At 39.9% G+C, this 144,179-nt stretch overlaps 1 protein-coding gene across 2 annotated transcripts; it reads right to left on the bottom strand.

Annotated features, from left to right (window-relative positions):
- Positions 1 to 62,986: 62,986 nt before the first annotated feature.
- Positions 62,987 to 143,591, bottom strand: PDCD6IP (programmed cell death 6 interacting protein). 2 transcript variants are annotated; one of them, XM_053599006.1, is made up of 18 exons: positions 141,894 to 143,591; positions 122,623 to 122,677; positions 120,608 to 120,677; positions 113,176 to 113,303; positions 110,680 to 110,833; positions 109,508 to 109,608; positions 107,153 to 107,284; positions 101,679 to 101,901; positions 100,168 to 100,291; positions 97,757 to 97,934; positions 92,372 to 92,483; positions 91,068 to 91,237; positions 77,434 to 77,682; positions 76,453 to 76,587; positions 75,282 to 75,376; positions 66,083 to 66,206; positions 64,569 to 64,756; positions 62,987 to 63,647 (listed from the first exon to the last, which is right to left on the bottom strand). In XM_053599006.1, exons 1-18 carry the CDS (start codon positions 142,100 to 142,102, stop codon positions 63,473 to 63,475), a joined length of 2,622 nt encoding a protein of 873 aa, XP_053454981.1. In that variant the 5' UTR covers positions 142,103 to 143,591; the 3' UTR covers positions 62,987 to 63,472. The 2 variants fall into 2 exon arrangements, with proteins under 2 accessions (XP_053454981.1, XP_053454982.1); XM_053599007.1 differs by having other exon boundaries at positions 107,153 to 107,269; positions 141,894 to 143,587.
- Positions 143,592 to 144,179: the final 588 nt, after the last annotated feature.

Below are 144,179 nucleotides of genomic sequence, written 5' to 3'. Positions count from 1 at the left end.
GAAGGCTACCCAAGGGCATGAAGACCAATCTCCATAGTTCACTGGAGAGCACCAGTCTAACAAACCAGTGCAAGCGCACAAGCCTTGCTAGAATCAAAGCCCTGTTCAGCGGCTACACCTCTTTTTCCCCTTAGGAAGGCACCTAACATACAGTGCTGCAGAAAGTATCATGGATACAAGACTCCGCCGAGCCCGTATACTCATACACACACACACAGACACACACAGTCCCCCAGCATCCCTCTGCTCTGTGAATGGTATCATGATCCACTCCATTAGATGTCCCCAAATCTCCCTCTTGACTCTTATCACTTCTTACCACCTCCAGGCACCTCACCAGACAACTGCAATAACCTCCTCATTTGTCACCCTGTGGTAATCACCACCACGTAGCCAGAGTGAACTTTGCAAAACCCAAATTTGATCACGACATGGCCTCCTGCTCACTTTTTACCCCTTCAAAGTTTTCCCATTGCTCTTAAGATTAGGATCAGAGTCTTTCCCAGCCCACAGGGTCCTGTATGCTCTGGCTTCCCCCGCCCTGCAGTTACTCCACTGGCTCCCAACCCTCCAGCCACACCAGCCTTCGTCCTTTCTCAAACATGCCCACACTCCCTCACCACGGGGCCTTCGCACACTCTCTTCTTGGTCAAATCTGATGCCACAATCAAATCTCAAGCATCGCTGCTCAGAAAAAATCTATACCTGGCCGCCCAAACCACGTGAACTCTTTCCCTCCACCTAGTAGTTTTAGACATCTCTGTGTGTCAGTTACTCAAACTAAGCCCACAGGCGCAAGAACTGACTTTGGTTTTGGTTGCTTAGCATAGGGTAATACTAACAATAAATATTTCTTGAGCACTTACCATTTGACAAGTACTGCTGCATGTTGGGGAGACAGCAATAAATAAGACAAAATTCCCACCCACGTGGAGCTTAGGTCTGCTTGGGTAAGCAGGGGAAAAAAACAAATACATCACACACACACACACACACAGAGTAGTGTCTGCTGGTGGCCAGTTCTAGGAAGAAAATGAAGGGAGAGTGAGGAGGTAGAGAGTGACAGGGGAGACGCTATTTCAGATAAGATGTCCAGAGCAGATCTCTCTGAAGAGGTGACGTTTGATCAGAGACCCAAGTAAAGTATGAGAACAAATCATGGCAGAGGGCAGCAAGTACAAGGGCCCTGAGGACCAAGTGCGTGCAACACGCGTGACGGGCAGTCAGAAACCAGGCTGAGCAGAGAGGAGCTGGGTAAGCAATGAGGCTGGAGAAGCAGCCAGAGCCTTGTAAGCCGTGATGAGTGTATTAGATCCCTGTGGCTTCCATGACAAAGTACCACAAGTTTGGTGGCTTGAAGCAAATGATGTTCATTCTTTCACAGTTCAGGGGGCCCAAAAGCCCAAAATCAATGTGTCAACAGAGTTAGTCCCTTCTTGGAGAATCTGTTCCAAGCCCCGCTCCCAGCTTCTGGGGGTTGCAAGCACTCCTCAGTGCTCCTGGCTCAGAGATGTGTCCCTCCTGATCTCTGCCTCTACTGTCACTTGCTTTTCTTTCTCTGTTTTGTGCCTCTGTGTCTCCTCCTCTCCCTATGGGGACACCAGGAAGATGGGGCCTAATATGGGCCTATCCTACTTGGGTATAACCACCCCTGAACTTCACTAATTACATCTGCAATGACGCTATTTCCAAATAAGGTCACAGTCTGAGATTCAGGGAAGGATATGGATTTTGGAGGGACATTGAGAATCCAGGGCTTTATTCTAAGTGTGTGATAGCAGGAACCGAAAAAATGAGCAAACAAACCACTACAGGAGCAGATGATCAACCAGGTGAAACGTGCAGCCAAGACCACCAGATGGGCCTCTGTAAGTCACCAGTGGACATTGCTCTGTGGAGCAGAAAGGTTTTTGCCTCTGGCCGTTCTTGCGAACGGCTATTCAAAACACAGTGCTTTCCAAAACTTTCCAGGTAACATAAAGACAGCTCTCAAAGTGAAAAAGTAACAACAATCTTGGCAGTGAGCTTCCAAATTCCATGGAGGGGATTGTAGGAGCACGCAATATTTCTGACATGTGACCACCCACTTGTCTCTCGTACCCCCAAACTCAGCTCTCCCAAGCTATCATTTTTTATAATTAGGCCTGCATTTGGGTCCATCCAATATAACAACAAGTGTCCAAAGCAGGCCAATCTTATTTCCCTGCTCAGCACTCATTATAAGTCTCAGTTGATGGGCTGCTGAGTACTGACAGTGCACATTTATTTAGAATTGCAAACACCTGTGTACTAGAAAACTAGGCCAGCAGAAAAGTCTTGCCTCCTCATTCCCATCTCCACCCCCAGCAGCCTCTGTTCTCTGGGGCAGCCTGTCCTCCTGCCACCCCTGAAGCCAAAAGCCAGAAGTTACAGTGATTCATGCACCTAATGAAGGCAACCTCCCCCACCTGAGCACCTGAGACAGCCTCATTAAGCTTCCCCGGCAGTGCAGTCCCATCCCATGCTAAGGTGCTACCCCACCAGGGGTTAAAGAAATAATTATTGTGGGGCTGGGAGACTTGGTAAATAGCATTCGCCTAAGGAAGAAGCAGGTTTCCCGAGCCCAGCTGAGAAATACAATTAAGTTGTAATATTTTGTCAGGGCCTTTTCCCCCTCCTTCCTGTTTATCAGTGTTAAGAGACAATTTATACTTTGCAATTCTCTGGAATGGCGAGTGTACCTCACAGCAGACAGGTAAGATTAAACTGTCTGTCACGAGGCTCTGGCCTTCTGTGTTGCTACATCCACGTAGCCTGGGAGATGAGAGCCTTGGGCACGAGAGGTGTGTTGACTTGGAACTCTGACAGCTGAGCACAGGCACGCCATTGCCGCCTCTGCCTTAACTACTATTCGGAAGCTGGGATCAGACCAGGAAAATTCCAGTTCCTCTTATACATGGGGAAACCTGCAGTCCCCCTCTTCAATGGGATCTCTTAGCTTTCTTCCCAAGAGTCTCTTGTTCCTTGGTGAGTCAAAAGCAGGGTCTATTAAGGGCCTCCTTTCTGCAAGAAAATCTATGACTAAGCGGAAGGCACCATGATTAATTCATTTTCTCACACAACCTCCTGTGACGAACACATTCAAATGAGATAATATATCACAGAGGGGACACATTTAGCCTGTCTCAAAATCCAATCAGCCTTGGATTTCTCTCTCTGTTATATAGAGTTTTGTCCCATTGAATCACTGAAGATCTGTTGACTCTCCTTATCTTCCTAAATTTTATTCACTTTAAAATGAATGTGTGCATCCACAAAAGAAATTGTGCATGAATGTTCACTGCAGCTTTATTCAAAATAGCTAGAGACAACCCAAATGCTCATAAACAGGGAAAGAGATAAACAAACTGGCCTATCGGCCTATTCATACAGTGGAATACTGCTCATCAGAAAAACAGGACCAGCCAGAGGAATACACAGCAACAGGGGAGGTTCTCACAGACATGACGCTGAGGGAAAGAAGCCAAAAGTACGTAACGCACGATGCTGCGAAGCACAGGATCAGGCAGAACTGACTCATGGTGACAAGTCAGAATAGTGGTTCACTCCAGAAGTAACTGGAGGTATTTTCTGGGATGATGGGAATGTTCTGTATCTTGGTCTGCCTGGCGGTCACATGGTGTATACACTTATGAAACATCTCTAAGAAGTATGCTTAAGATTTTCCATTTTATGGTATGTAAATTAAAGCTCAGTAAAGAACTTCTAAAATTTACTCATGATGTCATTTAGCTTAAATCGTCTCCTCCTCTCTAACCTAACCATACTGCCCAAGCCTCCAGCAGTCTGCTCAAAATAAACTTTCAACACTCTGGGACTGATGGCTTCTACACCAGATCGTGAACTCTCAGCTCATTTGAGGACCCGAGATATTTGCTGGATGGATGATGAGTAGATGGGTGGGTGGATAAAGGGATGGATGGATGGATGTGAAGACGTCTGAGTAGGTGGATGGGTGCCCCATGCCCTCCAACTTAGAGAAAGAGCGTGGCCAGGTATGGTGGCTCACACCTCTAATCCTAGCACTCTGGGAGGCCAAGGCAGGAAAATCACTATAGATCAGGAGTTTGAGACCAACCTCAGCAAAGTGAGACCTCTTCTCTCCTAAAAATAGAAAACTAGCCAGGTGTTGTGGTGGACACCGGTGGTCCCAGCTACTCAGGAGGCTGAGGCAGGAGGATTATTTCAGCCCAGGAGTTTGAAGTTGTTGTGAACTAAGCTGACACCACAGCACTCTAGCCCAGACAACAGAATAAGAGACAGAAAAGAAAGGAAAGAAGGGAGGGAGGGAAGGAAGAAAAGGAGGGAGAGAGGGAAGGAGGGAGGGGTGGGGAGGGAGGGAGGAAGGAAGGACCTATCCCATAGTACAGAATTGCTATCCCAGAAGAGGCCCTAACCCTCACCTGGTCCCCTTGTTGCCAACAACACACAGCTGGAAGATGACCAGCTAACCAGCCAGGGTCAGGTCCCATGATCAGTCACAGACTTAAGTTAATGACCCCACAAAGGGATGAAACAATAACTTAGGGGCAGGGCCTGTGGCTCAAACGGGTAGGGCGCCCATCTCATATGCTGGAGGTGGTGGGTTCAAACCCAGCCCCGGCCAAAAACCACAAAAAAAAAAAAAAGAAACAATAACTTCAACCCATAACAGTGTTCCATTCCTCTTAGCTACTAGAAATCCATGTTTGTAAACTGGAATGAAAGAAAGCACCAAATTTTGGATAATCCAAAAATGACTTATGTGTCCTGAAAATTGTGTCACTAATGTGCGTCACTACCGTCTAATTGTTTAGTTCAACATTTTCCTACTTACTGAATGGCTACAAAGGGCAAAAAGGACACCAAACTACCCTAAGACAATGACAGGTGGAGAACAAAAAAACTTGTACAGGCAGCTAAGGTTTGAGATTCTGTTTCCAGGACAAATGCAGTTAATGTTCGGCTCTGTCATTGGACATATCTTGTTGAGACTGAAAACTGTCCACGTTAGCATCCATTTTTCTGCTTTGTACCAGATTTTTGGAGTCTTTATTCTTTTAGTTCAATATATATATATACAGGATTTTCCTTACAGGGACAAAAAAATCTTGGCTATACAAAAGAGAGAGAAAGAGAGAAATCTGACATCCCCAAAGAAGGCACACCAGGGAGAACAACAGAACTGCTTTGCTTGAAAGAAGGGCTTTTTTAAACTTTTCAAGTGGGCTTTGATGCAAATCTTGAAGAAGAAGCTAAGATTACAGCCATGAAAATGTTAAAAGATTTATAGTTAAATGTTGAAAGCACAGGTCTGATACAGGGCATTGGCTTTTTTAAGATAAACACTGAACTAGATTTGCTACTCACGTCTCTCTGCATACTGAGTCTGTGATATTTGGAATACAACTAGCTAGGCTTTCAAAACTGAAGATAATTTTGTTCTTCTAAACCGATAGAGAGTACAGCTGTAGTGGACCCCGCAATCTTTTTGGCACCACGGACAAGTTTCATGGAAGACAATTTTTCCACAGATGGGGGCAGTCTACCAGAGCTCAAGAGGCAGAGCTCAGGCAGTGATGCAACCCATGGGGAGCGGCTGTAAACACAGATGATACAGCAGCTGTATACACAGGCGCACTTGCCTCCTGCTGTATGGCCCAGTTCCTAATAGACACAGACGGGTCCAGGTGGGAGACCCAAGGATAGGGGATAGCAGGACTATACGGCATCCAGAGACTTGAGCCTGGTGAACCACTCACCCTACAGGCACCAAAGTCAATCAGGTGACTAGTCACAGCAATTCTCCTAAGACAAAGGTGAAGTGTGTGCACGCACACACACATTCAGTCATTCACAAGCATATTCCCTCTCTCTCTCTCACACACACACACACACCAGCCCAGCCCTGCCAACACCCCATCATCAGGACCCAATAGCAGTTCCCCCTGGATACACCACAGAGAATTTAGGTGAAGACTTCTTTGGCTTGCATCCCACAGCTCCAATCAGCAAGCCCAGTTTCCAAAAGCCTTCCTCCCCGAACCTAGAGAAGCCTCACATCATGTTTGTAAGACTACACACTGGGGCTGGCAGTGGGAGGGGGTCCCCATGACATGGGCCTCCTTGCAGGCTTCTGGCAGGACAGTGGCAGAAGGCCTGCACAGCGTACTTTCACACTTGACTCCCTTAAAACCCCACTCGCTCTCACTCATCATGTTCTCAGACGGGACACGCACATGTGATCTGCAACCTACAGGTGATACAACCACAACTTTGCCTGCATGAGTCGGTGATGGGGAGGGACAAATTGAAACTCAAGGATGGCAAATCTTCTCAGAGAAGGCTTAGAGAAGGTGCTCACCTCCAGAATGCACTGAGGAATCAGGAGACCACCGGAGGACTGACCTGCTACAGAGCAGGGACCATAGGAAAGAGGAAAAGGCCAGGAGCCACCATGGCATAGGCAATCTTGACCCTCAGCTTTACTCCCAGTTTCCAGTCTGTGCAGGCCCTAGCTTCAAAGCAGGGAAGGCGGCAAGAGCTGCTTCCGACCATGCACCCTGAAGCTTGTGGAATGCACCAACTAGGTAACACTTAGAAGGCAAAGCCAATCTGAGCCTCAGTTTACCCACCTGTAAAGTACACATTATAATGGTCCCTGTCATAGGCTTGTCTTAAGGATTAGATGGGTAATACATGAAAGGCACAAAGCATCAGGCCTGGCATGTGACAAGTACTCAAAAGAACATTACAGATTAACACAAAGGAGGACTTCAACAGGAGTTGGATGACTGCTTCTAGCCCAGAACCACCACTACTAATGTTCTAGGATGAGAGGCATCATTCTCATTCATGGCTCTTGTGTTATCACCTTCCCAAGGCAAACTCTGAGTCAGCTCCCTCAGCGGGTTCCCCACCACCACACTCACGAGCCCATCCTCATGGTCCTGTGTTCACTCACAGCCTGGAAATGGATGCCTCTGTCGTCAGGACGCCTGGTGATTCCCAGGCCCCCAACCACCACCTTTTGAAGAGAGTAATTCTTTTTTAAGATAGAGATGAAGAGCAGAGAAATCTCCCAGTTCACCTCTTTTTCCTGCATAAGACTCCTTTCTAGACAGAAACCTCTTCTTACCAGCCTGAAAAGACACAGTGGTGGAATCTGAAAGTTTAATGAGCCCAAAGTGATTTGAATAAGATGGGAAAGAAAGAGAGAGAGAAATAGCTGATGTGGCAGATTGGTGGTAGGAAGTTGAGGCCAGCAGCGGAGGTAGAAGCCTGGCTAATGATGGTAAAAAGCAGGAAGCAGTCAGGCGGGCACTTTGGAAGGCTAAAGCAGGAGGATCACTTGAGCTCAGGAGTTCAAGACTAGCCTGAGCAACATAGTGAGACCCCATTTCTACAAAAAATAGAAAAATTAGCCAAGCATCATGGCAGGCACCTGTAGTTCCAACTACTTGGGAGGCTGAGACAGGAGGACTGCTTGAGCCCAGGAGTTCAAGGTTGTAGTGAGCTGTGATCGCACCACTGCACCACAGCCTGGATGACAGGGCAAGACCTGTCTCTAAAAAAAAGGAGGGCAAGAAACCGGGGGTCCCAGAGAAGGAAGAAATCAAGATAAATATTGAAAGTGAAAGACCAGCCCAAGTTCCTGAATCTCTACATCAGATTCCTCATCTCAACAGTAGGGTGTCGACCTGCCATCCTCACCCCAAACTGACAGAAAGCACTCTGTAAATATGCCATTCTGTGCAGGTATGTATTGTGACGTCAGCTCCATATTTTGCCAGGCCTCCTCCTCAACCTCCTCTTCCCGTGGTAAACTGCAGCTAATTGAATAAGATAAAGGCAGTTTAGTTCCCCAGAGCGACCCATTGACCATCCTCAGTCTAGCAGTGATGGCACATCTTCAGATTTTTATCCTGAATGAAGTATTTTTGCCAAGCACTTGTAAAAGCAAATGACATAAAAAGGAAAATGCCGAAGGCAGAGACTACAAGAGAATAAAGCAAGGATACATGAGAAAAAAACACCTCTTCCTTCGAGTTTCTTTTATTTGACTTTACAAGGTCGAAACATCCCCCAGATCCTTCAGAATCCACGCTTTCCATGGAGCAACATCCCATGCAGAGGATGCCAGAAAGTGCTGAGAGTGTGTAAGGTGGGGGGCACCCTTGTTGTCTGCAAGGCACCAAGCTTTTCTCTTCCCACCTTGGCCATCCCATGTATTGAACTTCCCCACTGCAGCCCCAGCTACACAAACCTTGCCTGCATCCTCATCCTCAGAGCCTGTCCCTGGGAATACACATCAAGCTCAGGGAGTTCTCATGCACATTCCTGGAAAAAGAGGGCCTAGGAACTCAATGTCACACACACTGACAGGTTACTAATGTCAGAAAGGCGGGTGACCCACCAACTCACAATTCCTCTCTGTGTTAAGTGGGCAGAGGCGCTTCTCACAGCAGAGAGTGTGAACAACCAAGTAATCTAGAAAGGACAGCAAAGAAGGAGGGCAGGGGAGGAGGAAAACGCCTCAATCTGGAGGCCCTTGGTGGGAAACAGAGCACTTCCTCCAAATGACACCCGAGTGAAGCCAGCACAGAGTTGGCGCTGAAGCTCAGAACAAGACCAGAGCCACCAGACTCATTCAGCAAGTGACACACTCCAATACTGAGAATTCCTCATTTATGTCTCAAAATATTTCTCGAAAATGAATATTTTTCCATTTCTTTGCATCTATAAATAATGACTTAATTTTCAAAGGGAAAAAAAGTGCTACCATAGCACGATACAAGAACACTCCCATTTTTAAGGGCTGAAATGTCCCAGTCTTCAATCCTCCAGAAAACAGCCCATGAATGGCCAAGATAAACCCCATATTAATATCCATGTAGGACAGTTTCTCCCAAACTCTATGTATTCTTACTTGACGTAGAATTTTTAACCACCTTAGCACTATCCCTTTCCAGACTCGATTACAGAAGACAACACAGGGCAAGTCCTCTTACTCGCAGGATGCAGATACGAGACACACTGAAGGGGAACGTCTCCCACACCTTCTACACAGGTCTGTTCACAACCATGACCTTCACCCAGTATGAAAAAGATGATTTTACATAACCTGGAGTAGAGGGAAAATATAGATGAAATAAGATTGGCCAACGTTGGCCATGAATTGTTGAGACTGGCTTGTGTTGGGTACATGGGGTTTATCATCTGATGCTCTCACTTTTATATGTTCTTGAAATTTTCCAAAAGATATTTTAATGCTGGATTGATTTTAGGGTACTCTGCTTTAAAAGGGTAGAAATCACATTATAGATTTTAAAGCTATTTCTTTCAAAAGCAATCCACCTAAAATATGAGGGTACTTTAATTGATATACTCTAGAAAATACACATTTATCTAAAAATAACTCGTTTCTTGGCAGTTATTTCTTTAGGTAGGGGGAGGAGAGTATGTATATGACTCTCTCCCTCTTTCCTCTCTCTCTGCCAGGGTCCAAGTCCATTCTTGCTGCACGCTCTTCACATAGACCAGCCAGCTCTGAAATATGCAACCGAAAGCACTGGTCGCCATGACCACAGGCAAAGATGTTGGGCCTTCTGCCAAATCTTGCCTAAGGTGAGCTGCCCTTGCCGCTGCCCATGGGCACCTAGAACCAGGATTTCTGTCTTCTGCCAGATGTCTAGGGAGGCTGGTTAGCACTAGGATGGATTCAGGTTTTGAAACCTGGGCTTAGCACACACACATCATCACTGCCCTACTCATAAAGCCTGAAAGGCTTCAACTCACCCCCCTTGTGCTGGGCATTAGAGAAGACTGGTGCCACACAGAAATGCACTCTCCGACCAAAAATAAATCAAGTTTGCAGGAAAACATGCAACAGAGTCTGAGTGGAGTCTAATCATTCATGCCAGAGCAGGTTAATTTGTTCCTCCTTTGTTCACATCAACAATGTCACAAATGGTTTGGACTCAGCAGCAGCCGACCTTGGCCCTGCAGGGGATGTCCTCTGGAAGCTCCAGATGATTTTTTGTTTGTAACACTTAGAGCTGTCAGCGCTCTCTACATGCTCTCCTCCAGAACCATCTGAGGTGGTCTCGGTGACAATTCTTGAGAAAACAATGCACCAAGATGGGTGACATTTCTAAAGAGGCGGGCAAGATATGAGTGGCCATATCATTCCTTTACAGGAGCCCCATCTCACAAAGTGGCACCATCACCATCTCAGCACTCAAAGTAAACCCAGGCAGTCACCCAGAAACCACCCTCTCTGCCTCCCTCACATCCGATGCAGTCTATTTTAATTCCTAACTATCTCTGAAATTTATCTCAACTTTCCATTTCCACTGCTTGCTTCCTCATCCACTCTGATTGCTTTGAGCTTACTGATATCTGTGAGAGAGTTCAAAATGAGGCCAAGGCAGGGAGGAAGCATCTCCCAGAGGAGGGTGGGCCATTCCTGCAGTGGGGGGACGGCATCATGGATGGCAAGTCCTCCCTGTTTCTCAGCCTCTGGCTCAACCCGCTGCCCGAATGTGGAGCCAGTTGGAACCAGCGTCCGCGAGGAGGATGTGCTCAAGGAGTCAAACCTGTGACCCACTCAAGGTGGGGAACAGAAAATCAAAAGCTCTATCCCAAGGAAAACGAGAAGAGATTTGGGGAACCCAGTTAAGAATGTGCATGAAGTTGTTGGAATAAAAGCTCGCATGTGTATCTGCCAGCAAGGCGGGAGGACTCCAGGTGAAACTCATCCTAACTCTTGAAGGACTCAAAGAGGTACTCCATTGACCTAACCAAAAGCAGATTTTGTTCTTCGTGTTTTTCAAAATTGGAGCTAAAGACCTTTTACTGGAACATGCCATCTCCATTTTTCCCCAAGCTCTACCACTTCTAATAGCAGGAAACATATTTCTGCAACTTTGTGAGCCCCTGAGACATTTAATTTTTCACCCTTATAATTTGGTTGTCAGTGGCAACAGAAAGCCCTCAAGGGAGCACACCCTACACTATGTGGCATTTTTGTTCCTGACCCAGTGGTTTCTGAAGAAAGAGGAAGGCAGGGACTGGTCCAGGACCTCATGCCAAATCTAGAAAGTGAGGTAAGTCAAAAGTCCTTCAGACTGATAGACCAAAAGGTTAAAGTGAAGGGTACTTAAAGTCAAGCCAATGGGCCCACAGGAAGTAGAGTGTGTGGCAAACTCTCTAGTGGGAGCAAGGGACATCAGAGCCATCGCCTGGCTGAGCAGCTATCCTCTGTGGCTGCTCATGTGCTGCCTACCTCGGTGCAGGACACAAACAGATGATTTAAAGCTCCCTCCAGAGGTCATTATGTGGTCAGCTACAGTCTCGTCCACAGACCCTGATCCTGCCTTTACCATCTTGCCAACAACAGAACATCCCTGAGTAAAACAGCAGCTAAAATGTCCTGGCCGCAGCTGACCCTTACCCTTGTGCTTGTTCCAGAGGAGACTCTGCTACTCTGACCTCAAGGAGACAGGAGGCCACAGTCAAGTCCTTCCCCTCCCATATGGCGTCCCTCATGCCCAGTAAGGCCCTGGTACCTCCATCTCCTGCCCCTATAAAGAACATGACTCATTTTGACTATCATTTTGCTTTTAAAATCCTTTTTAAAAATCTAAATTATCTAGAATCCCAGATGGAGCAAGCCAATCCCTGGGTAGTTCCGGAGGAGGACATGCCTCTCCCAGGTGGAAGTGATCCTCTCCCGGAAGCCCAGAGGAGCCATCTTAGACTTGAACATGAAGGAAATCCTCATGTATAAGTGCAGAAATTGAAGCCCAGAGAAGTTGAATGACTCCCAAGGTCATGCGTCTGTTTCATAACAGACTAGAACTAGAAAGTATGTTTTCTTATAGGAATATGCCTGGAGCTCTCCCCGCCTGCATCATTTTCTCTTCCTAACTTTGAATAACACCCTCACCTGAAGGAAGAACCTAGTTCTTTTTTCTTGCACCATAAAAATTGTCTGAGACTGAAATATAAAATAAAAATGAATCCAACTAATGATAGCATTCCTATTCTTAGGTGAATAATGTTCTGTTGAGAATGTTAAAAGGATAGTAAAATTACTTGGCAACACATAGACTATCACCATAGTCATCATTCTTTCCAAAGAAAGTTGTTTCCAAAATATCTGCCTATAATTTCAATTAAATACAATGCACAGTTAAAATCATAAAGCTTTATGTCAGCCATTTGAATTAGCATAAGCCTGCTGGCCTGGAAGAAATTAACCAAGTTTTTTTTTTTAATTAGTCTCTTGAAAGTATTTGAGTAAAGGGGGGAAAAGTACTCTCTCATGCTCATAACAGACTATATGAAAAAAAACAGTCACACATTCTTTGCTATGTGATTTCACAGCTTCTCCCACTATGAGGTGGAGTCTAATTCCTTTGTATCTAGGCTCATCCTGAGACTTCTTTTGGCCAATGGGACATTAGCAATAAGCATAAGATAAGCCGAGGCTAGACAAACACTTTCCCATTGGGACTTGCCCTCTCTTACTACAGGAGGAAGCATATGAGCACAGCCCCCAAGTGAATGAGCCCCAGATACACGCAGGGAGGATGAGACCCCAGGCTGAGGAGAACTGGAGTACCCCACCTGACAGCCTGCTAACCACTAGCCCATGTAAGCGAGGACGTCCTCATCAGCCACAAGCCAACCCACTAAATGCCCACAGACCGTGTGAAAACCTAGCTGAGATCATTCAAGTCCCAGATCAGGAAAACCCTGCTGAACCCCAGCATCACGAGGCACTAAGTGTTAGAGTGGTTTGTTAGGCAGGAAAAGCTACCCGATTCATTCCCAAGCATTGTGAGTACCCACATATTATCAAAGTCTAATGACATCAGAAATCTCATTTCCTTGGGGAAAGGGAAAAAGTATTGCTGAATGAGCCAGCAGAGGTTTGAATTTTTTTTTTTTTTTGAGTTTTCTTTCCCACCAGCCTAAGAAGCCATGTGGTACAAAGCCTCCCATTTATTTTTATTTCTTTGCTGATAATTACTACTTCCCCATGATTGAACCAACAGTGAGGGTATCAGATATCAATAATCAATATCAGAGCTAATCTTATGTCTAAGAAAGCAACAGGGATCAAGTTGCGTAGTATCCAAGGCTTGGCCTCCGTCTTCCCCAGCTCTGTGCATTGTGATCCTACTACTATGGAGTAGTATGGCATTTGCTCTTCTTTTAGTTTCAAATCTCAGATGAGTTGTACTTGTCAAGCGATGGCTGCTCATTTCATCTGTTAGGCACCATGCACACTGTCCCCTTCCAGGTTGATCATTCACTCCTACATTGGTCTGCTCATTTGAATATTTGTTTGTGTCTTGCTGTCACATGCTCAGAATAAAACTCAAAGTCCTCATCATGATTTACAGGCTCCTGGCTACTTCTCCAGGCTCGCTTCTTACCACTCTCCCCCGCTCACCCTGACCTGACTGCTCATCATACACGGCAAACATCCCTGGTCCTCAGGGCCCTTTCCCTTGTGAGGGGGACTCATCAGCTCCAGGTGGTCTCTCTTCCCCTAGTGGGCTAGCCTGGGCTTTCCAACATGGTAGACAGCTCAACAAGTTTGTCAGAAAAAGAAAGAAAGCACCTAACACCCAGGCTGGGAATTAGCACTTAGTCCCACTGCCACCTTCCACTAGCCAAAGCCAGTCACAGGACCATCCAAGGCTCAGAGATTGGTAAAACACACTCCACTCTGGATGAGAGACGCTTCAAAGTCACAGAGCAGAGAACGGGTATGACATATGGAGGGAGAGAAACCGGGACCATTTTTTGCAATTAATTCATGTTGATGAAGACCTATAAAAACACCTATGAGAAATCTCCCATGGGTGGAAGATAGCCTTTTTGCTTTTATAAAATATGTTTTATAAGGGGTATTTGTAATAGTTTGATACATCCACTGGCCGTATCAAATCAGGATATTTGGGATATTCATCACTCCATACATTTGCGTTTTCTCTTGATATGCCTTCTTATCTCTTTTGTATTTTAAACAATAAATAAATAAATCATTTTTCACTAACTAAATCCTTTCTTCTTAATGTCTAGTGAGGAAGGAGATGGAGACTCAGATGAAGAAAACCTGAGCCTTCCTGATCACTGCACAAGGTAACATGAGCAACCACATGTCGGCTGGACCTGCACATCGGCAAGACTAATTGGTTAACTTCTTTGTATCTTGGTTCTTTTTAAAATTCTTTCCGTCTTTAAAGTATGAGGTGGCTAAGTGTCATTCCAGAGGAGCAGTGTAATACGATATTATATGCACGAGCTCTGGGGTCACAGCTGTGTGGATTTGAGTCTTAATTGTGCCCTTTCCCATCTGTGGAATCTCAGGCAATCCATTCGTGCTATGTAAGCCATAGTCTCTGCCTCTGTAAAATAGAGATAACATTTATTCTGTAAGATTTGGGTAAGGATTAAGAAACATACACACACTACCTAGAGAAGTATCTGGCACATAATATATGCGACAAATGGTAAGTATTATTTAGAAAGCAGAAATTTGCATTTTCTTTCCACAGCTATCTCCTTTATTACATTAAAAATAAACCCTTTCAGATCAGATAACTGGCTAGTGCCCCCACAGGAAGCCCTGCTAGTCAACCCTTGAAAAGGGAGGAAAATCGTCTTATTGCTTATGATTTTTATGTTTATGATAAACAATGCCAGTGTTAATCACTGTCACTCAGAAAGCAAACTTATCCCTCAATCCACTAAACACATCATCAAAAGACACTGGGCATTTTTTACATATAAATGAGTCGGGTCTCCCAGAAGCCAAAGGCTGGAACCCAGAGACAACTAACTTCTTTCCAAATAAAATGTAGGGTTGGGGGAAAATTAGACTCTAATTCAGAATTTAGGTGGCTAATAAAAGAACAGGATCATGCTATCTGCTCTGGGAGGTACTTCCGTAAACTCCAAAGGAATGAGGCTCAGGTCTACAAGATACCTCCTGGGATTTGGACAGATAACTGGATGGATCAAGTGGATTATCAAGGCTTTCACTAGGCTGATTGCATCCTTGCCAGCTTAATCACAAATACACTTCTGGGGGGGGGGTGGGGGGGTAGGGCTCTACCCGCTAGGAGCTTAGAAACATAAAGTTTATGGCATCCAGCAGTGGGGGGTCAACACAGCCCCAGAAGCTAAGAGGAGAGGCAACTGTTCTGGGTGCCTGCTGGGTGGCTGAAAACTAAAGACATTGCTTTTGCAAGACAAGCTCCAGCTCACACTCACACATACAGATTTATTACCCAAACACTGTCTGAGAAGCAAAATTTTATGTCTTTGACAAAAAAAGAGCATTTTGAACTAAGGATTTACAATGACCAAGAAACAACAAAAAGATATAGTCCTTTGCAACTGAACAGTGCAACAGTCTGAGAAATGATTATTACTGTGTTCCTTGAGGGCATTCATCAGAATTACAATGAGAAACTGGAAACTTCCACCACGGAAGGGCCAGGGCTGGCACAGGTGTGGAGAGGGCTGAAGTGCTCCTCCAGACTTCAGCTGATCTTGACCTGCTAGCTAGCCTGTCCCCACCCCTTTCTCCCTCCTACAGCCCACCCCCCAACATTAAACCTAATCCTGGGGAACCGTCTAATTAATCCAGGGACTATCAAATTGCTTTCTGTAAGGGGCCAGATAGTAAACATTGTAGGCTTTACAGGCCATGTGTTGCAACTACCCAACTCTGCCACAGTAGTGCAAAAAGTAGCCACAGATAGCGCATCAATGAACAGGCATAGCTGTGTTCCAATAATACTTTATTTATGGATATAGAAAATTTGAATTTTACGTAAATTTCATGTGTCATAAACTAGTCTTCTTTTGTTATTTTTTCCAACCATTTAAAAATGCAAATATCATTCTTAGCTTATAGGCCACACAAAAATAGGTTTGCAGGCAGAATTTGGCCCTGGGGCTAGAGTCTACCAACTCCTGATCTAATCATACTCTGAGGAATAAATGACTACTAAGGTTGAAAGTGTTACCTTTCCCAAGGTGACCTGCATGTAAGGATACAATAAAATCCATTCTTTCAATAACCAGCTCCTGAACACCTTCTAAGTGCCAAGCACCAAGCTAGACACTAGAGATACACCAGGTAGCCTCCTGACCTCCTGGAGCTGATGGGTTAGCAGGGAACTTCTCTGATTGTTTTATATGAAGACGTATCTCAGAATGGGGGAGAGGATACCTTAGAATGATCAGGAGCCCACCCCCGACCCCAGGATGAAGGCCAAAGTGGACTTTTAATAAGCCAAAAGCTAAACCAGCCCAGGACAACTCTGCCATTCCAGACAGGCGTCCTCCTGGCTCCAGAATCCTCTGAGGAAGCCACATCTGCTTTCTCCCCACAACACTGTTATATTACAGGCTTTAACTATGTGTACTTGAAAAGTTGATGCTTCTTGTTTTGTGGTTAGGGTGCAGTGCAGAGGTACAAGGACCAAGCAAGCGAAAGAATTGAATGATATTAAAGCGCAAATCACAAAGCTGTGATAGGATTAACATCTGTTCCCAGGCAAATTTACCGGTGATAATTCAGAACTTTCCATTTTCTGGGCAACGAGACTCATTTACATGGAGCATTTGAAAATTCTGTTGTTCTGTCTCCCTAGCCTGAGAAGAGTGCAAAACACAATCTGCACTTGCTTATTTTGTATCTAAGCAACTGTCAGATTCCATATCTACTAATAAGAAAGGGTATAATTATACCCTGATACTTTAATTAGTAGCAGAAGCCTGTGTTTGTGAAAAAAATGTAAGACTTTTTAGAGGCCCGGAAATGCAATTATACACAAACTTCAGGTGCCTGATGTTTAGGCCACTAATTCTTCCTGTTGGTCAGCACAGACACAGAAGCTCCGGCCGCAGCCTTTACCAGATTTGGCCTCCATCAGGAGGGATGGGACCTATTTGTTTGAGATTATTATCATCATTGCATGTGATTGTGTAATAGGTATAGGCCTTCTCTAGAAATTTTCCCATAAAGATAGCAACCTCTTTGTTTTTAACTCAGGATTTCTTTCTACCCATAAAACTCACTTAAGTAATATACCCTAAAAGAGAAGTGAGAATTTAGAGAATTAGGGCAGTCTACCATAAATTGTGGTTGGGTTGCAGTTTGGACAGCATCTTCCTGAGGGTATTTTCGAGCTTATCTATAGCAGAAGGTGTATTTCCTCCAGCAAGAAAAGGGGGAGGGGGGAACCCTTAGTTTATTAGCTTGGTTTATTTTCCTTTCTCAGAATTCAAGGCAAGTTCCTATAAATAAGAAAATAAACTTGCTTCCTCAGGTCTGAAAGTACTATGTCTTATATTAAGGCCTTTGGGGGAAGACAAAAGTGATCAAACATGTCCTTGGAATAGCTAATATCGCGACTTACTCATTTCCACCTGGTAAATGTAAGGCCCCGAGGGCTTAAAATACCAGAATTTAAAAAAAAAAAAAAAAGGAAGCAGAAAGGAAGGAAGAAAGGAAAGGAAAGGGAGAGGGAGGGAAAGAGGGAAGGAGGGAGGAGAAAAGGAAAAAGGAGTCCTTTTGTATTCTTTCATGCCTGAACTCACCACTTACCAGCAGGCTGGCCAGGTGACCTGGGCTGTAAACAATCTACAAACTAAATAGATAAACTGCTCACTTATCCATAGAGACTGTGTCTCATACTCCCTATATAGCCTCAATCCCTACCCAGTCCCTTGGCCCCGAGTGGCCGCTTGCCTAAGTTTTGCTGAAATAAACCAAATGGAACTCTCTGTTCCTCAGTTTTCCCATCTGAACAAGAGTGGGACTGGACAACCTCAAACATCTGTTTTAAGACTCTGCAACCTTATTATCAATAAGGTTTGCAGACTTGGCTGTCCAGCCAAGCCTCAAAATTTGGTTAGAGAAAGTCCAGACCCTGACTATGTCTCCACCCACTTGTCATGACTCCAAGATATTTTCAATAGCACTTCCAGCCAATAGACAGAAAAACATTGCTGCTTCTTCAATGGATTTCCAACAAAACACTCCAACTTCTGTCTCCACTAGCCACAAAAAGAGGGTACAAATGGATCCAACCTCTGCAGGATGAAGAGGGCAGCTTTACCAGGGGGAATTTCATGAAACCTTCCTTTGCTTTGTTTGCTTAGAAGCCAAGTCCCTCCTTCAATTCTACAAATGGACTTCAGCCTTTCCAATGTGGGTGTCATAGGGCTCCACCCCACAAGTTAGTCCCGGGGTGAAAAAGGGAAAGGGAGAACCCTAGCAGCCGAGACAATTCTGCATATTGTTTTTTTCCCAGCCCAAACTCAGCCAAACAGCAGGACACAGAAGGCCTGAAATCAGAACTCTTCTCCAGGGCCTGAGGGGGAGAGGGTGTTACCAGCGAGCATCTGAGTGGTGTGTGAGCACATCCTACCAGCCCAGGACACAGTGGGAGGGGACACTGTCACTCCCGCAGGCCAGCTTTGAGAGACAAGGCTGCAGCCCGGCTGCCTCCGCCTCCCCTGACCTCCAGGAGCAGAATGAAGTGGACTGGGAACTTTTACCCACACTTAATTCCCTTCAGCTTCACCACACCAGCTGCTGATATCCCTCCCCCGTGGGGAGACTGTGTGTGTTTAACATAGCTCAAGGCAAAAAAGAAGCAATTACTCTTGCCCAAATCTCTCATTCCACAAAACCGCCTCCCCAGACTTGCTGGTGAAGTCTCAGTTTCTTTCATATCATCCCAACAATCTCCTTTCACGACCCAGCTGTGCTCAGGTGCCCCCTCCCCCACCCCTGCCGTTATCATTTCCTCTGGCCCCGTGACAGTGACAGAACCGCCTGTACCTCCCGCGGTGCCTGTGAATCCATTGCCATCTAGCGTTTGCACACTGTGGGATCGGCCTCGCTCTCAGGGAGTTGCTGAGAGCAGTTCTTTGACCTATTTTGTTCATTCCCCAGGAAGTAAACGCCAAGAGTGGGTTTGGCTTTCTCCACCACTTGCAGGGAAATCTCTGTTTCCCGACCCGGGGATACACCAGCATGGGCCTCTGGGTGTCATGTCTTCCCAGCCCCCACCTTGAAAAAAGCCCCTGAACTAGTTTTCCAGATTTTTTGTGTAGGAAAGACATGTCCACACACTGCTTCTCAATGTTAATGTGCGTTAGGAATCTGCAGAGGAGCTTGTTGAAACACAGATTCTGATCCCGCAGGTCTGGTAGGGCCCAGAGCCTGCATTTCTGACAAGTTCCCAGGCACTGCTTGATGCTGCTGGTCCAGAGACCAGGACTGAGAGTGAAGCGCTGAAGGAGCAGCAGAGACTCATCAAGCATTAATTTGCAGCAAGTACTCAGATCTCTCTGAATAGCACGATGGCCCCTGCACAGGGCACAGGACAAGCCTGGGGCACGTGCTGGGGGTGTGCAGGGAGCTGCCTTAGTGGGAAGTACAGGGCATGGCCACGCTAGAGCTTGGGATTTAAGATCTGACTCTAGCATTTAGCATGTGGCCTTGGAAAAAACACCGAACCTCTCTCATCCTCGGTTTTCTCTTCTATAAAACGGGAACAGTAATATGATCCACTGAGATGGTACACATAAAACAGTCCTGTGGCTGGCACTGAGCGGCTTACTATCATCACTCACCGTAGGAAAGCACCGACTCCGCTGTCTGTTACTTTGCTCTATGAGAGATGATGAGTAGGAGAATAGACAGGGGCTTCCCAAGGCCAAAAGAGCAGACCCTGATCTTAAGAAAATCTGGAGGGTGGGGAGCCGATGAGGTGGAATAGTAAGGGCTGCTGCCTTGTGATTTCTGCTGAAGCCTCTGAGACCTGCTTTGTCAGTCCTCCACAGCTCTCTGAGGAAATGCATCAGCTGGTGCTAACTCAGCTGGGGGAGGGGGTGGAGAGCTGTCAGCTGCCCGGGCATATGCACCTGGATCCCTGCCACCTACTTGGTGGCAGTGGCTTTTATTTCTGCAGGACCTTCTTGCTCCCACCCACTGGGAAGAAGCAGGTAGTCAGTCAGGGCCTGGGGGCTTTGTACCTTCAGGTGGCACCATGGGCAATGGGTGAGGCCCAGGACAGAGGCAGGTGATAGGCAAGACAGTGGCAGAGGGAGTTCAGGGGTTCTTTTATTTATTCAAATCGAGATAGTCATTTCACCCAGACTAACCTGTATTAAAATTCCCACATAAAGGAATAAAAATTCCAAACGTTTTTTAACAAAGTTTGTTCCTAGTCCCAGCTTCCTCAATCTGATAGTTAGAAAAATGTTTTCTGCCTGCTAAATCCCTCTGTTAGTTGAAGCCATAATCAGCCATGAGAAGCAGCCATAAAGCTGAAGCTTTAGAAGCACTGAGAGGTGAATACATTTGCAATGTTCTCACTAATTCTTCCCAAGGCCTTTTCTATTCTATTTTTATATATTTGAATGGCAATTCTAGACAAAATGATTTTATTATTATCTTTTTAAAAAGACAGCAAACCTTTGGAGGGCTGGCAGCACTTTACAACAAATTTCCAGAAACTCCTCAGGAAAAAATGACTTCAGGGTTCCAGATGGGAACACAGAGACAAGGCTTTGAAAGACCTGGTGGCACAACTTCTAGCTGAGGTGAGCTCAGAGGAGGCCAGTCTTATCTTACTTCAAGAAGATGCCAAAGGAAAGGTCTCCTTCCAATGATCTTCCAAGACACCTAGGCTTTCCTGCTCCCTTTCCTCCCTGCCTGCCTTCCTGTTATTGAACTTGAACTATGTTCCTACTGACTCTATGACATTGCCCTCCATCCTGACCACCACTGACAATCTTCTATGGACATTTCACTGGAAGACATCACCAGGTGTCCCTCTAAACAGTGACCCATCCTGAGGCCTGGGAGGCAAAACAAAGCCCAAGCTCCATGCAATGAAGTACTGGGTCAGAAGAGCCCACCCTCCACCTTGCAGGCCTTCTGGTGAGAGGAGAAGGAAAGAGGTTACTAACGTATATTCCTTCCAGTATACAGGAGGTCAGTGGGCTGCATGGAGAGAACAAGGTGGGTAACTGGAAGGAAATGAGGCCTTACATGCCAAAGGCCAGGTCGCCGGGGCCTGGTGGGCTAGAATAGGGATAATTGAATATGCCAGGTTCACTGGCACCACAGGGTCTTTGCACTTGCTATGCTTGCTGCTCTGAAAGCTCTTTCCTTAGAAATCCATATGGCTTATTCCTTTGCTTTCAGAAGTCTCCTTCCCAATGAAGCCTTCCCTGCCTATCCACCAACATTTTGCATGCATTTTTCCTCCTTTATTTTTCTTCCTAGCATTTATCATTACCTACTAAACTACATATTGACTGGTTTGCCTTATTTATTGTTTGTCTCCTTAACTTAAAGAAAAGCTCCAAGAGGGCAGGGACTATTGAATCCTGAGTGCCTGGAACAGTGCCTACCACATAGTAAGATCGATAAGCTCGTGTGGCATGAATGAATGCAAGTGTGAGCCTGGGCTGGTAACCAACCCTAAACCCTCAGATCATAGCAAGTAGTCATGGAGCTCTCTCTGTCAGCAAAGTCCTATGCTCAATGCCACACGTTCCAAAATGCACCCAGACTTATTTGGAAGACAAGTCATAAATGTCAGAAAAGTTAAGTTATAACAAACCATTTAACCCTTTGTGATTGATAAGGATTTTTTGTTCTAAGACAAAATCCTTATGTCTAGAATGCTGGACTTCTGGATTTAATAATGATTCCCTACTCACTGAAGAATCCTCTATCTTATCCTAACAAAATGACAAAAAAATCTTAATATCTCCAATAGGCAGCCTTATAGTCACCAAAACAGAGAAAGGAAGATACACAAAGCCAGTATATTAAGAATTCAATAAAAATTTTTAATCATCATAAAAAGAAATACCATGAGCAGGTATGTTGAATATGTTACCATGTGGACCTTGAAGGGAATTTATTACCAAGGGAGTCAAGATCAGCTGGGGTCACTTAAAGTCAGTTAAAGTAGGATGGATCAGAGAAGAAGCCAGTTTGAGCCAGAGTCTCAGTTTACCAAGCCAACTTGAATACTGCTTATGGAGGGACCTGGGCTCCCCTGGAAGAAAGGGAAGCATTTCCCAGAGGAAAAAGGAATCCCTTTGAAGGGACCTTCATTAAACCTCAGAATATGCCCTAGAAGTTCCCCTTCCAACAGCCCCCTAACCCCCAAATGTCTCTATGCAGCATCTTAAGAATTTCAACCCGCTTGGAATACCTATGCCATGGTTGGTTTCAAAGATAATGGCCTTCGTTTCCTGGGAGATTTCTCTCTTGTCTAAGAAATGCTGAGCCTCAGGGGGACTTTTGGGACTCACAGCTGTGCCTGGTGGAGCAGACCTGTCTTGTTACCCACAGCTTCATTTGCCATCTTTCATTCATAAGTAACTCTCACCTTCGCTACCAGGCTCCATGAGTTGCTACTTGGTGAGGCTTTGTTGTGTTGGAGTCACCAAATGTGAGTAGATGTCATGCTCTGGGGAAAGGGAAAGACAATTATCTATTGAAATGTATCACCACCAAAATAGCATAGTGGTGAGTCACCAAGAAATGCCAACCACAAGGATTATGACAGTGATATCATCATATTTAGAGAAGAAAGAATGAGGGAGAAAAGAGAAATACTCTCAAATTTATCTTCTCACGTAGAAAAAAAAGAGTAGGAATATGAAATGGAGGTGAAAGAGCAAAAAATTGCTCTTGGCAATAGAGATGATTCAACAAAACATGACAGCCTGATCTTCCACCAGTCTTTCAACATGCCAAGGAGAAAGCGATCCTTTCTGCCCAAAAGGGAAGTTCTTGAGATTCATTCAGCGGACATTTTCTGAGCACCTACTATGTGCCAGGCTGTGTGTTAGAAGGAATCAAGTGAGTATCTAACACAAAATTCAATCTTTGCAAAGTACTCTGAAGTCTGGTTTCAAAATTCCTAATCACAATATCATCTCTTGACCATTTTTATTTTAAGCTTGTCTGACTGAGAAAGAGCTGTCATGTAAAATCAATCCCATTCAACTTAGTTTCCAAAGAGAGTGGCCTCATTCACTCTTTGCAGGAGTCTATTACATGTGGTGTCTTGTACATAACAATACAGAGTTACAAGGGGAAGAGAACGCTCCTTTAAAAGCTAACAACAGAAAAGCTATATACACTGTCACAGACTTGGGGATCAAAAAAAAGAAGAAGAAAGAAAAGCTAGGTGCAGTGGCAGATCTTTGCACCTGAGGATGTATGCATTCCACCTCCATCCAGCTGCCTCCTCCCCAGGGATTGATACAACAAAGGACAAGAGCCATGGCTACACTGCGTAGCCTTGTAGGATCAGGGAGGGTCCTCTCCCAAAGAGAGTTAGGCCTCAAGGTTATCAACCTATTTGGGGAACAGCTTTAACATTCTGCTGATTCCCTTGTTAATTCATGAGTTAAATAAATCTTTAACACATTTTCATTCTGTATTTGTAGGATAACAATGTCTTTAAGTTTTCAAAAATTGTATTTTGACCAGTCCAATAGTATTAACAGCATGTAAGTTCCAGTTTGGGTTTGAACCCTTCCACTTGAAGATTTGGGGAATATTTTTTAGTGACAGAATGGGCAGTGGTGATGCAGCTGAAATGTTTGGTTGGTGACAGGGGTTGTTAATTTGGTTACAGCAGCTCTCCATTATAGTTTGGGGTTCACTTTTTTAGGCCCTCCCAAGCTCCTTTTATTTATGATACCTGTTTTTTTAATTCCTTCCTACCTAGCCAACATTTCAGTTTATCCTCTTTGACAAAGAAAAATTATTATGAGGTCCTGCTCTCTTTTCACAGAGGAGAAAAGAAAACACCAGTATTGTTTCCTGCTTGGACATTTATCAGGAAAACCTAGAACATAAAATCAAATCGGATCTCAAACAAAACGCCAGGCAAAGATAAGAGCTAGATTGCAGAGGTAAGCCTCCTTTCCGGGGAAAAGGGTCATGGGACGGAGGAGACACAAGGCCCTAGAGACACCTACCCCAGGGAGCACCACTATCTGTCTTTGAAGGATGCCCTGAGCTACTCTCTCTTTTCTGAGGCCTTTTCATCATAATGATGTGAATGTTCTTAAACTTGTTCTGATTCCGGTTTCTGATGTGTTTTCCTCATCTCTTCTCACCACCTTTTCCTCAACAGTGATGTCAGTGTCGGAAAAGTAGGAGTTGAGAACATGCTTATTTTAAATAAGCTGAGGATAGTCTTCGTGGGCTGTCAAAGAATGGCAATTAGCAGCTAAGTGTTGCGCCCTTCCTCTTGTCATTTTCCTTAACTCGGCGAGAAAGAAGTTAGGTTGGTTTGGGATTTTCTTTTTTTCATTTTAAATTGCAAGTAGCTGAAGCTTAAAATGTCACAAATACAAAAATAACATCTCTTTACACTTTGCAGCTTAAAAGCATTTCACAGGGAGAACTATATGTTCTGTTTCTCTACATTTGTTTGGCTTACATCATTCTCTCCCTTCTACATCCTGTTGATAAAATCACTGACTTCTTTCCTACCCTCTGCTTGTGCTTGCTTTCTGATCTTCTGCAGCACTTTTCCTCTCTCAAATTCCCTCTTTCCTTCTGGGTTCTAAGCCTGCCTGTCAGAGGAACCCAGCAGCCCTGTCTCCAGCCCAACCTTTGGCCCACATGCCTGCCCGCTCACACACAGCATCGAGTTTCCTTAGATTATGGGATCTTCCATCCTGCTGTCAGGCTTGTCTCATCACTCTCCACGCTGATGTGCTGTGGTTCAGTAGCTGGAGCAGGGGCTCGGGTGACGGAAGACCTGGGCCCAGCTCCAGTGTCATCATTTGTCAGTTAAGTGATAGGAGCGAATCACTCAGCACCTCATCGACGCAGGGTGAGTGATGCAAGCCGCAGTATCTCAGGGCTGTTGTGGGGACCAACGAGATGATTTATGAGAAAGCACCTCAAAGAGTCTGAAAAGCACGACAGCAGATGCTAAGTCTGGTTTTCTCCCACCAAATGCCTGGCCACAATTTCTTTCACTCAAGAAATTTCCCGCAAGTTTTCCTGAGGCAATCCAAAAGGACACTGCCCCCAAAGTAAGGAAGACAGCTCTGGCTGAGAGCCGGAACACTTAAATCCAGGCCTCTCAGCAGCTGGGTGGCCTTGACCTCAGCCCGGGGACATTCCATGCTGAGTGAAGTAAGGATAGCAAATACCTCCCCACAAGTTATCGAGGGGGGCAGATGAATATTTTTGTAAGCATAAATTTTATAGAATTGAACGGCATTATGTTTTCTTAATTTGGAGCAGAGGAGCAGACTTGGCTTCTGCTCAAAACTTTTCCCATGACCTCCTGTCTCTACTCATAGGAAAGCTGGACTCTTAGAGAAAGTATTTCTCCTAAAAAAGCTATTAAGGCATTCAATCCATCAACTAAAATTTCCTGAGCACCTGCAATGTGCCAGGACCCTCTGCCAGCTATTGGGAAGAGACAGTCCCTGCTCTCGAGAAGGTCACACAGATGAGCAGGAAAGACAGACAAATGCCAGGTGAGATGGGCTGCACTGCAGAGAGCTTCAGAAACACAGAGAAAGGGCAGCCGTCTCTGTCGAGGAGTTCGGGGAAGCCTGTGCCCACGGCCCTGACTGACAGAGTCATGTTCTCAGGCTGGTTACCTTCCCTCTCTGGACTTCAGAGGGTCTCTCACATGAAAAACTTAGTGAACATTCTCTAAGGCTCATAAGTGAGTCTACCATGTCCTGTTACCCAAAATCATATTACAAAAAATAAATAAATAAATAAAGACTTTTTTTAAAAATTCTAAGCCTCAGGAGATCTATACATTCTAGTCAAATTAAGATAGCTCAAATAAACTTCCTCCTACCTCACCTCCCTGTCTCTCACTCTCTCTCTCTCTCTCTCTCTCTCTCTCACACACACACACACACACACACACACACACACACACACACACACACACACACCTTTCACTCTGAGGGGCTTTTGCACCTCATCCTAACCAGTCAGCCTTTCATCTCTCTCCCCTGCTCTTTCGGTCATGACTGAAAGATACTGCAGGGGTCTTCTGGCTGCAGCTGGAATCAGTTCAAGTTGTGTCCCAGCCTGGCATAAAGCTGCTAAAGTTAATATGGAGGATATCACAGCTTCAGAAGGCAGTTCAGGACACGGCACTATTTATAGACTTTTCAATATGCAGAGCTGTTGCTTTACAATTTCCATTAACCCCTCAGAGGTTCCAGCCGTCAGATTAATTTTCCAGTTCCCTGAGGAATGCTGACCTTTATTAACCCCATTAGACCATTTTCTTTTGGGATTCAATTCTCTGTACATGAAAAATACATAGGCCTGCTTACTGTACCTTGTACTTCTTAAGCCAGAAAAGTAAAAAAGAGTTTTATAATTGTAGGAATCCAAAGTACCCTTCTCCAAACACATTGCAAAGCAAATAAACTCACCCTAGAGGGGAGGCAAGAGAGTGGGGGAAATTATTGTAGGAGAAATTATTTATGATTCATGTATTACCATGGTATTTTATATACATACATCAATGGTAATAGGCATGACTTTATAAGTATTTACTTAATCAAATTGTAAAAAAGACTATATATGTGACTGAGTTCTAGTCCCGGCTCTGCCACCAACCATGATCTTGAGCACAGCTTCCTACCTCTTTGGGCCTAGCTACATTTCACGTAAAATAAGTTAACTAAATTAGTGATTTTCAAAACTTTGGTAGAACTCTTTCTTCAAATGAATAGAAGGAAATCTCAGTGTACAGAAGAGATGCTCCAGCAGGCCCTGTGGCTCCCAAATCCTGCCTGCTGCGCATCCTCTTGTGTTCTCATCTTGGAGCCCCCAGGACAATCCATGGAATTCTTGGGTATCCCTGGAGCATAGATTGAAATTCTTTGAGCTGAGTATATTTTAAATCCTCACTAAATCTTGAACTTTGTTATCCTCATTGCCAAGTTCAGCCTCCATCAGTCCAACCACCGTTTCGGGATGTCCTGCTATTTTAAACAGTTCAAATCTATAATAGAGAAACCTCCATAACAAAAATTCCTTACAGTCACTTCATTTGGGGTTACCACATATGACTCAATTCTCCCACCCAATAGCAGAAGAGCATGGGGAAGGTGTAAGCAACAGAACTGACCCCACTTCACAGGGGATCCAGTAGATTGGACAAATGGCCCAAGATTACCCAGGAGGGCCTTGGGGAAATGAGGATCCAGATCTCCCAGCACACGGCAGAATGCTTCTCAAACACAGGGGTCCACCCACTGTGCACCTGCAGCCAGTCACTGGAGAGGAGGCAAAGATGAAGGCGAACCCTCAAGGGGAGTCACCAGCCACTGAGAGATGCTCAGCTCTGAGTACGAGTAACCCCAGCAGCCATGGGCAGAGTCTCCAAGAATCTGGGAACTCCTAACACCTACAGAGCTTCCAGGGCCTCTGTAGCCTTCAGTCAGAAAGCCAATTTAAGGAAAGGTTTGCAGGCTCCATTGCCTGTTCCAGGCAGACAATCTCCACTGGACCTGATGAGGAAAGATAGTGACGCATCCCTCCCTTCAATAGATATTGAATGTCTACCAGGTACCCTAAAATGCACCAGGAATTAAGCAATAAACAAGACAAATATATTCCCTGTAATGTCACTAAATCCAACAGACTATTCTCAGTCTTTACATCATGAAACTCGTCAGCATTTGACACAAATGGTCATCCCCTTCTTGGATCACTTGCTTCCCATGACTTCTCCAGATAAAACTCCCCTGAAACTTGGTAAATGTAAAATGTAAATGTTTTGGCACAGTAACTGAGATAACGCCGGAAAGGCTATGTTAACCACTGTGATAAAAATGTGTCAAATGGTTTATGAAGTGAGTGTATGATGCCCCATAATCATATCATTGTATACAGTTATGATTTAATAAAAAAAAAAAAAAAAACTCCCCTGATTTTTCTCCTGCCTCTCAGGCCTCTTTTTTCACTCTTTACAATCTTATCCTCCTCTGCTTGGTCTAAGACTGCATCATGGCACCCTAAGTGCTTTCTTTCCCTCACTGTAAACCAGGGTCTGAACCTGGGGCCCCCAGGACTCTCAGGGAGAGAGATCAGTGAGCTCTAACATGGAAAGAACTGCATCTTTATTTTCCCTCACCTTTTCCTGAAACTTAGCAGTTCCTTCAATTACAAATGCAGGAAACGAATCGCAACAGTATTAGCAGGACCTCTGTCTTTGTTCCAAGTAAAGATCCCAAGTATCTTCATCCCACACAATAGGTGTGGGATATTTTGCAGAGACCACAAATATATACATTCATCACTACATTGAAATTATAGTAATTGTGAATACCGCCCTTGGGTATTGGTTTTTAATGAGTTAATAAAGAAGCACATATACTTAAAATAAATCCCAAATTTATTTTTAAAATTTGATAACTATGTTTCAGTATCATTGGTTTCCACTGTTATCTTAAGCATTGTTATTTTACACATTTAAAAACATCAGCATCCCTAGACTGCCAAAGAAATTTGAGGTACAAAAAAAATAATAATGGAGAGCCACTTCCTAGAGGATCTTATCTCTGACTGTGGCTTTAATTGTCACCAACTCACATAAAAACGTCTTCAGCTTAGAACTCTTCTCTAAACTCCAGACCTCGACATCCAAGTGCTTACTCAAGATCAACTTTTGAATATCTCAAAGTGACCTCAAACTCAACATGTTCAAAGTCAAATTCATGATAGACCTCTCCCAACTCCTCACCTAGCGGAGAGGGCCTGGATGGCCTACCTCCCCAGCCTCCTGCTGTACAGGGCTCTTCCTACTCCCTGCCCTCCAGCTGCCCCCTTCAGCTCTTTCTATCCCCTACTTTCCCTCCTGGGTTGGTCAGAGCTGCACCTTCCCTCCTGGGTTAGTCACAGCTGCACCTTCCCTCCTGGGTTAGTCACAGCTGCACCTTCCCCTGGCCCTCAGCCTTTGCCTAGTTAACTTTTACTCCCCATATTTCAGCTCTCAGCAAGGCCTTTCCAGGCCCCTTGACTGTGTCAAATTACCCCATTGGAGAGACCCACAAGTACCATTGTACTCCTCTTTCATAGAGCTTACCTCTGTTGCAGTTTTACTTTTGTTTTGCTAAGTATTTCTTAATGTTGGTCTCCCCACCTGGTTATACATTCCCTGAGGGCAGGAACTAGGTCTATTTTTATCACTACTATATCCCTAGCACCTTAGCACAAAGCCTTGCACATAATTGGTGTCTTAGTTCATTTTTTTTTTTTAATAATGCTATAAAAGAATTCCTGAGACTGAGTAATTTATAATGAAAAGAGGTTTGTTTAGTTCACAGTTCTGCAGGCCATACAGGAAGAGTTCACTGGCATCTGCTCACCTTCTGGTGAGGTTTCAGGCTGCTTCCACTCATGGCACAGCCAGCTGTGCAGAGATCACGGGGCAAGAGAGGAAGAGATGCTGGGTTCCTCTAATAGTGAGAACTCACTCAACCCTGAGAGAGGGCATTAATCTATTCATGACGGATCCACCCCCATAACCCAAATACTTCCTACTGAGCCCTCCCTTCCAACCCCACCACACTGGAGACCAAATTTCAACATGAGTTTTGGTGGGAACAAACCAACAATATCTAAACTATACCAACTGGCATAGTTGTGTCATATTTGTGTTTATTTGTCAATAAACATCTGTCAAATAGATAACTTAATCAGTTAACTAACTAGTTTAAGTCCATGGAGCCTCCAGTGTAGAGGAAGATAGATATTAAAACAACATTCCAAGTAATAATTACTCAAATTACTCAATTCTAACTGTTGTAAATCCTACCAAAAAATAAATAAATAACAAATAAATAAATAAAGTGCCCTGAAAATTTAAAACTAGAGAACTTTATCTAGGTAGTCAAGATTAATCAACAAAGGTTTCCTCAAAGAGGTAACATTTGACCTGAAACCTGAGAGATGAGAAGCAATTGTCCAGATGAATGAGGAAGCAGCATTTTAGGCAAAGGGACTGGTGTGTGCATAGTCTCTGGTGCAGAGAGAGCTTGGTAGGCTCAAGTGCTAAAAGGCCTTCAAAGCAGGTGGCACAGGTGAGGCTGGAGGCTGAGAAGCCAGGGATCAAATCATGTAGAACTTTATAGGGTAGGATAAGAGTTTGGGACTAGAGGGCCTGGTGCAGTGGCTCACACCTGCAATCCTAGCACTCTGGGAGACTAAGGCAGGTGAATTGCTTAAGCTCAAGTGTTGGAGACCAGCCTGAGCAAGAGTGAGACCCCTGGCTCCCAAAACTAGCCAGGACGTGTGGCGGGTTCTTGTAGTCCCAGCTACTCAGGAGGCTGAAGCAAGAGGATTGCTTGAGCCCAAGAGTTTGAGGTTACTATGAGCTATGACACCTTGGCATTCCATCAAGGACAACTAAGTGAGACTCTGCCTCAAAGAAAAAAAAAAAGAGTTTGGAGTTCACTGCACAAATGGCTGACATTCTTCCCCCTCCATGGATCTAGCCCTTTAGCTATGTAACTTTGAAACTCCTCCTATTGAGAGGTGGAGTCCATTTCCCATCCTTTGGATATAAGTGGCTCTTGTCTCTGTCTTGGATCAAAAGAATACAACGGAAATGATCTGCCAGTTCTGAGCCTGGGCCTCAAGTTGCCTTGCAATCCTACTTTCTCTTTCTCTTAAAACTCTGTCCCAGTCCTGGAGCATGAGAGACCATATGGAGCAACATCCAAACACCTATGCAGAGTTCCTCCTCACCCAACTAATTTCCAGGTGATCCACCAGCTGTCCCCACATTCATGAGCCCAGACAGATTCAGAACTACTCAGGTGTGTCCAAACCAAACTGTCAATTGTAAGCCATAAATTATTGGTTTAGGCCACTAAATTAGGCATGTTTTTTTTTTAATAGCAAAAGCTGATACTCTGACTTTATTCTGAGATCCATGGAAAGTCACTGGAATGATTTGAATAGAAGAGCAAAAGGAGATATTTGCCTTTAAAAAAAATTACTTCTGGTTGCTGCAGACAATGTGTGAAAAAAGGGTAAGACTAGTTCAGAGATCAGTTAACAAGTACTGCTGTCCTACAAGGAGAGATAATAGCCACCTGGCTTGGCGGTGGCAGTGGAAGTAGTGGATGGGCATGGTAACACTTCAAGAAGTGTCTCTGAGGCTCAGGCTCAGAAGACATCCTCGACTCACAGTAGGGCCACAGCTGCAGAATACCAAGCTCAACAGGATTTGATGATTAATTCAGTGCTGGGAGCAAGAAAAAGGGAACATCAATAATGACTCCTCAACTTCCCCTTGAGCAAATGAGAGGACAGTTGTATTAGCCAGGGCCCTTCAGAGAAACAGAACCAATAGGGTATCTATATATTGTGTAAACAGTTTTTCTCTTTATATGGAGAGATTTATGATAAGGAACTGGTTCAGTTGATTATGTGGCTGGCAAGTCCAAATCTGCAGTGTGGGCTGGCAGAATTAAGACCCAAGAGAGCCAATGGCACAGATATAGTTCAAAGACAGTCCACTAGAGAATTTTTTACTTGGCAGTGAGGATTGGTCTTTTTCTTATATTCATGCCTTTAACTGATTGCCTTCAACTAATGTGGATGAGGCCCATCCATATTATGGTGGGCAATCTACTTTCTATTACCTATTAAAATATTAATCTTATCCAAAAACATCTTGCAGAAACATCCAAAATAAAGTTTGACCAGATATCTGGGCTCACCATGGCCCAGTCAAGTTGACACATAAAACTAACCATCACAACAGTGCTGCCAGGTACTGAGAAAGGGAAACTGGGGGAAGAACAGGCTTATGGGCAAATGTCATGAGCTCAGAGAAGCACAGGGCTCAGTGGACAGAGGGTGTTCTGACCAGGCTCAAAGCATCCTACAGAATTCTGAGCAGTGAGGATTGGTTCCCTCCATCCTTGCCATCATTCCATCATCAGCCTATGGTGTGAGCCTAACACCATGGCAGCCACTGAAGAGACCAAGGAAAATTAGGTGTCACAGCCCCACCCCACCCCATCAGATCTTGACAGTCTAATTGGAGAAAAGGATAGAATTCAGAGACTGGACCCCAACTGGACTAATACAAGAGACACTTGAGTTGCACTTTCAGAAGATCCTCCCACCAGATCCATGGGGGTCTTTCCAGTGGGCAACCCTGACTCCATGACTGCCCTGCTTAATACCCCACAGTCCTATATGTGGCATATAAAGCCCTTCAAGGGCTGGGCCTATTTTCCTGCATCTCCAAATTCATCTTCCTCCATTCTAGCCTTCCACCTGCCACCACACCAGGAAAGGCCAGTGGGTATGAACATAGGACCCACCTTAAGGCTGGGAGCCTTATCTTGGGAGGGAGCAAATCTTAGCCCAACCAGTTATTAGTTTATCTCCCTAGGCAAATGACTTAACCATTCCCTGGTTTTCTTATCTGTAAAGTGAAGATAAAACTGTACAGACTTGAATATTGTGAGAATTTACTGAAATAACATTTATCATAGTGTTTGGTGCTTAGTAAGTATACAGTAAGTACTAACTCCTAACATTGCATTTTTGCTATTATTATCATTATCATTACTGATAATAATCAATAAAGTTTGTGGACTTTAAAGTCCAACAAACCTGATCTACTCCTTATTAATAACTTATTAACTATGAATTTTGGATAAGTCACTCAATCTCCCTGGGCCCCTAATTTCTGAACTGTGAAATGGGATAATAATAGTTCTTACTTCTTAGGTATATTGTGAAAACTCAAAAGATAAGACACAGAAAACACTTAGAACCTTCCCTAGCACTTAGTAAATGAGCAATATGTTTTAGTAGAGAGTAGCATAGCAGTGTGGTAGTTGCCAAAATATCCCATGCTATTTGTCACCTTTGTGTCTTTGCTATTTGGGTGTTCTTATTCTTTGCCAAGCATCTCTTCATCTTAGAAATCCTGTTCATGCCCCTCTTTCCTAGAAGACTCCCTGACACACACATCAGAACACCCACCCACCGGCTATCAGGGTGTGCCTCCAATGCTTTACCATTGCCTATGTCTCCTTATATTGCATATAAGTCCTTATACATTTGATATTCGTGTAATGTCCTAGACCCCTAGAGCCCAGCACTGGGTCTGGAACACAGCAGAACTCAGTAAATGTTTGTAACATTGAACTGACCTAGCAAGAATACATTCTTGACTCACTGTAGGACCACAGCTGCAGAGTACCAAGCTCCTCAGACACATAGGTCCCTGAGAAAGCCGGGGAGCTCCCGAGACTTCAGGGAGGGGCTTCACTGTCTTTTTCCCACAACCCCACCCACCATCTTTCCTCCAGCCTTCCTTGTACCCCCACTCAGGGAGCAAGATGGGAGCTGTGAAGAAGCCAGAGGATCTGCAAGTGAGGAAATGCCTCCAGACCTTTGCTGCTAAGTGGCCTGAGTTCACAGTTTCCTGAGGCTCTGCCTGGCCCACTACTTAAGGAGTTGGCAAGAAAAGAAAAGATTTCTCAGATTGCTGCCCCTGCCTGAAACAAAAATGCTAACTAGCATGTCTCTGCTCCAGCAGGAATGAAGGTCACACTGGCTCTCCCACATGAGGCAACACACCAGCAGGCTGTGACTTGTGTGAAGCCGGGCACATTTTCCTGGCTCCTGCTCTCATGGTAAGGGTCCGGGTCTCCCCAGGAGGCCCTGTCTCCTGTGCTGATGGCCTCACCGCCTGGCACTACCAATGGCTTTGTGCAGTTTGCCCAGTGCTGCCTGAAGATGCTCTCAGGGCTCTCTTCAACCGTTAGTTTAAGTTCCCCCTGTCCACACAGACCCCAGCAGGTAAGCCTGGACACCAGGAGCCACCTAACTGTCCTATCAACTGTCTCAGTCAGAGGTGCTGTGTATAAAAGGGAAGGATGGGCTTGGTGGGAGAAAGCAGAGAGAGGTTCTCTACTGTTCTTTACACAAAATGGAAACTTCTTATTCATTCACTTTTTTTAATTTGTTGAGCACTCACTTCATGCCAAGTTCTAGACTAGGCTCACAGTGGTGAACAAAACAGACCTGCTTCCTATTTTCTCTTGTGAAGTTTACAAGCAGCTGGCGGAGCCAGTTTTAAATCAAGGAAGGGCAAAAGTGAAAGCTTAATTATACTCTGCGATAGCTGTCACTAAGTTCAGAGTAAAAGTGTTTTATCTAACATTATAGGACAAGAGGCCCAGACTGAGTCTGGGGTGGGGAGTTTCCAGAGGATTTTCCCCTGTAGATTCAACAGTGGCACGCATCTGATGAGGAAGCAGGAAGTAACCCCTGGCAAAGAGGGAAAGGGACAGGGAGAGATGGGATTAGATGCATTTTACAAGGAACAGTGTGTGCAAAGCCCCTGTGTTGTGAGAAAGCAGATCCCAATGGGGATAGCAACAGGCTCAAGCTGAGGCTGCAGAAGTAGGCAAGGGCAGATGGTCCCTACGTGAAAACAATGACAACAAATATAAAAATGAATATAGGAGGCAGCTTACTCTAATATCATCATGATACCTCTGCATTCTAGCGTGGTCATTTGGTACTGTCATGCAAAGGTGGTATCAAGTGGGAATTCAGGGTCAGCAGAGGCCATGCACTGGGGTCCCAGAGCACTTTTCTGGCGCCCCCAGGAGCCAGGCACACACATGCACATGCACACATACACGATTAGCAGCCTTCCTCTTTCACAGACCTAACTTGGCTAATCTGGAAGCTCAGAACTCTGAGGCTGGTGGTGGACCAAGCCCCTGGGAAAAGGGCTAGAAGTAAGGGGAGCAAAGCTAGCCAGGTTTTGAAGAGTCAGCCATTCTGTGACCTGGCAACGTGCCCTCCAAGTATAAGGAACAGGGCAAGCAAGTGCAGAAGTGGCTCACCAGAACATACCTGGGGACAACCGCAGAGAAAGCGGGCCCAGGATGCAAGACTCCAACCAGCTGGATGCAGCAGAGGATGCCAGGTGACCTGAGAAACTCAAGACTCCCGGACGAGCCAGGTGCATCCCTCGTGAGTGTCATTTCTATACATTTAGCCCCTATAAGTGTAGTGATATGAATGATAATCACAAAAATTAGAAGGTAAAAACAACCATGATGATGGATAGCCTCATTGGTAAGGGCTCCCTTTAGAAGGGATGGGCAGGGAGGCAGAGCAAGATGGCGGCCGAGTAACAGCTTCCTTACATTTGGGTACCGTGAGTCTGGGGAGATAGGACTCCAGGCATCTCTGGCTGGTGGGATCTGCCTATCATCACTCCTATGAGGATACAGGGAGTCAGCGAGAGACTTCTGGACCCAAAGAGGAGGACTAAAACAGTGGAAAACCGGCAAGTGGTGGCGTGTGTTCAATCTGTGTAAACCCGCCCACAACTGTAAGTTCAGTAGCAGCGAGACTGCAAACCAGAAAGGCCTTACCTGTGAACTGTTTTGGTGTCTTTGGACTTGGCACTGAGTTGAACTGCCTTGGGGAGGGCCTGAGCGGGAGTGCAGAGAACTTTGGCCATTGTCTAGGGCCCCAGACTGAGCGGCTGAGCCAGAAGGAACTAATAGTGTTTGGCGGTGGGTCACATGGAACCATTGTCAGTGATCTGCCCCGGCAAGCTCCGCCCTCAGGGTCGCAGAGCTAGAAACGGGTGGGAGCTGGTAACCCAGCAACCAAGTAGCCTAAGGGTGGGGTCTGAGCCACCTTGCAGCCCTAACCCTCAGGGGCAGAGTGAGACCGGTTTTGGCACACAGGGTAAGTGGATAGCCACTTCAGCAGTGATTCCAGCGAGAAAGCTGGGAAAGCTTCTGCTCAGCAAGTTTACAAGTTCAAAGTGCCTTTTAAGTGGGCTGAAGAGAGATTTAGGGTGTCTACCTGCTGGGGTTTGAGAAATCAGCACCCTCCAGTCGTATCAGAACTGTGATTAACATCTCATACCCCAGAAGACCACGTGTTGCCAAGAGAACATTCAATAACATATACAAACTGCTTTGTCTTTGGTTGTGTATTTTTTTCTTTTTTTTTATTTGGTTGTTTTTTTTTTTGTTTGTTTATTTTGACGTTGTTGATGTTCTTTTGTTTTTGAATTTCAATCTTTTCCATACAGATCCTTTTTCTTTCTCAATTTTTCTAGTTTAATTATAATTTCCCATTGCTGCCTTTTTTAATAACTAGAACTTCATTTTTGCTAGTGTTTCTACCACTATCATTTGGTTTTTTACCCAATTTTATCCCCGCAAAGTTTTCTGTTTGCTTGTTTTGGTTTGATTTATAGCATTTTTGTCTTTCCTCTCTACTTGGTGGAGGTGGGGTACTGTGTCTGATCAGGTTAGCAAAGAGCTGCTGACCTCAAGGGAACCACCCAACTGGGCACCCCCAGAAGGTGGGGTTTTTTTAAGGTTGTGTCAAAGTACCCTACTGTACACCTATATTGCTCTGTCTCCCTCTTTCTGTGCCTCTCTTCTTTTTGTCAATATTCCTTATACCCACCCCCTCTCCTTTCTCTATCTTTCTTTTTTTTCTTATCACTCGGTCCTCCTTTCTTTCATCCCTTTTTTGCTCTTCAACCTTCTCAACCTTCTGGTCCTGTAACCCTTAGTCCACAGGCACAAGAACTTAAAGACCAAGAGGAAGTGAAAGGAAAATTAGGGCAAGGAAACAGATAAAAGAAATCACTCATGAGGAAGAATCAGCAGAAAACTCCAGGCAACATGAAGAACCAGTCTAGAACAACCCCACCAAGGGACCAGGAGGTAGCTACTGCAGATGATTCCAACTGTAAAGAAATGTTAGGAATGACAGAAAAGGAATTTAGAATACACATGTTGAAAACAATGAAAGAAATGATGGAAACAATGAAGGAAATTGCTAATAAAGTGGAAAATAACCAAAAGGAAATCCAAAAACAGAATCAAATAAGAGATGAACGATATGAAGAATATAAAAAGGATATAGCAGACCTGAAGGAACTGAAACAGTCAATTAGGGAACTTAAAGATGCAATGGAAAGTATCAGCAACAGGTTAGACCATGCAGAAGAAAGAATTTCAGAGGTAGAAGACAAAGTTCTTGAGATAACTCAGATAGTAAAAGAGGCAGAAAAGAAGAGAGAGAAAGCAGAACGTTCACTGTCAGAATTATGGGATTTTATGAAGCATTCCAACATACGAGTTATAGGAATTCCAGAAGGGGAAGAAGAATGCCCCAGAGGAATGGAAGCCATACTAGAGAATATTATAAAAGAAAATTTCCCAAACATCACCAAAGATTCTGACACACTGCTTTCAGAGGGATATTGGACCCCAGGTCGCCTCAACTCTAACCGAGCTTCTCCAAGACACATTGTGATGAACCTGTCCAAAGTCAAGACAAAAGAAAAGATTCTGCAAGCTTCCAGGAGTAAGCGCCAGTTGACCTACAGGGGCAAATCCATCAGAGTGACCGCAGACTTCTCTAATGAAACTTTCCAAGCAAGAAGACAATGGTCATCTACCTTTAATATACTTAAACAGAACAATTTTCAGCCCAGAATTCTGTACCCTGCTAAGCTAAGCTTCAAAATTGATGGAGAAATCAAATCATTTACGGATATACAAACATTGAGGAAATTCGCCACAACAAGACCAGCTCTACAGGAAATACTTCAACCTGTTCTGCACACTGACCACCACAATGGATCAGCAGCAAAATAAGAACTCAGAAATCAAAGGACAGAACCTAACCTCCACACTGATGCAAAAGATAAAACTATGCAATGGACTCTCAGCAAATAAGATGAATAGAATACTACCACATTTATCAATTATCTCAATAAATGTTAATGGCTTGATTTCCCCACTGAAGAGACATAGGTTGGTTGACTGGATCAAAAAACACAAGCCATCCATTTACTGTCTGCAAGAAACACACCTGGCTTCAAAAGACAAATTAAAGCTCCGAGTCAAGGGTTGGAAGACAATTTTTCAGGCAAATGGAATTCAGAAGAAAAGAGGAGTTGCAATCTTATTTTCAGATACATGTGGATTTAAAGCAACTAAAGTCAAAAAAGACAAAGATGGTCACTTTATATTGGTCAAGGGAAAAATACAACAAGAAGACATTTCAATTCTAAATATTTATGCACCCAATTTAAATGCTCCCAGATTCTTGAAGCAGACCTTACTCAGTCTGAGCAATATGATATCTGATAATACCACCTTAACAGGGGACTTTAACACTCCTCTTACAGAGCTGGACAGATCCTCTAAACAGAGATTAAACAAAGATATAAGAGATTTAAATGAGACCCTAGAACAACTGTGCTTGATAGACGCATATAGAACACTTCACCCCAAAGATAAAGAATATATATTCTTCTCATCACCCCATGGAACATTCTCCAAAATTGATCATATCCTGGGACACAAAACAAATACCACAGAATCAAAAGAATTGAAATTTTACCTTGTATCTTCTCAGACCATAAGGCACTAAAGGTGGAACTCAACTCTAACAAAAATGCTCAACCCCACCCAACGGAATGGAAATTAAACAATCTTCTGTTGAATAACAGATGGGTGCAGGAAGAAATAAAACAGGAAATCGTTAACTTCCTTGAGCATAACAACAATGAAGACACAAGTTACCAAAACCTATGGGATACTGCAAAAGCAGTTTTGAGAGGAAAATTCATCGCTTTAGATGCCTACATTTGAAAAACAGATAGAGAGCGCATCAACAATCTCACAAGAGATCTTATGGAATTGGAAAAAGGAGAACAATCTAAGCCTAAACTCAGTAGAAGAAAAGAAATATCCAAAATCAAATCAGAGATCAATGAAATTGAAAACAAAAGAATCATTCAGAAAATTAATGAAACAAGAAGTTGGTTTTTTGAAAAAATAAATAAAATAGATAAACCATTGGCCAGACTAACTAGAAATAGAAAAGTAAAATCTCTCGTAACCTCAATCAGAAATGATAAAGGGGAAATAACAACTGATCCCACAGAGATACAAGAGATCATCTCTGAATACTACCAGAAACTCTATGCCCTGAAGTTTGACAATGTGAAGCAAATGGATCAATATTTGGAACCACACCCTCTCCCTAGACTCAGCCAGGAAGAAATAGACCTCCTGAACAGACCAATTTCAAGCACTGAGATCAAAGAAACAATAAAAAATCTCCCAACCAAAAAATGCCCTGGTCCAGATGGCTTCACTCCAGAATTCTATCAAACCTTCAAGGAAGAGCTTATTCCTGTACTGCAGAAATTATTCCAAAAAATTGAGGAAGAAGGAATGTTCCCCAACACATTCTATGAAGCAAACATCACCCTGATACCAAAACCAGGAAAAGACCCAAACAAAAAGGAGAATTTCAGACCAATCTCACTCATGAACATAGATGCAAAAATTCTCAACAAAATCCTAGCCAATAGATTACAGCTTATCATCACAAAAGCCATTCATCATGATCAAGTAGGCTTCATCCCAGGGATGCAAGGCTGGTTTAACATACACAAGTCCATAAACATTATCCACCATATTAACAGAGGCAAAAATAAAGATCACATGATCCTCTCAATAGATGCAGAAAAAGCATTTGATAAAATCCAGCATCCTTTTCTAATTAGAACACTGAAGAGTATAGGCATAGGTGGCACATTTCTAAAACTGATTGAAGCTATCTATGACAAACCCACAGCCAATATTTTACTGAATGGAGTAAAACTCAAAGCTTTTCCTCTTAGAACTGGAACCAGACAAGGTTGTCCTCTGTCACCTTTACTATTCAACGTAGTGCTGGAAGTTCTAGCCAATACAATTCGGCAAGACAAGGAAATAAAGGGAATCCAAATGGGAGCAGAGGAGGTCAAACTCTCCCTCTTTGCTGATGACATGATCTTATACTTAGAGAACCCCAAAGACTCAACCACAAGACTCCTAGAAGTCATTAAAAAATACAGTAATGTTTCAGGATATAAAATCAATGTCCACAAGTCAGTAGCCTTTGTATACACCAATAACAGTCAAGATGAGAAGCTAATTAAGAACACAACTCCCTTCACCATAGTTTCAAAGAAAATGAAATACCTAGGAATATACCTAATGAAGGAGGTGAAGGACCTCTATAAAGAAAACCATGAAATCCTCAGAAAGGAAATAGCAGAGGATATTAACAAATGGAAGAACATACCATGCTCATGGATGGGACGAATCAACATTGTTAAAATGTCTATACTTCCCAAAGCAATCTACCTATTCAATGCCATTCCTATCAAAGTACCAACATCGTACTTTCAAGATCTGGAAAAAATGATTCTGCATTTTGTATGGAACTGGAAAAAACCCCGTATAGCTAAGGCAGTTCTTAGTAATAAAAATAAAGCTGGGGGCATCAGCATACCAGATTTTAGTCTGCACTACAAAGCCATAGTGGTCAAGACAGCATGGTACTGGCACAAAAACAGAGACATAGACACTTGGAATCGAATTGAAAACCAAGAAATGAAACTAACATCTTACAACCACCTAATCTTTGATAAATCAAACAAGAACTTACCTTGGGGGAAAGACTCCCTATTCAATAAATGGTGTTGGGAGAACTGGAAGTCTACATGTAAAAGACTGAAACTGGACCCATACCTTTCCCCACTCACAAAAATTGATTCAAGATGGATAAAGGACTTCAATTTAAGGCATGAAACAATAAAAATCCTCAAAGAAAGCATAGGAAAAACACTGGAAGATATTGGCCTGGGGGAAGACTTCATGAAGAAGACTGCCATGGCAATTGCAACAACAACAAAAATAAACAAATGGGACTTCATTAAACTGAAAAGCTTCTGTACAGCTAAGGAGACAATAACCAAAGCAAAGAGACAACCTACACAATGGGAAAGGATATTTGCATATTTTCAATCAGACAAAAGCTTGATAACCAGGATCTATAGAGAACTCATATTAATCCACATGAAAAAAGCCAACAATCCCATATATCAATGGGCAAGAGACATGAATAGAATTTTCTCTAAAGATGACAGACGAATGGCTAACAAACACATGAAAAAATGTTCGTCATCTCTATATATTAGAGAAATGCAAATCAAAACAACCCTGAGATATCATCTAACCCCAGTGAGAATGGCCCACATCACAAAATCTCAAAACTGCAGATGCTGGCGTGGGTGTGGAGAGAAGGGAACACTTTTACACTGCTGGTGGGACTGCAAACTAGTACAACCTTTCTGGAAGGAAGTATGGAGAAACCTCAAAGCACTCAAGTTAGACCTCCCATTTGATCCTGCAATCCCATTACTGGGCATCTACCCAGAAGGAAAAAAATCCTTTTATCATAAGGACACTTGTACTAGACTGTTTATTGCAGCTCAATTTACAATCACCAAAATGTGGAAACAGCCTAAATGCCCACCAACCCAGGAATGGATTAACAAGCTGTGGTATATGTATACCATGGAATACTATTCAGCCATTAAAAAAAATGGAGACTTTACATCCTTCGTATTAACTGGATGGAAGTGGAAGACATTATTCTTAGTAAAGCATCACAAGAATGGAGAAGCATGAATCCTATGTACTCAATTTTGATATGAGGACAATTAATGACAATTAAGGTTATTTGGGGGGGAAGCAGAAAGAAGGACGGAGGGGGCGGTGGGGCCTTGGTGTGTGTCACATTCTATGGGGGCAAGACATGATTGCAAGAGGGACTTTACCTAACAATTGCAATCAGTGTAACCTGGCTTATTGTACCCTCAATGAATCCCCAACAATAAAAAAAAAGAAAAAAAAGAAAATTCATATAGAAAGTTTAATAGCCAGTTAGGAGATGAAACAAAAGAAAATGCCTCTTTGTCATACCCGAAATTGAGAAAATAGGAATAAACTTAAGTTTTATGTCCAAAATCTGTGTGAAGAAAACTTTAAATTGCCCCTGAAGGATGCATCCAATAAAGACCTGTACTTTTGACAAGGTATACCATATTCCTAAATAGGAAAATCCTTCATATGGAGAAATAAATAAGAAAGCTTTTCAAGAAACATTTTAGTTCAAAAAGCAATTTGAGAAGACTACCAAATATTAATATACATTATACTCATATAACAACTAAAATTACATGGTACTGACATATGAAAGGACAGACAAATCGAAGGAACACAATTTAAAGCCCAAAGAGACAGTCATAAATACATGTGTGTATATAGAAATAAGCATGTAACATATAATGAAGGATATGTTGTGAATCAGTAAGAAGTTTTTTCCCCAACAAAATAATGTTGGAAAAATGAAATAACCAATAGCAGGGCTCCCATATTTTCCTAAATTTTTTTGGTATTTTTGCTTTGCATATGGTGTTTCTTGCAATGCAGATATTTTTAATTTCCATTTTATTTTATATAGTCAAATGCATCAATCTCATTGACTATGATGCCTGGGTTTGTATAATCCTTGGAAAAGTTTTGCCCATGTTGACATTAAAATAATTCTCCCATTTTCTACTAATATTTTATGGCTTCATCTTCTATAAATACTTAAATCTCTAATCTGTCTGGAACTTTTTTTGGTGAAAGATATGCAATAAGACCAAGTTTATTTCTTCCTATGTGATTTCACAGAGAGCTAAGCTGTATTCAGAAAGAAAAGCAATGCCCCCTCTGGTTCTAGGACAATGATCTGCTCCCAACTGCAAGGAATCAAACAGTTTGCACTGCTCAAAGCCCCTCTCCTCAGAACCAGTCTCCACAGTGAAATGCACAGTTGCCAGTGGACAGAACTTTGCTCCCAAGATAAAGGTCCAAGTCGAGCTGAAGGCACTCAAAACCCTACCCTGCTTTACTCACCTGTCTTATGCAGAGCACCCTCATTATCTGGAATGAAATGCCTTGTGGTTCCTGAAATTCACTCTTCACCACACTCCTTGCCTGGCTCACTTATTTTTCAAAACCAAACCTCGCTACCAGCCCTGGGAAAGCCTGCCTTACACATCACAACTCCCAAGCACACACGCTCTACACATTCCCTACCCCACCCCTGGTCTGGGCCACGCGGACCTGCTCCCAGACCCCTCACACACCTACCAAAGCAGAAACCACGTTCCTCTCTGTGCTGCTCACTGTTGTGTATCTTCCCTGCTAGACTCAAAACAAATGTGTGTCTGCGGTTTCTGCTACTAGCCCTCCACTTAGTGCAGAGGGGTGCTGAATAAATGATGCCCAAATGAGTGAAGATCTTCCACCCCTACTCCATTAGAAAGTATTTTTCTAATGCCAAGAATGCTAAAGTGATCAGGAAGAAGAATGTGACGTTCATAACAGTGCTATCTATAATGTCCAAAGCAGTGCAAATTGCGAATGCTTTATTTCCAGCAGAGCTGAGATTCAGCCAGCCATTCTGGTGTGCAACCGTGTGATGGATTCTTTGCAAAAATGGCCCAAATTATTTTCCTCCCTCTAGCTATACCTTTTTTCAATGGGATTTTGCAAGTCCTCCCATCCAGAAGTAGAGCCTAGGCCCCGTCCCTCGGATCTGACCTCAAGACTTGTTTTTGCCAATTAAACATGGCAAAAAAAGACATTTTGAGAGTATGAAACTCAGGCCTTGGGAATATTTGCATGGTTTTTCTTGTTTTCTTAGAACTCTAAGAAACTCCACCATGTGAAAAGCCCAAGCTAGAGTTGTGGAGAATGAAATTCACATGACCAAGTCACCCCATCACTCCAGCTGACCCTGGCAAGGCCCAGAGCAGATGCCTAACTGATAAGCAGCAGACCACAGACACGTGATCAACCTGAGTCAGGATCGGAAGAAGCTCACAGCTGACCCCCGTACAAATCACCAAGCTACAAATTATGAGCTACATGCATTAGGGCTTTTTTTTTAAGTCATTAAGTTTTCGATTGTAGAATTGCTTGTGATACAGCAAAAACAAACTGACAAAACCATTCATTAAAAGGTTACAGCTCTTCCATATAAGTTAGCGAATATTTTTTTATTGATTTTTTTCATATTTAAATTATAGACCTGGATTAGGATATACCTTGATTTCTTTTTGTTGTTGTTGTTTTGTTTTTTTTTTAAGTCATTTATACATAGATCATAAATACATTTATGCCATTATGGGATTCAATGTGTTGATTATTTGTACAAATTGGAGTGCTTACATCCTACTAATCAATACAGCCTTCACTTCATTTACCCAATTACAGTGTTAAGACATTTGTGTTCTACACCTGATAGATCCAACTTGTACTTGCAATATGCTCCATAGGTGTGGTCTCCCTACTAAGCCTCCCTCTATCGACCCACTGCCCTCTCTTCCCCTCTCCATCCCCTTCTCTCCTCCATCCTAGGCTAAAGTTGTGTTTCATTTTTCATATGCAAGTGTGAGTGACTATAAATTGGTTTCACAGTAGTACTGAGTACACTGGACTTTTTTTTCCATTCCTGAGATACTTTACTAAGAAGACTATTTTCCAGCTCTATCCATGTAAACATAAAAGAAATAAAGTCTAAGTTAGTGAATATTCATTAACCAACCCCACCAACAACAACAATCCATCCTACAATCCAGAAACGAAAGAGTTAATGCCAGATCCAGCAGGGGCGTCCAGGACATGCTCTGCTTCTAGAGCCCGGACTGTTCTGATTGACCGATGTCAACAACATACCAGTTGTTAAGTATTTTTGAAATCACTTCCTAATCAAAAGAGAAAGGCTAAGCCAATGATGGCATATTAGAATATCATCTGGTTACTAAAAATAACTATATGAACTATCAGTTTATAAAACCATGCCTATAAATTAATATTAAATAAAAAAGATTACTACCAATCGATATGCACTGATTGTAATAACATTAAATGCCCATGTGCACATTGACAAAGACGAGAACTGAAATTATAGTACCAAGAGCTTAGTTGATTTTCCCTCTGAAAATTATTTTATTTTAGTGCCTAATAAGAGAAAAACCACTATAATAATCTTTTCAGGTTAAACATACTTGGAAACTTTTCTTCTGGACCTGAGATATCTGGGAACAAAGTCCTGATCTTGAGTACAATGCATTAAGAAAAAAATGTTTAGTTTTCTACAGGCAAAATGTCCTATTTATGTTTCTATTTCTAAAAGCTAAAAATTTGCAAAGTGAAAACAAAATCAATATGGTCTAGGATGGATCATAGTCTTTTAAGCTAATATTTATTCACTTGCGAGTAGCTTTGTTTAATCAACTTCTCTCCCTCATCCCAACACGGAAAAAAGTCCCATTTTTGCCAGATCAGTCCCCCAAACTTTTGTGATACAAATTCTAGAGGGTAAGTAGGGCAGACATTGCTAGCTTCTTACCCGCCATCTATTCTTCCCTTCGCTATTAACTGGACCCTGATATTTTCTCAAGATTTCAAGGTGACGGTTATGCTTACCTCCCTGGGCTCTCTTGCAGCTAGCAATGGGCATCTGACCATTTTTGGTCCCTTTCTTTCCAGAGGCCTTTGAAAAGTGTCACCGTGGCTCATGAATCATATCCCTTTGGAGTTCAACAGAGTCACGAACAAACGGAATTCCTTCTCAAGTATTTTCAGCTGCTGAATTTTGCTTTCATGTATGGAATTCTCTGCAGAGACTGAACTATGTGAGGTCTCTGTATTTACTAGGGCTCTATAATAACTAATTTGGGAAGGTTCTGAATGACAAGTACATGGGTTGCTGCAGTGAAAAGAGCAGAAACAAGGAAGCAGAGGACAGGAGTTCAAGTCCTCCTTTCACCATCTTCCATGCAGCATTAAGCAAGGACTTTGCCACAGTTTGCTTCAGATCTCTACTTATAAAAGAAAGGAGGCAGAACTTTCTGGTCCTGTGACTCATAGTATCTGGACTCCAAAAGAATACCCCTTCCTCTGGTAGCCTTTTTTCTTGGCCCAAATGGCAATAGATGCAGTAGAAAAGGAAAGAGCTTGTAAGAAAAATGAAGCCAATTCAATAACCAATATTCCACATCAATAAACATCTGTTAATCAGCTACTCTGAGTTGACCACTCAGATGAATAAGGCTAAAGGCCACAGCCTGAGCCCATTAGCCAGGAACACGAGGTCTCTGCCACTTGACCCTGTCTGACTGCTTGGCCTGCACCCGTTGGTTCCTCACACACGGCCTCACTTCTACATTTGGAGCTACTCACAGAATCCTCAGCCTCCTGGGATACTCAATGCCTTCCCTATTCTACCCCAGCTATGCCCTCTTCCTGCCTGAGAAGCTGTCCCCTTTTGATGTGGAAAACGCCTCGTCCTTATCCTTCAGCGCCAAGACCAAGCATTTGGCAAGGAGGGGAAGCAGCCCAGAGAGCTTTCAGCTGGTGGCTGGCCTCGTGGTGACTTGCTGCACCAGTAGACTGTGATGTTTCCCTGATGAACATAAACAATTTCACAGAATATCCACATCAGTGGAGAACACCAATAAGACAAAACCAAGGCCACTCCATAATCACAGTTGAACAGAGTTGGAACAAAGAATGAGCAAACCTCCCCTTCCCTAGGCTACTGTGAGTTGCGATCGCTTCTTTTCCAGTGACACATGTACCTCTCACCCTGCTCCCTGTCTCCCGCCTCCCAGACTAACAGTAGTAAATCTAGTGTGGGTAAGTACAAGATGCCCACTCACCAAACTGTGCCCCTTTCTGACAGTACCAGTCCAGAACCTGCTTCATTGTACTGTCTCCCAAATCATCACATCCCTAAAGTTTCTTTCTTTTTTATTTTCTATGGTTATTTCCCTTTTGTTTTTCTTTTTTCTTAATTTCAGATTAATATGAGGGTACAAACGATTAGGTTACAATGTCTGCATTTGTTAGGTAAGATTCCTGTTGTAGTTGTGTCCTGCACCCAGGAGGTGTGCCATGTACCCTAACGTTGTGCCCGTTAGGTGGGAGCTCACCCATCCCTGCCCTGCCTCCTCTCTCTCTCTCCCTCTCCCTCCCTCCCCCCAACTTGAATTGACTTGAGTTTTTCTCTTGTGTGGGTGTGTATAGTTCATATCCCTGCTGATTCCCTTTCCCCAGACACCTCATGGTCCTCTCAGTGCATTCTCTTTGATGCAGCCGGTTACAACCCACTCTTAACCACCCTGTATTCCTGGTGGTCCTCGGCAGGTGGTCATTGACATCTTTTGTTCTCTGACCTTCTTCCATCCAGCAGAGCAAAACTTGTGTCTGAGGTATTTCAGTGTCACCTGTGCATACTTCCAGCTTCCTTGAATCATTTCTGGAACAACCCCCTGTTGCAACCCTTCTTACTCTGCGTGCCCGTCTCACTATGCACATCTCTCTATCCCCTCCCTGCAGACTCTGTCACTGGTGATAGGGCCCATGTCTTTCCTGTCACCTCCATCAGTACCTAGTCCAGGACCTGGCACAGAGTGGGCCCATATGTCCTTGTTGAATGAATACCCTAAGACTCTACCCACAAGCAGCATGGATGCACCTCTGAAAATCTCAAGACCAAGCACCAACGGGCCATAACTCTTTCTCCTTCACAATCACATCTCCTGGAGAACCACAGGACGGGAATATTAGAAAGCTGCTCTCCGTCAGCACTTCATCTGGCTTCTCATTTCTGCCTCATGTGCTGTTCTTAAATTTGCAAAGTTGCCATCACTGTTGGCCATCCATTCAGACCACCTCTGTGACTTCAGCCTCCCCTGGCAGTGCTCTCCCCCTTTATTAAAAGCGGAGAATTGCATCTGCAGGCAAATAACAGGAACACGAGTTAATGAGTTGGTAACACCAAGCTCCTTCACCAGAGGGAAGAAAGGAAGAGGCCTAAGGTTTCAATCACCTCCATAAAACATCTGCAAATAGGACTCGGGGAGGCTGCTGGGAGCCCAGGGTTTCGGTTTAACATGCACAATTAGCATTTTTAGGAGGCAGCCTTTTGGAGAGAAGCTTGTCCTGAAGTGTGTCCTTTTATTCCTGTGTCAGTTTAAACACATCAGTTTGAAGGCAAGCTGCGTTTGTGCTGGTTCACGCACCAACAATACACCAACTCTGGCTGCCGCCCCTCCCATCTTCAAAGGCATTCTAGAAGAAACTGCAGCTGCTTTCACAAAGGAAAATGTGATTTTTCTAAGTTGTACTAAATGTGAAACAAATATTTTTTTTTAATGGTCATAACTGAAAGAACTGTTTTGTTCTGTTTCTCTTCAAAATGGTTCCCTGGGATGTCGAGAGCAGTACAAATGCCGTTCATTTGCCAGAGTTTCAGATGGAAACTTCTCGGCCCCCTCCTGTGTCCTCACTGACTCTCCAGCCTCAGCCCCATTCCCAATACCTGACTCTCGTCACCAAGGAATTCAGGTCACAGACAAATTCGCGGAAAGAAGGTGCCCAGCATGGCTCTCTGAAAAAAGACCAAAAAAAAAGGGCTCTCTTTTTCCAGCATTGAGGGGAGGTTTAAATATAACAAAATGACCTTTCTTTTTCCAACAAAAAATAATTCTACCAGCCACAAGAAGAGTTGTAAACCAGATGCCACTTCTCAATGGCTTGAGAAACATGTGACCTGGAGAATCACCTCAATTTTGTCACCTGCAAAGCAGGGTTCTTTTACCTGACCCCACATCAAAGGAATGTTATAAGAAACATTTGTACAATATCTTCAAAGTGCCTGTGGTTTCTCAAAGAAAAAAAAATGTAGTATGAAGCAAGACTGTAAAATAAAGTGTGAGCATGTCCATAAATAAATGAAACAAGTTTTGAGACCACAAGCAGAAACTGGGCTTGCTGCTTAAAATTCCAGCACACCCAGGACCAACAGTGGCTGAGGAAACACCAGGGCCCTCTGGGGGAAGATCCAGGAGTCCTGTGGAGCTGGATTCAGGCACAAACCTAGTTCCTGAAGTGGGCGCTGCAATGGCAATGGTCACCAAGGAGTCAGAGAGAAGGGCTGGTACCTGGCCACACTGGGGCACCCACCACCACACCTGCCATGGTTCCATCACCACCACCCACAGCCCCATCAGCATCCCCCACCTACACCACCAGTGCTACCTCATTAACACTCTGCCAGCATTCTCCCAGCCACACCAACTCCAGCTGGCAGCCACTGCATCACCTTCACAAACCACAGCCACCCACCACCCCACATCATCCCCCCATCACCAGCCACCACGTCACCATCATCAGAAACCCACCCACCACCCCTCATCATCCCCCCATCACCAACCACCACATCACCATCATCATCAGAAACCACCGCCCACCACCCCATATCAGCCCCCATCACCAGCAACCACATCACCATTATCATCAAAAACCACCACCCACCACCCCACATCATCCCCCATCACCAGCCACCACATCACATCATCATCAGAAACCACCGCCCACCACCCCGTATCAGCCCCCATCACCAACCACATCACCATCATCAGCAGAAATCACCAACCACCACATGACCATCATCATCAGAAACCACCGCCCACCACCCCATATCATCCACCATCACCAGCCACCACGTCATCATCATCATCAGAAACCACCACCCACCACCCCACATCATCCCCCATCACCAGCCACCACATCACCATCATCATCAGAAACCACCGCCCACCACCCCATATCATCCCCCATCACCAGCAACCACATCACCATCATCAGAAACCACCGCCCACCACCCCATATCATCCCCCATCACCAGCCACCACATCACCATCATCATCAGAAGCCACCACCCACCACCCCATATCATCCCCCATCACCATCATCATCAGAAACCACCGCCCACCACCCCACCTCATCCCCCATCACCAGCCACCACATCACCATCATCATCAGAAAGCACTGCCCACCACACTAACAGTACCCACCATCACCACCATCCGCCATCATCACACCATGGTGGCTCATCCATCCTCATCCCATCTGCACCCCACTGCCCTAAGCATGTTGGAGAACAAGGTCCAGGCACATGAGACCAACGATTTAGTCTGTCCAGTTCTTTAACTTTGTCATTGGAGAACATTTGACAAGAGTTCTAGAACAATGACAGTAATAATAATAGCTCATACTATTGAGTGCTTGCTGTGTGCCAGGGACCATTCTAGGACCTTTTCGTGCATCAACTCAAAATAACTTAGTGCAGAAAGTGCTATTATTACCTGCATTTTAAACGTGGGAAACGGAAGACAGAGAAGCTACGTAACTTGCTTAAAGTCTCACAGTTCTTAAGTCATATCCAGCTGGGACTTAGCCCTGGCTGTCCAGCTCCAGGGCCTAGGCCCTCCACCAATGTGTCACACTGCCATGTCACAAACTAAAGCTTTAGTGCTTTAATGAAGAGCAGTTATTAAGTTCAGCAGGTTATGAGGATACCAGGGCCATAAAGTGAAGCTTAACATGGCAGCAATTCACACTCTCGGCTCCTAATATTTGCCCTTCCTGCACTGCATGCCAGGCATGGTGATAACCACGTACACAATCTGTTTTCTTAATTCTCACAACAATCTTGTGAAGTAGGCAATATTATTCTCAGTATATTATAAGGAAACTGAGACGAACAGAAGATCAACAATTTGCCTGCCAGTCCCATCGTCAGCAAACCTGACAGGACCCGTTCAGAGCAAAGAAATCTACCTACTGCTTGTGCGGAGCATCCGTTAGTCATCACAGATCCACCGCACCTGAGAATGTTCCCTCCTGCGGCCCCGGCACCCAGGACGGAGCCTATAAAGCACTGATGTCAACAGCAAGTTGCTGTTGAATGAAATTAATGAATCAATGTCGCTCATAAGTAAAACTGAATAAAAAGAGGCAGCCTCAAAGGTCAGAGAAGCAGGCAGCATAAGAGATGCTAATTTCAGAGTCACAGTGGGTTTGTACACGTTGTGATGTTCCGTGGCGGTGACTCTGCCCATGCAGGCATGTTGCTGTTCTTCCTCCAGCCTGGCCTGCTTCAGAGCCAGGGAGGGGTGGCAGAGGCTGCTGCCCTATGCAGTTAGACACTCTAAGACCTCTGTTTGTGCCCTTAAATATATACAGCGACCTAAGTGCTGATGTGACCAAAGGACAAGGGAACTTGTGACATTGTTCCCATTAAAATCAGCCCTAGGGGCAACCACGCATCATCTAGTGGAAGGCCTGGTCAGGTCCTCACTTTTTTATTATAGGATCAAAGCCTTTCTTCACCTAGATGCTCTGATTGCCCTCTCTCCTACACTATCTCTGACACACACACACACACATGCACACGACATATACTTCTAACAGTCTCTGTATTCACAGAAAACCTTCATCCATGTTTCCACCCTGCTAGAGGGTCTGCTCACACCAGAATAACAAGCCGAGGTTATTTGTTTTTGTCATATAAGGTTTGGGACGGGAAAAAAAATTAAAAGACAGCAAATAAGCAGGAGACACTAAACTTCACGTTCGCATCTGGTGCCTGAGAGACTCACTTTTTCTTATCATGTCTTTCTGGATTCACAAGATAAGGATGCTTCAATTCGAGGCGGCCTGCCAGTGACACAGGGCTCCCAATTATACTGCTAACAGTAAAGGAGAAAACTTAAACCAATTTTAGAACAAGTTTAGGAGGGTATAAGAAAAATCCTTGCTGTGAGCTTTTAAAACATGAGTTGTACAATGGTTCCCTCTTGTGGTCAAACTGGGAATTGCCACTCTTGCCCTGCAAGTTTTCCAATGGAGAGGTTGATGAACTTTTTGCATCAAGAACCATATTGGTAATCAGGCAAAACCTACGGATCTCTTCCCAAATACATAATTACAAATTAAACCAGTTATATTTCAATTAATATATATAATTATTAAACAAACAAGAGATATATGAATATGCATACTTTTTAACACAATAAATAAGAAAATCCAGTGTCAAGTCTAATTACCAAAAATTTAAATAGTTGTAGGAAAACAGCCTGTTGCATAGAAGGAGTGATGCCACCTTGAAGTGAAGCTTCCATGATGACTGATGTTTGACTCCTGCAAGCCAAGGTGTTCTGTGGTCACAAGTTTCAGCAAGAAAAGCTAAGGCCTGACAGCTACACGTCTTTACCTTAAATGCTTACTATAGAAAGGATAATTTCTGGAGGATAGGTGCAAAGATCCACTGTCTTGAGGTCACTTCAGACATGACTTGTTCTTAAGTCCCTGTTAAATGTGTCCAAGAACTGGATTAGTCAACCTCTTTCTCTGGCCTCTCAGTTCCTCAGTCTGTGGGGGTAGATTTGCACACATCTGCTCACCAGGGAACAGTAGCCATGGGCAGAAATGACATTTTTGAGAAATCAGTGAGCAGCTGTGATGTGATACGTGAATAGAATTTCTGAAAGTGACACCGTCATGGGTCCTTGTAATACTACAAAGGTTGGTTTGTTGCCATTTATAATTGAAAAGAATTCTAGATTTCAATTAGAAGTTAAGCTCTAATCTCTTACCATTCTAATTCATTGATCTCTTGAATTCTACCTGTGGACTCCTTGGGTTGGTGAAACCCAGCTATTCTAATCTAGCTTAATCTATTTGCAGAGCGGTTTCTCCACATGAGGCAAGGTTACCAATTTTGTACTATTTCCTTAAGGTGTTTGGGAACTGACGAACCCCAAACATTTAATATAACCAAAACAACTGGTCTAAAACTCAGGAGCACAAGTTTCTGTCCAGTCCCGACTGAACATGTCCACATCGGAAGGAGAGTTTCAGCAAGATCATGTGCAGAGAAGCCTGAAGGCACAGAAATTGCAGTAAACCTCCCCAAAGTCTCCACGAGCCAGGGGAAAGTTTGACTGCACTAGTGATAATTAAAACAGCCCACAGTGTCTAAGCATGTAGCAGGGGCCAGTCTCTCGGACACTCTACCACTCTGAGGAAGGGATTGATACCCTTGTCTCAACAATGAGGAAAGGTAAAGGGGGGGAAGTGTTGCCTGAAACCAACACCAGCTCAATGCAAGGGATTCCCCCATCCCAGAAGTCCCCACTGACAGCCACTGCTTGGGGTAACCATGGGTTGAAGGGCAACCCTCTGGGAAAGGCGACATGTGAGCAGAACAGAAAGTGTCACCTGGAGACCCCACAGACAGTGACCCATGCAGCACAGCACCATGGCACAACAAAGCTTCTGGCTGGGGGTCCTGGCTCACATTCCATGAGCCTGATCTACAGAGGAATTCCACAGCAAGCCCAAATGTGTCCCTTCTCCCTGCCGAGCTGACTCTCATCTGACATCTCTCCCTGCTTATAACCCTCCTGGGGTCTCCCATCTGCTGCCCTTCCTCACGTCTGGAATCCCCCATACACAGCTCCTTGTCCAAAACACGCCACTGCCTGACCAGCAGCAGCACCACCTTCCCCACCCTGCACACGCAGCAGTCACCCTTGCCCTTCAGCCATGATGGGAAGGAGCACTGGGGTACCCACCAGCTGCACTCTTTAGGCCCTCCTGTATCCCTGTCCACCCCAAGCCTCGGCCTTATCACCACTGGCTAGTTCTCCTCACAGAAAAACACCCTGTGCAACATCCTGTGTCTCCCCACATGGCCAAAGCGGCCCCCTCAGACCTCTGAGGCAGGGTCCCTCTGGCTCACTTCCTGTCCCCTTCCTGGTAAGTCACACCACCTCACTCAGGGATCCAGGTTCCAGAACCCATTTCCCAGGAGTCTGAGACAGAGTCCTTCAGGACATTTGGGTTTGGAGACAAGTCAGCATTTGTTGGCCTGAACAGCAAGGCTGAGGCAGGAGCCACCAAGACCAGCCTTTCTGTCTGATCACCCCCCTCAGAGCTGGGAGAAGGCTGAGAGTAAGAGCCTGTCGGATAGCACTTGGGATCATGTTACTCAGGGTCGTCAGTCCTGTTCTGAATGTCCAGACCTTGCTGGTGAGGTCCAGGACTCTCTGAGTAAGGCCCTCTGCACCCTTTGTACTCTCCAGGAAGAGGCACTTTCTAGCAGCCCTCTGTGTGCACGTAGTGGTTGCAACACTCTGAAATGCTTCCCTGGAGCCCTGAGGAGTCAGACTTAGCCACTGAAGTTTCCTTTGCTCTGAGAGCCCTGGTGGCCTGAGGGCTCTCAGAAAGGGCACCAAACAAGATTCAAATGCTTTTCTCCTAGGGCCAAGTGGGAACTTCATTCACCACAAAACACCCGTTGTTCCTAGTGGATTCATTTCTACCATGCAAAACAGGCTTCCCCCAAACTGGGGCAACCCATTCGCCAGGACTTAAGTGGTAAGACCAGGCTGCTGCCATTGTAGGAATATTCTTAAATACCAGAATTCAGGTAGCTCCCTCTCAGACATAAGGCACTTTACCCTAGAAATGAGAAAAAAATTAATCTCCTTAGCACTGTGGGTGACTTACCTCCTCACCATCCTAGCAAACCATCTGACCAGTGAGGTGAGAGCACTCAGACCACTCTTTCAAACTCATCCCCCACCCAATGGAGGCTTCTGAGAGCCTGTTGTTTCTGGTCAAGAGTTCTCCAGTGGGGTTTCAGCCAACCCACCAAAATGCATGCAGCGTCATCATAAGACCATCACGTGAGCACCAACATAAATGCTCTCTGCCATCCCAAACACGGGCCAAATGTAGTGGGTGGCTGTAAACTGAAGCCCACCAACCCAGGAACACAAAATACCCATTTATTTACTTACTGTAGTAATTTGTTTCTGACTAACAATGGCATTCCATGGGGTGACAAGAAATTCAGTCTCAGGAAATATTGGCTCCTCACACAAATGCCAAGGAGGCACCAGGTGCCACCCTGGGCTGCTGCCCCACCTAACTATCCCTTCAGACATGGAAGCTGTTTTCCCAAAGGGAAGGTTGGAACCTTTAGCATTTTAAAGGTATACAGAGAGAAGGGAAAAGGCAGGGGGAGGACAGAGCAGATGAGGTAGTGATAACATTCTACATCAAATAAGGGAGTGAAGGAAGCATCAACTATGTAAATGGAAGAATGCATGAGTAATGTAAGCAGACAGATTGAAACTTTAAGGAAAAAATCAAACAGAAATGCTGAAAATCAAAAGCCGCCCTATAACAGAAATGAAGAATGTCTTTGATGGACTCACTAGAAAACTCCAGATGGATGAGAGAAAACACAGTGAGCTTGAAGATATGTCAGTAGACCCTTCTCAAATTGAAATATAAAGAGAAAAAAAGAAAAATCAGAATAGAATGGCCAAGAAATTCGGGACAAAAACATATAATGTACACATAATGGGAACACCAGGAGATGAAGAAATAAGGGAAAGAAAGAAATATTTGAAGTAATAACGGGTCAGGATTTTCTAAAATAAATGACAGACACAAAACTATGGATTCCAGAAGCTCAGAGAACACTAATCAGGATAAATACAGAAAAATCACATTCTAATTTCAGAAAACCAAAGACAAAGAGGAAATCCTTAAAGAAGCCAGAGAAAAACCTTCTTTACCTATAGAGAAACAAGGATAAGAATTATATCAGATTTCTCTTCACAAATCATGCAAGCAAGAAAGGAGGGGCATGAGATATTTACAGAAAATATCACCAATCTAGAATTCTATATTTGACCAAATTATTCCTCAAAAGTAAAGGATCACAGACCTAAATATAAAACACAGGACTATAAAACTTCTATTAGATAACACAGAAGATAATCTAGCTAACCTGGGATTTGACAATAAGTTTGAACACCAAAAGCATAATCCATAAAAGAAAAAAAATTGATGTTTCACTTCATTAAAATTAAAAATGTCTGCTCCATGAAAAACACTGCTAAGAGAATGAACAGTCAACCTATTAACTGGGGAGAAAATATTTACAAAACGCATCTAATAAAGGAACTACACCAAAATATACAAAGAGCCCTTAAAACTCAACAAGAGAACAATTCAATTTAAAATGGATAAAAGGGGCGGCGCCTGTGGCTCAAGGAGTAGGGCGCCAGTCCCATATGCCGGAGGTGGCGGGTTCAAACCCAGCCCCGGCCAAAAAAAAAAAAAATGGATAAAAGTTCTAAACAAATTCCTCACTAAAGAAAATACAAACAGCATATAAGCATATGAAAAGATGCTCAACATCATAAATTATTAAGGAATTGTAAATTTAAACAATGAGACACCACTACACACCTATTAGAATGGCTAAAATCCAAAAACTGACAATACCAAAAGCTGAAGAAATGGAACTGTCATTCATTGCTGGTGGGAATGCAAAATGGTAGTCATCTTGGAATAATTTGGCAGTTTTGTAACAAAACAAAGCATATTCTTACCACACAATCCAACCATTGTGTTCATAGGTCTTCATGCACATAAATGGAAAACTTACATGTGGGCACAAACGTGAATGTTCCTAAAACCCACCAGACTTTCTGTAAGAAGTGTGGCAAGCACCAGCCCCACAAAGTGACACAGTACAAGAAGGGCAAGGACTCCATGCCCAGAGAAAGCAGCATTATGACAGGAAGCAGATTTTCCGGAAAAAGGCTAAAACCAAAAGATGTTTGGAACTGTATCACTTGGCCCTTTTTCTTCTTATCTCCTCCCAGTTCAAAATGCTTGCATCTCTTAATAGCTTGCATTCTCTTAGATCTGCAGTTGGGCTCTACACACTCAAGCCTCAGCACGATCTTCAATTTAGCAACAGACATCTCTTCCACAACACTGCAGTCTGTCTTACAGTGCCTGCCCTTGTGCAAAGTCCTCTCATTTCCTTCTACATTGTATTTCCCTCCTGAAAATTCCAACAGTGATCAAAGAAACTGATATGGAAAGTGAGTAACATAAAGACACTCTCTGAGAAAACAAAATACAAAGTAAGAAACTGAATCTTCTTTTAGGGGACAAATACTCTTTCATTAGAGGGAAATGGTGAAGCCAACTCTTGGGCCTAAATGGCTTGTGGAATCACTACCATGTTGCAAATATCCATCTTTCTGGAGGATACAATATATTTCAGTATAACCCAGAGAGAAAAACAAGGAAACTATTTGCTAATAAACCAATTTCATTTCTATTGCTGCTCTAATAAACTACCAAAAACTTAGTGTTCTAAAACAACACAAATTTATCTTATAGTTCTTGAAGTCACAAGTCCAAAATGAGTGTCACTGAACTAAAATCCAGGTGTCAGCTGACCTATGTAGACTTTCCTACTACAGGCTCTACGGGAGAATCTTCCTCCCCTGTTCCAGGTTCCACAGGCTGCCCACGTTCTGTGGCTCATGGCCCCTTACTCCATCTTCAAAGCCCAGCAGCACTGGGTCAATTAATTCTCACTCTGCCATCTATTTCTCCTTTTTTTCTATCTCCTCCATCTGTGTCTAAGGAGCCTGAAATTACACTAGGCCCCAGCTCAATAATCCTGAATAACCCCTACCTTAAAGGCAGGTGATTAGCAACTTTCATTCTTCTTTGCCAGGTAGCCTAACACATTCACAGGTAGGTCCTTGGGAAGAGGACACAGACATATTAAAGAGGCCATTATTCTGCCTATGAAAATGTCAAAAGAAAGGGCAATGCCTGTGGCTCAAGGAGTAGGGCACAGGCCACATATACCGTGGGTGGCAGGTTCAAGCCTGGCCCCAGCCAAAACTGCAAAAGAAAAAAAAAAGGAAAATGTCGAAAGAAATGAAATGTAGGTATATTCTATTCCCTTTCTCAGGTACAGCCATCTGCTATGATCCAATGTTAAAAGTTTTCTTGCTGAAAAATTATTTAAATTATCAATCAAAAATTCAAATTGTATGTTTTGAGTAATTATGAAAAAAAAGTAAAGCACTATGGGATTAAAGGTTAAGCGATGATTCAGTACACCTCATTGGTTAGTATGGTCAATAATGTCAAGTGTAGCTGAACTTAGAATTAACTCTCTAAGCTTCCCAGATAAAAACGGAGTCTGGGTGGTGCCTGTAGCTCAGTGAGTAGGGCGCCAGCCACATACACCAAGGCTGGTAGGTTCGAACCCGGCCCGGCCCAGCTAAAACAATGACAGCTGCAACAAAAAAATAGCCGGGCGTTGTGGCAAGTTCCTGTAGTCCCAGCTACTCCGGAAGCTGAGGCAAGAGAATCGTTTAAGCCCAAGAGTTTGAGGTTGCTGTGAGCTGGGATCCATTGCACTCTACCGAGGGTGACAGCTTGAGGCTCTGTCTTAAAAAAAAAAAAAAAAAAAAAATGGGAGTCTTTGGTCTCAATGAAAGAGGTTAAAAGCCAGGGACAATTTCAAGATTTACATACAAATGTCATAATTCACTATATCCCTTACACAAAGCACTCTTGTTTATGGTTTATGAGAGCTGTTAAGTCTAAACACAATCTGAACTCTGCGCATTAGGGATGGGAAAGGAAGGACATGTAGTCTTTAATACACACCTTCTACCTTTTGAAATGTATACCATGTATATATATTTGCCTATTCAAAAAATACACTAACTTTAAAAAAACACATTATGCGGCCCAATCCACGTGAAGGTTGAAAGCCATTCTTTTTCACCTAGTGTCCATTGAAGAAGGAGGGCATTAGCCCCACAGGGAGTCCCCTATCTGGGATCACCTAACACCTGTGCCAACGGAGCTGGCTGGAAGCACTGAGAAAGACAAGCATAAGACAACAAGACCAAAACTCCTGACTGCTCAAAGGGAAAAGAGAGGTGGCTCAGCTACAACCAGGTTATAATAGACCACATCTACATATTTTAAATTGAGCAATAAAAACAATGCCAAGGTCAACAAGATGTGTAACATAAAAAGAGTGCATTTAGCAATATGAATCTAACCTCTGTTTACACTTTAAGAAACAAGATTTGGCTGAGGATGAAAAGGAACAAAAAGAGTATTAATGTTTTCAAAATTTGTAGGTGATGCCTCATGTTCCAAACAACTAGAAAAGATAAAAGAAAACATAATCCAAGCAATGAAAGACAGGAAAAGTAAACAGAAAGGACAAAACATTTATACCAGACAAAAATGTCAAAAGATTACACAAATTATAATGTTACCAAAACAGTTAAACTTTCCTATTAGATTACAAAAAAACGACTGGGTCAAATAACTAAATCTAAACATCTACACCTAAGGCAGGTGCACACACACATTCAGTTAGAAAATCTGCTAAGGCATCCAGAAAGAAAACAAAGGTGCTGACGTTAGTAACAGAGTATATTACACGGTGAAAAAGGGCTGCTTCATGTTCGCAAGAAGGACATAATGAGTCTGAATAACATGGGTTCAAAATGAAACCAGTAAACCTGAAAACAGTTCAAAATATAGGAAAACTTAAAACAACAGTAGCAGACTTGAACTTATTCACCTGTATCAGTGTTCATAAGTTGAAACAGATCTAAGCAACTTTTAAGCAAAAAGGAAGGCTATCAAGAGGCACAGAACTGACAGAAGCGAGCTCCACTGCAGAGTGCCAATGAGCAGAGAAGGCAGACAACTCCAGTGTACCCCACACTGGTTACCCACAAAAGTAAGGGAGGTAGGCAGCAGGGGAGACACTGGTTGGCAGCAGCCTGTGGCTATGGCTCAGTCACCTGCAGCACACTGGTGCACAAGCTCCAGTCAAGTTCAAGTCAGCTCACAGGCTGTTCTTTGCCAACTCTGCCCTGCGGTAGTGGTAAGTGCCAAAGCAGGCCAAGCACACAGATTCTGGTCACCTTCATGGGTTATGGCTGCAGCATAACCTCTTCCCCTTCCCTGATCAACTGAATGTAACAGTAATCTTTGGTGATCATTTCCAAAAAATAACCTAAAAAAAAAATGGCACTTGAGAATACTCATCTGGAAGAACTTTCCATCATAAGGAAAAGATTCATTCATTCATGATATTCACGGTAGTTAAATTATAGAGTTGACAGTTGAAAAAATACTTTAAACATTGTCTTCCTTTTGTAGTCTCATACATTTAGTCAAAGTGGGTTTTTTTAATTTTTCCAACTATCCATTTGTCAAAGAAATTATGGAAACTATAAGGCTAAAGAATAAACACTTTAAAAATAAGAATTCATACTCCAAGGAAGTAAGAATCTTTCAACTTTTATTTCTAGGATACATTCATCTGGAACCTTTTTGTTTCTTTACAATTTTCCCCCTAAGAGAAATGAATACAATAAAAATATAATCCAACTACCAGCAATGTTTGTAACCAGAAAAGAATCTAAAATCTCTGGTGTGATAATATAGGATTTTTTAAAAAATATAAACTTCATACCAGAAATAAAGCCTGAATATTCTCTTTCTTTAAAAATATAATTTTTCCTTCTTTGTTCTTTCTGTAAATCTTATAATCAACCTGTTTATTCTAAAGTCTTTTAAACCAACAATTATAACACTGTAGGTTTTTTCCCTACCTTGTATCTTGTTCTGCACTGTGAATCATTCATTAAATAATAATTGCAAAAGCCTTTTAAAAATGAGATGCCACTAGGTTGTAGCAAGATTCAAGATATACTGAAAATTAAAAAAAAAAAAATTTCCACTAGCAAACAGAAACCTACTTAACACATGTATTCTATCCTGTTTCTGAAAGTAGAAAATGTACAAAAGCACTTTTGCAAACTGTAAAGCTCCAATGGAAAACATTTTTTAAACTGTTTTGACTGAAAGGCTGTAACTGGGATAGAATGTTGGGGGCACAAGGCTGTGCGAAATCTATCCTTTTTTTTCCCTGCAATTCCTTAGATTGGGGAGAGAGGTTAGAAATTGCAAAGAATTTGCAATTACAGGGATATCTCACAAAGACTGATTGGTTTGTAGTGACTAATGATTATTTCTTAACTGAGAATAAAAACCATGGGGCACAGGAGTAGCTCTCACTCTTCACACCAGACTAAGTACTCAGGCCATCTGTCTCCAACTAGGAATAAGAAAAAGAAGTTAAACAGTTTGTCCCTCATTTCTAACCAGTTTCTCTATGCAGTGCTTCATAATCTAAAGTATAATCCATTTTAAAATAGGATTCTAAAACCCAAATAAATGGTCCACAGATTATCTCCTTCCTTAATTTAGGAATAATAACCTACTTAACAAACATAGGTACAACATACCTGAACCTCAGAGTGGCTCTCTCCCAACTCCAAACAGCATTATCCATATCAACTTTTTAGGGTATGTGCTAGAATACAGGAAGCTAAGCAAAGGATTAAGTTTCCGTAACAAAACAATCCCAGCGAGGGCTCCCTTGTTAACAGACAAAAAAGAAGCTTCTTTCCATAAGTCACCTTAATGAAATTGCACAGGCCTATGAAGACAAACTCAGCAACAAAGGCTGCAGAAACTTGGTCATTTGTACCTAGACATAGGTAACTAAAAAGAAAGTATCTTATCTAAAAAATGAGTGAACTGACGGGAAGGAATGGGTCAGAGTTGCTACAGAATTAAGTACAACAGGTGTGCTGTGCCTCGGGGGCCGGTGGGGCCTCCTTTCTAGAGTTTCTGAGCCATGTCCTGGGGCTCTCTGGGAATGGGCTCCACGGCCTTAGACTTCTCTTTCGGCCCTCAGATGCATGTACCTTTCCTTTAGTGCCCTCTTTCCCCAAGAGAATATTCAGGCCAGTTTTTTTGTGGTTTTTTTTTGTTTGTTTTTCTGCATTAGTAAGAATTATAAACTAGCAATGTGGAATACCCCTAACTCTGAGTGTCTTATGTTAGTATAAGATGTCTCGAGTAGTAAGAATGTTGAACTTAAATACCATTTACAGAAGAGTCAAACAAGCCCCAGTCACACTTTGATGAACTGAAAGTATTGAAACTTAGCAATAAGTGAAAAACTATTTTTGGCAAGGCTTAACTGTTGGACTTTAAACCAATTCCAATATTTCATGTAACCAAAGGTCATTTATACTGAGTTAACATGCCTTCATATTTTCTACATACAACAAAGATTTTTTTAAAACACACATATTCTTTAAACCAATTCACTTCCTTTTACAATCATACCTTCAGTCTAACATTTAAAATATAAATCCAAACTGTCAATGAAAACAACAGTGGACCAAGTGATAGTATCACTTTTAAATGAAACAATAATGCAAGAAAAAGTTCAGCAGTAAGATTCAGAAATAACCATGAATAGATTCATTGGCAATCTGCTCATACACCTAACATGTTCCAAAACCTCACACAGAACAGCCCCACTGTCATGTCAGACCCCTCATTCCGTTCTCATTTTCTCATTCCATGGTGCGTGTCTTCACTATTTTTACTGAGGCTTATGCAGCAATTAGACAGCCTAACAGCAGAGATTAATATTAAATACACAGCCTATTCCAGAGTTGGCATATGTTCCCAACAATTGTTTTGTGTGCTCCCTGAATTATAAAATAGCCCAATCTTTTAAGAGAAAAAAGAAATTAAAGGGCTTATATCACACATGTTGTACAGTAAATGTTACCAAGTTAAGACAGTAAGGTGGAAAAAAGGAATAAAAAGATATGGTAAATTTTCTCTGAACAATTCCACCAAATTAGAAAGTACTGTCAACGATATAGATTTACTTTAACAAGCCACAGGGGTAAAAAAAATGAAAGAATTATTACCAGAATTTGCATCAATTTCTTGGAGAAGCAAACAATAAAACATTAAATATACAAATTTACTTGTATATTTATTTGAAGAATCTTTGGTACCAAATGTGTGTTTCTTCCACATTATAGGACTTTTTAAAATAAATGTCAAAAATTAACTTACTAATCAGCATATGAAAGATAAATTATGGTACTATTCATTTGGTTTGGTTTCCATATAAAATGTCCTTGAACCTATTCACTTGCACTATCCATGCATTTAAACACAGTATCTGTTTAACTTATGCACATACAAAATGAAAGACCAATACCAGAAAGAAATTAGACAGTAATGAGAATCAATGACAAAACATAACAATGACAACTGTTCTTAAGTAATTTATTTTTAAATTATAAGATTTACAATGTCTTGATTATGCAAAATAGCATAATGGAAATTAAACCAAATCAAGAAACTAAAAGAGAAAGAAAGCTTAGTGTTCTTGAATATCCATACTTAAATCCATCTTTGTTAAGTATCTGATGTCCCAATCGTGTCTTATGTAGAAAATATAATAGTTTTAAATGTTTCACTTGCAGGTTTAATTTCTCATTTTCACTTTTTATGAAATGTAATGTAATTTATTTCAAATCCTATTATACCCCACTGCAATAGCAGCAAATCTCACGTGTATAATCAAATGTGCAACTGAGGCACAGCTTTTTGCTTTTAGCCGAGACAGAAATCACACACTGCATTCAGTACAGTAGAGTACGTTACATTAACCAGAGCGTAGAGTTTAGTACACTTATTGCAGGGTTGGTATTTCTTTCCTTCTGATCTAAACCAGCTGAGCTCCTGAGCAGACATTTTACTGCTGTGGATAGTAGGACTGCTGTGGGGGCTGAGGGAAAGGATATGAAGGCTGCTGGGGTCCTGGGTACGGAGCCTGTCCAGGGCTCTGGTGATACACCGGTGGATACGGCATGTTATATTGGCCATAGGCGTAAGGATTATAGCCCATGGGCATGGGCATTTGGCAATACCTGTTAGGGAGAAGAAGAAAAAAAACTGGATTGGTAAATAAAATACTAAAAAATTAAGCATATGATGGTTATTCCAAAACTAAGTTTTTTCAGTCTATTAAAGAACGGGGTGGGGATGTTTCATGACACTTGTTAGAGAAAAGTATTCCTATCCTATTATTAATTAAAATGAAAGACTATCAAGTGTTTAAAACTATCTAGAAAATATTGTTGACTATCTAGGAAATATTGTTGAAGGAAATAAAATTAAATACTTAATACTTAAGGAAAGAATAAAAATGGAGACCCTTCATTTTAATATGCCAAAACTAGTACTGTAAATACATTCCTCTTCCACAAGAATCAATATTCACTGTAATGCACATAAATTTGCTGTTTATAGAGTTCTAATACTTAGAAGACAAGATGTACTTAAGTAAAATTTAAAGCCCATCTTAAAATTTTTATCATTACAAAATTACCACAAAGGCAGCTAATCTTTAAGAAAGTAGATTCCATAATTAGATAAATTTTTGTTCACAATTAATTAAATGCCAAAATTTCAAAGTACAGGGACATAAACAAGGCTTTAATAAGTCTTGCTCTGATAAGCTCTGAAAAGGCATCTATCTGTTTATCACTAAAATAAAGAAAACCAAGGAAATGCATACTGGATTCCACACAGAAGAAATATGTTTAATATAAGCCCAATATGGAAAAACATAAAAAAGTAAATTTTAAAAGCCTGGGAAACAGCTCTTCACCTACTAATATAAGTGACCAATAAGCATTACTTCTATTTCTGGATAAGCTGACAATGTATCTTAAACATTCATGACACCTCCAATTTAGAGAAGAGGTGATCCTGTTTTCAAAAGGTGAGCCAGAGCTAGAAACATCAGCCAACTCCTTAGAATATATAATACAATGTTGCAGGCTTACCCAGGATAGCCTGGATAGGTGGGATAGGGTGGTCCCTGGGCCTGTGGAAGGGGAGCTGAGCCCGGGGTCTGTGATGGAGCCGGTGCAGAGGTCCCAGCCCCAGCTGGAGCGGAAGCAGCAGCAGACGGAGCTCGATTTGCTGGAAGCACAGGAGGTGGAGGCCGGGCTGGGGGCTGGGGCTTAGTAGGCTATAAGGAAAAGTCAGCATTAACTACAAAAGGTTTTATATTTCTCTCAAATTGCTACTAATTAAAATAAATGAGGGTATACTGTATGGGAAGTTCTAGAATCCATCTGAATGTATTTCTAATTCCCATTCTTCAATGTTGGTACTCCAAAAATGTTAACAAGATCAAGCAATAATCCTCCAATTTGTACAAATACCACAGCCACTGCTCTTTTCCTGATGCCTATTTATCATTTACTATTTCCACCAATGGCTGGACATTTGAGGTGGACCATGTACAGTTTATTACTAAAATCACCTCCTAGTCCCCAAATTTTATGAAAATTTTCAAATACCACATAACTTTAAAAGAACAGTGTATAGGTAGAAAGTAGGAGTACATGGCACACCTCCTGGGTGAAGGACTCAACTACAACTTGGACGTTACCTAACAAATGCAAACAATGTAACTTAATCATATGTACCCTTATATTGATCTAAAATCAAATAGTATTTAAAAAATCACATATCTACCAATGAAATTCAGTAACTATTAACATTTTGCAGTACCTGCCTTATCTATAGTTATATCCATATCCTTATCTTTCTACATATTTGAAGAACCATTTGAAATTAAGTTGCAAACTTCATGACACCATTCATAAAGATGTCAGCCCTCAAGTCCTAATAAGGATATTCTCCTACGTAACCACAGTACCGTTTTCACCCTTAGAAAATTAATGTCTATTCCCCAGTATCAATGAATAGCCACTCCAGACTTAAGTTTTCTTATTTATCACAAAAAAAGCTTTTGTACCTATCTTTATGAACTGATAATGCATTTAATTATAAAAATGTTTCATTTATTGGGCAGCTTCTGTAGCTCAAAGGAGTAGGGCACTGGCCCCATATGCCAGAAGTGGTGGGTTCAAACTCAACCCCGGACAAAAACTGCAAAAAAAAATTTTGTTTTCATTTATTTTAATCTAAATTATAGCCCTCTCTCTTTTCAGATAGATGACATTCAGTTTTAGAAAAGATCAACCCAGGTGTCTCCTTTAATGTTCCATGTTCTATTGTTTCCTAATGGCACAGTTTCTTATTTTATCACTGTATTTGCTATAATGGACAATTCATTCTAAAGACTTGATTAGACTCAGGTTAAACATTTTTTTGTCAAGATTTCATGAGTGATGCTGTGTTCTACATATTGCAAAACATCAGAAGGTTGGTCACTTGATACAGGTGGTGACCACTAGATCCCTCTGATGTAAAGTACATTTTATCCTTTAGAGCAGGCAAACTGTCACTAATATAAAACTCCCATTTAAAAAAATTGTCTACGCACCGGCATGGTTCTTGGCGCCGGAGTTGGAGGAGTCGGTGCATGTCCTCCTGCTGGAGAGGACTGATAGGCAGGTGTAGGAATTGAAGGAGCACTAGGTTCTCTGGCAATGCTCTGTTGCAAGTCCCTTATTAAAGACAGAGTGTTAAAAATTAACACAATAAAAAAAGTAAAATACACATAAAATACCAGATCTTTTTAGTTTTCTTTTCTTCATACAAGAAACATAGAAAATAGACGACTAACAATGATGGTAATTTTAAAATACAATACATTTCAAATTAGTATGACTACTATGGAGAACAGTATGGTTCCCTCAGAACAACTAAAAACAGATCTACCAAGTGACTCAGCACTGCTGGGTTATCCAAAAGAAAAGAAATCAGTGTACTGAAGAGATACCTATATTACCATGTTAACTGTAGCACTACTCACGATAGTCAAGCTATGGAAACCGGCTTGGCACCTATAGCACAGGGGTTATGGTGCCAGCCACATACACCCAAGCTGGCAGGTCTGAACCCAGCCCAGACCAGCTAAACAACAACAACTGCAACAAAAAAATACCCAGGCATTGTGGTATGGGCACCTGTAGTTCCAACTACTTGGGAGGGTGAGGCAAGAGAATCACTTAAACCCAAGAGTTGGAGGTTGCTGTGAGCTGTGATGCCATGGCACTCTACCGAGGGTGACTAGTGAGACTCTGCCTCTAAAACAAACAAAAAAATGAAGTATGGAAGCCACCTAAGTATCCATGAATGGATGAATCGATAAACCAAGTATGGTAAATATACACCGCAGACTATTTTATTCAGCCATAAAAAAGAATGAAATTCTGTCATGTGCAGTAACATGGATGTAAGAGGATGAAATTATGTTAAGTGTAATAAGCCAGGTAGAGAAAGACAAATATTTCGCGTTCTCACTCAAATGCAGGAGCTAAAAAAGTTAATCTCAAGAAGGCATAGAGTAGAATAACAGTTACCAAAAGTAAGGAAGTATAGACGGGAGGGAAGATGAAGAGAGGAGGTTAATGGGTACAAAAGTACAGTTAGAAGGAATAAGCCCTAGTGTTTGACAGCTCCACAGGGTGATTAACATAATTTATTGTATACTTTAAAACAGCTAGAAGAGAAGATATGGAATGCTCCCAACACAAAGAAATGATAAATGTTTGAGATGATATCCTAATTACCCTGACTTGATCATTACACACTATATGCAGGTATCAAAATATCACAAGTTCCCCCCTCATAAATATGTACCATAACATGTTTTTTTAAAAAAGGGTAAAACTGGAAAAAATAAATCAAAATACACTACATTCCTACTCTTGAGTAAAACTTAAATCTTCTTTCTTCCTACTATTTAATAAAATGAAGTTACATCTTATTCTATTTCTGAAGACTAAGAAAAAAAGGTAAACATTTTCAAAAATCAGTTACAGCTAGAGTAAGGAACATATCAAAATGGGCAAGTAATCCTAAAACTGTCTATTCTCTAATAAAGGCAGTCCCTTGATGAAAACTCCTAACATAAACTATCGAAAAGTTACCAGAAAACTAGAACCACTCATAGTCATCTAGGTAAAATTTCAATCACTGTACATTATCAATGTTTATAGAAAATAAAACAGATGAGTAAACTAATCTATTATGTAAACCACTATGCAAATTTCAAAGATGAAAAATTTCTGAAGATATGGAAAGAAATGTAACACTCAGATATTTTATATTAAAAGATAACTCATAATCTGTCACTAAGGTAAACTCATGAAAGACAGATGAAAAGACCATTACAATTGAGTATTAAAAACTAGAAAAAATTTTAAAGTCTCCTGTAACAGTAAATTGGAAGCTATCCCCAAATCTCACTAAATAATACCTAACGTTAGGTGCAGTGACCCACATCTGTAATCGTAGCACTTTGAGAGGCCAACGCAGAAGGACTACTTGAGGCCACGAGTTCAAGACCAGCCTAAGCAACACAGCAAGATCCCATCTCTACAAGAAATTTTTAAAAATAGCCAAATGTGGTTTACCTGCCTGTAGTTCTAGCTCCCGGGGAGGCTGAAGCATGAGGATTACTTGAGGCCAAGAGTTTGAGGTGGCAGTGAGCTATGATGATACCACTGCACTCTAGCCCAGGCAACAGAGCAAGATCCTGTCTCTAATAATAATAATACCACCTCAGGTAAATATACTCTAGTAACATATGGTTATCAACCTCTCACTGCCCTGAATAACACACACAGAGAAGTAAATACGTTATGTCCCAAAATGGCTAAGACAGTACCTGTTGCCCTGATAAAACAATTAACAGCAATCCCCCCATATCTACCACACCCCACTTTCAACTCTAAAAAAGGGCCCCAAATGGAAGACAAACTAGTCACTACACAGAAAACTAATATATTCATTAAAAATTAAAACTCCTTCTTAATATAAGTAAATAACTACTTACAAGATAAACTCGTTTTTTGAGATGAAGTCTGCTGTATTACCCAGGCTGGTCTGGAACACCTGGGCTCCAGCAATCTTCCTGCCTTGTAGTCCCTTGTAATTGAGTCTACAGGCATGCACACAGCACCTAGGTAATGTTTCTATTTGTTTCAAGGCAGGGTCTAGAACAACAATTTTCAACTGGTGTGCTATGAGAGGATCTTAGGTGTGCCACAAAAATTTTTAAAGATCATTAATTAAATGATTTTCAAAATGAGTTCAAAGCACAGTAAGTATATTTTTTCTTTTTTGTCCTTTTCTTTTTTGATAAACATAATTTGTGCCACAAAAGTTTAACTATAGGTTCAAGTATGCCGTGAGATTAAAAAAAAAGGTTGAAAAACTCTGGTCTAGAGACTGTTGCCCAGAATGGTCTCAAATTCCTGGGCTCAAGTGATCCTCTCATATCAGCCTTCTAAGCTGCTAGGATTACAGGCATAAATCACCACTCCTGGCTAAATTAGAAGTTTTTTAATTAAATTCTAAAAGATCAAATTTTGAAATATCTTTAAAAATATGTATATCTCACTGTCTTCTCTCAATACCTAGGGATGACTGCAGTAAATAACATGTTTATAGAGCAAATGAGAATTTCCTAGCCACTAACTAATAAATCAAAGCCATTAAATAAGATTCATAATATAAAAAAGCAAAAACACAGGCATATGAAATAAAATGCTTTAGTATTGCTATGCCCAACAGTCATTATTACTGGCATTAGTATTTAAACCATTATTTAAAAGACAGTAAAGGTCAGAGTAACACTGATTCTTTTTCTACTCTTTACATTTTTGATGCAAAATTTCAATGAAAACAAACAAAGCATCAAAGCCTTTAGCTGTAAGTATATAAAAGAACATATTAGTCATGAGGGAAATGAAAATTAAAACCACAGTGAGATAACACGATCCACACACCAGAATAGCTGAGGGCAAAATTGTGGAGCAACCAGTACTTTCATAATGGCTAGGAAGAACACAGCAGTGTGGCAAACTACTTGGCAACTAAAGTTGAACATATACATACCCTATGGCCCAGCAATTCCACTCTTAGATAGATACCCAACAGCACTTCACACATATGCTCACCAAAAGCCATGTACTAATATAGTAACCATTAGCCATGCGTGGCTAATAAACCCAATACACTTGAATATACCTGAAATGTGCCTCTTCTGAACTGAGATGTGTTGTTAAGTACAAAATATGCAACAGATTTCTAAGACATAGTATGAGGGGAAAAAAGTAAAATAGCTCATATGTTATGTTAAAATGATAGTACTTTGGGGGTATACTAAGTTTACAGAACATATTACTGAAATTAATTTCACCTGTTTCTTCTGATCTTTTTTACTCTACTAGATATTGAACTTTTTCAATTGCATATGTCACTGCATAGTATTTCATCATACAGATGTAGCTTTATTTTTTCACCAGCCCTGGACACTTGATTTGTTTTTATTCTTTTACTGCTGTAAGTAATGCAGAAATTAATAAACTAATAAATACATCATTTCTAGCACATGCTAATATATCCTCAGAGTAGATTCCCAAAACCATTAAAGGATGCTTGAATTTGTAATACTGACCTTTACAGTTAAATCGTCCCTTACAAGGATTGCACCATTCTTTACTCTCATTGAAATATACAGATTTATTTCCCCAACATGTGCTAACAAATGTTAACAATATTCAGATTCTTGCCACACATCTTAAAAATGTTACGTCAGAGTAATTTTATTTGTATATCATATTGAATGAGAGTATTTTTTCCATATGTTTAGGAGCCACTTATATTTGTCTGCAAAATTTCTATTAACATCCTCTCCCCAATTTTCTATTGGTCTTTTTTTTTTTTTTTCTTACTCATTAATTTCTAGGAGTTCTTTTATAAATACGGTAAATTGGCCTTTCACCTGTGAATAAGTTTCAAGTATTAATTGTCCAGTTTCTCATACCTTATCTCCGCTTATCATGTTTTTATAACGAATTTAACCATTTTTTTTGTCAATGGCTTCTGGATAAGTCAGAGTTAGATTGCTTCCATCCCAGCTTTATTAAGGAATTCTCCACATTCTCTTTTAGACTTTACATTTCATTTACACAAGTCAAATTTGATCCACTTGGAATTTATTCTGGCACAAAAATAATGTTTTTGTTTTCTAAATGACTAGGCAGTTGTTGCCACCTGCTTCAGATTGATTTTAAGATTTTTACCCTAAATTCACATTTATATTTGAATTTATTTCTATTTTTTATTCTGTCTTTTGTCTTATCATATACCAGTACATGGTTTCAATTAAAGACAGCATTATATTTCTTAAAATCTGGCAAAATTAGTAACCCCTCACTGTTCTTTTTACTCAATTTTCCTAGCTAATCCCCTACTTGAACTTTAGGATCAACTGTATAATTCCAAATGAAAATCTGTTATTTTTTTTTAAATGAGAAGTAAGCATAAATTAGTTTATTTACTTATTTTTATTCAGAGACAAGGTCTTACTGTGCTGCCCAGGCTGAAGTGCAATGGCCTCAGCCTCCTGTGCAGCTAGGACTACAGGTGCACATCACTGTGCCCATTGACGTATACATAAGTTTATTTAAAATTGACATCTGTATAAAGTTGAGTCATCCTGTCTAAAACATGTCTTTGAACTTGCTCAAGTCTTCTTCTGTATCCTGAAATAGTATTTTAAAGTTTTCTTCATATAGGTCTTATATATGATAAACATATTCTTACGTATCTTTTTTGTTGCTACTGTAGGCAAGTCTTTTCCTCTAATAAATCTTCCATGAAAGCTAGTAATTTCTACAAATTATTTTTGTTACCAGCAACTTCAATAATAATTACTTTATTATTTGCAGAGTTTTGAGGTTGACTTTCTTGGGTTTTCAAGTAGGTATAGAATTTCATAAAGTCTACATAAATAGTGGCAGCTTTACCTCCTCCTTTCCAAATTTTTTATTTCTAATTTCTTTCTCTAGTCTAACTGTCCTGGTGAGTACTGCCAGTGTAATATTAAGTAATAGTGTTGACAGTAGTATTTGTTATCTGTTCTTGACTTTAAGGAGTCCATTTATAGTGTTTGTCACCAAACACCCGCCACCTCCTAACCACAATTGTGAATTTGGGGCAGAAATATGTATCTTTCATGTTAAGGAAGCATCTAGCTACTCCTATTTTATTGAGTACCAGAACACTTATTTTCTCCAGTGATTTTACCTCATATATGAAGAAAAATCAGTATCTTTTTCTCTTAAATACTGAATTAATCACTACATTACTAGAATAAATGTCCCTTCCTCCCATTAATCATACTTTGCTAACTTATTGGTGAATATAATTGGCAAGTACTTTATTTAGCACTTTCACATACATATTCATAACTGAAATCAGTCTGAAGACTACTATATTTTAATCTTTGTCAAATTTTATCATCAACATTAATTTGGAAGATATCGATCTTTTTTTTTTTTTTTTTTGCAGTTTTTGGCTGGGGCTGGGTTTGAACCTGCCACCTGCGGCATATGGGGCCGGCACCCTACTCCTTTGAGCCAGGCACCTCCCAAAGATATCAATCTCTTTTACTGTTGTTAAAGCTCTAGAACAATTTAGAAAACATGCTAATTATTTGCTTTATATAAGTTTAGTAGAAATACTCTACAAACAATTACTCTGCTCTTTCCTAGGGGTGGAGGAAGGTACTATGAAAAACTGTTTAAACAAGAACAGAGAGAGGTAAATAAAGATCTAGTTGGCTCAAACGGTCATGAGGGTAACGTTCTTTTATCTTTTAGCTCTTTATATTTATTACTATAAACATAGGACCTTTTATATACCAGAAAGAGTTTGACTGGATATAAAACCTTTGGCTCATATTTACTTTCAGTTCTTACAGTCATTCCACTATTGTCTAGCATCTAGTACTGCTAACCTAAATTTTTTCACCTTTTTATAAACTTAATTCATCTTTTTGCCTGATGAAAGGATTCTGCCATTACCTTTCAAGGCTAATAATGTATGCCTTGATGCTGACAGTTCTTGATCATTTTTCCCCACTATATAACATACTTTCAATAAACCTTCAATTATTTTAGGAAAATGTTGAGTAAAAATATCATCAAATATCTGTTCTGTTCGCTGTTTTTGGTTCTTCTTCTTTGATAGGAACTCAATTTTGCAAGTATTGAATCTTCTGTGCCCATCTTCTAATCTTTCCAAGTCCTTGCTTTAGTTTGATTTCATTTTCTTTGACTTCCTCATTTCTTGTAATTTTTTTCAGGTTAATGTGAGGGTGTAAAGAATTATGTTTGCATTTGGTAGGTAGAATCCCTCTTATAATTATTTCTGCCCCCCCAAGAGGTTGTGCAATACACCCTAACCTTGTGCCCATTAAGTGGGAGCATACCCATCCCCGTCTCTCTCCCTACTCCATTTCCCTGCCCCCTACCTTGAATTCATTTGAGGTTTTTCTCTTGCATGAGCATGTATTAGATTGTCTACTGGCTTTATGTTAGTAATAAGTACACTGGATTCTTGCTCTTCTATTCTTGTGATATTTTACTGAGAAGAATGTGTTTTAACGCCATCCAGGTTAGTACAAAAGATGTAAGGTCTCCATCTTTTTTATGGCTAAATAGTATTGCATAGAGGCAGCACCTACGGGCTCAAAGGAGTAGGGCGCTGGCCCCATATGCCAGAGGTGGTGGGTTCAAACCTAGTCCTGGCCAAAAGCTGCAAAAAAAAATAGTATACATATACCACAGCTTGCTAATCCACTCCTGGGTTGATGGACATTTAGGCTGCTTTCACATTTTGATGGTTGTAAATTGAGTTGCAATAAACAGTTTAGTGCAAATATCCTTATGATAAAATGATTTTTCTTCCGAAAAATCATCCTCTGGGTAGATGCCTGGCAATGGGATTGCAAGATCAAATGGGAGATCTAATTTGAGTTCTTTGAGGATTCTCCATATTTCCTACCAAAAAGGTTGTATTAGTTTGCAGTCCCACCAACAGTGTGAAAGTGTCCCTTCTCTACATATCCATGCCAATATCTGCACCTTTGAGACTTTATGATGTGGGTTATTCTCCCTGGGGTTAGGTGATATCTCAGGGTGGTTTTGATTTGCATTTCTCTGACAATCAGGGACAATACGCATTTTTTCAAATGCTTGTTAGCCATTTGTCTGTCTTGGTCAGAGAAAGTTCTATTCATATGTCTTGCCCAGAAGTAGATGGGACTGTTTGTTCTTTTTCTGTTAATTAATTTGAGTTCTCTATAAATCCTAGTTATCTATGCTGTGTCAGATTCATATCATGCAAGTATCTTTTCCCATTTGAAGATTATCTTTTTGCTTTGCTTGCTGTGTCCTTAGCTGTGCAGAAATTTTCAGCTTAAGACCCATTTGTTTATTTTTGTTGTTACAAATTGCCCACTGAAGTCTGTCATAAAATCTTTCCTCAGTCCAACATCATCAAGCATTTTTCCCACACTTTCTTGTAAGATTTTGTTATTTCATGTCTTAGATTTAAATCTTTTATCCATTTTGAGTCAACTTTTGTAAGTGGTGAAAGGTGTGGGTCCAATTTCAGTCGTTTACATGTGGTTATCCAGTTCTGTGAGCACCATTTGTTAAATAGGGATTCTTTTCCCCACTGCTTGCTTTTGTTTGGTTTATCAAAAATCAGATGACAAGCAGAGACTGGTTAATTTCCTCATTTCTGCTTTATGTTCCTGTGTTTTCTTCATTTTCCATTATACCTTAGTGCTCCTTCACATTTCATCTTATATCTGTGATGGCTTTGTTCTTCTACTTCTTTCCTAAATTTGGGCACCTCACTTTTTTTTTTTTTAAGAGACAAGGTCTCACTCTGTTGCTCAGGCTGGAATGCAGTGGCCCTGATAGCTCACTGCAACCTCAAACACCAGAGTTCAAGCAATTGAACTCCTGAGTAACTAGGGCTACAGGCATGAGCTACCTGTTTTCTTCTCATCTTCCTTGAATTCTGACATTTCTGCTCAAGAGGTTCCTTAGAGTCTCTGACTGTTTTCCTTTTTTTTTTTTTCTTTTTTGGTTTTGTTGTTGACATTGTTGTTTTAATCCATGGTGAAATTTTGGCTCCAGATTTTTGTCTGTTCTATGACAATATTATTTGGTGAATGTTCTTCATCTATGAAGTTTTATTAAATTTTATTCATTTTTTTCACTTTTATAAACATAATATCTCTGTTATAGATGCTGTGTAACCTCTATATTGATTACTGAGCAGAAAATAAGTCCTACATGACTGGCCTGCCTTCCTCAACAGGCTCCTTCAGAAAGTGATTTCGCTTATTTTTCCTGGGCTATTCAAGCTGTCTTCCCCATGTTTTATTACTTCTAGTTTCTAGTGGAAACTTACCTTCCACTTCAAGATAAACTGCTTACATGTACTGGCACTTTCTTAGATCTGCCACCCTGAACTGTTTTGTTATCATTTCTGTGACCTCCTCATACTTCCTACATCTAGAGTTTCTGCTCCTTTTCATCCTTTTATTCTTGGATTGTGCAGCTGTTTGCGTGTTGCTTTGTAAAATATCTGGGAGAAAAAGAAGGAAACTGCTATCTCAAGTTACCAAAATCACCCAAAAAAAGCTCTACATACTTTTTTAAAAGGAATTACTTTAAGTACAACCTGAAAAACCAAAAAAAACTTACTTTAAAAGTTCGTCTCTTTCTGTCTTCCGTGCAAACACTATATCACTGCATTTGTTCTGGAACCTGACCAGGATTTCAGTCAACTCATTGTAAAACTATAAGCAAAGAGCAGATACAAGTATTAAGAAAAAATTTTTTAATCCAGGGAGTAACATGATCTAAATGTAATTTGTTAATGATAAAGTTGAATAACTGAAATCCTCTGAATGAGACACCGTCATACCACTTATTGAGCCCAACAACTTAATATTAAATATGACCTCAAATTCCTAAAGAAAAGAAAATCATTTTTACAAAACATTATCACCAAAAATTAAGTGCAAAAAAGTTAAAAGTATCATGAACATGATCAAAAAAAAAAGTCAACTACTTAACATTAACACTAAACCTACTTAAGTGGTTAGATTTGCTCATTCACTACAAAAGTTCAACATCATCTAAAACAAAATTAAAACCGCATGTAACTACCATCTCTATTTGGATGGCTGTATTCTTAACCCCTCTTCAAAGGATTTTTTTTTACATTATACCAACTGTATTTACATCCAGATCACTTTACCAATGATAACTGTGAAGTACCAAAAGAAATTATTCATCTGAAAAACTTAAAAATCAATTTACGCCCTCTGCAAAAGCAAAGCAGTTCGTAAAGCACAAATCATAGGCATTTCCCTAAACTTTTTAAAGGACCAAGTTAAAAAAGTGCTTAAAACATAGTAAGCCCTCCGATACTCAGGCAGATCATGCGTTATCATCACTAAATCACCACACATAATATAAAAGTCATGCCCCACCACCACCTTTCTCATCACCAACTGGCTGTGACTACTCCTGTACCCTCACAATTCACTCAAATTGGTTAACTTCCTATCCCTTAAAGCTACCATTAGCTTCTGACCTCTCTGCTAATTTCTGCTACCTGGAATGCTTATACCCCTTTTATGCCAGCTAAAATATGCCATTCATCCTTGAAAGTTCCCATGATATACTGCCACCTTCATGAAGCTTTCTTCCTCCCCTAACAATCTTCACAGAACCAAAGGCATGAAAGCTAACAAATCCCAGGCAAAGAATAATGTTGTCCAACTGGAAACACCAATTACTGTCCCAAACTATACTTTCATATTTATACTCTATACTTTTTAGCTATTCTTTTTTAAGTACTTCATACCTTTGTGCCCTCCTTCAAATTAGCTACAAGTTCAACAAAGTTGTCATATGCAGTAGCTAAATTCTTCAAAACTTCTTCTCTTAAGTTAGCTTCATTGTTAGATTGTTTCATTTTCGAAAATTCCTGGTGTGAAACCTTAAAATAAAAATTTATGTATTTACATTTATAAAATTATCATACCTCATAATATTTTTAATAGCTTTTCCAACTATGAAAATAATATATGATTAAATACATATACAGAATTACTGGAAATGCCTAATATAAAACTTCTTTTGAGGTAGAACAATGCTCTAAATCTTTCCTTAGGTAAAAATATTCCAAATCCAAGGAATGTCAAAACACAACCAATAATTATAGGTTTCTATTAATGTGTAACACCTGAAAGAAATATAATGAAGATTAAAATTCTTTTACTTCTTAGAATATTTTATTATATATAATACAATGTTCAAGAGTATAACTATACAATAATTCTGCACATTACCTAGTAAAACGGAAAAATTTCAAGTCATTATTCCAAACAAGGAAATATAAATACTTATAAATTTATTTATAAATACAATGATTGACTAACTTCAAACATATTCAAACATCTAAGCACATTTACTTTGCATTATTTTCAAAAAACAACTAATGTCTGTATGTTAGCCTTATAATTATAGGTATCAGTAACTCCGACTAATTTTTATTTTCTCCTCATATGGCAAAAAAAACAAAGTTCTCGAAAACTTGAAAAAACCCAAAATATCTGGAGCATCAAGCATGCAACATTTTAGCCACAAAAGTGTGGCATTGCTTCATAGATTTAAATAAAACAAATATGCTAAGTTAAATTTTGCAAAATATAAATGTATTGTGTTCCACTCTTAACTATATATATTCGCCAATGTCATTTTCTTAAATGAGCATAGGTTTAGTCTAGGCATATCCTTTTTGTTAACTTTTAAAACACGTATCTTATCAAATACGTAATTTCACCTGAATACTTTTAAGAAGTCCCTCCTGTTTCTTTAGAGACTCTTGGACTTTAGCTGTAAGACCTCCATAGACTCGATCCAGTTCAGTAACAGAAAGAGCTTCTTCATTTATCACACCATCTTGAGCCAGAGCTGTCAAAAACTTGCTTGTCATGTCAAAATTCACTGATTTCAGGTCATTCTCCAGACCTTCTCTTTCCTTCTTTACTTCATCAAGATTGGTCAACAATGATTTTAAGACATTTACAACCTAAACAATAAAAAAAACACTTCAGTTTAATTGCAACAACAACAACAAAAAGCTAGAAACCAGTGTCGAGAAGGAAATAAATGAAACTTCAGCTTAGTGTCCATAACACAATGGTTATGGCACCGACCACAGGCATAGAGGCTGGCAGGTTTGAACCCAGCCTGGGCCAACTAAACAACAATGACAACTGCAACAAAAAATAGCCAGGCACTGTGGCAGGAGCCTATAGTCTCAGCTTGGGAGGCTGAGGCAAGAGAATCGCTTAAGCTCAGGAATTTGAGGTTGCTATGAGCTGTGACACCACAGCACTCTAATGAAGGCGACATAGTGAGACTCTGCCTCAAAAAAATAAATAAATAAATAAATAAATACATAAGGCTTCATTCCAGGTCGCAGAGTGATGATTTCCCAGAGAGCCAAAAATAAATTGTACCTCAAGTTTATTTAGATATAGACATCGTATCTTCAGCGTATCTTCAGCGGACTCAGACTATAACAATAGCAACATTAATAACAGCAGCAACACCTACAAATTACTGAATACTTATTATGTATCAGGTATCGTTCTACATATTTCATCAATACAGTTTACAGGCTCAAGGCACTAGCCACATACACCAGAGCTGGTAGGTTCGAATCCAGCCCGGGCCTACCAACAACAATGACAACGACAACCAAAAAATAGCCAGGCACTGCGGTGGGCGCCTATAGTCCCAGCTATAAGCTTAAACTCAGGAGTTGGAGGTTGCTATGAGCTGTGATGCCACAGCACTCTACCCAGGGCAACGGCTTGAGACTCTGTCTCAAAAAAAAAAAAAAAGAAAAAAAATACAGTTTACAATACCCCCATAGAGTATAAATTCATTACCTGCATTTCAAAGATGAGGATATTGAGTCTCAGAAAACTTAAGTAACATAGTTACATAGCTAAGTGGAGGAGGTGAAATTTGAGACCTAAGACTAACTCGCTCCAAAGCCAATCTCCTACCCACTCTACACTATACTGCCTCTTTGTCATGGCTGTGAAGTGGAGGAAGGTATAATTTTGTCAAGAAAGTAGATACCGTCTTTTGCCTAGATGAAGATATTAGAAAATAGAGATAAATGGCAATCAATACGGTAACAGCATGCTAGATGAAGGAAGAAATGCAATAAGAGATACAGATAGAAAGCTATATACCACATGTTTGTTTTATATGCTGGTAGAGGAAGAGGAAAAAGGGGTATTTGTACCTCTCTTCACATCACTAAAAGTTGTATCTGTTGTATTCAGTCCAGACAGCCTCTGACTTCCACCCACATGATTCATAAACACCCCTTTTATTAACAGTGTTCAACTGCCCTCTGATGCCACTTTCAAGCTGCTCCTTTCACTCACATCTCTTCACACTGTGCTAGCACCAAAGAGAACACCCTATTCTGCTTGTCCCATGATGTTCACAGAAAGGCGGGGAAAAGATGAAGGAGGAAGGGAACATCTATGAACGCCTTCTTCTTATCAGCAGCAATTCCAACTCCAGTGGATCTCCCCACCAACTGCCTATTTCTAAGAATTCCTGTACTACTCTGTTGGGCCCTGCCATGTGCCTGAGGCCTAGTGCAACTTTCCGATCTTGACTAGAAGTAGATCCATCAAGCTACTTCCATGTAGCAATGACTCAGCAAGGCCCGGCCTGAAACTGCCTCTACCTAGATACAGCCAACGTGGCATCATGCCATTGGTCCAACCCTGTTACCACCCATCACACCACCTCAGTCCCTGCCTCCTTTCCCCGCCCCTTCCACACGCCCTATATAAGTGGCTGCTTCTCGCAATAAAGTTGAGTTCCTGCTTCGACCCTGGCTCCGTGGGCTCCGTGTGTTTCTGTTCCGGCCTTCTACGCTCACCATCCCACTCAGCCTCTGGGACGAGATCGGGCTGGCCCTGATCTTCCCTCAACTGCGACTGCCGGAGGACCCAGCAGATTGGTGCCCCGTGTGAGGACCTCGGCTCCCCACACGAAGATCGCTGACAGGCCAATGGGTCTGCGGGTGAGTGTACCCCCATAAATTATGGGGAAGTCCAATTCCAAATTGACCCTGCTTTGGAATCCCTTAAAATCTTACTCAAAAGCAGAGGACTAGACCTCTCGGATAGTCAGACCCTTCAAGCCTGGGAATGTTTACTTAAGGTCACACCCTGGCTTCCAGAGAGCAACCTCTTTGACTGGGACACCTGGGATGGGGTTGAAAGATTAATCAGAAGAGCACATATAAAAAGGGGGGAGATTCCCCCACTTGGGACACTCCCTATTCTATCTGCCTTAAAGGGCTGTTTCCCCCTCCCCCACATCCCCCCAAGAAAACAGAGGGAGCATCGACCCTGACAGAAGTGGAGAATAAAAGTCCCAAAGCAGAACCGAGCCCAGATCAGAGCCCTGAATCGGCGGACCTCACTGGCCCGCTCAGTCAACCCAAACCTCTCTATCCTTCCCTGGACCCTTTTGGGAATCCTCCAACTAATCCTTTCCGGGCCCCCTCTGCACCTCCTCCATATGGTGGAGAAAGTGGTACTGAGGGCGGAGCTATCGCCCGGCGGCCTGGTACCCCTGGGAGGCTCAAGATCTCAAAGATCTAAAAAAGGCAGTTTCTGAGGACAGCCCTAACTCACCCTGGGCAGAAACCATACTTCAAGGGCTAGCACACCAAGCATGCGTAGCCCAAGACTGGAAAGAACTAGCCAAAGCGGTACTCCCAGGCCCCACATTCCTTAAGTGGATGGCCTACTTCCAGGAGGAGTGCCGTGTTCCGGGAGAGTAATCAGAGCGCCCAACCTCCCATACCCATAACTTATGGTATGCTTTATGGTACGGCTGATCAGTTTTCCACTGGTCTCCAGCAGGCAGCTATTCCTGCTCCTTACCAAGATCAGGTCAGAGCCAGTGGGCTAGCTGCATGGAAGAAATTAGATGAGGGCCCCACTGAATCCCCCATAGCGGGAATCAATCAGAAACACACAGAGGACCTCTCCACCTTTATAGACAGAGTCCAAAAAAGCCTAAAAAGAAAGTTCCCTGCTGGAGAGTTACGGGACGGATTTGTCCGTTCTTTAGTCTGGGATGGCATGATCACTGATGGTAAGCTCGCCTGCGCCAGGTTAAGAAACCAGGCGATGGAGAGGTGGATCATAGCTACCCGAGATGTTGGTTCCACGTCTCATCAAGCAAGGGCGATGGTTTCGGCACTTCAGGCAGACCATCAGGAAGAACTCCAAACACTTATTAATGCCCTTCAATTAGCCCCTACTGCAGGCAAGCAGACATGTTTCGGGTGTGGTAAAGAGGGCCACTTCAAGCGGTAATGTCCTAACCAAACGCCCCCCTGACCCACCACGGGGGGAATGGCCCCCACACCCCCTGCCCTTGCTGTAAAAAAGGCTTTCATTGGGCCCCCAATTGCAAATCCAAATTCAATCTCAAAGGTGAGCCTTTAAACTCCCTGTGGGGCTATCCCCAGCCCCGTTAAAAAAGGGAGCAGACCAGTACAAACTCATTGGACCATTCCCCTAGTTGTGGGCGTGAGACCAAAAATAACCCTTACAATTGGAGATAAATCCTTCAAATTCCTCATCAATACTGGGGCAGACCGCATAGTTATCAGGAAAGAGGAAGTACCCCAATCTTGGTGACTAATACCTGGACCACCCCTGTTAGGCATGGGTGGCCAATCTACCTCCTGGGAGACCGGTGCCTGGCTCCCCTGTGTGGACCCTAGTGGAAACCATGGGGCGGTGCGCCCGCTTGTGGTCCCGGGCCTAACCACCAAAATCCTGGGTCAAGACATTTTAGGTGAGGCGGAGGCATTTATCACCACTGACCATAACAACTCTTAGGATGATCACCCCCAAGATAAACTGGAAAAGCAACTTCAACAAAAACAGAGAGGGCAGTACTATTATCCAGATGACCCATACCTTGAACCAATCAATCAAGAACACTCCCGGGTTCACCCCCAATTCTAAAGGCCACTGCTCATCCCCCCGTATTCCAAATTCGATGGACACCCGGGGACCCTGTATGGGTAGAGCAGTGGCCTCTCCCTTCAAATAAACTCCAACATCTACATTTGTTGGTCAACCAACAATTAGACCAAGGGCATTTAAGACCATCTACTAGCCCTTGGAACTCTCCAGTATTCATAATCAAGAAGCCCAATGGCTCTTGGAGACTCCTACAAGATCTCAGAAAAACAAATAACAGGATGATCCCTCTCGGAAGCCCCAGAGAGGTCTCCCCTGGATTCCCGCAATTCCCACAGCTTACTACCTCACAGTCATAGACATTAAAGATTGTTTTGTTTCTATTCCCCTCCATCCAAACAATAAGGAAAGGTTTGCCTTTTCCATACCTTCAACCAATTTCCGAGGGCCAGATTTAAGATTTGAGTGGACGGTCCTACCCCAAGGAATGGCTAATAGCCCCCCTATCTGTCGATATTATTTGACACACATCTTCACTTCATTACTAACGCGACCTAACATACTATTCTACATTTATATGGATGATATAATCTTAGGAAGCCACAATTCAGATAACCTCCAAGAACTCACCACTGAATGCCTCGCTATCCTCCACCAGAATAATTTTCAAATAGCTCCTGAAAAGATACAAACCATCCCCCCATTTAAAATCTTGGGGTCTGTCCTCTCCCTGGATACAGTTTCCCCTATTAAGCCCCAACTGGTCCTTCAAGAAACTTAATAGTTTGCCCCAGCTGCAGAAATTACTCGGGGAAATTAATTGGCTTAGACCTTGGATCCCTATCTCCACTGAGGAGATAAATCCCCTGTTTAATCTTCTAAAAGGCCTAGATTTAACCTCTCAAATAACATTACCACCTCATGTCAACACATACTGACTAAAATTCAACAATCCATAAACCAAGCTTCTTTAAAAAGATTCAATCCCCACATACCCCTTATCCTCTACCTCTTTACCGGAGAAACTTTATGTACCGCCCTCTTAGCCCAAAAGGGGGAGCCTACCCAGTGGATTCATCTCTCCGTGGGAGGAATCCCTAGAGTCTATTCCATAAACAATCAGATTGCCAACTGCATAGTTAAAGGAAGGGACATAGCAGTCAGATTGTTTGGCATTGAACCCCATTCCATCATCACCCCATATAAACTCTCAGATTTTTCCTGGCTTCAGAGAAATAACAATAGAATTGCACTGGCGCTTGAAGGATTCTCAGGCCAAAATGATTGTCACTACGGTCCTTACAAATGGATGAACTCCTTTGCCAAACTAACTTGGAAACCACCACAACTTTTTCTCCTGCATCCTATTATTTATCCTCCCCTAGTACTCACTACACTCCCTCCCTCCTGCCTTCTCTACATTGAAGGCAGCAATGCACCATTCTTCCCACCCACACCTAAGCAAATAAAGGCAAACATTTTCGTGTCCATTGACACCTTCTCCCATGCCTGTTGGGCATCAGCACATGCTGGAGAAAAAAACTAAACATGCCATTAGCCATATGCTCCAATGTTTCGCTACCCTTGGTGTACCTGATCAAATTAAAACTGACAATGGCCCTTGCTTTACAAGCAAATCCTTTACAAATTTCCTACAAACATGGAAAATTTCACACTCCACTGGCATACCACACAACCCCCAAGGTCAAGCTATCATTGAAAGATTCAATCAAACCCTTAAGGGTCAATTACAAAAACAAAAGGGGGAATCTATACCCCCTCACAATCAATTGAAATAAGCTCTATTCACACTAAATATCTTAAATTTTTCCAAAGAAGACCCACACTTATCTCCCTTTCAAAAGCATTGGTCTTCATCGGTGACCTATAGCTCCATCTGGGTCCGATGGTGAGATCCACTTACGGGAGGGTGGAGAGGACCAGACCCACTCCTTACAGCAGGGAGAGGTTTCGGATGTGTTTTCCCTCCAAACAAGAAAAACCCATTTGGGTTCCGGCAAGAGACCTTAAATACTTGCCCCAACAAGAAGGGGATAACCTTAATTTATCTAGGGGGTCTAATGCCCCTGAGAAGTGTCTTTCTACTTCCCCACCAGAAGGAACCCCCAATGAGGAAACAAATGCTTCCACTGCTGATGATGCTAATGATGTTCATCCCCCCCAGTGACAAGGGAATGGACGACCCCAACGCTATCCAGAGTCTCATACCATCTAGGGAGGCATCTGTTTATTTTTGCAGAAGTGCTGCTTTTATGCCAACAGATCTAGGATCATGCAAAACAAGATCAAAACACTCCAAGAAGATCTAGAAAAGAAAAGAAAAGAAAGGACGGGCCTACATGGTTTTTTACCCTACCTTCTTCCCCTGACCCTTACTTACCCTTATGTTAGTTATCACCTTTGGACCCTGTTAAAAAGGTTAGAGGCAATAAAAATCAGGTCGAGGTCCGATATCACCAGCACATTAACCATGAATCTAACTATTATTCTTAGCCGCCCTCCACAGCACCGATGATGGGTAAGATGCCAAAAGTGGGACAACCTAAGACAGGATATGGAAAGGCTGCACAGTGGATTACATTCATAGTACCCAAAGACGGGTAAGATCACTCTGCGTTCAGTCAACCTAAGACAGGGACCAAACCATTGAGGTTTGTATCCCCATGACCGGTAAGACTGAAACTGCAAGAGTAGGCAACCTAAGACAGGGACTATGTTTTTCCACCATACAGAAAACAAAAGGGGGAATTGTTGGGCCCTGCCATGTTCCTGAGGCCTAGTGCAACTTCCTGATCTTGACTAGAAGTAGATCCATCTAGCTACTTCCACGTAGTAATGACTCAGCAAGGCCCGGCCTGAAACTGCCTCTACCTAGATACAGCCAACGTGGCATCATGCCATTGGTCCAACCCTGTTACCACCCATCACACCACCTCAGTCCCCACCTCCTTTCCCCGCCCCTTCCACACACCCTATATAAGCGGCTGCTTCTCGCAATAAAGTTGAGTTCCTGCTTCGGCAGACTCCCGGCTCCGTGTGTTTCTGTTTGGGCTGTCAATGCTCACCATCCCTCTCAGCCCCTGGGACGAGATCAGACTGGCCCCGATCTTCCCTCAACTGCGACTGCCAGAGGACCCGGCACTACTCTTTCTTCCACAGTCCTGATTAGTCCCTTGACAGGAATGTCCCCAGTAACAATCCTTTGGAAGACCAAAGATGTGAGAAAAAGTCTAAAGTTTCTTCTAAATTTAGGTGAACTTCCTTTTTGGCCTCTATTTACCACCCATATCTCTGAAGAGTCCTAATCTTAACATTCAGAGTCTACTTTTAAAACAGAAGAAAAGAACATGAGTTGTGTGTGGACAAGAGAAAGAAATACAATTCCCAGAGGTTCAAGAAGTATGAAACTGAGGAAGACTCTAAAAAGAAGGAAGAAGAGAAAGAATCATACCTGGATGGGCATGACAAAGTCTGTTTAAGGACCTAGTGGAACTTTATTAGTCAATGTGGATAAAAATTTTGTTTCCAAGTGACTTCCAATATGTATTGTTACATTTTTTAAAAGGTGCAAACATCTTAGTTAATATACCCTATCTTGGGTAAAAGAGAAATCAGAATATAAAGATATAACACATACATATGTATGTATGTATGCACATGTATCATTTTGTAAAAAGAAAAGCAGTAAGGATAAACCAGAAACTAATGAATATGGCTACTTACAGGAAGTATACCAAAAGGAGGTGGAAAGAAGAGGAATGAAATATCTCTGCATGCACCTTTTGAATAATGAGTATTTTTTACACATTCAAAAAATAAAATTAAATCAAAACTTAAAATACAGATATAAATGAACTAATTGTCTATCAAAGTGAAACATAATTACATAGAAAATATTTCTACTCTGACTATACTCCCTTAGTTGGCATAATGGACCTAAGTTACTGTGCAACTGAGGGCATTTTAGCACCTGGAAACTCAATTTTCTCATCTGCAAAAGGAGAATAACAATAATGCCTATTTCAAGAGTGTTGAGAAGACTTGAGATAATTCATGTAAAGTACACGATGTAATTTCTAACAAAGGGTAAGTGTTCAATCAGATTAGCCATTATCATTACTTAGTAGTTAGGTTTTATGGTTTAACTCTATACTCTTGAGTACACTAATGAGGCTTAGGCAACTAAGCATTCAGACAGGGTAGAAAAACAGTCAGAAATACATCAAGAATTACGGTTTCCTTTAGCTTGTTGAATTATAACTATGTCTGCAATTATTTTACATTTTTTATATTGGAGGATACAATAGGATGTATAAATAAAAAACACTACAACAGTACTACCTGCTGACATAGCTAAACTGATAATGGAACATTAACCATGACTCTGACTTAAGACTTTGAAAGACTGGCTACTAGAAAATTAAGAAAAGTCTTTTTTATTTCTCTATAAGTTACATTTAGTAAAAGGTAAAAAGAAATAAAATTAACTTGGCTCAGTGCCCACAGCACAGTGGTTACGGCACCAGCCACATACACCAAGGCTAAACCCAGCCCAGGCCAACTAAACAACAATGACAACTCCAACAAAAATACAGCTGGGCGTTATGGTGGGCGCCTGTAGTCCCAGCTACTTGGGAGGCTGAGGCAAGAGAACTGCTTAAGCTCAAGCATTTGAGGTTGCTGTGAGCTGTGATACCACAGCACTCCACTGAGGGTGACATAGTAAGACTCTGTCTCAAAAATAAATAAATAATAAAATGAAATTAAAATTAAATAAAAAGAAACAAAATTAACCAAGTAAAATAAAGCTAGGAGAGAAATAATGTGTAGAAGGGTTAACAAGAACAGGCTAGTAACCAAAGCAGAAGAGTCTAGAACACTGTAACACTAATGTCTTGAAACAGAATGAATACCTCCTACATACCCTATTTCCCCGAAAATAAGACATCCTCCGAAAATAAGACTTACTTACAGGAAAGATAGGGCGTCCCCTGAAAATAAGACCTAGCACATCTTTAGGAGTATACCTTAAAATAAGACACTGCCTTATTTTTGGGGAAACGGGGTAGTATAGAAATTAATATTCTCTCATCAAATAATGGGCTAAAATTGTGGTGGTAATACTCCAGAGTTAGGCAATTAGTGATATGAGAAGACAAACATGGTTCACATGGACACAACTTCCTCTTCAGTGGGGAACTAACTATACAACAGGCAGCAGAGAAATTTGAGACAAGAACACCATCACAATTTTAAGAACCACAAGCCCTAACAACAATTATTTACCAAAAAAGCTAATAACCTCGTATCTTTTATGGTACATGGCTTTCTTTCTTTTCTTTCTCTTTTTTTTTTTTTTTTTTGAGACAAGAGTCTCACTCTGTCACCCTGGGTAGAGTGTTCTGGCATCACAGCTCACAGCAACCTCAAATTCTTGGGCTCAAGTGATCCTCTTGCCTCAGCCTCCTAAGTAGCTGGGACTACAGGTGCCCACCACAATGCCTGGCTAGGTACATAGCATTCTAAACAGAATGACACAAAAGGACTAAATTGTTATTTAATAAGTCCTGTGCTAATCCAAAATGCTATGATTCTAAGTCTCAGGAAAAAATGCCATTATCAACCACAATTTATGAATGAACTTTTATACTACCACAAACATCTTCTTTTTATTAATGGACATATAACAGTACATTAACCATAGTTCAGACCATATGAAAATGACTTCATTTTAACAGTTACTGAAGTAGAAAATAAATTAAACTGCTCTTACGCAGGGTGAAGTCATCCAACTGCACTGTGATCTTCAGACATCTCAGTCCATGAGATCTTAAAACACAAATGCCTTTTCTTCTTGTAAGTAAAATTTTTTTTTGTGTGTGTGTGTTTTTTTTTTTTTTTTTTTTTTTATTGTTGGAGATTCCTTGAGGGTACAATAAGCCAGGTTACACTGATTGCAATTGTTAGGTAAAGTCCCTCTTGCAATCATGTCTTGCCCCCATAAAGTGTGACACACACCAAGGCCCCACCCACCTCCCTCCTTCCCTCTTTCTCTTGTAAGTAAAATTTTTAGAAGATATTTCATTTAACTGAGTCACTTAAAAGCTATTTCTTTGATTAAGTGGTTATGGAAAAGCCTCCTCTGGTATCATCACTACATGAAGCTTCAGATGATTTTAGTCATAAAAAAAGAGAAGCTATGTAGAACAACTAAGAAAAGCCAGGTAAAAAAATTCAGAATCTCAAACAATATGAGGTTATCAGATCAGGTAAACAGGATACTGTGTGACTTTATTATGAACAGTTTAATATTCAAATGTAGATGATTTTGTACAGATGACCATTTTTCTAGGATCCATAAAACAATCAAATAAGTTGGATTTCTTGGTTATTATACTATTCCTAATGACCTCTGAAGTAAATATTTTGGCAATATTTTTTTATTAAGGAAAAAAACTGCTCTCACAAATGAATAACCAGGATAATCAGAAAACTACTGCCTAAATTTTCTTATAAACTCAAGTTTGAGCATTCATATATTATCAAGTATATAATTAGAATTCTGAGGTATTTATTTGTCTTATAAATACTCCAACTACTTTCAAGTGCAATTAATTGCATCCCTAATATAAGTGATTATCATTAGTTATCGTATGCCAGTGGTTATCATTCAATCAACAAATACTTTCTCAATCCTTATGTGCTGGATACTATTTTAGATGCTATGGACACAACTATTAACAAAAACAGTCTTTTCCTTCATTTGAGGGACCAAAGAAAAGGGAGGATTAAACAAATACACAAAAATAGAGTAATATAGTAGACAGTAACAAAAAGATGGAGAAGAGGTGACATCTGAGACTAATGAGAAAGAGGTAGCAGCAAGTGAAAGGGAAGGAAGCCCCCAAGAGAGGGAATCAAATGCGAAAGTGCTGAGGCAGCTTGTTCCTGGCTGAAGCACAGTACACAAAGACAGAGTGGGAGATGAGATCAAACAGAAGGGCAGCCCCGTGAGATCTCCTAGGTTGTTTATCCTTCATCTTTTAGATCAGAAACTAGCAAACTTTTTTAGTAAAGGACCAGTTAGAAAATATTTTTGGCTTAGTAGGCCATAGCCTCTTTTGCAACTACTCTGCTTTTGTAGTTTGAAAGGCAGTATATAAATGAATAAGATTAGCTATGATCCAAGAAAATTTATTCATGGACAGTGAAATCTGAATTTCATATAATGTCACACGTCATGGAACATTACCCTTTTGACTTTTTCTCCAAACCATTTAAAAAACGTAAAAACCATCATCAGCTCATAGGCAGTACAAAAACAAGAAGTAGACTAGATATGGCTTACAGGCCACAGGTTACTGACCCTAGTTTTAGATTATAAAATTCTGTGGCACTTAACAATACCAAAAACAATTAGGGACATAAGAAACACTCTCAATGAAATTTTCAACTTTACTTTCCAAATCTGGTCATTTTATTTTCAGAAAAGGCAAGTATGAGACCAGATTTCAGATCCCAGTGGATCACAGACACATAATCACAAGCAGTGATCTCAAGTAATTAATGTAAGTATCTTTAAATACAAATTACTAATAGTCTGCAAAATTTTTCAGAGTATCTCAATATATAAAACAGGGTGCCCAAATAGACTGAGGATAAATAACTAGATAATAGGTAGGAAGAAAGAAAAAACCCTACCACTAAGCTTGGACCTCTTAACAAAACATGAGTATTACATCACTTTAATAATCAATAGTTCAAATGACTGAGTTTTCAATCATAAGAACTCTGGCTAAAATGTGTCATCCACTTCTATGACAACATCTGAATTAGCTTTGATAAGCACAATGCTTGCCTTATTTGATAAAGGTTATTCCTGTCAAGAAAATCTAGCTTCAGTGAAATTACTTCATATTGATTATAAGCTTTTTTCCCTGTGTAATACCACTAAGGATTAACAAAAACATCACAACTGAATAAACCATCAACAAATCAACATATATTAATTTAGATTTCGATTAGCACAAATCATTTTTTGCTTTTCTACTAAAAAGAAGCAAATCAAAGGACACAAGTCATATAAATTCTGAGTCACATGCAAGACATCAAAAAGAACAAGGAGGAGATACAAAACAAAGATATTTTTCTAAAATAAGAAAGAATTTGTTCCAGCTGCTTGAGAGGCCAAGCCCAGAGGATCGCTTGAGTGAGCTGTGACTAAGCCACTGCACTCCAGCCTGGGTAAGAGAGAGAGGTCCCGTCTCAAAAAAACAAAAAAAAGGGTACCAGAATGTATTGCCACCTCAGGGGTCTGCAGTCTCTTCTTTGGGCTCTTTGTTCTTCACAAATTAGTCTTCTAACCACCATCCTTTTCTTCCCCGTTCCTCCAAGCACCTAATTGCTATTCCTTGTTCAATCACGTTCCCCCTTTAGATTCAGTTTCTGAGTACATTCCACCATGCAGTCTTCTCCTTGGGAGCTGCCCAGCATCTTTGGCTGGATTCCAGTGACCCCCTGGACCCACAAACTAACTCAGTCCTTCTTCAATAATATATATGCTCAGTTTTTCTGCCTATCCATTCTGTTCTCCATAGACAGCCAATTTGTTAGAGTACTTCTACGAGAAGAGCTCCACATTACCGAAATTAAAGTACTTCATCTAAATCCTCATAGCATATTTTCCACACTCTCCCTGTGACACTTTTAAACTTCCCCAACAGCTGTCCCTGTACATGACTAATCTTCCACACTAGACATCAACTGAGGGTAAAGGTTGTGTATTTCGTGTAAACCGAATTCACCTTTTTCAAGAATTTCTTACCCTTCACCCTGTTTTCCTGTGCACTCTGGACTCCCTTACCTAACTCACGGTGGTAAGTCATTAAATTATATTTGCACTTTATCCTCTCTTAAGACTTTACAAACCAGATACCCTATTTAATTTTCCTCCATCCCATCATCATTAGATACACTGATGATATTATTCATTTATTAACATGCACACTTTGTCAATTTTCCCTTCAAAGGCAGTCCCAGTAGAATATGGTAAAAGGTAGTATAGAATAATGTTTATATATCTGCCCAAACACAGTCCTTTCACTTCAGGGAACATTCTACAATTCCAAGACTTTCCCTTTTATAAAACCCGACTTACTGTGAACATACGAAAACATGAATTATGTAGAATTTCGTCCCAGTTCATAAAAGGCATTCAATAAATGGAAATTACAAGACATTAGCATGATTACATACTACACAGAATATATGCTACTTTAGACATAAGAACCCCAATTTACTTCTGCATTTTTTAATGATGTCAAGAACTGGCAGTTCATTCTAAATAATGGCTTCAATATAGTTTTCATAATCAGATGACCACCCACATCAAAATGCACCTTCTCACCTCACTGCCCTGCATTGTCTTTGCTGGGTTAGCAGAAGGAATGGCAGCATTCAGCTCAGGCTCTGGCTTACACAGAAGTGCAATGGTGTCACGATGAGACTGATAACGTTCTTTCACTTGTCCATCTGCTTGCACAGCTTTATCTAAAACTGCTCTGAAGTTGGTTCCCTCTGGAGGAAAAGAAAAGCTTTCAGACCACAGAAGTGACTCTAACAGTAATGTTTATGGGCTAGTTGTACTTAAGTTCTGGTCTCTAACTTTACTTACCTCCCCTTTTACAAGCCCAAATGCATAATAAAAATTCAGTTCCTGTCAGTCTTTGAATTTTTGTTTATGGAAAAGTGATAAAATCATTTATAAAATCAAAAACACAAACAAACCCTAAAATACGTTTGGTGGTTACTGTCTGCCAAATAAAAGCTAATTAACATTAGTCTAAATCTTTTCCTGAATATAGAGAGAAATCATTCACTCCAAAAATTGGTATAACTTATTTGAAAAATATTCTTCTCTCAAAAGATCAACTTGACTTAAAAGAATAGATATATTTCACAGAAAAATCTTAATGGCATACACTCCTGGCGGCCATATACACCTAGGGTGGCAGGTTTGAACCCAGCCTGAGTCTGCTAAGCAACAATGACAACTGCAACCAAAAAACACCTGGGCGTTGTGGCGGGCACCTACAGTCCCAGCTACTTTGGGAGGCTGAGGCAAGAGAATTGCGTAAGCCCAAGAGTTGGAGGTTGCTGTGAGCTGTGATGCCATGACACTCTACCCAGGACGACAGCTTGAAACTCGGTCTCAAAAAAAAAAAAAAATAGCATGCATTCCTTTCACAGAGATAAATAAAACAAATCTCTAGCCACTACGAAGTTAGAATTTATCTTAATAAGCACAAAATCTTAATAATCAAAAGTCTTTAAAAGCATAAATTTGGCTTCAAAGTAACTGTTAAAGCTCATTTATTAACATCTAAGTAAAATTATAAAACCATACATACAATATGAGCTCATTTAATTTTAGAACACGTACAGAACTTAGAATAGAAAATGAAAGTTAGAGGATAAATTTAATTTTCACATTATACTCTTCTTTAAGAATCTGAATTTCTTATAATGAGTGTGGGTTACTTTTGTTATTTTTTAGTCTTTTTATTAAGCTGAGGAAAAACACCTGGGTTTTCATAATAGCACCCAATTTCAGTAAAAATAGTAAGTTTACAACTTAGCCTAATTTAATCAAGCAAAAAAGAAAGCAGATCCAAATTTATTTGTGTGAAAGTCATATATACACATTTTTACCTGCTCTTAAAGGCTTATAGAGGTCAATGGATGGTGTCCTTTGCCATCGTTCCTTGAATTTTGCTCTTAAATCATTGTCAGTTGCTTCTTCTTCATCCAACAATCTTAATGACTTTTAAAAGGAAACAAAAAATAACACTGATAATCATTTCTGGTGTAAAAAATGTAAAGCATTTCAAAAATGATTGTACTCAATACAAGAGAAAATTTAGTGATAGGAATACTCCTAATTAGAATATAAACTGGTTCAACATTTTTGGTTACAAAAATACAAATTATAATGTATTAAACAAAAAGTTTTATATAATTTAAGGCTGAGTTACCTACTACATTTCTCAATCAAGATAACTTTAAAGAACATTTTGAGATTAAAATAAATAAAACTTTCAAACTTAGAAGCTATAAACGAAAAAGGGGGGGAAATGATTAACTACATAAAAATAAAAGACTTGGATTTCTATCCCAATACAACAAACTGAAAAATTCCCAGATCCCCCTGAGCTAGGGTCTGGGAAACCTGAGTTCTAAGACCCTGAGACCCAACTCTACTAGTAGCCTGCTTTCGTGACCTTGGGCTTTAGTCCCCATGAAGTTTCTATCTGTAAGGGTACCTGGCAACAAAGCATGAAAGCTCAGGGATACCAGAGCCCACAGATTGTAATTCTGAGCCTATGATTTGTCTGTACCCCCACGTATTGAGTTGGTATAATTTCCCAAATTTTCTTATATAAAGAACCATCTAGAATGCTTGTTAACAGAACAGATGCCCAGCCCCTTCCTGTAGAGAACTGATTCAATGTATTTGGGTGTGGTTCAGGAGTCTCATTTTAAACAATCACCTGAGTGGTTTGTAGAATTTACAAATTTGGGAAAGTCTAGTGTCATTCATTCTGATTTACTGACTGCCTAAGGTCTGGATGGCTCCAGGAGGTCACAGTCTACTCACTAAACAGAATGTAAATGAAGAATACTTCACTGGGCTATCATCAGGGCTATCATCAGGGGTGCTCTATCCCTCAGCATAAAGCAGGGATCTGTCAGGAGCCTGACCTCTCATACTAGCTTCCTAGGAAATGGGCCTGTTGCAGTTCTCAACAGAGCAGCTGTGGCCATGTTCCCACCAACAAACAGGTGGGAATGGATACCAGAGACGTGGTGATGAGAGTAGTATGGGAGGGGGCAGTTCGGGGAGGCTGGGCACTCAGGTCACTCAGACCACTCTCACTTGCCACTTAGGCTTGCTCCCAGCTTTTCTGCCATGGCTGGCTCCATGCCTCTCAGGACAGAAGGAGGCACCACTGCACGGCCACTTCTGCCCTCCTTTAAAAACCAGCTCAGCACCCGCAGTACAGTGATTACAGCACCAGCCACATACACCAAAGTTGGTGGGTTTGAACCCAGCCTGGGCAGGCCTGGGCAGAAGTGGCTAACCAACTATGAAAACTGCAACGAAAAACAGACAGGCATTGTGGCAGGCACCTATAGGTCCAGCTACTTGGGAGGCTGAGGCAAGAGAATCACTTGAGCCCAAAAGTTTGAGGTTGCTGTGAGCTGTGACACCATGGCACTCCACTAAGGGTGACATAGTGAGACTCTGTCTCAAAAAAAAAAAAAAAACTTAAAACGAAAGATTTTTCTTCCTGATAATTTGAGCCTAAAACATAGGTGCATGTTATACACAGGAGCACATTATACACAGCAAAATATGGTAGTATACCTAGGGCTCACTACTATCTGAGGTTTCAGGCACCTACGAGGGGTCCTGGAACATAGCCCCTGCAGATATTCACATCTGCCACAAAATGGAAACAACCCAAATATCCACCAACTGAGGAACAGATCCATAAAATGTGGTATAACAATATGATGGAATATTATTTAGTTGTAAAAAGAAATGAAGTACTTATAAATCTACAACATGAATGAGCCCTGAAAACATTACGCTAAGTTAAAAAAGCCAAAGTCAAATGGCTACATCTTGTGTGACTGCATTTATATGAAATGTCCAGAAAAGGCAAATCTGGAGAGAAAAATCAGACTAGTGGTTTCCAAGGGCAGCAGGAAAGGGAAAATGAGAATCGACTGGCTAATTGGTAAAAAATTTCTTTGAGGGAAATGAAAATGCTCTGGAATTAGTGTTGATACTCACACCTCATTGTGAATGTACTAAAAGCCACTGAATTGTACACTTTAAAGAGGTTAATGGGAAAATTTAATTTTATTTAATTTTCTGTGAATTTTACCTAAAAAATAAAAATGTAGTTGTAAGATAAACATAGGTGAGTGTTTAAAAGAAGCAATTAACTATTTTGGAAATTTAAAATATCAGTAAAATAACAACAACAGGACCACTCAATAGAATGGCTGAATAGAAAAGGCACAGCTAAGTAGTTAATGAACAAGCTGGAACCTGGCCTGAGGCAGTCTCCCTGACAGAAGAACTATAGCACAAAGAGCCAGAATAAAAGATGGAAGTGATACAAAGAAATTATACAGAAGCAGCAATATTAATTTAATAGAAATTCAAAGGATATAATGGAAAGAATGGAGAAAAAAAAAAAGAAACAGAATCCACGCACAGGGATCTAAGATTCAAAGACCCAACAATCCCAAGTATGATAAATTTATTATTTAAAAAAGAAAAATTTAGTGGACACTTCAATTTTCTAAAAATCAAGACTAAACCAAAATTGTTAAAAGTTACCAGAAATATGAACATTCAAAGAGAGTACTGGCTTTGCACCTTACTTCACAATTTACATAAAATGACACTCTTCAAAGTACAAATGACAGAATAGTAACCCTAACTCATAAGGCTGTTAGGAACATCAAACAAGATAAATAAAAGTATCTCAGACAACAGACTTACAAATACACACTGTCAGTTTTTCCGCAATTTTAAGATGAGCTTTTTTCACATTAATATTTCTAAAGATGCTTCTCACAATTAATATAGTATTTCATTAGGCAATGTTTTTAACAAAAAAATAAAACTTGTGGCAAAACCAAAGAAACAACTTCTAATCAATGGCAACTTAAAATCAGGGAAATAGAGTCATACTTAATATTTATGTAACTGCTAAATAGTAAGCACAAGTAATATCCCACTGCACAACTACTTTACGAGCTAAATACTATTATCCTCGTTTTTTGGAAGAGTCAATTGAAACATGAAGATGTTAGATACTTCACCTAAGGTCACAGCTAGATATAAGAGGTGGGAATCAAATCTAAATATAATTTCACAATCTATGACATTACCCACTGAACTATTTGTAAACTATAAAGTTATAAATAATTTATTATATCTTCTATTTATTAAATATCCCCAGACTGCTCTCTATTTGACTTGTTATGCCTTCATTCTTGCTGCTATCACTTGTGTGTGATCTTGAACAATACTCTCCACAATCTAAGATCTAGTTACTACTTCCAATGTCCTCTCAACTGCCATACCAGACCACAAGTCTGTTCATCCACAGATCAACAGATTATAAAGAACTATAAGGTATACCAGTGTTTGTCAAATTTTAATGGGCACACAAAACAGTTGGGAATCTTGTTAAAATGCAGATTCTAGGCCGGACAAGGTGCATCACCTGGAATCCCAGCACTTTGGAAGGTGGGGAGGATTGCCTGAGGCCAGATGTTCAAAACCAACCAGGCTGCCCAACACAGTAAGGCCCCATTTCTATACAAAACATTGAAAACTAGCAGGACATAATAGCACCCAGCTACTCAGAAAGCTGAGGCAGGAAGATCACTTGAACCCAGGATTTGAAGGATACAGTAAGCTAAGACTGGGCCACTGCACTGCAACCTGGGTGACAGAGTGAGACTGTCTCTCAAAAAAAAAAAAAAAAATTTTTTTAATGAAAATTCTGATATAGCAGGTCTGAGGTGAGGCCTGAAATTCTACATTCTAATAAGCACATCACAGCTTTAGTAATAAACTATGTAACACCCAATTCTGTGTGTTTTAGTTTTTCTGATATTGACTATGTCTACATAAATAGTGTTGGTAAGTGTAAATTATATAGTTAATGTAGAACACCTCATGAATAGCAGCTTCTCAAGCCAATAAGGCAGTAAATTTCTACTTTTTAATGTCTACACTTTTTTTAAAAGCTTATTTGCATTGAAAATTAAGTAATGACCATCATAACAGTTATAAATGGAATATTATCATCATCATCACAGAAATATACTAATCATAGTTATATCTTATTAAGTACACCCTATGTGGCCCAAAGGCTAGACATTTCACTGTTTTAACTAATTCTTTCAATAACTCTGGGAGATAAATATTCTCATTCACAAGATTCATACTGTCATAAGTACTTAAGTATTCTGTCTCTGCCCCCAGGTACTTGGAAATGATGTAAATACAATATCCTCTGAAATTAACCAAAAAATCAAAACATCATGGATTAAAGCAACTGAAGTTATCTAAATGAGACACCACGACTTCTCAACTGGCAAGAGCCCATATAACCAGTTCAAATGTATTTATAGCTAAAGACAGAAGTGTATCAATTAGGGGGAAGAGGTGAAAGCACAATATAAAGAGAAGTTGGCTTTAGCCATAAAAACTTTAAATAATGTTTTATTCCTGTGGATAAAATGCCATCTCTACTGGGAATGTGGATGTAGCCTTATAAAACAACTAATTGCACGCCTATAATCACTGCACTCTGGGAGACTGAGGCAGGTGGATTAATTGAGCTCATGGTTCGAGACCAGTCTAAGCAAGAGCAAGACCCCATGTCTATAAAAAATAGAAAATTGGCTGAGTGGGGTGGCTCACACCTGTAATCCTAGCACTCTGGGAGGCCAAGGCGGGTAGATTGCTTGAGCTCAGGAGTTCGAGATCAACCTGAGCAAAAGCAAGACCCCATCTCTAAAATTCTATTCCAAAAATGGAAAAACTGAGGCAAGAGGATCACTTGAGCCCAAGAGTTGGAGGTTGCTGGAAGCTATGACGCCACAGTACTCTACCCAAGGCGACCGACAGCTTGAGACTCTCTCAAAAAAAAGAAAAAACAGCTGATGGCACAACTTCCTGTGAGTCCATGATCACTGAGAAACCACATATGCCTACGTACAGAATAAATCATTAATTCTGAAGGCTTTGAACAGTTTGTGTGATGGCACTTTTCACAGTCTGCTAGTTTACACAGAAGCCATGAGTTTCATTACTGTGCACTCATTCACCATTAAGACGAGAATAGGCCTGAACAGCAGGGCCCAGGCCACCGTGAATTTGCCACAGAGATGAATGCTACTCTGTGAAAGCCAATGGGAAGAAGTCTTGGATCTCAGTTTCTGCTGAACATGGAGGGATCACAGCATTTTTATCTGAAAAGCAAATCTCCTAAAACATACCTCATCTAGGATTTCTCTATTTCGCTGCAATAGTTCAGGTAGTTCTTTGATCAACTGATCAACAGTCTGGATGCCTCCCTGTTCAATCACAGAGGTGGACTTAGTCAATATGGACTGAGGTACAGTATCTCCAGACACATCTTCAATTGCTGCTGGGAGATTAAGAGAAGCTAATACCCTGGAAAAATGAGATACTATGTCATGTAACAGTCTAAATCATCTTTAAAATATTAACCTCCTATATACAAATCAATAACAATACAATTAGTACCCAGAAAAAGTGAATAAACCCAGTCAATAAAAAAAAAGCAAAAACAAAGGAAAAAACATCAGTGATAGATAAAATTAAGCCAAAATCATTAAAGAATTAAGTTCACAATTCAGAATTAAAAGCTAAAAAGAAAGAAAAACTACAATAGCATTAAAATATACTAGTTATCTTTGGCTTACAATTCAAACTTCTTTCAATGTTAATTAAAAGTAAAAAATTCTGTATTAAAAAAAAGCATTCTTTTGTCATACTTTTGAGTGTTTTATCACCACCAACAAATCAGAAGTAATATATAAAAGTTATAATTTCATATCTAAACAAAATGTCAACAGAACATAGGTGATCTAAGTATTCATTACAGAATCTTCATTTGTTCTGAATTTTGTAGTACAGTGATTTCTCAGTTATTTGATATATATAATGGGGAAGGGGGAACTTATTCCTATCTATTAAAGACAAAAAAGCAAATGAAATGATATGATTCAATGAACTCTTCAGAAAATAAGCCAACTCAGCGTGCCTTTTTAATCATATACTAAACTTATGTTCCTTTCCTGTTAAAGACAAATGATGTCAAAATCCAGGCACTCATCAAAACTAACACAAAAAGACCAGCCAAACCAGGAGAAAATAGTGACCCTTGAACAGCACATGTTTGAACTACACAAGTCCACTTACACATGGATTTTCTACCATCTCTGCCACCAGGGAGACAAAACCATGCCCTCTTCTCCCTCCTCTTCCTCAACCTACTCAACGTGAAACCATGATCCACTTCTACTATCCTTTACTATTAAAACGGTAAATACACTTTCTCTACCTTATAATTTTAGTAACTTTTTTCTAGCTCATTTTAAGAATATAGTATATAATACATACAACATACAAAATACATGTTAAACTATTTATATTATTAGTAAAGCTTTCAAAAAACAGTAAGCTCTCAACAGAAGTTTCAGGAGAATCAATAGGTGTATACTAAGCCTGGTGTGGTGGCCACTCAGGAAATTAAGGTAGGAAGATCCTTTGAGCTTAGGAGTTCAAAGCCAGCCTAAGCAATACAGCAAGACCTCATCTCCAACAAAAATGTTATAGATTTTCAACTGCTTCAAGGGGGGAAAATGAGGTTGGCACATCTAACCTCTGCACTGTTCAAATGTATTCTCATTTACAATACAGCAAATCTACTCCTAGTATTTACCCAAGAGAAGTAAAAGACATCCACACAAAGATTTATACATGAATGTTCAAAGCAACAAAATGTGCATCAACAGGTGAAAGAAATCCGTAAGTTGCTGCATAAATATAAAATGGAATAAAAAGAATAAAACTGATACACATAATAGAGATGAATCTCAAAAATATTATGTGAAGTCAAAGAAGCCAAACACATTGAGTATATATTATATATACCGCAATTATTACATGTAAACTGTAATGTACACACTGTACATGCTATAATGATTATATTTATATTAAATTGTACAAAAAGTAAAACTAACCTACGATGACAGCAGGTAGATCAGGGAACAAGATCAGGAAACAGAGTGGCCAGGGGCCAGGAGAGGAAGGATTGAAGGAAAAGAAGTATAAGAAAATATTTTTAAGATAATAGGAATGTTCTCTATTAACCTGACCATGGTGGCAGTGGTAGTTACATGGGTACACATATTTATGAAAACTAACAACTGTATACTTTGAGTGGGTATATTTATTATGTGAAAATTATAACTAAAAGTTTTTTAAACCAATGAATTATTTTCTTAGTCTTCAATCCACAGGAAACAAAGATAAGTTCCAAATATTGAATGCACTATGTATCTTAAAGAATTCATTTCTACTTCTCATTTCCCTCACATAAGTAACTCTTAAAATACCAACTAGTAGTCAAATATTCTCACCTTGTTTCTGTAATTAAATTTCTTCCAAATATAATAAATTTTCCCGGGCTTAATAAACATAATATCCTGCAAAAACGTGTGTTGTATGCACACATCCGACTACATTTGCTAAATTTTATATACCCTTGACATTTAGCTATAAGCTCAGAAAATTAAAATGCTCATAAACTATTTAAAGAACAATCAAAGAAAACTTTAGAACTTTGGAGATCAATTTATGAAAGTTAAACTCTACCTACCCATTTGCCAGAGTAGTGGCTTCTCTCATTTGAGCAATTGATCTGTTAACCAAATCTGCTTTCCTCTGATTATAGGCAGCCAAAGATTGCTGCACTGACACAGGAACCATCTTCTCAAATAGATCTAAAATTAGGAAGGGAAGTTACAACAAAATTTTAAGACAAAAACTCAATACTATAAAAATGACTATTCATATTTCCCTTCTAATATTTATAGTCTAAAATATTTAAAGATAAAAACTAAGTCACTATTGAAAGTACACTGATAAAGAGAATTTTTAGCTCACTATATTCATAGAAAATGGAAAGAATGAAAATTTTTTTCTTTGAATTTAATTTCATTAACTTACTAAGATGTGGCTGTCATGAGTATGAATTCTCTTTGGTGACACTGTTCATATGTTGATTAAATTGACTGTGTCATAGTGGCAGGATTCAATTTTGGCTATACCGCTTCTTAGCTAGGTAACCATGGGCAAATTACTTAACCACTCTTATGAGTATCCTCATCAATCAAATAGGGACAATAACAGTACCCATTTTATAGGACTAGTGTAAGAAATAAATGAGCTAATATTTGTGAAGTGCTTAAAAGAATTCCTGTCATATGGTAAACATTTTGTGTTTGCTAAAAATCATTCTTTCACTGACAGAATATTATCCTTCAGATCTCATCTAAAGGCTATTTTATACTGTATATATTTATGGCATTATAACATTTATCTGATAGTAATATGACTATAGGAGTTAACATGTTTAAAGAAATATTTATGTGTGTTTATTTTTAATGGCAGCATCTTAAATAATATAACAAATGGTGTCAGAAAAATGGCAAATGCTAAAGTCTTTTAGGTTTGGGTTTTTTTATTGGTTGGTTGGTTGGTTTTTTGAGACAGAATCTCACTCTGCTACCTGGCATAGAAGGCAGCAGTGTGATCATAGCTCATTGTAGCCTCAAACTCCTGGGATAGTTAGGACTACAGGCATGCACCACCTCACCTGGCTAATTTTTCTATTTTTTGTAGAGATCACGTCTTGCTATGTATATTGTCCAGGCTGGTCTTGAATTCCTGGGCTCCCACCTTGACCTACCAACATGCTAGGATTATGGGGGTAAGTCATCACACCCAGCCAGTAAGGGCTAAAATAGTAATCACTATTCAAAAACACAATTTCAAGTTTTCTGACTCTGCTGTATACTTGATATATTTTATTATCACTTACTTTCCATCTTAAAATTCCACTAAAGAGGGCGGCGCCTGTGGCTCAAGGAGTAGGGCGCCAGTCCCATATGCCGGAGGTGGCGGGTTCAAACCCAGCCCCGGCCAAAAAAAAAAAAAAAAAAAATTCCACTAAAGATACAACATAATTTTTATTCTCACATTCATTTTTTAAATGAATGCAATTTTATTCAAAGCATAATAATATAACTGTGCATTTTAGCTAGAAAATAGGAATTAAATTAGAGAAATGATGAGTAAGATTAAAGTATATATGAATAACTGACATACCAGTAAATTTCTGACTGATGGGAACATTGACTGGGGTGGATTTCACAAGTGAGGCTTTGCCAATAGGTTCTAGATCTTTAAGGTCTGGAACTCGATCATGATATATGAAGTCATTATCTTTCTTTGCTGCAGTAAGGGCACGGTTGATTTTGTCAGAAAAATCCTTCACATTGACATATTCATCATAGCGAGATGCCACTGTTTTAATCAATTCTGCTGCATGCTAAAAAGAAAAATATTTAAAGAGGAACAGGAAGAAGATAACATGTTCTTTCTTTCTCTACCACCAAGTACTCAGGCACTGGCTTAAAAAAAAAAAAACTTTAATTCATGGACTTGCATTTCCAGCGATGCTGATAAGATAACTGGAAATTCTCCCATCACAAAATACCCAAATATTGAAGGATAATACATAGCAGACATTCTTCCAATGAAACATTCTTCCACAAGTGCCATATTAAGTATTCTGTTAGTGAAGTCACCTTCTGTATTTTTTTCACTGCATAAAGATATTTGTTGCAGTCACAATTTCACCAATAAGATCATCCAAGAAAAAGAACCAGAAATATTCAAGTTCAGTCTTTGGCTGAGCACTACGAGGAAGGGTGAATCCCTGTTGTGTGACAGAAAATCTGACTTGATCAGATTACCATCACAATAAACCTTCCAGTTACTTGTTACAGGTTTCATATTCGTCACTTTCTTCACCACTATCTTCATATTCACTCTAACTACTATGTATCACTGCATAAAGGAAGAGTTTCTTCATGCTCACTTTCACCACTAAACCCTCCTTCAACCTTACTATCCTCAAAAATCCATGTTGCAATATCATTGTCACTTACACACCTCTCCCTGCCATTTTCCTACAAGTATAACTGCACGACCATGATCACCTGTTCACATCAAAACATATGGCCTGCCAAGAAACAAAAAGAATTTAACTTGCACTATCTATTGGCTAGAGTCCGTATCACGTGAGGAAACACATCAGTCTCCAACAACAGAGCAAGTCAACAAATGCAACCAAAAAAATGTGTCAGACGTTTTCCAACATCAGAATGGACAAGAAAATCATTATGTCAGACCAGTCTGACATAAGATCAGAAAGGGTTAAGAATAGACTAAGAAGCAGAAAGAATTTTAGAGTTTGAAGATAATTCACTCAAATTAACCTAGTCAAAAAAAAAAGACAAAGAATCAAGAGAAATAAAGTCTCCAAGAAATATGGAATTAAGTAAAGTACCCAAATATAAGAATTATAGGTAACCCTGAGGGAGAAGAAGTAAAAAAAGACTTGGAAAATCTACTTGAGGAAATATCTGAGGGTAACTTCCCTGATCTTTGGATATTTAGATATCCAAATATAAGAACACCTGGGAGATATGCTGCAAAAAGGACATCACCAAGGCAAGTAGTCATCAGAATAGCCAAAGTCAATGTGAAGGAGAAACTCCAACAAGCCATGAGGCAAAAATATCAAGAGTTTTCCTTTGTATCAACTTACAAAGGAAAATCTATCAGACTAACAGCAGACTTTTCAACAGAAACATTCAAAGCAAGAAAGGACTGGTATCCTATCTTTAATCTTCCTAAAAAGAATAAGTGTCAACCAAAAATTTTGTATCCTGCAAAAAGTTAAGTTTCATGAGTCAGGAAGAAATAAAAGTCTTTCCCAGCCAAGCTAAAGTTAAGGGAATTTGCCACCACTATACTTGCCCTACAAGAAAAGCTTAAAAGGGCTTTAAAAATTAAAAAGAATGGTCTTACCCACCAATGTAAAAATACTTTAAAGTAAAAACTCTATAAAACATTAACACAAAGGAGAGTAAAAAGCAACTGGTCAACAATCAACCTGATAAATAGAACACTGTATCAGTTACCAATATTAACAGTGAATGCAAATGGCCTAAATGCTCCACATAAAGCATATAGATTGGCAAAATAAATTAAAAAACACAACCCAAATATTTAGTGTCTCCAAGAAACCCACTTAACTTGAAAAGATTCTCACAGACCAAGGTAAAGGGTTGGAAAAAAATTAGTCCACATAAACAGAAACCAAGAGCAAACAAGAGTTGCTATTCCTACATCAGATAAAAAAGACTTTAAATCAATAACACGAAAAAAAAAAAGACAAAGATGGTCATAATACAATAAAGGAATTAATTCAACAAGACACAATACTAAATGTGTACGCACCTAACACCAGAGCTCCCAGATTCATAAACCAAATACTTCTAGACTTAAGAAAAGAAATAAATAGCAACATAATAATGGCAGGGGACTTCAACACTTTAATAACAGAACAAAACAGATCATTAAGGCAGAAAATCAACAAAGAAACACTGGACTTAAATGAGACATGAACAAATGGACCTAACACACACTTACAGAACATTCTACCAAAATACTACAGAATGTACGTTCCTCTCATCAGCACATGGGACATTCTCTGAGATACATCATATGTGAGGCTACAAAACAAGTTTCAGCACGTTTTTAAAAATCAAAATCATATCATGTATCTTCACAGACCACAATGGAATGAAACTAGAAATCAATTCCAAGAGGAATTCTCAAAATCATACAAATACATAAAAATTAAACAACATGCTGAATTATCTGGGTCAATAACAAGATCAAGATAGAAATAAAAAATGTTTTAAATTGAATGGCAATGGTAACACAAGCTATCAAAATTTGTAGGACACAGCAAAAGCAGTGCAAAGAGGGAAGTTTACAGCACTAAATACCTACATCAAAAACAAAGATCAAAAATTAACAACATAATGTCACATCTCAAGGAACCAGAAAAACAAAACGAAGCCCGAAGCTAGCAGAAGACAAGAAATAACAAAAATCGGAGTACTAAATGAAATTAAAACAAACCAAAAAAAAAAAAAAATCAAAGAATCAATGAACATGTTGTTTCTTTGCAAAAATAAACAAAATCAAAAGACTACTAGCTAGATTAAGGAAGAAAAGAGAGGATCCAAATAACCTCAATCAGAAATTAAGAAGATGACCCTACAGCTGCTACCACAGAAATATACCACCACAGACAGTATACTAAGAAGACCTCTATGCATATAAACTAGAAAATCCAGATGAAATGAATAAATTTTGAGAAACACACAACTTCCCAAGCTTAAATTAGGAAGAAACAGAAATCCTGGACAGACCAATAATGTATATCAAGTTTGAATCAGTAATAAGAAATCTCCCCCCCAAAAAAGGTCTAAGACCAGATTCATAGCTGCCTTCTACCAGACCTATAAAGAACTGGTACCCATCCTACTGAAACTATTCAATCAAAAAGAAGGAAATACTTCCTAACTCATTCTACAAAACCAGTACTGCCCTGATACCAAAACCAGAAAAGGACACTACAAAAAAAAAAAAGAAACTAAGACCCAATATCCTTGAGGAAAACAGATTTTCATCTTTTTTCATGATCCTCAACAAAATACTAGCAAACCTAACCCAAAAGTACATCAAAAACATCATTCATGCTGGGCATGGTGGCTCACGCCTATAAACCTAGCATTCTGGGAGGCCAAGGTGGGAGAAGCAGGTCAGAAGTTTGAGACTAGCCTGAGCAAGAGAAAGCTCTCATCTGTACAATAAACAGAAAAATTAGCCAAGAGTGCTAGTTTGTGCCCACCAAGTAGTTCCAGCTGCTCCACAGGAAGATCACTTGAGCTAAAAAGTTTGAGGTTCCAGTAACCTATGATAATGCCACTGCACTCTAGCCAGGACAACAGAGCAAGACTACTCTGTTTCTAAAAAAATAAAAAGGATAATTCACTATGATCAAGCGGGTTTTATTCCAGAAATGCAAAGATGATTTAATATCCTCAAGTCAATAAATGCGATTCACAACATAACAGAATTAAAAACAAAAAATCATCATTGTCTCAATAGATGCAGAAAAAAATTCAACAAAATCCAACATCCCTTCATGATAAAAACCCTCAACAAACTAGACATTGAAGGAACATATCTCAAAATAGTAAAAGCGGTATGTAACAAACCCACAGCCAACATCATACTGAATGAGGAAAAGCTGAAAGCATCCCCCCTAAGAAAAAGAACAAGACCAGGATGTCCATTTTAACCAATTATCTTCAATATAGTACAAGAAAGTCTAGTCAGAGCAATCAGGCAAGAGAAAGAAATAAAGGGCTTCTAAATTGGAAAAGAGTAAGTTAATATATAATGATATAATTTTGTATCTAAAAATCCTTATGACTCCTCCAAAAGATTCCTAGAATTGATGAATGAATTCTGGCCAAGTCTCAGGGTACAAAATCAACATACAAAAATCTAAATACTAATAAGAACCAACCTAAGAATCAAATCAAGAACTCACTCCCACTTACGATAGCTGCAAAAAAATAATACAATACCTTAGAATATACTTAACCAAGAGGTGAAAGATGTCTATGAGAACTACAAAACACTGATTTAAAAAAAAAAAAATTGTAGGGCAGCACCTGTGGCTCAGAGGGTAGGGCACTGGCCCCATATACCAAGAGTGGCGAGTTGGAACCTGGCCCTGGCCAAACTGCAACCAAAAAATAGCCAGGCATTGTGGCAGGCACCAGTAGTCCCTGCTACTCAGGAGGCTGAGGCAAAAGAATCGCCTAAGCCCAGGGTTTGGAGGTTGCTGTGAGCTGTAATGTCACAGCACTCTACCAAGGGCGATAAAGTGAGACTCTGTCTCTTAAAAAAAAAAAAAAAAAAAAATGCAGATAACACAAAATAAATGGACTTAAGGACTGGAAGAATCAATCTATATATATATATATATATTTTTTTTTTTTTTTTTTTTGAGACAAAATCTCACTATGTTGTCCTCGGTAGAGTGCTGTGAAGTCACAGCTCACAGCAACCTCAAACTCTTGGGCCTAAACAATTCTCTTACCTCAGCCTCCCGAGTAGCTAGGATTACAGGCGCCTACCACAATGCCTGACTATTTATTGGTTGCAGTTGTCGTCGTTGTTTGGCAGGCCTGGATTTGAACCCACCAGCTCCAATGTATGTGGCTGGCACCCTAGCCGCTGAGCTAAAGGCACCCAGCTAAGAATCAATATTGTTAAAAAAATACTCATACTACCCAAATTAATCCACAGATTCAATGCAATTTCTATCAAAATACCAACTTCATTTTTCACAGAATAGAAAAAACAAGCCTAAAATTCATATGGAACCAAAGAAAGAGCACAAATAGCCAATGCAATCCTAAGCAAAAGGAACAGATTTGGGGACATTTCATTAACCAACTTCAAATTATGCTACAAAGCAACAGTAACCAAAACAGTATACTGATAGTGGTACAGAAGTAGTCACATGGACCAATGGAACAGAATTAAGAGCAGAGAAATAAAGACCAGTTGGGAGTCTCACTAGGAAAAAAAAAAAAACTGGAGATCCAAATTACTTAAATATCTATTACCAAAAGACTCACCTGTAACCTTGCAATTTCTTCTCCAAATTTCTTCTGCTGCTTTGCCAGGATAGACTGATGGTACTCAGCATTGGCCTGCATGATACAGTGCTTTGCAGCCAAGACAGGGAACACCTCCTGGAAATAAAAATACTGACCAGGGGAGAGTCCAACCAGACAAACCACCACAGACAACATGGGATGCAGGAAGAAAAAGGAAAAGGAGACAGAAATTAGCATCACCCCATTAATGATTTAGAGCTAGGTTAGTCATTAGATGTAAACAGAGAAGACCACATGATTTTACATGGATTGAGGTCTATGAATTCAATTTTGTTTTCTTCCAATTAAAATTAAGGGTTTTTTATTTTAAGTGTTAATCGAATCCGAATTAGGTTTTTATAATTTTCTTTAATTGATCCATGAAGTCAACATTTTGTTTACAAAGAAGAAAGAAAGCATGCATTATTAGAAAAAGAAGTGGAATGGACATTCACAGAGAAATATCAAGCACAGGGCTTTAGAAGCTTTCTGATGAGTCCTTACCCAGCCCTTAGAGTTAACTAAACCACCATTACTCACATATACTAGTGAAATTGCTCTATACCTGACTGTTTCATCATGTTTAAAAGACAAAAGACAGTAAAGTAAGTTCTCATTTAAATTCATATCCTGAGAGTTCTAATAAAGATAATTTTAGCCATGTACTTAGATTTACTGTCATATAAACACTAACACTTCAGTGTCATACACTCAAAAACATATCACAAATGTACTAAGTTTATGACTAATGATATGATAGTGTCATTTTGCCCTAATTTGTTTTGAAAATAATTCCAGTCTAAATCATTTTTAAAAGATCCAAAGACATGAACAAGAAAAGCAGTTATACTGGTAAAGGATCTTCTAAAATGCCAAATCCTACTTTGCAAAACCTCTTTGTTTTTAGGAAGTACATGATATAAAAAAATCCAAGAAATATACTAGACAATCACTGTCTAGACTCTAGACAAAAATACAAGAGAATCAAAAACTGGATTACTACCTTGTACGCTTTCCTGTCTCCAAGTGAATAATTTCCTAGCTTCCTGGATCACTACTTGCAGATATTCCAGTTTTATAACTAGAATATGAAAATACCTTATGAGCTTTATGGCAAAAAGGGAAAAATAAAAGACATCAAAATCTCTAACTGTACTCATGCCAGTTCTCAAGGTAAGGCTGGAGCAAATTGGTACTTAAACAGGAGATTTTTCAAGGAATACCAGGAATGCTGGAGAGGTAACTTCCAAGTCTTTGTAGGTGACCTTCTTCTCTCGGTGACAGGACTGAACTAATGGCCCAACAGGATGTTAACGGTACACTGTGCAGCTGAACATGAAGTCTTTCAGATGAAAAAGAGGTGAGAGGAGATCCCAAGTCTCTTTTTTAAGAGTAAGGCTATTTAATACCCAAGAGTTCTGGATAAATTTCTACTAGGCTCTTGGTATATTTTAAATTCTCAGGAATCTTCACATTAATTCCTTATTGTTCATTTTCTGACTAACATGTACTGTTGATGCACTTATGCCCATTTTTCCTTCACCCCAAAGTGGTCTACAATTTTGTAATACACAAAGATTTCTGAATCAATAAATTCCTCTACAAAATATAACAAGTATCATATGCTATCATAAAGATGAAACTAATTGAAACATTTATTCACTCAATCTTTAAGTTTTTAATCATTCCAAATTTACTTGTTAGTCTAGTCATCTCCTTTGTCATTTACAAATGATCATCACTGAACAGTCTTTTCAATTGCCACTTCAGAAAAGTTTACATTAAAACATAATTCTTCCTGTGATACATGATCTAAGATGGCTACTTTTCCTTAGCTGTTCATTAGGAGCCAAATTTTCTATCTTTGTTGGCAAAATTTAATTCTAAACAAAGATGAATTTAAATTTTTTTTCTTTTATGTCTGTTTTTACACTTTAAGACTCATCTTTAAGAAAACAAGACAATAATTAAAAGTGTAAATAATCAACATGTTTAAATACATACAAGCTTATACCAAATCACCAATGATTCAGAACTACCCAAGGCCTTGATTTGATAAAATTATTGAAAACAGATGGTCAAAGTTTTCCAGAAAGAGTTTTAGCTTGGAAAAACAAGTTTAGTAAAGGATAAAGAGAAAAGCATTCTCTAAATATAAAAGAACAATTCATGCATCTTAAATTTAAAAAACAATTTCTACAAATATATTTTAAATGCCTCTATTAAAATTTCGAATTTCTTTATAACATCATTTTTAACTTGCTTCTTAAGACAAAAATGTCTAAATACTCACACATGCAAAATAACCAAGTGTTTATAAAAACAGTAACTAACCTTGGGGAGAGTGTCTTTGTACTGACACTGTTTGAAAGCATCACCAAAATAATCTGCAGCCTGATTAGCCAATTTAGCTATAATGGCATCTTTCATTTTATCTGAAATAAAATATTAAATTAAATCATTATAATTAAAATAAATGAGATGATCTGATATAACTCAGAATAAGCACTGAGATCACAAGTTTACCTATTTATGTTTAAAAGTAATCATTGATGAAAGCAAGTCTTCTGCATAAAACTAGGCAAATCCAAGATAATAGAAAATAGATCAGTGGCTGCCAGCAGCTGGAGAAAGGTAGGAACGAGGAGTGACTGCTAATAGTTAGGGTGATAATAATGTTGTAAAATAAGACAGTAATGATGGCTGCAAAACTCTGTCAATATACTAAAAACCCTGAATCGTATACTTTAAAAGGATGAATTCTATCTCAATATAAACTGATTCTAAAAGAAAAAATTTAACCCAATTTGTATCTCTTCCACAATGACTGCACTCTGATTTTCAATTTCTCTGTACTTACATATACAGCCCATATTCCAATCTCTCATACTAACTCATATGCCTTATAAGAATTATTCTTATTTCATTCATCTGTCTTTAGGTCACATTTAAACAGAACCGCCTCAAAGACTGAAGACTAATGAATCTACAATTAGCATTATTCCCACTACATCCCTATCCCACATCCATCCTACCAACTACTATCTCATAATCCATTCTTATTTTTTTCATAGTAATTAACTTCCTCTGAGATTACCCTGGTTACTTAATTCTTGCTTATCATTTCCTCCCCCACTTAAATGTAAAAGCTTCCTAAAAACAGGAACCTTGTTTGTCTACTATCTAGAAACTGTAACAGTGACTGGCGCACAGTAAATACCCAATAAATATTTGCTGGAAAAAAAAATGTTTGAAGTATTGCAAACAAAAAAAAGTATCATTCCAGACTCCAATGTTTAAAGACAATAGCTAACCATTTGCTAAGACTTCAAACACAGCCTACATTCAAGTTCAGACAAGGAGGGCTGAAATTTTTCAATAATTCATGTATCAATTTCAAAAAAGAAAGCTCTACATTGAACATGTTATATTCTAATCACATTCTCGGTTTAAAAGCCTACCACTTCTTTTCACATGCAACGGAATGGAGGACAAATTTGAGTTACCTCTTGTAGCTTTTAAAAAAAATACTTCCTGGGCCTGTGCCAGCATAATAAGACTGAGGGTTCCAACGGTATCAGGAGATATGTCCACAGTCGGCTCTCTATTTACAGCAGATAAAACCGTCTCTTTAATATGTAAAAAGGCACCACTAGCAAACTAAAGAGAAAGAAAAAAGAATTTTTTTAATATCAACAGGAACTCAGCAAGACTTAATTTTCCACTGTTACACACAAAAACCACTTCAAATGTTCACCCAGTGAAGTTACTGTGTGCATAACCAAGCAAAGACATCTGACCTACAAATAAGGTATTTTTCTAAAACTCCATACAGTAACAAGATTTAACAAAGATTAAAAGTAAACTACAGGGAAAACAAAGTAAATAAATGAGACAAATTGATTAAGCTTATTTTTTTTAGATATTCTGCCTCAAAACTGACATGAGAATAGAGGCAGGAATAAAGATTAAAATCTTTTACTAAAATGCTCTTTCTTTGGTCCCAAAACAAATTCATCGTTCAAATAATTAAACACATTATACTTAGGGGAAAACCCCAAATAGTACATACACTTAATCCTCTGAAAAACTATCAATTACTAACAATTTGTTCAGCCTTCACTAGGCCTTCCCTCATGAAATGTTCCCCATTAGATATTTCATCCCAATTAATTTTGTTGAGTTAATACTAAAATTACTTTTATGAAACAAATGATAATAGGAAAAAGTAGTCAGTCTTAAATTAAAAGGTATCATGGGTTAGCTAAGTAGTCTACACAGAGATAACTCAAAAGTTAAATGCATTAATATGAACATCATGGCTCGGTGCCTGTAGCTCCAGTGGCTAAGGCGCCAGCCACATACGAACCCTGGGCGGGTTCAAATCCAGCCCAGGCCCACCAAACAACAATGACAACTACAACCAAAAAATAGCCGGGCATTGTAGCAGGCACCTATAATCCCAGCTACTTGGGAGGCTGAGGCAAGAGAATCGCTTAAGACCAGGAATTGGAGATTGCTGTGAGCTGTGACACCACAGCACACTCTACCCAGGGCAACAGCTTGAGACTCTGTCTCAATTAAAAAAAAAAAAAAAATGAGGAACATAAAATGAACATCATGTTTTCTGCAGTCATGAACTATTTGACTAGCTGATCTTGTTTAATAAACTAAGAGACCCATACACTAGAACAGTAAGGGATATGAGTCTCTCATTTACAGATGAGGAACTGGAGGTCTAGAGAGGTTAATAAACTTGCCCAGGGTCACAAAGCTTCTGGCCACAAACAAGGACCTAGTCTAAATTCCACCAACTCTCTTTCCATGAAACCAGATGCTACTGTGAACATTCAAGAATGGAATGTTTCCTCAACAATCCAGAACAACCTCTAAGATCTCACATGTCAACTGACTTACTCACAGTTAACAGGTAATAAAATTTTACTTCATTTTCACATTTTCAAATATTTGTCATTTATGGCCTTTAAAAGAAATGTTGTGTGTATATTATGTTTGTAATCTATACCCATTCAAAATTGTATAACAAACCACAATTATGAGCATGTTATTTCTTTAAATTATGTTTTCCTTTTACTTTCTCAGAACAGCATCTGCCACCTCTCCCCTGAACTTAAACAATGAGAAATATCACACTCCACTTCTGAGACAAGCAGATTTCATGAGGCAGTGGAAGGACCACTTGGAATTACATGAAATTTGGAACCAGAAAACGAGAAACCCAAATGGACCACTTTATTAGTACTCCTTTAGTCTCCTTGGCTGTAAAATGGGAATGATATTACATGACATCTTTATGATGTTTGTCTGAGTCAAATAATATACATGGAAACTTTGTAAACTACGATACAAAATATGAAAACATAATTATATGACATTACTTAATAACAATCAAATACTGTTATTTTAACTGAAACAAAAAAATAAAAGCTGAATAAATAATAACCAACTGCCACAAAATAACACGCCATATTAGTAAATGATTAGTACCCAAAATATAGGTTTGGCCAACTTAAGAACATGACCATATTTAAATATGACCTCTCCACAAATCTCAAAGTTAAACTTCTATTTTCTTGCCAAGAGGTCTTAATCTTTGTGACACCAGTAAAATTTGAGGTGTCTTACTCTAAGAAAACATAAAATTAATGTATAAATTTTTGTAATTTAACAGGGATTTACCATAAATGTCTGAGATTTAATCCCATATATTTAATCATTTGTTCAGCCAACATTTCTTGAGCCTCTATTATGTGCCAGGCACTGTGCTAGGTGCTGGGTGTACAATGGTGAAGAACAGACCTGGTCTATAAGTAGTTTGTCTAAGGGCTTCAACATTAAGAATCAATTCATTTTTTAAAGAGTACATTACCTTTCAAGAAAGCATCTTTTGTGTAAGAAACATCCATAAACCTAATTGCAAAGTATTTCCATTGAATCCAATTCAGTGCTGATTATTATGTATTTACTACTTTTCTGCATACCTGGTAATGCTTAGCAGCGATTTTCAATCCTTCATCATTATCCAGGTTCTGCTCTGCTGCAATCTGGCTAGCTAAGGCTGCACAATTGAACAACACACAGCTCTTTTCATATCCTAAACTTGCAAGAGCTGTAAAAAATTGAGAAGGAAAAATTTATCAGATTATTTTTTCTAAAGAAAATGAATGTTTCAAAGAAAAATAATATGACCTCTATCCCAACGGCTCTCACAAAAATAAGTTTCCAGACCTGTTTTCTCATCTATCACATGCCATATTTTGAGCTGCCCTATCAGGCACTTATTTCCACAATAATATTCTCCACCACTTAAAACTAAATATCAATAAATTATTCCTCCTCTCCTTTCCTTTCCTTGGACATTTCTAGGTTCAGGTTCAAAATGTAAAAACATTCTCATGTCATTTCTTGTTTAATTCTTTAAATTCAAATAAATTCTTTCCATTTTTCCATCACCTCTCAAAATTACATCATCCCACCCGTTTTACACTAGTTCCTCATTAATCCAAACCTAAGTACCTCCTAGCTAGGCTCCCAGGCTTCATTCTCTCATTTAATATGTTTCTCAGATGGCTAGCAGATCAATTTGGCTAAAATACAACTCTGATGAAGAATCTACACACCTCACATCCATTAGCATACTATGGACATTACTACCAAAAAAAGGCTCGGTGCCCATAGCACAGTGGTTACAGCATCAGCCATATACACTGAGGGTAGTGGGTTCGAATCCAGCCTGAGCCAGCTAAACAACAATGACAAGAGCAACAAAAAATAGCCGGGCATTGTGGCGGATGCCTGTAGTCCCAGCTACTTGTGAGGCTGAGGCAAGAGAATCACTTAAGCCCCAGAGTTTGAGGTTGTTGTGAGTTGTGACACCATGGCACTCTACCGAGGGCAACATAGTGAAACTCTGTCTCCAAAAATAAAAAAAAAAAAAGGAAAGAAAATAACAAGTGTTAGTGACACAGAAAAATCAGGGCTGAGCACAGTGGCTTACATCTGTAATCCTAGTATTTTGGGAGACCAAGGCTAGAAGATCACTTGAGGCCAGAGGTTCAAGACCAACCTGGGCAACACAACAAGACTCTATCTCTACAAAAATAAAAATAAAAAATCAGCCAGGCATGGTAGCATGCACCTGTAGTCCTAGGTACTCAGGAGGCTGAGGCAGGAAGATCACTTGAGCCCAGGAGTTTGAGGCTACAATGAGCAGCTGTGATCATGCCACTGCACCTCAACCTTGGCAACAGAGTGAAACCCTGTCTCAAATTAAAATAAAAAAGAAACTGGAACCCTTGTGCACTGCTGGTGGGAATGTAAAATGGCACAAATACTTTGAAAAACAATATGGCATAAGGTGGGTCCTCAAAAAATTAAAAATAGAATTACCATATGGTATTACAATTCTGCTTTTGAGTATATACTCAAAAGAATTGAAAGTAGTCTCAGGCAATGCCTGTGGCTCAAAAGGGTAGGGTGCTGGTCCCATATGCCGGAGGTGGCAGGTTCAAACCCAGCCCTGGCCAAAAACCACAAAAAAAAAAAAAAAGAATTGAAAGTAGTCTCAAAGAGATACCAATTTTAATAGCAACATTATTCACAATAGCCAAAAGGTAAAAACAACCCAAGTTTCATCAACTGACAACTGGACAAAATGTATAAAGAAAATGTGGTATTTATGAAACATACCATGGAATATTATTCAATCGAAAAAAGGAAGGCAATCACATGCTACAAGATGAATGAACCTCTGAGGACATTATGCTAAGTGAAGTAAGCTAATCACAAAAAGACAGTCTATGATTCCAGTAATGTGAGGTACCTACAACAGTCAAATTCATAAAACAGAAAGTAGAATGAATGGTGGCTGGCAGGGTCTGGGGGCAAGAGGAGTTTCTGTTTAATGAGTACAGTATTTCAGATTTGCAAAATGGAAAAGTTCCAGAGTTCTGGAAATGTATTTCACAACAATGTGAATATGCCTAACACTACTGAACTGTCTGCTTAAAATGGTTAATAAATTTCTTCTCATGTTTCTTTTTTTTATAATTATGAGGATTCATTGAGGATGTAGATAACCAGATTACACTGATTGCATTTGTTAGGTAAAGTCCCTCTTACAATTGTGTCCTGCCTCCCAGATGTGTCACACACCATCATCATGTGTGTCTTAAAACAATTTTTTTAAATACGAATACTGTATGATTCTCTTACACGAGGTGCCTAAATTAATTAAATTCAGAGACAGAAAGCAGATGGTAGTTGCCAGGGTTGCAAGGGAGAGAAGAATGGGAAATTATCATTTAATGGGTAGAGTTTCAGTTTTGGAAGTGAAAAAGAGTTCTAGAGATGATGGTGGTGGTGTTCATACAACAATATGAATATACTCAAAACTGCTGAAGTGTTGCTTAAAAATAGTTAAGATGGTATATTATGCATATTTTATCAGAATTAAAAATAAATCAAAAAAAAAATCTACACTAGTTCCCTATTACTAATAGAATTCAACCACAGTGGAATTCAAGTTCTTGCATAATGTGCCAGACACTGATCACCAAGCAAAGTAACACTCCTTACAAAAAACACTAAACAAACCATCTAGAAGAACCAGAACAAAACTACAATTGTATGTCTGTGCTACAGGGTACTGCCATAAAGTAAAGCCCTCCTTGTTACAGAACTGTAGAAGCCTCCCTTGGAATAACAACCTGTCTCAACTCTCTTCCAAACCAATTCTAGCCTTTTCATTCTAAAATGAAGCAGACAGAAACACCAGCTCGTCTAACCTACTTTCTTAAATAAATACATGGAAAATCTAGAATAACCAGTATCTGAAGAAAGCCTGCAGCAAAATAAAGATCAAGGTGAACTGAAAAACTGAGGCCAAAGTAAATAAAGAGAATTCCACTAATAAAAGATAATATTCCAAAGATGATAATCAGGATCCTTTCAGAGATTCAAAGGTGGCATAAACATAAAACAATAAGAAGTCAATTTTAAAAAATCAGTGAATAACAAAAAACTCTTGGAAATTGAAACCTTGAAATTTTTTCAAAAGAGGTATTAGAAAATAATATCTAGGCAGCCTCCCAAATAATAGAACATAAAGTCAAAGAAATGAAAAATACAAGAATTACAGGTAACTCAGAACAACCAATATCCAACTAATAAAAGTATTCCAGAAAGAAGAGAAGAAAAAAAAAGAGACAGAATTGTCAAAGGAATAGAAGAAAATTTCTCAGGGTTAAAGGAAGATAAGAGTGTTCAAACTGAAAGGGCCAATGATAAATGCCCTTACACAAAGAATAATGTGACATCCAACTAGGTCTTTTGAGATTTCTAAACACAAAGAACAAAGAAACATTATAAAAATCTTCCCAACAGAAAAAAAATACATCACCTACAAAAAAAAAAAAAAAAAAAAAAATTCAAACTTTTCATCAGTAACACTGGATACTTAAAGGCAAGGGAACAATGCCTCCAAGTTCAGAAGAAATAATTTTAATTAATTTGGCAGGCATAGTGGCTACCTGTAATCCCAGCATTTTGGCAGGCTGAGGCAGGAAGATCACAAGCAAGACCTCTATCTCTACAAAAAACTTAAAAGTGGGTGAAGTGAGGCAGCACGTTCCTCTAGTCATTAGCTACTGATGAGGCTGAGGCAAGAAAATAGTTTGAGCCCAGGAGTTCAGTTTACAGAGAGCTGATTACTCTACTACACTCCAGCCTGGGTGACAGAGGGAGATCCTGTCTCTAAAAAATGTACAAAAATTAGCCATCTGCAGTGATGGGCACCTACATCCCAGTTACTTGGAAGACTAAGGAAGGAGGATCACTTGAGCCCAAGAGTTTAGGGCTACAGTGAGCCATGATCATGACACTATACTCTAGCCTGGGTGACAGAGCAAGACCCTGTCTTTAAAAAAAAAAAGAATTTTCAACAGAAAAACACTCTGCCTCCACTGTGGAAAACAGACCGCAGAGAAGCAACAGACTATTAGAAACAGGAGACTAGACAGGTAACTACTGCAGTAAGATGCTAAGAGGTGATGGTGGCTCAGACAAGAATGGTAGCAACCGAAGTGCTAAGTAGTAACTGAATTTTGTATATTCTTCAAAGGAAAATCTAATAGGGTTTGCTGATGAATTAAAGGGACATAGGGAATGAAATGAGACAGAGTCAAGGATGACTCCAAAGTTTTTACCTGAATACCTAAATGCCAGAATTTCTAGTCAAATTTGTGTTCAGGCAGAATACAGACATTTTCAGAAAGAAGAAATTCAGAAGGTTGACCTTTCTCAAAAAGTTACTTAACAATATATTCCTACAGGCGGTGCCTGTGGATCAAAGGGGTAGGGCGCGGGCCCCATATGCTGGAGGTGGCAGGTTCAAACCCAGCCCCAGCCAAAAACTGGCCAAAAAAAAGAATATATTCCTGCAAAAGAAGAAGACATAATATCCAAAAAACAATGGCTTTAACCTAAGGGAGCAGTGGCTGTCAAGGATAATAGTTATTTAGCAGCTTTAGTGGGCAAAGAGTCCAGATTCAAGCAAGAAAACATAGGAAGTCATAAAGGGTATCTCTTGGGAAAAGGCAGACTTCAGAGAAATAGATCAATTTGGAAAAATCTTGAGAATATGACAAAAGCATGGAATGTGTCTGGTGCTGGAGCAATTAAACCCCCTAAAACACACACAACACACATACATACACACGTACACAAAGCACTAAAAAACCATAAACTAAACATGAAGCAACTGGTCCACTATGTGACAGAAAGTGAGCTTAAAGAAGAATGAAATATACTCTAAGCAACAGATAAAAATAAACTGTTTTATATACCGGGTACATATCCCAGTACCCATACATATTCTTATCCCAGGGTGTAGTCTGTCATTTTATTTAGAAAATTTTTCATGTATGAGACTTCATGAGAACCATTTTTGTTCTTGTAGTTTAAGTCCTATTTTTTTCATTTATGATTTCTTCTATCAACTACTAAACTTAAATCAAGTTTTTTTAACGTTCAATTCTCCTTTCTTCGAAGATCACTTTTTAAATATTTAACTCCACTCTTTTTTCTTACATATCACATCTTTTTCATTAAGTTTTTTAAAAAGAAAATAACCTGATTATACATAGTTTTCTAAAATTCAAACAATTGTTTGAAAACAAAAAAAAAACTACAAACAAAAATAAATTAAAAATCAGCCAATATCCCACCTCACAGAGTTGATCACAGTTAATTTTCTGCTTTCTTCATAAATAACATACATGTTCACAGGCTTTTCACAAATTGAATACTACACCATACGTGAGTTGCCTGGAATGTATAACTCCAAACAGAAGGAATCACACTGGGTTCTATATGAAGGATATCCCAGGAAGCCCATCCCAGGGGACTCCAGAGTTGTACAATACAGCAACTCTGAGCTCTTAACAGGTCTTTTAGTCAATATTCTATTGATAATAGCTTTACATGTCAACATATATATATTTGCATTATTATTCTTAGTATTCTAAAATTACACAATTTTCTACTAAATAGGTACTACTTTAACCAAGAAATTACTAATGGGCATTTACTTCCCCATTTTTGCTACCAAAAATGCCTTAACCACCTCCTGCTTTATTTATGCTCTTAATTTTTTTGCTTCCCACTTCTTCCAGCAACTTGATCATCACTTAACCTATCTCACTCAAGTATCTCCTAGTTCTCCTGCCATCTGCTCCTTAAGTCGTAACAGCTTGAGTCATAAGTAATAACTAAAACTCCTTTCCTTCACCTTGCCTCCCTCTCAGAATAATGCTCCCTTTGTCCCCAAATCTTTAGTGCAAATCCTCTGAAATGAGCAACTCATATTGCTGTTTCCATTATTTCAAAGGCTAGAGAAATTTCTACCCAGACACAACACAGGAAAGTCAAACTCAACCTGTCTATTGAAAGGAATAAACACCTCCAACAGGTCAAACCAAGTTTTTAATCTCAGAGTCAACCCTCAACTCCTACCCTTCCCTCAAAGTGACAGTCAGCAATTCCAGCCAATTCACCTATAAAATGTTTCTCAAATACATCTTTTCTCCTCTGACCTAAATACAATACCTTGTCTTAACTTGATCCTCTCTCACCAATCTCCAAACTAGTCTGCTTCTCGCTAGTCCCTGAAGGTAGGCTTCCTGGATTCATAGCCCAGCTTCATTAAATCCATCACATGACCTTAGAAAATCACTTCATCTTTCTAAGGCAGTTTGCTCAACTGGTAGTAATAATGCCTTTCCTCATTAAGCTACTGGGAAATTCAGTAAGATAATATATGTGAAACCCCTTCCAGAGTGCCTGCGAGGACTAAGTGCTCAATAAATATTAGCACTTAATATAAGAGAAAAAGAATAAATTCAAGAGTATAATATTTAAAACTCTTCACAATATACTTTCCAGTATCATCACCCTTGAGAATCCCCAAGTCAACATGGTTTCATTAATATTATATAACAAACAGAATATTATATATACTATATAATATTATAAAATATTTCCATAATCTCACCCTTATATAAGTCTGTATCTTCTATACCTTATAGATATATAGTATTTATATACTGCAGATATATATACAACATATGTAAATATATAGTATATGTGTGTTATAATATATATGTCTAATCTTATAATTTATACAGTATATATTACAGTATTTGTTATATAATACAAATATTAAGGTATACATAAATATATACTGTGTAAAGCATATATATAACTATGTCTTATGTAGTATTTTAGATACAATGTATATATAGCATATATATTATCTTACATTGCATTATATATTAATATTCATTGCTACTCATACTTAACTGAGCATTACCCTAAGAACTTTATATATATTCACTCATTTAATATATATAAGAGCCCAATGAAATAAAACAGTATTATCACTTCACAGATGAGAAAATTAATACACAGAGAGGTAACCTTATTCAGGCCAGTAGATCAAAAATCCTTTGCCCTTCTGACCTTTGGTTATGATGTTATACCTATAATATTACTTTCTACCTTCAAGGCCTAACTCAAACACTGTTTGCTTTCAACAATTAGAATTAACTTTTTCCTCATTCTCACTCTCATAAGTTTGTTCACAGGCTGCTACAGTATAATATTATATTTTAGACTGATCAACTGTCTTCCCAACCAGACTGAATACAACTACCTTACTCATTTTTATAACTAGGACAGTGCCTGGCAAGGTATAGGCTCTCTACAAATATTTCAAAATTGCATTAAAAGTTGAAGTTAAAAGAAAATGACATGTAAAATATTTTAGTATTTACAAAGGGTCATTAAGAGCACAAAGTTAAAAACCAAAAATAATGCAAAGTAATTTAGACCAAGTTTCCTATCATTTTTACATACCCAATTTTACAGATCCTCCAAAAAGCGAACCTTTATCAAAAGCATCCTTCCACGTAAATGTTAAGCAGATCTGAAGAGAATGAGAGAAAATAGAAAATTATGCTACCTTCCTGGATCTTGTTATTATATATTAAGTTTCTTTTGAAAAAAATTATAATGAGCAAAAGGACAAAAGCTCAACCTGTCTAAAATATTATCTTGTCTAACGAACAAATTCTTTTTTCTTCTCCTAGATCTAGATCACAATTTTTTTTTTTAAAGATAAAATACGGGCACTGGGATATTTCAGTGATCATTCTGCTTCAGCAATCATAAACATTATCTCTTTTATCTTAAAAAACACTAAACAACTTTAACAGAACAAGCACTTAATAAATGCCAAACAAGCCAAGAGAAGCAACAGCAATAAACAAAGTAAGTACTACAGGTTTCCTAGAAGATAAGATTAAACACAACCATCCACGAAGACAAAAACAGTAGAATGTTTACTTCAGAGTGATGAAATGAGATAATATTTTAAACTGATCTGGGTGGTAATCATACATATATATTCACTTGGGAAGATTTAAGCTATACACATTATTTGTTCACTTTTCCCTATGTACATTTTATATGAATAAAGATTTACTTTATGAAAAAACTGTTATCTCTGCTTCTAAAATAAATATACCACATATGAAGGTCAAAAAAACTAGCCTCGCTGGGTCACAGTGGCTCACGCCAGCACTCTGGGAGGCCAAGGCAGGCGGATCACCTGAGCTCTCAAGTTCCAGACCAGCCTGGGCTAGAGACCAGACTGAGCTAGAGCGAGACCCTGTCTCTAAAAAAACAGCCAGGCACTGGACGGCACCTATGGCTCAAAGGAGTAGGGTGACAGATGGGCACTGTGGTGAGTGCCTGTAGTCCCAGCTACTCAGGAAGCTGAGGCAAGAGAATCACTTGAGCCCAAGAGTCTGAGGTTGCTGTGAGTTATGACGCCAACAGCGCTCTACCAAGAGCAACAGAGTGAGACTCTGTCTCCAAAAAAAAAAAAAAAAAAAAAATTAGCCTCATTTAAATTATTTATTATAGTCCAATATAAAAATTTTTAACTCTAGAATAGGGAAATTTTCAAACCTACACAAAGAGATACATACATACACATATTTAAAGAGGATAAAGAGAATGAACTGCTAAGTACCCATCAGCAACTTTAGCCTTTTGTCTTTCTTGACTCATCTATCCCCCGACTTCCCCTGCCCTCACACACCCACCCATCCACATATATTCTTCCCCTGATATATTTTACAGCAAATCTCAACATACAACTATTTCACCAGTAAAAATTTAAAGTATTTTTCTTATACAATTTTAAATTTTACCTTATCACACAATTTAAAACCTTTTATCAAGTCTTCAAAATGAAACTATAAGAAATTAACATTTTTCAACACCTAACCTTTAACAGAAAATAAAATGACATTCTTTTCTTTTTTTTTTTTTATTAAATCATAGCTGTGTACATTAATGCGATCATGGGGCACCATACACTGGTTTTATTAAAATGACATTCTTAAAGTGTAAGATCCAATCATAACAGCATTTGCAACTTGTATATACAAGTGTTAATTTATGCCAAAAATTGTTAAAGCACATGAACTGAGACAAGTATGTTCTGAATTATGCAGTGTCCTTAATTCTGTAAAAGTCAAGGGGAAGGACCCAACAAATTAATCAGTCAATAGATTCTACTGATATGAAATATAGTCAAAAAAATGCAATTCAATGCCCTATGAGCTCCACAAGTTTGAAGAATAAAATGAATAGAATTCCAGGGACACTGATTCTTTGAGACTGACCTAAAAGCTTCTACCTTTGTATAAAATATTGTATAAAAATGTAAAAACATTGTATAAAAACCTAAAGATAACGAAGAAGCATAACTGATGCATGATTAATAAAACAATACCATTGGCAGAAGGAAATGGGTGACCTGCCATTATCATACAACTTTAAAACAAAAGTTAATGACTTACCTGATTTTCAGAAAATGGGAATTTGGGTTCAATGGAACAAATCTGATCATAATATCTACAAAACAAAGCAAAATTAATAATTATCAGTGCTAAACATCACATGTATTTATGTTACTGTAGCTGGCTGCTTACTTTGAGTGGCCCACCATCAAATTCAATCAGCTATTTTAAAGTTAATAAACATAGTTTTTCAGTGTGTAAACTGGATGTTAAAATGCATACAATGAAAAAACTATGAGCACTGGGGGGGGCACGGTGGTGTACACCTGCAGTCCTATCTACTCAAGAGGTCAAGGAGAGAGGATCTCCTGAGCCCTGGGATATGAGACCAGCCAAGGCAAAATAGCAAAACCCCATCTCTAAAATAAATAATAAGTAAAACTAGTAAAAATTTTAAAAATAAAAAATAGGTTGGGTATGGTGGCTCACACCTGTAATCCCAGCACTTTGGGAGGCCCAGGTGGAAGGACTGATTGAGGCAATGAGTTCAAGACCAGGCCGAGCACAAGCAAGACCTCATTCTCCATAAAAAAATAGAAAAATTAGGTAGGCATGGGGATGATGCCTATATTACCACCTTCTTGGGAGCCAGAGACAGGAAGATCACTTGAGCCCAGGAATTCAAGATTGCAGTGAGCTATGATGACACCATTGCACCCTAGCCCAGGTGACAAAGCAAGAGCCTGTCTCCAAAAAAATGAAATAAAATAAAAAACAAAACTATGAACAAAAACCCATACCCACCAACATGGAAAAGTATTTATCAAGTATTACTGGCTAAAAGTAAACAAACATTTGCTCAGGAAACCAATGTATTTAAAATACTATTTCTTATTAATATAGCTATATTTATATCCATTGGACAAATTAATATCTCTGGCAAACTAATGATTAAAAATGGGTTTAGCAAGTTTCAAATATGTTTTAAATATGTCCTCTTCTGTCCATATTCACTACTGCCACACAACTTCTCAAAGCTACCACTCTTTTATGTGGACTAATCCAACTGGCTAATTCCTAGCCAATTTCCTTGTTTCCTTTCTCATTCTATCTAATCTATTCTCCACAAATCAGCCAGAAGGATGACTAAAATAAAATAAGACACTTCCCCTTGATGAGGACAAGCTTTCAGCCAGCAAGTCTGGTGAGCAAGAGAGGGAAAGAGGGTTAGAGCCAAACTTTTTAATTAGCCCCTAATCTTTCCTCCTTTCATTATACCCACTTCCCCTTCATTCGACTATCTTTCCATGGTTTTTCTGAGAGTGAGTTTTCAGCAGGGAGGGGAACCTGTTGGAGAACAAGCTTTTGGCGGGCATGCCTATGGTTACAAACAGGAAGAACTGGGCAAGTAAACACATTTAAGATAATGTCAGCCAGGTTTCTCACTGTCAGAGAAAGTATTACGAATATGGGAAGGCAGAAAGCTGTAATAAATCTTGCAGCTTTAGACTGGAACTGAAGGTATCAGTGTAAAGTCATTTATTAATGTTGTTGAGAGAAACAAATGCAGGTATAAATATGTGGGCTTCCTAAAGACAGGCTGAGAGGGCCTAGAAACAGTAACACCTCACAGCAGCAATAAGCACACCTACTGCCCAAATAATGTTCTGCATTTTAAGCCAATGCTCTTTAGAGAAATGTGTGATTCCAGGGCTGAGATTGAAAAAATTCAAGATTCAAGCCTCAAACATCTTGCTATGCCAAAAAGTTAAGGAAGTACTGAAAAAATGATGAGGACAAGTCAAAAGAACACAGAAAACAGCTTTAAGGGGATCCCTGTCGCCAAGTACAAAATAAATTTAAATAAAATAAGTAATAGTAACAAATCATAACTCACTGAGGAAAATAAGAACACCATTTTGAAGTAAATAAAACATATAAGTAATAGTGAAAATTCTACCATACTGTACTGTACTGCCAATAGAATCAGAAAAATCATGAATTGGTACTTTTTGCAGTATAAGATCTGATTCTGACAAGATTCATCAATGGATGCTAAAATAATGACAGTTTGGTGTAGAACAGGACACTACACAGTCTCAAAGTAACTCCCCCCAAAATACTTAACTAATCAGGCAGATTCGAGCCCAGCCCGGGCCTGCTAAACAACAATAACAACTGCAACCAAAAGAGAGCCGGGTGTTCTGGCGGGTGCCTGTAGTCCCAGCTTCTCAGGAGGCTGAGGCAAGAGAATCACTTAAGCCCAAGAGTTTGAGGTTACTGTGAGCTGTGACACCACAGCACTCTACCGAGGGTGACATAATGAAACTGTCTCCAAAAAAAAAAAAGAAATGACTAATCAGCACAACATACTTTTTAACCCTAAGATCAAGAAACCCAGCAAACACCATCTTAACCAAGTGATAAAAATTAAAATTACCACTAAAAGGACAAATCAACATCATGCTTTTCCAAATATGCACTAAAAAGAACATGGCATCGCTTCACTGGTACTCCTATTCAAAAACTCATAAACTACAAGAAAATATGAGACAAACCCTTATTGAAGGACATTCTACAAAATAATTAGCCTGTATTCTTCAAAAATGTCAAGGTCATGAAAGACAAAAAAACTAAGAAATTGTTCCAGATTGAAGAAGACTAAAGAGACATAACCAATGGCATGATCCTAGACAGTGGGAGGTAGACCATCTGAATTCCTCACAGAGTAAAGTGCCCAGTCAGGGGAATGTCTGCGTGACTACCCCCGCATGGGGAAATCAGCAGTGCAGGCCAGCTGAGGCCATTAATTAGTAGCTTACACAAGAGCAACTGAGATGTCTGAGGAGATAAGACTTGTTCTCTCTCCTCTCTCTTCCGGTTGCACCGTTATCTGGCCACTTCAGATGTTCCATTACCCTACATCCTTGCTTACCCTTTTCTCAACCGTCCCAGGGGCCACGATCACCCCTCTCTCATTCTTAACCTTGACTGTTAACTAATGATAACTGTGCATTCTTGCAATGTATACTCTGTTATGTACCCAACAAGATTCTGGGAAACAACAGGATTCTGGGAAACAGAAAAAGATTCTGCTGCACTGTTTACATTGGATCCTGAACCTGTAAATAACATTATTGGAAAAATCAGCAAAACTTGAAATAATTCTATGGACTAATGATAATAATCAATTGTTTGACTTTGAAAGTTGTACTGCGGTTATATAGGACAACACCTTTTTGCTTAGGAAATAAGCATAAACTTAGAAGCATTACATAGTGAAACCATTTAATGGAATCCCATTATACTTAAAATTACAGCTAAAAACAGCAAGATAAGGTCTTGCATTATCTGGTCATCATCTAAGTCTCCAACCTCATCTCAGTATATTCACTACTCATTCTAGTCACTAAATTATATGCTCTCCTAGCTCAGGGTCATTATGTTTTTCCTCTCTACCTAAAAACCTTTCCCATCCCCATTTCCCACTTTTGTCTAGGCTGACATGTCATCAAAGAAACTTTTCCTCATTCATTAATCCAACAAATATTATAAGGGCTTACTAGTCACCAAACACAGTTTTAGTACATTAGGAATTCAGTAGTAAACGTACATTTTAAAATGTGTGACCTTGTAAAGCTTTTAAAGAGAAAGACAAACAAGATAATTAAGTAAAAATATGGTATAGTAGATAATTGGTATCTATGATATCATGGATAAGTGCTATGGAGAACAAAGAGGTAAGAGAAATAAAGAATATGTAAGGAGTGAGGTGAGAAGGCCGCCATTTTAAATCCCATAGACTTGACTGCATGAAAATTTTGTTCAAAAAATGTTAAAACAGCATGAATAGAGAAGGCATGAGAAAGGCAATAAAGTAAGCCAAGCAGAAACCTGAGAAAAAGACATTACCAATCTAGGGAAAAGCAAGTGTCAACACTCTAGGACAAGATTATACCTAAGAATGTACCTTGGCCTGGTAAGGAAGCCGATACAGACTCAGAATGAACAAAGGGGAAAATAGTGGTAGATGAAGTCAAAGAAGTAATGATGCCTCGAATGTCACTATAAGATTTTTGGCTTTTACTATATAGTGTGAGAGGGTAAACCATTGGAAGGGTTGGACAAAAGAAAAACATGATCTAATTCATTTTCACAGATTCACCACGGCTGCTATGTACAAAACAGACTGAAGGTATGCAAGGACAGAGGGAGAAAGATCATTTAGGAAACGACTGCAATAATCCAGTCAAGAGATGATGCTAGCATGGACCAACATAGTCCATTGGTGCAGAGTGATAAAAGTCAATGTAACCCTTTTTTTAAATTAGCTCCCTCTCCATTTATAACCTTAGGCCCCTGAAGGGAGATCACGGGGTCATGTTTATGGGATCATATTTATAGGATTATGTTTAATGTCTTTCTCACAAAGATTCTAAATTCCATGAGAGGAGAGAGTGGGGTCTATTTGCTGTTTATTTGCTGTTTTGTTGCTAGCCCCAAGCAAACAAATCAGTAAAATTAAAAGCTTTCAAAAAGGGTGGTGCCTGTGCCAGAGGTGACTGGTTCAAACCCAGCCCTGGCCAAAAACTGCAAAAAAAAAAAAAAAAGCTTTCAAAAAAGCAGACTTTTTTCCTATCTCTACAAAGTAAAACCTAAGGTTCTGTTTTGAAAATGAATAGGAGCTATTAAAGACCAAGCCCATAAGGAGGGGAAGAGCAAGTGCCAAGGGCCTGAGGCAACAGTGTGCCCAAAGTGTGCCTGGCACAGCAAGGAGGTCAATATGGATATAGAGCCAGGACTAGAAAACTTTTTCTGAAAAGCAATATTCTAGGCTCTGCTGGGAAAAGGGCAGTATCAAGTATGTAGTGAGTATGCAAGTATTTTTTTTTTTGCAGTTTTTGGCCGGGGCTGGGTTTGAACCTGCTACCTTCTGTATATGGGGCCAGCACCCTACTCCTTTGAGCCACAGGCGCAGCCCAGTATTCAAGTATTTATATAACTAAAGAGAAAACTCCCACCCTGCCCTCTATCTTTTTTACCTGGGTTGGGCCATCCCAAACAGTGAGCACACAAGGTACACAATTCTCCAGGTGCCATCAGCTAGAGACATTCTCTTAAAGAAAAATGCCTGTCTGATGGAGAAGAGCCATGGGGGTAGGAAGAGTAGCCAGTAATTTCACTCTTTACCTTAATGAGACCCAAATTCCAGCACATCCTTTTCTCCTCCAGGACACTTGGGCACCTGGCACAGCTGGCTGGATGGGAAGTTATCTCTTGAGTCACCAATTCCCAGACTGATTCCACCATTTAGTGGCAAACCACTGACAAGCAAAGTAACCCATGTGTAGGTGTCATCAGAGCAAGCCTGGACAACAGTGAAAAGTGGCCAGGGAGGCAGGAGCTGGAAACAAACACAAGAATGGAGCAGAGGGAAATGCCCCAAGTCCCACAGTGCTAACCCACTGGAGTAGTGCCCACAGGCATATAAAAACAGGCGATTAGGCAGGCCTTATTTTACTGATCCTTGCTATAAAGTAACCAAAGAAGGATGTAGAAAGAAATGAAGTGACTTGGTCTGCAAAAGGATCAGGAAAAGAAATACAGCTAAACAGAATATACTACATTTTTTATACCCATTTTCTTCACTTCAAAGCTTTTGAGGTCAACTCACAAAACATAAGTTATGTAGGGACACAGCACATTTATACTCTATATTTAAATTATTAGAACATATATGATGGAATATGAGAACAGGTTATGGAAGTTGAATGAAAAGTATCACAGGAGAGAAGTCATTCATTATCAACAATGTCTGTCCAGTATGTAGCAAACCCCAACAAAACAAGGACACAGCGGGTTGGCACCCATAGCTCAGTGAGTAGGGCGCCAGCCACATACATCAAGGCTGGCAGGTTCAAACCCGGCCTGAGCCAGCTAAACAATAACTACAACAAAATAAAAATAAAAATAGCCAGGACCAGGAATGTGGCAGGCACCTGTAGTTCCACTACTTGGGAGGCTGAGGCAAGAGAATCTCCTAAGCCCAAGAGTTGGAGGTTGCTGTGAGCTGTGACACCACAGCACTCTACCGAGGGCAACATACTGAAACTCTGTCTCAATAAAAAAAAAAAACAAGACACTGCATTGCTGCAGCAGAGTATGACAGAAAGTAACTAGTCGGGGGAGTGGAGCAGTCAGGACAGCAGCCTAGTTTTGTCACAGAGTTAGCTGTATGGGCTTAAACCTCTTGTGTAAGACATAGGCAAAGTATTCTTTTGATAATTACACAGAATGATAGTCCTGACAAGCTGTTTTATTTGCTAAACATCAGAAAAGTCAAAACAAAGAAAACAAATCAGATTTTGACTTTTTCTTTAATTTTTATGTTTATTCATCTATACAGATATTCCTTGAGACCAGAGACCAAGTATAATATAATCTTTATATCCTCCATATTGTCTTCTATAATGTAGTACACATAAACTTTGCATTAGTATTTGATTAACAAATAGCACCAATGTCATCAGAGCTAGTATCTCTATTATCTTTACCCCCAAACCAACAATCAGAACATAAGCAACAGTTGTGAAGTAAAATGGCACAGAAATTTTTTTTTCCTGATCTGTAAAACTCTAAGGCTTAAAAAATATTTCAGAAATTACAAGACAAGTTCGATCAACTTCATTCGAACATTGAAAATGGACACTACTATAATGCAACAAACTAAATACTGACCCATGAAAGGATAAGAGAAAAAACTGTTTAAATTTCAGAAAATCTATATAAATGACTATTGGATTAAAACTGAAACTGCAACCTATTAAAAAAAAAATAAGTAGGGTGGTACCTGTGGCTCAGTTGGTAGGGTGCCAGCCCCATATACCGAAGGTGGCGGGTTCAAACCCAGCCCCAGCCCGAACTGCAACAAAAAAATAGCCGGGTGTTGTGGCGGGCGCCTGTAGTCCCAGCTACTTGGGAGGCTGAGGCAAGAGAATCGCTTAAGCCCAGGAATTGGAGGTTGCTGTGAGCTGTGTGATGCCATGGCACTCTACCTAGGGCCATAAAGTGAAACTCGGTCTGTACAAAAAAAAATAAATAAATAAGTAAATAAATACCCATTAAGAATTCTGCATATCAAAACTGGCAGGATAATGCAAAGAAAAGGCATATGGTCGTAAAATAAATATATTCGAACCAAAAAATGAAAAACTAACCATTTAATACAAAAAGAACAAGTGGGAGAAAAAATAGAACAAATGACAAATGCAGAAAATAAACTAAAAGCCTTAGTTTAAAAAAAAAAAAAAAAAGTGGCTCCAAACCCTTAGCAAATTTGATGGGAAAAAAAGTCACATACAACATAAGCACAAACTTAGAAACAAGAAAATAACTACAAATAATAAGACTAAAACATTTTGCAAAACTTCTGTGTGACAAAAGATACCATAAACACAGACAAGAAAAAAGAAATGGATTAGAAGATTTTTGCAACATACATAATGGAAAAAGAATAAATATCAAGAAAAAGTAAATAACTCCTACAAGGCCAGACTGGTGGCTTTCTCCTGTAATCCTAGCATTCTGGAAGGCCAAGGCCAGAGGCTGGCTTGTGCTCAGGAATTTAAGACCAGTCTGAACAAGAGAGAGACCCTATCTGTACAAAAAACAGAAAAATTGGCTCAGCACCTGTAGCTCAGCAGCTAGGGCACCAGCCACATACCCACATACACCAGAGCTGGCGGATTCAAACCCAGCCCAGGCCTGACAAACAACAATAACAACTACAACAAAAAAATAGCCAGCCATTTTGGCAGGCACCTGTCATCCCAGGTACTTGGGAGCCTGAGGCAAAAGAATCGCTTAAGCCCAAGAGTTGGAGGCTACTGTGAGCTGTGACACAATGGCACTCTACCCAGGGAGACATAGTGAGACTGTCTCAAAAAAAAAAAAAACAGAAAAATTAAGTGGACAGGGTGGCACACACCTACAGTCCCAGCTAAGCAGCAAGAGGACAGCTTGAGCCTAGAAGTTTGTGGTTGCAAGGAGCTTTAATGACACTACTGCACTCTAGCCAGGGCAACAAATTAAGACTCTGTCTCAAAAATAAATAAATAACTCCTACAAATCAGTAAGCAAAAAAAAACAATAGAAAATGGGCAAAAGAGAAAGAACTGGCAATCACAGAAAAGAAACTAAGCGACTAACAAACATAAAATGCTCAATCTCAACAGAATGAGAGCAATGCAAAGTAAAAAAGGCTACCATTTCTCACCCATCAATGTAGTGAAAAGCACTAATTTATACTAATCAGTGAGTATTATCAACAATGTAAAGGAATTAAAAAACACACATACACCTGCTGATGAGAATATAAATTCTTACACTGTAGAAAACTGAAATCTGAACAAATATCCAGCTTTCCACCTTCCCAAAACCCTGATAAAAAAAGTATTTAAAAATGTAAAATATGTAAAGCACATGAACAACGAGAACAAGAAAGGAGATAACAGTATACAAGAGATACAAACTCTTGAACAAGATTTTCTAAAAGGTGAAAAATGAATGAATTAAAAAGAGAAAGCTAAAATCTAACTGCTTTAGAAGGAAAGAAGCCAACCAAGTTGAAGCCAAACCAGAGAAACCAGAAAAGGATTTAAATTAAGCATGAAGTACCTCTAAAGATAGTTCAATTTAAGGCTGCAAAGAGAAGGCACAGTTGAAAATTCTTGAAAGAAATTTTTAGCTTCCTATATAGTCTACTCTGAGGAGGGAAGGTTCTCTCTTAGAAAAATGTTAGGAACAGGGGAGGAGAGCAAGATGGCAGCCGAGTAACAGCTTCCTTGCATCTGGGCACCGTGAGTCCAGGGAGATAGGACTCCAGGCATCTCTGGCTGGTGGTATCTGCCTATCATCACCCCTGCGAGGATACAGAGAGTCAGCGAGAGACTTCTGGACCCCAAGAGGAGGACTAAAACAGTGGAAAACCGGCAAGTGGTCGCGTGTGTTCAATCGGTCTAAACCCGCCAGCAACTGTAAGTTCAGTAGCAGCGAGACTGCAAACTGGAAAGGCCTTACCTGTGAACTGTTTTGGTGTCTTTGGACTTGGCACTCAGTCTTGCCTTGGGGAGAGCCTGAGCAGGAATGCAGAGAACTTTGGCCTTGTCTGGGGCCGCAGTCTGAGCCACTGAGCCACAGGGCTGTGGTCCACAGGGAGCCATTGTGAGCGATCTGCCCCAGCAAGCTCGGCCCTCATGGTCACAGAGCTAGAATCGGGTGGGAGCTGGTAACCCAACACCGAGTAGCCTAAGGGTGGGGTCTGAGCCGCCTTGCAGCCTTAACCCTCAGAGGCAGAGTGAGACCAGTTTTGACACACTGGGTAAGTGGATAGCCACTTCAGCAGTGATTCCAGCGACAAGCACTTTCCTGGGAAGGCTTCTGCTCAGCAAGTTTACAAGTTCAAAGTGCCTTTTAAGTGGGCTGAAGAGAGATTTAGGGTGTCTACCTGCTGGGGTTTGAGAAATCAGCAGCCTCCAGTCGTATCAGAACTGTGATTAACATCTCATACCCCAGAAGACGACGTGTTGCCCAGGCAATGTTCAACAACATATACATACTGCTTTGTTTTTGGTTGGGTTTTTTTGTTTATTTTGATGTTGTTGATGTTGTTTTGTTTTTTAATTTCAACCTTTTCCGTACAGATCTTTTTTCTTTCTCAGTTTTTCTAGTTTAATTTCTAGTTTAATTCCCATTGCTGCCTTTTTTAATAACTAGAACTTCATTTTTGCTATTGTTTCTACCGCTATTATTTGGTTTTTCACCCAATTTTATCCCGTAAAGTTTTCTGTTTGCTTGTTTTGGTTTGATTTATAGCATTTTTGTCTTTCCTGTCTACTTGGTGGAGGTGGAGTACTGTGTCTGACCAGGTTAGCAAAGAGCTGCTGACCTCAAAGGAACCACCCAACTGGGCACCCCCAGAAGGTGTTTTTTTTTTTTTTTTAAGGTTGTGTCAAAGTACCCTACTGTACACCTATATTGCTCTATCTCCCTATTTCTGTGCCTCTCTTCTTTTTGTCAATATTCCTTTTACCCATCCCCTCTCCTTCCTCTATTTTTTTTTTTCTTTTCACTCGATCCTCCTTTCTTTCATGCCTTTCTTGCTCTTCAACCTTCTCACCCTTCTGGTCCTGTACCAAAAGGACTCATCTAACTCTTAGTCCACAGGCACGAGAACTTAAAGAGGAAGAGGAAGTGAAAGGAAAATTAGGGCAAGGAAACAGATAAATCACTCATGAGGAAGAATCAGCAGAAAACTCCAGGCAACATGAAGAACCAGTCCAGAACAACCCTGCCAAGGGACCATGAGGTAGCTACCTCAGAGGATTCCACCTGTAAAGAAATGTTAGGAATGACAGAAAGGGAATTTAGAATACACATGATGAAAACAATGAAAGAAATGATGGAATAATGAAGGAAACTGCTAATAAAGTGGAAAATAACCAAAAGGAAATCCAAAAACAGAATCAAATAAGAGATGAACGATATGAAGAATATAAAAAGGATATAGCAGAGCTGAAGGAAATGAAACAGTCAATTAGGGAACTTAAAGATGCAATGGAAAGCATCAGCAACAGGTTAGACCATGCAGAAGAAAGAATTTCAGAGGTAGAAGACAAAGTTTTTGAGATAACTCAGATAGTAAAAGAGGCAGAAAAGAAGAGAGAGAAAGCAGAACTTTCACTGTCAGAATTATGGGACTTTATGAAGCGTTCCAAAATACGAGTTACAGGAATCCCAGAAGGGGAAGAAGAATGCCCCAGAGGAATGGAAGCCATACTAGAGAATATTATGAGAGAAAATTTCCCAAATATCAGGGCGGCGCCTGTGGCTCAGTGAGCAGGGCGCCGGCCCCATATACCGAGGGTGGTGGGTTCAAACCCAGCCCCAGCCAAACTGCAACAGAAACATAGCTGGGCGTTGTGGCGGACGCCTGTAGTCCCAGCTACTCGGGAGGCTGAGGCAGAAGAATCGCCTAAGCCCAGGAGTTGGAGGTTGCTATGAGCTCTGTGACGCCACAGCACTCTACTGAGGGCAATAAAGTGAAACTCTGTCTCTACAAAAAAAAAAAAAAAAAAGAAAGAAAATTTCCCAAATATCACCAAAGATTCTGATACACTGCATTCAGAGGGACGCCCAGGTCGCCTCAACTCTAACCGAGCTTCTCCAAGACACATTGTGATGAACCTGTCCAAAGTCAAGACAAAAGAAAAGATTCTGCAAGCTGCCAGGAGTAAGCGCCAGTTGACCTACAGGGGCAAATCCATCAGAGTGACTGCAGACTTCTCTAATGAAACTTTCCAAGCAAGAAGACAATGGTCATCTACCTTTAATCTACTTAAACAGAACAATTTCCAGCCCAGAATTCTGTACCTTGCTAAGCTAAGCTTAAAAATTGACAGAGAAATCAAATCATTTATGCATATACAAACATTGAGAAAATTCGCCACAACAGACCAGCTCTACAGGAAATACTTCAACCTGTTCTGCACACTGACCACCACAATGGATCAGCAGCAAAGTAAGAACTCAGAAATTAAAGGAAAGAACCTAACCTCCACACTGATGCAAAAGATAAAACTAAGCAATGGACTCTCACAAAATAAGATGACTAGAATACTATCACACTTATCAATTATCTCAATAAATGTTAATGGCTTGAATTCCCCACTGAAAAGACATAGATTGGCTGACTGGATTAAAAAACACAAGCCATCTATTTGCTGTCTGCAAGAAACACACCTGGCTTCAAAAGACAAATTAAAGCTCCGAGTCAAGGGTTGGAAGACAATTTTTCAGGCAAATGGAATTCAGAAGAAAAGAGGAGTTGCAATCTTATTTCCAGATTCATGTGGATTTAAAGCAACTAAAGTCAAAAAAGACAAAGATGGTCACTTTATATTGGTCAAGGGAAAAATACAACAAGAAGACATTTCAATTCTAAATATTTATGCACCCAATTTAAATGTTCCCAGATTCTTGAAACAGACCTTACTCAGTCTGAGCAATATGGTATCTGATAATACCATCATAACAGGGGACTTTAACACTCCTCTTACAGAGTTGGACAGATCCTGTAAACAGAGATTAAACAAAGATATAAGAAATTTAAATGAGACCCCACAACAACTGTGCTTGATAGACGCATATAGAACACTCCATCCCAAAGATAAAGAATATACATTCTTCTCATCACCCCATGGAACATTCTCCAAAATTGATCATATCCTGGGACACAAAACAAATACCAACACAATCAAAAGAACTGAAATTTTACCTTGTATCTTCTCAGACCATAAGGCAATAAAGGTGGAACTCAACTCTAACAAAAATGCTCAACCCCACACAAAGGCATGGAAATTAAACAATCTTCTGTTGAATAACAGACGGGTGCAGGAAGAAATAAAACAGGAAATCATTAACTTCTTTGAGCATAACAACAATGAAGACACAAACTACCAAAACCTCTGGGATACTGCAAAAGCAGTTTTGAGAGGAAAATTCATTGCTTTAGAAGCCTACATTCGAAAAACAGAAAGAGAGTGCATCAACAATCTCACAAGCCATCTTATGGAATTGGAAAATGGAGAACAATCGAAGCCTAAACTCAGTAGAAGAAAAGAAATATCCAAAATCAAATCAGAGATCAATGAAATTGAAAACAAAAGAATCATTCAGAAAATTAATGAAACAAGGAGTTGGTTTTTTGATAAATAAAATAGGTAAACCATTGGCCAGACTAACGAGAAATAGAAAAGTAAAATCTCTAGTAACCTCAATCAGAAATGATAAAGGGGAAATAACAACTGATCCCACAGAGATACAAGAGATCATCTCTGAATACTACCAGAAACTCTATGCCCAGAAATTTGACAATGTGAAGGAAATGGATCAATATTTGGAATCACACCCTCTCCCTAGACTTAGCCAGGAAGAAATAGACCTCCTGAACAGACCAATTTCAAGCACTGAGATCAAAGACACAATAAAAAATCTTCCAACCAAAAAATGCCCTGGCCCAGATGGCTTCACTCCACAATTCTATCAAACCTTCAAGGAAGAGCTTATTCCTGTACTGCAGAAATTATTCCAAAAAATTGAGGAAGAAAGAATCTTCCCCAACACATTCTATGAAGCAAACATCACCCTGATACCAAAACCAGGAAAAGACCCAAACAAAAAGGAGAATTTCAGACCAATCTTACTCATGAATATAGATGCAAAAATTCTCAACAAAATGCGAGCCAATAGATTACAGCTTATCATCAAAAAAGCCATTCATCATGATCAAGTAGGCTTCATCCCAGGGATGCAAGGCTGGTTTAACATACGCAAGTCCATAAACGTTATCCACCATATTAACAGAGGCAAAAATAAAGATCACATGATCCTCTCAATAGATGCAGAAAAAGCATTTGATAAAATCCAGCATCCTTTTCTAATTAGAACACTGAAGAGTATAGGCATAGGTGGCACATTTCTAAAACTGACTGAAGCTATCTATGACAAACCCACAGCTAGTATTTTACTGACTAGAGTAAAACTGAAAGCTTTTCCTCTTAGAACTGGAACCAGACAAGGTTGTCCTCTGTCTCCTTTACTATTTAACACAGTGCTGGAAGTTCTAGCCAATACAATTAGGCAAGACAAGGAAATAAAGGGAATCCAAATGGGAGCAGAGGAGGTCAAACTCTCCCTTGCTGACGACATGATCTTATACTTAGAGAACCCCAAAGACTCAACCACAAGACTCCTAGAAGTCATCAAAAAATACAATAATGTTTCAGGATATAAAATCAATGTCCACAAGTCAGTAGCCTTTGTATGCACCAATAACCGTCAAGATGAGAAGCTAATTAAGGACACAACTCCCTTCACCATAGTCTCAAAGAAAATGAAATACCTAGGAATATACCTAACAAAGGAAGTGAAGGACCTCTATAAAGAAAATTATGAAATCCTCAGAAAGGAAATAGCAGAGGACATTAACAAATGGAAGAACATACCATGCTCATGGATGGGAAGAATCAACATTGTTAAAATGTCTATACTTCCCAAAGCAATCTACCTATTCAATGCCATTCCTATCAAAATACCAACATCGTACTTTCAAGATTTGGTAAATGATTCTGCGCTTTGTATGGAACCAGAAAAAAACCCGTACAGCTAAGGCAGTTCTTAGTAATAAAAATAAAGCTGGGGGCATCAGCATACCAGATTTTAGTCTGTACTACAAAGCCATAGTGCTCAAGACAGCATGGTACTGGCACAAAAACAGAGACATAGACACTTGGAATCAAATTGAAAACCAAGAAATGAAACTAACATCTTACAACCACCTAATCTTCGACAAACCAAACAAGAACATACCTTGGGGGAAAGACTCCCTATTCAATAAATGGTGTTGGGAGAACTGGATGTCTACATGTAAAAGACTGAAACTGGACCCACACCTTTCCCCACTCACAAAAATTGAATCAAGATGGATAAAGGACTTCAATTTAAGGCATGAAACAATACAAATCCTCAAAGAAAGCATAGGAAAAACACTGGAAGATATTGGCCTGGGGAAAGACTTCATGAAGAAGACTGCCATGGCAATTGCAACAACAACAAAAATAAACAAATGGGAGTTCATTAAACTGAAAAGCTTCTGTACAGCTAAGGAGACAATAACCAAAGCAAAGAGACCTACACAATGGGAAAGGATATCTGCATATTTTCAATCAGACAAAAGCTTGATAACTAGGATCTATAGAGAACTCAAATTAATCCACAGGAAAAAAGCCAACAATCCCATATATCAATGGGCAAGAGACATGAATAGAACCTTCTCTAAAGATGACAGACGAATGGCTAATAAACACATGAAAAAATGTTCATCATCTCTATATATTAGAGAAATGCAAATCAAAACAACTCTGAGATATCATCTAACTCCAGTGAGAATGGCCCACATCACAAAATCTCAAAACTGCAGATGCTGGCATGGATGTGGAGAGAAGGGAACACTTTTACACTGCTGGTGGGACTGCAAACTAGTACAATCTTTCTGGAAGGAAGTATGGAGAAACCTGAAAGCACTCAACCTAGACCTCCCATTTGATCCTGCAATCCCATTACTGGGCATCTACCCAGAAGGAAGAAAATCCTTTTATCATAAGGACAGTTGTACTAGAGTATTTATTGCAGCTCAATTTACAATCGCAAAAATGTGGAAACAGCCTAAATGCCCACCAACCCAGGAATGGATTAACAAACTGTGGTATATGTATACCATGGAATACTATTCGGCTATTAAAAAAAATGGAGACTTTACATCCTTCGTATTAACCTGGATGGAAGTGGAAGACATTATTCTTAGTAAAGCATCACAAGAATGGAGAAGCATGAATCCTATGTACTAAATTCTGATATGAGGACAATTAATGACAATTAAGGTTATGGGGGGGGAGGAAAAGCAGAAAGAGGGACAGAAGGAGGGGGCTGAGGCTTTGGTGTGTGTCACACTTTATGGGGGCAAAACATCATTGCAAGAGGGACTTTGCCTAACAATTGCAATCAATGTAACCTGGCTTATTGTACCCTCAATGAATCCCCAACAATAAAAAAAAAAAAAAAACAGATCACACTATTCAAAGTTGAACCCTTTAGCTCAAGACATTGGCAGCCACAATCACTCTAAAAAAAAAAAAAGGAAAATGTTAGGAACATCAAGCACAATTAAGGTGGGGCATGGATGGGACAGTGCTACCTGCCTACAGCATTTATCAGTTCTATCCTTCTTCTTCACTAAAAGAACTCCAATTTTTTAGCTGGCTATATAGCTGCCCATAATAAAAACTCCTTTTCCCAGCACCTCTTCTAGAAGATGGAGACACACCTAATAGCCAATAGCATATGAGCCAGGTGTTGTAGAACAGTTTGCTGGAAAACATCCTGAAGGCCGCACCCTCTGCCTTACTGCCTTCCTTCATGTTATGGTCTGGAACTTAGAATGACTGCAGTCTGACATGAGAACAAGAAACAGGCATCCTCAAACTTTTTAATCAGGGGGCCAGTTCACTGTCCCTCAAGACTGTTGGAGGGCCGGATTAGTTAAAAAAAATAATAAAACAACTATGAACAAATTCCTATGCACACTGCACATATCTTATTTTGAAGTAAAAAAACAAAACGGAACAAATACAATCACACCGACTCATGTGGCCCGCGACCCGTAGTTTGAGGACCCCTGCTAGGATTTACAGAATAGAAAGCTGAAAAGAGTCTGAGCTCCAGTGAATTTCACAACCCTGGACCCCAGAACTACCTAACTACCAACTTTTTACACAAGAATAAAATCTTAATTTAACTCACTGATAATGTTATCTACCACACAGAGATAAACCCAACCCTAAAACAGGTGCCATACCAAAAACAGATAACATGAAAAGCTACATATATGACTGTTGAGATTCCCAACCTCCATCCCCCAATCAAATTTCAAGAAGCTAATAACCAGACATTTTCAAAGGCAACTAGAAGCTTTCTCTCTTAAAAAAAACTGATAACCACAAAAGAAATGACACAATGCTGGTATCTGGGTTTTCCAAAACAAACACCAGCAGAGTTCCCATCTGATCACCCTATCCTTTTCCTTTCTGATGTACATCACATCCTATTGTCCAACCCTTTTTCTTTTTGATGTACATCACAAGACTAAGAGTTGTCTTGGGTCACACATTAAATACACAAACACTAATGAAAGTTGATGAGCAAAAGAAAAGGTTTTTGCATACTTTTGAGCTACCCAACACCACAGGTAAGCAAAACAATCCTCAAGTAATCAGCATGCAGGGGCTGCAGGTTGGACACCCCTGCTACTAAGGCTCTTCTAATCAACTTTTAGTAACAGCTACTTTATAAAGGATAAAACATCATACAAATGAGTTTTGAGACTTAGGGGTTTGTTTGTTTGTTTGTTTGTTTGTTTTTGTTTGTAGAGATAGAATCTCCCTATGTGGCCCAGGCTGATCTCATTCTTGGGCTCAAGAAATTCTTCCTCCTCAGCCTCCCAAGTAGCTGGGATTACAAGTGTGCATCATGTCCATCACAAATGAGTTTTTTAAGTGATCATTCTCATTAATATCATACACATAAATGCAGGAAAATGTATTTTAGGAAATTTTAATAGAACACCTACAAGTTAAAGAGACCAGTCTATTGCTGCAGCTACATGTGAAAAAATAGCTAGCTTCTATTCTTTTGGAATCCTCTTTTTCAAAATTTAAAAATTTATTAAGTTAAAAAATATATAAATGAAAGTTCACTCTGCACAATTATTCAAACATAATTACTAAAAATAAGATACTCCGCTTGATTTGAATGAACACCGCACAACTGTTTGACAACTGATTTTATAGCTTATGTACGTACTTAAGGAACTTTTGTGTACACCTCCATCACAGAATTTAGTAGTATCTCCTAGCTTAACCGAACCCCACTAGAACAGCAAAAAGTGAAAACCTTAATGTATGTTGAATGAATGTGCTAGGAGAGGATTATACAGAGGTGACTAAGGAAACATGGTTACTCTCAAAGAGACCATCTCCACAACAGCTCCACTACCTAGAACAGTCCACACATTTAAGTCTGATAAAATAAAGGAAAAGATGAATTAAGTTTTAAAGTTCATAGCAGAATCCTAATCAAACCATTATCCACCATCCTCCCTTGTCAGTTTAAACCTTTGTACCAACTATGCCTCTCAAGACCCCAAGCTCCTTAAGGGTTGGAACCAAACCTATTCCATAAGATTTTTATCAAAGGATTCATTCTGTCACAACTATGTGTTTTTAATATTGCTAGCGGAAAATCCTCACAGCTCATGTCTACATAAAAATTGCTTTGAACTTTTTTTAAGTATATTAATTCTAAAGATTGTCTAAGTATTCCTAGTTTAAAAAGTACATAAGCTAAGTATCAAACTACTGATCTCCCCAGCCCAACAGGCTTAGCTATAAAATTGACATCAAGGGATCACAATCTCTCTGAGCAATCTATTCAGTAGCTTTCTCCTTTGAGGAACCAACTCTTCCCTAGTCAAGATTAATCTTGCTTTGATCCACGGGGATGGGGATTTTAAAATGGTTGGATGGATGACTCAGACAAGGCCAATTACATTAGTTCATTCCCCACTATCATAGATGGGTGCAAACCAACCCTAAAGCCTCTCACAGACTTTCACCAGAACTAACAAGAAAAACCTCCCTTCTTTAAGATACTAAATGTTGTGGGCCATTATGATTACACTGGAGCTGCTGGTGGCCACCTCTCTCAATACATGAACAAAACTGGCCTAAGAAGGAAGGATCATGGAGGCAAGCTGATCTACAGTGGTGTCTAAAGCTAATGCAAGAATATCCCTAGATTTTTCAGTTAGCAGAAAGTCTTTTCCTAGCTTATGCTACTTTAGCCTGGGTGTCTGTTACTTGCATCCAAATATATTTGTGTTTCTCCTGTAAAATAAAAATATATCACACATAGAAAAAGAGATCATTAACAAGGTAGGCAAAAGAAATTTGTTACTGTGAAGTGCTATTGAAAATGTCACAAAAAATGTACCCTGATTAATTACAGCATTCAAGCATTTTGCATGCAATCATACCTGTTTGCAAACAAACTAATTTTAAGCAACCCATCTTGAACTTCCTCTTATGTCACTCGAATTTAATTTACAATAACTGTAGCTACTAACTTTCTGAATTCTCCATCTGTCATTTGATTGTTCTGAACTTATGAAGACGGTCCATTTCAAGTGAACAATGTAAAAAGCAATAAACAGACCTTTGGTCCATTGTTCCAATTTTCTCACTTCCCTGAAGGAGCTACTGTTATGAAATCTATATCTGGTCCAAAAAAGTCATAAGACAGTGAGGGAAGGTTCAGTTTAGGGACTCAAAAAGTGAAAACTAGTTCTGAGTAAATGTGGCAAGAGAAATGAGTACATGGCAGAGTGTTCCTTCTGGGTCAGGTACCAGATCAACCGGGCCTCAGCCGACCAGGGGTTGGGGCGGGAAGGTAGGACTAAAGGGCAGGGTCACCGCAGTCCCCGCAGGCCGGTTCCTGCTCAGTCAGGAAAAAATGCAGACCACACCTACGCACCCGGCCAAGCGGGCGGGGCGGCTCAGCCACGGTTACAGGATTGAGGCAGGAAGGCAAAGCGGAAGAAAGGGGGACAGTTAGGGGTGGCTGGCTGCGGACAACCTCCCCACTCCCGGTCCCCTGCCCACCTCAGGAGTGTCTCGAGCGCGCTCTCGTGTTTGTCCAGCGGGCGACCGACCGCGGCGCGGCGCAGCTTGCTCAGCTCCTCGGCCGCGCGGCAGTACTGGGCCTGCTCTTCCCCGCCGCTCGGGTACGTCTGCTGGATGAACTTCACTAGCGGCTTGGCCAGGTCCACCTCCGAGGTTTTCTTCAGCTGCACCGAGATAAATGTCGCCATGATGAGCGCCTCGGCCGCCGTTCGGGTCAAACAGACGGCGGGACAGCTAGAGGCCCGAGGCGCTCGAGGTACAGAGCTGGCGGACCGGCGGACTGACGGGCTGACGGACGTGAGCTCGGCCTGAGCTTCGGGTCCGGCCACTTCCGGGAGCTCTCGCGCAGGCGCACTCCGCGCGGGGCCCTTGCGAGGTCTGCGGTCACGTGAAGGTGTCGCTGCGACGCCGCTTACCTGAGCCCAACTACCCCTACGCTGTGCTGTAAGATCCTGGCTTTATCGGTATCTGGAATTCTGTCCTCCCCTCTTAGTGCCCCGGTGTGTGGACTACGTAGACTAAGTATTTCATGTAAGGATAACTGTTCCTTCACTTTAACAACCCCCGGTGAAGTACCCTGTTATTGCCACCTATGAGAGTCTGCGCCTACCTCCCCAAGACCTGACAGCCCTAGGGTTATCGTGACTTATGAAAGTTAATTCAGCTATTGTTGACGGGCTTCTGTGTACAGAGTGCACTGAACCTAGTAGGCAATGACTCTGCCATTGTGCCCCACAGTCAGGTAAGGACATAAACCCAAGGTAAACAAAAACAGCATCATAAGCAGAAAAAACGGGGTGCTTGGGATTTAGCATGTTAAGGTCTCTTAGAGGAACCTAATTTAAACAAGATAATTAGAGTAGGCTTTCTCTGAGAAGCTCAACTTAAAATGGCAGCTGCAATCTGAGAAGATACTTGACATTAGAACAGAAAAGTGAACAGGAGTAGGAAGTCAAGGCAGAGCCCCTAGACCTATAGATAACTTGCAAAGGCCCCAAGAGGTAAGCACTTCCCGTGATCAGTGCATAGGGGGGAAAAAATATGTGACAAGAACTTAAAAAGTAGAAATGAAAGAAAATATAAAATGGGGGAGTATCCATCAAATCATTCAGAAACTTGTAGTCCAATTTAAAGAATTCGTTCGGTATTATATAATAAGTGCAAAGGCACCTATAAATGACCGACAATTTACATTACGATTTACATTCTTTTAAATGACACTAAGCAATTTACATTTTTAAAAAGCCACCCTATGGATTAATCTGATACTGTGTCCCTTGAAGTATATGCTACTATCTATAGTATATTCCAGGCAAAAATATTTAATGTGAATTATCAAGCCTTTGCATCTAACATACAATCTATAAGAAATACAGCAGACAGATGAAAAAACAAAATGTTACCATAGGAAGTAAGCAAACAAATCTAAGTGAAACATTCAGCTGTATAAATGGCCTATCACTTCAACAGTTTATTTTCATGAAAAAAAAAATCGACTGCTTTATGCAAAGAAATTAAGGGACATAACAGTGTGGATTGGATCTTGGTTTAAGCAGACTACCTATAAAATGTATTTGGGGGACCATTGAAGAAATTTGAATATAGATGGAATGAGTATTAAATAAGATGAAACTGTTTTGCCATGGAAAGGTGAACATCATTAACTGAAAAGAGAAAGTCACAAAAAGTATGTATATTACAATATCTCATTTTGGTTAAAAAAAAGCATGTATATGTATTTATGTTCAAGAAAAAATGATTTAGAGGCTTTTATGCAAAGGTTTTACAATCATAATCCTTGGAAGTGGAAATGTATATATTTTTGTCTCTTTGTAAATTTTACAATATATTTACTACTTTTGTTATAATAAAAGTTTATTTTACCAAAATTTATAAAAATATTTTGTTTATTTTGATTAAACTATTCCACGTTAAAATAAATAAAATATCCTGCCTGGGTGGTGTGTAGAGAAAGCATTAGGAGGGCAAGAATGGAAGCAAGGACACAGCTCATGAGACCATTTCAGAAATCCAGGCAAGAGATTATGAAAGCTGACATTAGCACAAGCGAGCTGAATTGATACATTTTTAGTTAAAAATTCAAGAATTTGCCAGTGAACTGGATCAGAACAGGCAAAGAAAGCAGAGTAATCAAGGATGAATTCTGGTTGAGGAGCCTGAACATCTGAGTGGTTGGCTGAACACTGATAGAAGGAAAACCAGTGTATAAGCCACTGATCAGGATGGGATGGGGGTTGCATTTCA

Source organism: Nycticebus coucang, chromosome 8 (assembly GCF_027406575.1).
Source record: "Nycticebus coucang isolate mNycCou1 chromosome 8, mNycCou1.pri, whole genome shotgun sequence".
Taxonomy (NCBI): domain Eukaryota; kingdom Metazoa; phylum Chordata; class Mammalia; order Primates; family Lorisidae; genus Nycticebus; species Nycticebus coucang.
The sequence above is the reverse complement of the archived record's forward strand: the minus strand, read 5'-3'. Positions and strand labels throughout refer to the sequence as shown.

What these genes read in the sequence shown, in the direction of transcription:
- PDCD6IP (XM_053599006.1), bottom strand. Translation starts at nt 142,102, where the DNA reads ATGGCGACATTTATCTCGGTGCAGCTGAAGAAAACCTCGGAGGTGGAC. An exon ending in TCGCTGCTAAGCATTACCAG is followed by an intron (nt 110,834 to 113,175) that starts GTATGCAGAAAA and finishes CTTTCTCTTTAG; the next exon opens with TTTGCTAGTGGTGCCTTTTT. An exon ending in ACCTATCCAGGCTATCCTGG is followed by an intron (nt 63,648 to 64,568) that starts GTAAGCCTGCAA and finishes TCTCCCTAACAG; the next exon opens with GTATTGCCAAATGCCCATGC.